The 144,179-nt window shown below is 40.8% G+C and overlaps 1 protein-coding gene across 2 annotated transcripts; it reads left to right on the plus strand.

Moving 5' to 3' along the window:
• The first annotated feature begins 11,484 nt into the window (after positions 1-11,484).
• MPPED2 (metallophosphoesterase domain containing 2) lies at positions 11,485-120,004 on the plus strand. 2 transcript variants are annotated; one of them, XM_064452820.1, is made up of 7 exons: positions 11,485-11,890; positions 16,795-17,035; positions 50,558-50,739; positions 71,589-71,814; positions 112,512-112,627; positions 115,370-115,483; positions 118,578-120,004. In XM_064452820.1, the coding sequence occupies exons 2-7, from the start codon at positions 16,908-16,910 to the stop codon at positions 118,694-118,696; spliced, it is 885 nt and encodes a 294-aa protein (XP_064308890.1). In that variant the 5' UTR covers positions 11,485-11,890; positions 16,795-16,907; the 3' UTR covers positions 118,697-120,004. The 2 variants fall into 2 exon arrangements, with proteins under 2 accessions (XP_064308890.1, XP_064308891.1); XM_064452821.1 differs by lacking the exon at positions 11,485-11,890 and adding an exon at positions 13,171-13,227.
• The last annotated feature ends 24,175 nt before the right edge of the window (positions 120,005-144,179 follow it).

Below are 144,179 nucleotides of genomic sequence, written 5' to 3' on the forward strand. Positions count from 1 at the left end.
TGAACTGCTGGCTGGGATTCCCTTGATATCTGTTGGATGAGACTTTCAAACTCATGTGTGAAGAGGAGTTCAACAAAAAATAATTCCTGAAGCTGCGTGGCTCCTGGAGCAGGCAGCATAAATCATTGAGTGCTGGTGGAGTCTGTCTTTAACTCACAAATAAGAATTTCGAATTTAGCACCAGCTGCTGTTTAAAAGAGAATCTGTACAGATTCATGCAGCCTAGATGACACCATTATCAACATCCTCTGTTACAGAGGGACACCTTTACTCTGCTCTGCCAGCGTTAGGGAGTCTTAAATTGCAAGTCCATTACATTTGGGTGTGCTTTTGAAGTGGCCTTCTTGTATATAAAACTCCAAGCTAAAAAATAAAAAGTCTAATAGGTTTAGGTTTGTAAGTCTGCAACTTGATCTCACGTCAGTTTAAACTAATGGCAAAGCTCATACCTCTTCCAGTAGGAGCAAGTCTAGCTTTTAAGTATTTGGTTAGCATCTGAAAGGATCCGGCGTTCCTTGAAAATCCCAAATGGTCTCTGAAAATAGTGGGATCTGGTAGGAGGAAAGAAACCTGAGATTGAGCTCTGGTTTGTGATAGAATAATGCTGATGCTGGGAGGGTTGCTTTTTAGGCACCAGAATTGGATCAAATTCATCTTTCTCAAAACCCTGCTCCAGTCCTACTGATGACAACTGAAAAAGCGTGCTTGTGCTGGGCCTGAATGGAGCCTTTGGCTCTTTGAGAAGCCTGTGCTTCAGCCCTGTGTTTAAAAGAAATTTTAGTCTATAGAGTGTGTACCTAGTTTATAGTATCTTTGAGCCCTTCCAACTCCTCTTATCTAACGGCAGTTTGTCATTACAAAACATGCCATTTGATAAGTCAGATGGAATATCTGATCCGATGACTCTCATCCTGTCATTCCTCTTAGGGAAGTACAAAACAATAGTAATAAATCAATACCAGTATGACCAGAGGTATTTTAAGACAGCAGCTATTGGATCAGTTCTTGGACAGTATAGGAGCATATTTTCCTGTTGTTTCCATTTTTAAACCCAGACTTCTAAAATCCCAAGAGCCTGACTCTTTTTCCTATGAGTCACACAAAGAAATAAATTTTGCATTACAACGTGTGCAGAACCCAGAGTCCAAAACCTTGGAGTTCACAATCTATCAAAAGATATATATACCAAAGTTGGTGGAGCTCCGAGTCGGTGCAGTGTTTGGGTCACACTGACCTCTGGGACACCAGGGCTCATTCAGCTGCAGCGCCACGGAAGTTTTCTCTAAGTGCACATGCTGTACATACGCACATTCTGATACAAATATAGAATAACGGCATAGGGACTCTTACAACGATGAAACAAGAACAAGGTATTAAAATAAGGAAATTAAGCAGTTTGCAGACTATGGCAATCTTGTGGCTTGTGGGCTTTAATCATTGATTTTTTGCTTTGCTAATTTGGCGGTATTGAATGTAGGTAAGTGTAGCATCCTGACCCGACAAATACGTGGAAAGGAGCACACTGATGAAAATCCATCGGAAGATAAGTGAATGTTTCAAAGAAACATGAGGGTGCATAGCTTTCAGATTCTGAACTGAAAGTACTGAAGTGTGGACTGACAGGGGCGATCTCTTCCTTTACTGTTCATTGGCTCACACTATTTATTTTAATAGAGACCCCCAGATATGAAGAAGTAATTTACCCATTGTAGAACTCCCATATGTGGTAAATTTTCTTTTTAAGCTTACAGAGTGCTTTATGATAAGCTAAACTTGACAGAATAGGAAGAAACAAACACCAGTGGATGAAATAGTATGGTTTAATAGTTTTTGCATATGAAATAGCTGGCTAAAAACCGTATAACTTAAAAAGAAAAGCTTTAATATCAACAGCTAATGTCTCATCTCAAATATAAGGTTCTGATCTCATGGCAGGGCAGAACATCTGCTCCTTTCAGTTTCATCAGTTTAGCTAGAAGTGAAGCCAATGATTTCAGGGGGCTGAGGATGATTCTGTAGCTTCTGCTCTCTGACCCAACAACATAAAGTATTGCCTTTAGTCTAAAGCTTGGGCAGAAGCTTAAATATACATTTGTCCAGGCTTACTCTGGATTTTGACCTTCTTAAGGTTAACAGCTTGTTCTGAATGGGAAAGAGTCATTGTCAGACTATTAGTTTATCTTACATCTGGGTAGAGACATCAGCTAATCTGGGGAAGTTTTGTGTCTGGGTTTGTTTCAGAAGCTATAGAGTTTTGCAGGCTTGGCCCCATACTAGGTATGCCACTGGGCTTGCGGAAAGCCGGGATCTGAACCCCTACTTTTTCCTTTGTTTTTTGCATTGCCATTTTTGTATTTTGAATTTTCTCCCGTTTCACTTCTTTCCAGAGGTGAGACATCTCACTGAACAGGTCACTATGACAATGAGGGTGCCGCAGACACTGTGGCTCTGCTTCTCTCAGCTACTGTCAAAGGTTATGCTCTGTGCAAATCTGAACGCACAGCAGGAATCCACGGGAACCCTAAGTGGTCAGAAAGGTACCCTGGTTAAATTCTGAGAATTACAAACTGATTTTATAAACTGGTTTTCTTTTAGAAGGCATTTTTAACAATAAGATCACAGTTTTGAATTTGCAATACTAACATCACAAAAGATGGATTTGTGGTCAGTAGGTCTAAGGGGGGGGCCGGGAGGAAACATTGATAGAAGGCTTCTCAAGTGCATAGTTTTGGTTAACAGTAACTGACAGAGAAAATGACTTCTTAACACATAGGCTTTGAGATCACCTCATGGGGAAAGATGATATCAAACCCCATGGAAATGATGCCTAGATTAGTTTAGAAACTTGAATGTATTACCAGAAAATCCTCTCAAGATTCCACTTACCCTTTTTCTACTAAGCCTCCTATCTGTATATTCCCTAACAGAAGGAAGTCTAGATATTTGTTCGCACTCCTTTCTAATTAGGGTTATTGATAATTAATCTGGATAAATCCATGTGCAGAAACTTCTCATTATCATTCTTTTCAAGCATGATATAGGACCTTCAAGAGGTGTTTTTTTATAGATATTTTCCATTTTGTGGTTTCTGCTACGTGCATGCCATGGTAAGACTGTGGGTATAGTTTAGTTAAATTTCCAGATCAGACTACACTTTAGAGAAATTGGTGCTTGTTATCGACTGCTTGATCTTGATGATTGCCTTTTGTACGTGCAAATGTTGGTGTGACTGTAATAAATGTCCCAACATAAATATTTTAATTTACATTAGCACACTTTCTATCATTTCTGGGTCCTTTTGTTTTATTTTGCCTTGTGGTTTGTTCGGGGCTTTTTTTGTTACTTCCCAGTTCTTGTTCAGCTCTACAAGCACACTGCCAAGTGGCAGGAGGAATAACATATAGCTTGCAGTCCATCATCTGCATTCCCTTTGCATTAGGTGTAACACTGGCATGAAAATTGGAGCCCCTGCTCCAATTTTTCCAGCTGTGTCTGTCTCCCTGTGATCTTTTTATAAAAATTTTCTGGCAAGTCTTTGAATATGCAAGCTTATATCCCTTTCTTGAGCGTACATACACATGTTGCTATCTCAAAACATGGGTGCAACTCAGTAGAATCATTAATGGTTTTTCCAGTAATTTGAGTGTCTTTACTGCTGTCGGCAAACCCTCAAAACATACAGTATCTTCTTCCTTTGTCCCCTTGCTCTCAGATTTCTATTTGAGTTTGTTTTGTTTTCATTCAAAATGTATGAATAAAGCAATATCAGGATCTTTTCACTGCCATCTTCAGGTCTTATTTATAGAGTACTTTTACAGCTTCAGGAATTGTTAACTTTTAGGCAATAAATGTCATCTTACTTCTGAGGTTACATTTTTTTTCTTTTCCTTAGCAATATTATTGCTTTAAAACTCTAATACGTTTTCTATTTTGGTTTTTTTCTATTGCCCCAAGGGACTTGAGCTATAACTAGGATTTGCATTGGCCACGGTGCTGTTCTTATTCTGCACATGGTTATGGGTAGAGAGGCGAGAGTGCCAGGGCCAGACATGGTGTTCTGTTGGAAGAGCTTGTGCCAAGATTTGAGCTTGAACAATTTGGAGGAGACATGATGTCACTGTCTCCATAAAGTGAATTTGGACAGGAATGTTGTGTTGTATTTTGGGCATGTGTTTCAAAAATAACAATTAAAATAACATCTTATATGTTTCCTTAATTTTTCTATTTACTCTCTGGTTTTACAGTCCTCGCCCTGCATTTCTCGTGTCCTGGCGGTATTTCTGTTTCATTATTTTTCAAGCAGAGTTTGATGACACTGATTTAGCAGTTTCTCACAGTTCACTGCTTCAGTTTTCATCAAATTATACTTCTAGTTATACTAGACACTTTCATCATCAATTTCCATATGCCTCAAAGACACGCAGGGACCGGTTTGCAAACACTGAACTCAAGCGCTACACAATAACTGGAATACAGGATTTTTTTTCCTAGGGTGTCTGAGACAAAGAGTGTAGAATTCCTCTGTTCTTAGCAAGTGTTTTCAGCCTGGATGCATTAAAAAGCTAGATAATAACTGCTATGGGATATTGACTTTAAAACATCCAATCAAGGGATAAAAGTTAACATTAACTAGAGATTATACCATAAGATTTTACCCATATGTTTCCAGAAGCCTGTCTTACATAAGAAAGCACTGCATGTGAATTCAAGCTTTGCTCTTTTACCACAGAATGGGAAGATTCATAAGCATCTGAACTGTATTTTCTGTACATCAGAGTTTGATAATTATGGTAGTTAACATAAAATAAAGATTTTGGCTTCAGGCTCTAGGTTTACATGTACCTTCAGATCAGCAGTGTTACTGGGGACATGCAAAGTGACAAGGCTCCTGGGAATGACCGCGAAAGTCTTTTCCTTCCTTTAGGGAGTCTTGTTCTTAACTTCACGCTCAAATTGGAAAGATCTCCACGTTGCAACGCCTGACCCCTTTAAAGGCTTTCCATTATGTTCCTCCTACAGTTCCCTACAATTTTCTGCAAAGGGACCATGTTCCTCACCCAAAGGTAATTTGGAATCCATAAACTGGAACTAGATGTAGATGTGCTGGAGACCATGGTTCTTTATGTCTGTCAAAAGCACAGAGTTAATTATGCAAGGCGTGAAGTGAAGCTCTATTTGTTTAGATGTAAAGAGGTTAACTCTGAGTAACTGTTGACAACAGTCATCATCATCATCAGATGAATTGCCATTAAATCTGTAGTCTTCTAAAAAAAAATTAAAATCTTCAAGCATAGGAGAAATATTCTCGCTCTGGCACCACCATGTAAATTGCTTTACTTGCACTGTGAGCTAAGATCTATTCCAATTTTGCAGTTTGCTTTCCAAGTGGAATTTTGACTGATGTTGAGAATTTCATACATAACTTTCAGTGCAATGGGGCCTCTTCTCAGGGATAGAGAGAAGAATTTTCCTCTGTCTGCAGGAATTCAGTTCGTGGAGTCTGTCATTTGCAGAATGCACCCAACGTGATATAGACCCACTTCACTGAATCTTCTCTCTGAAGTCAGGAGGGCATGGGTAGAGGGAGAGTGTAGACAGGAAGCTTTCTGATATCACTATGACTTCTCAAAACTCATGGGACACAGTTCATCTTACACCCAGGAACAGAAATGTAGTGTGGACAGAGTCTGCCACAGGATGAGATAATCTATGGGATGAAGAGGGGAGGGGGTTGTTGAGTAAGTCAAAGGTCAAGGAGAGGAGGGGTTTGTCATACTCTTTACTGTAGTACTAAATGCCTGTTTCCTGACAGACCTTCAAGTTTTGGAATTATTTGGTACAATGATCTCTGAGTGCCTGAGCTGCAGCTGAATTAAACTGAAGGTTTTCTCATGCGTTGCTTTGACTCAATGCACTGTAGAAAAGTTAAGTGATAAAATGATCACTTGAGGAAAAAGGCATCTACCTTCTCCTAAACAGGTAAACTGATATGCAGTAAATAGGATGTTTGAGCACCTCACATTACTCTTACAGTTGCGTATTCCCTGCCACAGCTCACTGACCAGAAGGTGACCACCAAAAACCTCTCCTGGTAGCACGCCCTGAGCCTCCAGTGTCTGGGGGGTCCTGCAGTAATGTCTTTGCAGTCACTGCTGTGTATCAAACAGTGCTTGCATCTTTATGTACGTACAAAACTGAAGTCACTGCCTGTTCTGTTATGGAAGAATAAATCAGCCATACATCCTTCTCAATTTTGAAAACAGAATATTTGATGGAATGCTCAAAATGACAAGAACAAAAATTAATAGGAATGGTTTCTTCTCTGGGTACCTTGACTAGCAGTTACACTGGGAGATTTTAGAAGGGCAAATGACTCTCCTACCACTTTTTTTGCGTCACTTTTTGTTTCTACGGAGGGCAAGTAGGAAAGTTCCAATCAAATATTTAATTTAACTTAATCGGGGCAAGGCAGCAGACAACCATTATCCTGTGACAGTGTTCTGGTCCATCGAATATAAAAAGAATGTCCAGAGGACAACTAGTGGTATTCCCTTCAGTAGTCTTACCTGATGCTCTATCAGCATTATAGTGACATGCTCCTCTCCGTCTGCAGATTCTGACAGAAAGCTCGGGTTTCGCTTCCTTTGGAGAATTGTCCTTTTTCTCCAAAAGCTGGTGCGCTTCTATGGAGAGGCCGTGGATCCTTCCTGAAGGTGTAATGTTTGCTGTAGTGTTGAACAGGTTAGTGTATGGGCCCGTGTCTGTGAGAGAAAAAGTCAGATAAAAATTCATAGCATGGAGATTACAAAAATCAAAAGCCAAGAGGCTTTTTTTTTTTTTATTAGGATGTAATTAGCTGCTGGTTCCACTCTGTGATTTTCTTAAGGGAAAGAAGTTCCCAGAGCTAAAAAACCAGTTTGTGTCTTCAATGTTGGAATCCTGGGGGTTTTTTTTTCTTTTTGTTTTTCTTGGCCTTTATATCTAATACTGTGTTTTTCTGTTGTTTTCATGTTGGCCAGCATGCACACCAAATGCTCTGTGACTTACGGGCTACAAATGGAGGAAGAGAGCAATGGAGAACTTTTAATCTATCCAACTACATTCTGCAAATTTGGAATGTAGTATCTGCACAGTGGGGCCGAAGCCTAAGCTAATGCAGTTTTCCCCTGTTGTCTTCTGTCCATAGTTACTGGAGAGTGTCTGCTTTAATGAGGGGAAGAAGCCTGTTAAGGTATAGTTTTTGGCAGAATCGCAGTGGTCTATATTAGCATATGGTGAGTCCAGTGACTTTCAGTGTAGATTGCTACCAGTGGTTGTCCGCTGTCTACTTTCTTAAAATGTTAACAAATCAAAATATGCATTGTCTAGTAGGGTACCAGCAAGCCCCAGCCAGGCTCTGCAGGCTGACACGGAATTCTGTCTGCAGTACAAACATGAACCCTTGATGCTCTGGTCTTAAATCCAGGGAATACATGTATTGAAACAAATGAAACCTCTCTGATACTGTGTCCAAATGAAAAGATAGTGTGAAACACTGGCCTAACTTTTCCTGAAACTGTAGCATACAATATGCTCGTCTTGGTCCTGCACTGCAGCCTGTGGCACTCTCTGTCACGCCTGCCTAAGCATGCAAGAGACTGTGCTGTGGGATAGGCTGGGGAAGTGACCTGCCTCAACCCCCTTTCTGCCTTTTTGGAAGGAGGCTTTTTTAAAAACTGAATTTGTTGTTCTTGTGCGGTTTGCATCCCTGAAGTATGGGAGCAGAAGTGGCAGAAGAGCGGGGCAGTGGTGGAGACACCCTTGAAGTAGCATTGTTCATCATTTCATATGGTGAGACGTGGCCTTGTAATCAGGTCTTCCCTCCTTTGGTCAGACGATGGCATATTCTTGAGCTTAGTCTGAGAGTACTCTCAACAAGCAACAAGCAGCAAATTGTGGGGCACAGTAATGCACTGTATGACACAGTACATCTTGACCAGGTAGGATCTGTATCAGGACAGTATTGTAACCACAGACCACTGTCATGATATACAGTTGGAAAGGTTTTTAGGGTTTTTAAAAATTCCTTTCTGTGTAAAAGATCACTCAAAAAATCTTATTATTTAAGGAATAAGTTCTCAGAGGTGGGCTTTAAATGATACTTTCTTGTATTGCTTTGCAGATACTTAGGGAAGATTTTCCCCAAGGCAAAGAGCAAAGTGAGGTGGGTGTCCATGCCTACTCTGGAGTACCCTATGTGTGTCTCAGAAGTTGTTAGCTCTGTCTTGTGCTTGGCAGAAACTGGAGACAGTGGTATGGTTGTGGTTTAACCCTGGATGGCAACTCAGCCCCACACAGCTGCTCACTCACTCCCCCTCAGTGGGATGGCAGAGAGCATCATAAGAGTAAAAATGAGAAAATTGTTGGGTTGAGATAAAGACAGTTTAATGGGTAAAGCAAAAGCCGTGCACTCAAGCAAAGCAAAACAAGGAATTCATTCCCTCCTTCCCATGGGCAGGCAGGAGTTCAGCCACCTCCAGGCAAGCTGGGCTCCGTCACACGTAACGGTGACTTGGGGAGACAAACGCCATCACTCTGAATGTCCCCTCATTCCTTCTTCTTCCCCCACCTTTATATGCTGAGCATGCCGCCATACGGTGTGGGACATCCCTGGGGTCAGTTGGGGTCAGGTCTCCCAGCTGTGTCCCCTCCCAGCTCCTTGTGCCCCCCCAGCCCGCTCGCTGGTGGGGTGGGGTGAGGGGCAGGAAAGGCCTTGACTCTGTGTCAGCCCTGCTCAGCAGTGACTGAAACATCCCTGGGTTATCAGCACTGTTTTCATCATAAACCCAAAACACAGACCCCTACCAGGTACTATGAAGAAATTTAACTCTATCCCAGCCAAAACCAGCACAGGTACCTATGAGGTGTGTTAAGAGATGACATAATGGATTTTGAAGACTCTGTATGCTTTTTGTGATACTTTTGTGTTTTATAATTTTTAACATGTCTGCTACATCTGTTCATTTGATGATACTCACTTTGGGTTTGTAAAAATAAAAAAACAAAATCAACGCAAACTCAGAACATGACTAAGGTTTCATATATAACATACACTTAACTTTACGAATAGGAAGTATTAAAGTTAGCAAAAACTGCTTCTTCACTGTTTTGAATTTCATCCAACTAGAAAAATCACTCCTGTGACACTCACAATAAATGGCTTGTTTAGTATTTAAGTTTTCAAATTTATCCGAGATCCTCTTGTCAAGTGTGTATTAATAAATACACGTTCCAGCCAAAATAAAGATGTTTTCTTTTTCTGTACATTTTGATGCTGCTCCGTGAATTAGAGAAGAAAGGCCACAAAATGCAGCTCTTTTCCTCAGAAAACCCTCTAATCAATTTAAGAAAAATATTTTTTTCCTTCTTTGAGCAAGTCCAGGGCCAGCATGTTTCTAAAGTGGGTATATCTTTGGAAAGCATACTGTTCTCAGGGAAACAGAAACCAAGCAGTTTGTAAAAAGGAAGAGTTTCGTTATATGCTCTTGACAGAAAATGTTTCAGAGTTTGTCAAGTCATATATTAAAAACAGTGCTCTGATGACTGTATTATAGCTTGCTGTCGTTGCTGAGCATTAGTATTGTGAAAAAGATGTGACCTTAGGATCAGGTCCCACTGTGGATTCCTATAAGCAAACCCCAAGTACTGCTAACTTTTAGGCCACATCTCTTGCTTTATACACAGACTAGTGAATTAGGTAAACGTTTACCTCAGCACTAGGACACTGAGGTGCCTGGGTAATGCCTGATTTGTCTCTCACCATACAAGGTATCAGAGGGAAGGTCTTTGGGCTTTCTAATTTCCAGTCCAGTCACCTACCCAGGCTTCCACCCTGTTTCTGCCTCTGTGCTAGAAGCTCATTTTTGCAGTGCTTGGGGGCTCCAGGTGTGGTATGAAGGACACAAATACAGGAGAAGTCCTGCTACTGCAGAGAAGGGATGCTGCAGGTTCGGGATCAAACCCGCTTCTCCTCACCCTTTCACCCCATGCTTTTATATTTAAGCTGGCAGTGGTACCAGTGAAGCTATCCTGTCCTCTTTGTGTCCCCAGGTGCTCACCTCGCCCCCTGCCTTGTTCCAGCAGAAGCATTTGTGCAGTTATGAAGCGGATGGGGCGGGGAGACCGATCCACCCAAACCAGACTGCTTTTCCCTGGTGCTAATGGGGTTGGTTTCCCGGGTAGGGTTCCCAGTTCTCACACGAGGGCTAGCGCAGGGACAGGAGTGGGGTAAGCGGGCTGAATGCTGGGTTGCTTATTTTACAGCAGCATCAGAGTAAGTCAGCTAATGATATTTGTGAAACTATGGCCTCAGACTCCATTCCAGGCAAAGATTGCCCAGAAATGTTGCTTTGATTTGGTGGGGAGGACGACTCATCTGTGGGCCATTTTGTCTGAAACAGGAATTTCCCTTTGGCGGTTCACAGTGCTTACTTCTATTGAAAGGGAAAATAACAACAGTAAAAAAAAATCAGACTGAAAGGTCTAATATTGCATTTGGAAAAAACTTCCACCGTTTGATCTTTTTTTGGGTTGATTTTTCTTAATTTGCCATGTTTCTAAAGAGGACAATCCATCCTAGTGGATTTCTGTCTGGCAATACTGGGGACCCTTCTCATTGTTTTCAGCAACAAAGGAAAACCTGCCTAGTTGCCATGCATATCCAAAGGTTGGCCGGAGTCAAAATTACTTATTTAAAATATGTAGGACACAACTTACTGTTAGGGGCCTGTTCGGAGGTTTTGTTTTCTGTCAGCTCGATTATTCGGAATAATTTGGATTTTTTTCCTTTTCTTCTTTTTTGTTTCTTTTTTTTTCTCCCCATTGTAAGTGTTTGACTCTGGAAGTCCCCCCCGTTTGCTGTCTTGAAGATAAAACAACAAACGCCTCTAATCTCTACTTTGTTACTGTTGTGGCTGTTGACACAATTGCTGTGGATTTTGGATAAAAAAGACCGAAAAATAAAAAACAAACCAAAAAAGACAACAGCAACCTCCCTGATTCTATCTCTCCATAGGAAAGCCCCAATTACCCCAAGATAACGTGCAGCCTCAAAGGCTAACCCTACAGTAGCGTTTCTTTATGTTGTTTTTTCTGGTTGCTGAGGTTAGCTCATCTACCGAAGGCGCACAGCGCTGCGTTCATACCTGATGATGAAAGGTGCGGGGAGATGTGAAAACATGTTTCCAGGATTTTGGGTTTAAAATTGTTGTTATTTATTTATTTGATCATTTATTTAGGCAGAGGGCGAGCCGAGCAGCGACGCGCGGTGCCGGGCCGGCTGCGGGTGAGCGGTGCGAGCCGGGGGGCGGCCGCGGCCCCCCGGGCGCTGCCCTCCCCGCGCCTCCGGGGCTGGGGCTGCCGGTCCCCCCCCGAGCCCGGCCGGGCTGCGGAGCCCTGCTCCCGCCGGAGCCCTGCTCCCGCCGGCCTCTCCCGCCGGCTCGGCGGGGGGAGGCTGTGCCGCACTTGGGAAACGCAGCAGCGATTCCTCCCTCCCTCCCTGCCCGGGGGGGTGAAGTGCGAGGCAGCGGGAGGAGCTGTGCGTGTGTGTGTGTGTGTGTGTGCGTGTGCGAGCAGCGCTCCGTGGCCGCCGTGTTTCCTGGTGCCTGCTCCCTGACCCCAGTGGCAGTCCCGCTCACTGCACCGCGCCGCCCTCGCCGCCGCCCCGGACCCACAGCCGGACCCACGCCCGCAGCCGGACCCGCACCCGGAGCCGGGCCGAGGCCGCCGTCGCCGCCGGGCACCGCGGCGGGGTCGGGCGCAGGCTCTGCCCCGGCCGCGCCCCCGCAGCCCCATGGAGCGGCCCCGCTGCCCGCGCTGAAGGCATCCCCGACCCGCCCGCGGCGGAGGGAAGGTGAGCGGCCCCGGGTCGGTGCCTGCCCGCCGGGGGGGGGGGGCGGCGGGGGGCAGCGGCGCACAAAGCGGCGGGTTAGAGGTGCCGTGTCATGGACGAGAGCGGCGGCGGGGGGGGGCAGCGGGCGGGCAGGAGCTCCGGCGGCGGCGCCGGGGCCAGCCTTCTACAAACAATAATAAGGATAAAACTGGCCGCCTGCTCTCCTTGCCTCCCCCGGCGTGACCGCCCCGAGACCGCTGGGTCGGGTCGGTGCGGCGGCGGCGGCGCTTCCCCGCAGCCGAGGCGGCTGTTTCGGCGGCGCTAAGCGAGCCTGCCCTGCCCTCCTCCCCCAGGCCGTGCCCCCGCTGCCCTCCGCCGCCGCCGCCTTGCTCCTGGGCCGGGGTGGCGGGGCTGGGGTGGGGGGCCGGTTTGCAGCGCTGCAAGCGGCCCCGGGGGCGGGAGGCGGTGTGCCGGCTCCTGCTCGGGGTCGGGGCGGGGGGCGCCGCGGCGGGGCCGGGAGGGTAGGCCGGGGAGCTTTGTGCTGGCTGGGGCCAGCGGCAGCGCCGAGCAGCCGGCGGGGGACGGGGCCGCCGGCGCGGAGGGACCCGGGGGGGTGGGTGGGTGCGAGGAGAAGGGGGGGGGACACATACGCCGCAAAAGTACGGAGGGGTAAAGCGGGTTCCTTCGCCGCTCCCCGGCGGAGTTTCCCCGCTCCGTTTCGCCGGCGGGAGAACCCGCTTTGAAACCCTGATCCCGGAGGCCTCAAGCACTCGGAAACCTTCCGGGGGTGCGGGGGGGCACGGCGCAGTTGGCACTGCCGGGATGAAAAGCAGCGGGCATCTCCCCCCTCCCGCCGCGCTCCTCCGCGGCTCGCTGTGGAGTTTATTGCATCCCTCCCCCGAGCATCCTTCCCCCCCTCACCCCCCAAATAAAAACCATATCGGCGCTGTGGCAGTTGCGGGGGGGGGGGGGGCGGGATGTGAACTTCGGGCGCCGTGGCGCGTATGGCACAAAAACTGCAGCAATGCCCCCTCGCTGGCGGGGGGGGGCAGGGCAGGGCAGGGGGCGCGGGGCGGGGGCTGCGGCACACGCCGGGACGGGGCCGCGCCGGAGCCATTGGCCGCCCGGAGCCATCAATCACCGGGGGGGCGAGCCCGGCGCCCCGCGGGGCCGCGGCCGGGGCGGCCCGGGGGGCGGCCCGGGAGGCGGCGGGGGCCAGGTACTGGGGGTCGGCGGCGGCGGCGGGGGGCAGTCGGGGTCCGGCCCCCCGGTGCCTCCGCCTGGGAGCCGGTGGGTCGGCGGGAGCCCAGACTTGGCCGCAAACTGCAGCGCGGCATCGCGGGGGCAGCTGCTAAATGGTCCCTGGGGCGGGGGGCGATGAGCGGGGGGGGAGGGGTGTTATAGCGGGTGGGTGCAACGTGTTTTGTTGCTGTAACAGTGTCGGGATAGTGGATGTATCAACAGAAGGTGTTGACACGGGATTAACCCTTTCCGTCTCCCGCCTTTCACGATTTTCTTTTGCAGCGCGAGACCAGCCAGGAGGCAAATTTCTGAAATTCAGATGAGGAAGGCGTAAATATTTGATTTGGGGGAGATGCGTTGCTGGCGTGCCCGCATCTGCGTGTGCATACGTAGAGCTTCTGGTGTAGCTCCCCGGGAAACGTAACGTTGCGTTTTAAAATTACTTATCTGGGCACATTCTGCGATAGTTTTTGGCCGCTGGAGTTGTACGCTGATTTAAAATCAGCTGCGCGCCAGTTTGTGTCAGCCCTTTCATGCAAAAGTGCCGGTTTATACCTGTGAAACCGAGCCGAGGCGTACCATAGCACGTCTCCCGTCTCGCTCTCGGAACAAATCCACGCTGGAAAAGGGTTGTTCCCAGGATAACAGCTGTATTTGGGAAAATGCTAAAAAAAAAAAATTCATTTAGGTTTTTCATTTAGTCATTCTTAACTTAAAACTGCCACAGGAGGCTCGGAAGGTACAGCGCGTTGTTTTACTTGACAGATGTGAAAAATAATGCAACTTTTATGCTTTTGTACTCATCTCCTCTATGTAATCTTCAAAGAGGGATTGCAGTTGGAGACAGAAGAGCGGTAGTGATTCAAAGTAGCCTTTTTTTTTTTTTTTTTAATCTTGGGCCTAAAATAAATGTGTTTAAAGTTTTGAAGTGTTCGGCTCCTTTTTGATTTTTCCTTCAGAGAAGTTCATGGTAAAGAAGGTAATAACTAGGTACTTTTGGTAGGTGAGCTGTAGTACTCTGTGGAGCCCTAAATGGAAATTAGAGAACTGACATGGAAGCCAGCTTCAAATTTTACTTTTTTTTCCCCAGTCTGGCATTTGTTGTTGAATTTCATTTTAAAAGGATGCTTTGTTTGACTTTGTCTTAATTTAAGTGTACAGATTCATTCTTAAGGTTAAAGATTGGGACAATAGGAAGCAATTGCGGTTTATATACTTATAATCTTACCGAAAGTCAACTTTAAAGTATTTAATACAGCTATTCAAGTATCCTCTTATCATTTGTTTTATGCCAGTTAGTTGTAATTTCTTTCTGTAACATGGATTGTTATAAACCTTGTAAAAATGCTTATTATCTTTATGTATAATTCTCTCTCATGAGCAAATTGGATTTTTTTTTCCTGTGAGTGAACTATAATATGAAATCTAATGTACTGACCTTTCTTATGCTAGATTGCTGAAAATAGTGTGATTTTCTGAAAGACCAAGCATATTTTTGTTGTTGGTTTAACGTGCTGTTTTATATTGTAGCTTTTAATTGCGAAAAAATAACATTAGGCATGTAATTTTCACACTACTTAATTTATTCAGATGCTAAAGTTCTTGCTGTGAAAAAGAAAAACTTAGGGTGTTTTTTTTTTTTTCCTGGGAGCTTTGATGGCTACCATTCTTCTTAACGATAGTCATTTCTCTAACAGGAAGATGTTTTCATTTTTATTTACTTTTCAGTGCAGGGCAATTATGCAGCTCTGTGTTGCACACTCTTCGTAGTAGGTATCTCAAAAGAATTACAGTACTTGGATCAGGACTGCAATTTGAAGCAGGTGTTGTGTTTTACTGTTATGCAAAATAACACTAAAATATAATTGTAAGGGAAATTAAGGAAACAGCTGCAAACTTGGTGTGGTAACCACTACATTAAGATTCGTGAGCAGTTGTTGCATGCATCTTACATCAAGGCTAACACAGCAAAGATGTGGTTTAATCAAGCTCACCGTGCTCGTTTTTACTCCTGAAACTATTGCGCTTATTCTTATGAGAGGGGGTTGGTGCAAAGACTAGGCCGTAACCTTAGTTGTGGAGATGTACTGTCTCACTAGTGACTCAGTCTTTAAATGGGAAGTTTATGGTTTAGTTTCATCTTTGTCTTTTTTTTTATTTTTTTCCCCCCTCCAATAACAAAGAAGATGAAGAATAGAACCCAATTACTGGAATGAAAGTTGCGGAATGTCTTAACCCAACTAACATATGGAAGCCTACATAGGCCTGAGGTTGTAAAATAATAAAATAAATGGCCTATAGCAGGCCATCTGCCATTTGCAGGGCATTTTTTTTTTGTGCTTCGTGCCAAACTGGAAATTAGTCTTTGTATTAAAAATATATTTTAAATACAAATCAAAGATTCCAAATGTTTAACATTACACATGGCAAACACATTTCTATCTGGGAGCTGAGGGTAGTCCAGGAAAATCACAGTGGAGAAATATTGCTTAGTTTGATGCTCAGGGATCAAGTCATTCTCTTCTCTTTTCTAGTTCTTTGTCTTCCCAGTAAGTGCTCATTTATTTTTGGGAATTACACACCAGATATGGTATAGACAAATCCACTATTGCATGTGGCAACTAAAGGTGGGGGGGTTCAACTGATGCAAAGCATCACGATTTCATTTAAGTCCTTGCAGCTCGGGTAGTGTGCCCCAGCTGAGGGTCCACCTCATAAACAGGGCTTTTAAAGAGCCGCTCATCTTGAAAGTATTCTTCAAACATCAGCTGATCTGTTTTCACAAAATCCTTCTGAAAGGCAGGCAGCTGAGGCATCCTTAGGTTATCGAGTGAGGAAATTGAAGCTCAGATTCTGTGCAGGGAACTCAACAGAGAGATCAGGTTTGGGAAGCCTCTGGCGGTTGGGCTGATGCTTGTATGCTTCCAGTCTTCATGCAAAATATGTTTAAGAGTACTTTGAAGAAGCGAAAGATAGGGATGCATAGAGGGGGAAGAGCGTATTTTATTTTATGCAGAAATATTTATGCATAAAATCGCACTTAAATCTGTCAGATAAATCATTACTGTCTGGTGATGAATCCAAACCAGTTGCATTGCTGGTGTACTATAATGTGAATATTTTGTTAACATTGTCTAGATACAGGCTTTTCTCTGGACAGATAAATACTTCGATTCAAAGGTATTTGGGTGTACCTTTTGCTATGCAACTGCAGCATTTTCTGCTTTGCATCAGCTTCTCATAAGTCCCTCAGATGTAACTCATTTCATAAAGCTAAAACAGGGCCTTGAAATCAAGTGTGCGTATTTGCGGAAAGCCATTTGTCCTTCAGGAAACTGGGTCCTGAATTTTCATGGTTGCAATTAGCACAAGATGTTATTTAAAATAAAGAATAGTAAATGTGGAGTATTTAAGTGGAGCTTTCACCACAGATTCCCCCTGCCCAGAAGATAAAGCCTTAAGCATTCATCCTGTGGATGTATTTAATGATGATGGAGTTAAATGGTGAGGTAATTAAGAAAAAATTGTGAATAGTAATGCTTAGAGAATTGGGTGATGGGTACGTCAAAATATAGAAAAAAGGTCTTTGAATGGAAATCAGGAGAGGATGGAGTAATATACCTGTGTATGTTTACATCTCCTTTGAGTTTATAGCAGCGTGTGCTGTCTTTCTGTCCTGGCAGAGGGCTGCGGAGTTGATGAGCTGCTTGGAGTCGGGAGCTGCCTGGAACACGATGCCCTGCCCCGCTCCTGGCCTTGGGAAGTTGTGAGCTGCTCATGTCCATAAGGAGGAAGGATGGCTCATGGAATTCCTTCACAAGGCAAAGTTACCATAACTGTGGATGAATACAGCTCCAACCCAACGCAGGCGTTCACGCACTACAACATTAATCAGAGCAGGTTCCAGCCTCCGCATGTGCATATGTGAGTATTCCTGAGGTTGCCTTGGTGCGGGTGCCTGCGTGTGTGCCTGCGTGTGCGTTGTGACTGAGAACTGCTGCTGAAGGACTGGGTTGAAGACAGGAGAAATTGGTCAGTCACGTTAGCTAACAGGCACAACGGGTATCGGATTGCTTACGTGGCGGGGTTGAGAAGCACGGCTCCATCGCCTCCTGGAGATGACCCTCTCCGCCTGAGGCGCAGTGCCGCCGGCTGGGTGGGACTTGCCCCAGCCATGACTAATAGGGTACATTTTCTGAAACTTGTCACTTTACCGATCTCGCTTGAACTCGCCTGAGGGACCCAACGCTTTAAAATTTTCTCCCTTCCCCCAGCCCTTACACTCAGCTGTGAAATAGGCCTAATTGGGACTAATTGTGTCCCCCCCCCCCATCACTGAATCCTTTGTCCTCCCGGTTGCGGGTGGAGCGCGTGCCGCATGCCGCATTCCACTCGCAACCCGCAGCACAAAGGAGTCGGGGGCTGCCCGGCGCTGCCCCCCGAGAAACACAACTGCGGCGATAAAACGGCCTCCCTGGCCCCAACCGGCCCGGACAAAAGCTTGGGAAGCGGGGAGCTGGAGGCTTCTTGCCTCACCTTGTTATCCCTGGGCGGCCCGCACGGTGCCCGGGCCCAATGGCTCGCCTCCGGAGCTGAGTGCCAGCTTTGACTCTGAATTTCCTTCCCATTGTTCAGTTAGGTTTGATCTTTATCGGTTATTTCTGTGAAGGTTCTTTTTCTTTTAACATTAATAGACTGAAAAGAACGTGAAACTAAAACAAAGACGACATCTCTTGACCTCCTGCGTGCCATTGTTAGTCAGGATTTTGAACGATGTCACACTATTGAATTTGATAAGGATTTTGCATAATAAGGGGGGAAAAGTTGTACGGTACTTCATTGCATTTTTGTTATGTAGAAGCCTGCCGGAAGAGTCACAATGTAGGAGTTCAGCACCTTCTAATAGGATTTCATGTGGTTACAATCTTCCTAAATGCAGCTTGAGGAAGGATGCTGAAAAGTGTCTGTCATGCATGTGACTTTTCAAGGTGGAAGAAGTTTCTGTTAATTACATTTGATTTAATTACTGCAATGATGATGTAACTCTTCTGGAAGTATTTCCATATCTCGATTCACTTGCAGACCTTTTGTCAACAAATTTCCATTGCATGTTTTGCACTCCAGGCTGCACTTCCTGACTGACTTTAAGTGTAAATTCTAGGCAGAGAATGAATTCAGAACAACCAAAAGAAATTTAGAAAGCAGTTTTCAAGAACCCCTTATTGACATTCATTTCAGCGGGGACTGATTTTTAGGACCAAGTGTGGCATTCAACATGGTAAAAATTACGCTATGTTTCAAAAACTCACAAACATTTATACAGCTACTTCCCCAATAATTTGTGTATCTCTTAAATGATATTGACAAATGTTTTAAAAGATTATCTTGCTTGTTTGGAGAGATTGTATAATTTAAATAAATATTGAAACTATGAAGTACAATATAGTGACAGTGTTTTCAGGGGTTTTTAACTGAAATACTGCAGCTTTCTTAAAATTTGGTTTCAAGGAAGGGTGCGGTGCAGTAAAAGGGAGATAAAAATTTAGAAAAATTGGAAAGGGATTAGTCTCAGACTTAAAATGGAAGCAAAGAAAACAACGTTGCAGTGCAAGAGGTGAGTGCAGGTATAGGTCTGGATAGCAAATGATGGGCTTTAGAAAACCTGTTGAAGAAAAAATGACAGGATGGTACCAGGTGTCTGCAGTTGTGGGCAGAGGAGATGAAGGAGGCGAAGGTATGACTATGGCTGCAGGTTTGTGTGATAAGAGCCATAGAGTTATTTCTGGGGAGGAGAGACCAGAGCATGTGGTAGCTTCAGAGGGGGTCCTTAGTTGTCTTCTCAATGTCTTGTAACGGACGCATGCGTATTTCTGAAAGAGGGTATCATCGAGCAAGAAACATGAGCAGAAAATCGGTAAAAGCAGTATTAACAAAGAAGCCGTGATCTTTTTACCATATTGTATCTTTGCTAGTGCCACGTTGCGGCAGCTGCCAGGATTGTTTGATTTGATTTGGTTTTACATTCTGCTTTTCTTTTTTGCTATCTTAGAGTAATGCATGCATTTTCTTAAAGAGGCAGTTTGAGGAGATTTTATTCTTCTCTAGTGAAAAATTTCTTTAAAAAGTCATGGGATGATGAAAAATGAGTAAAGCAAGACAGGAACTGAGCACTACGACATGTATGTGACTAGCAGGGCAATATATTGCTACAGGGTCCTGCTGCGTACCGTAAATCAGTAGCTGGGTGCAGCTTAAGGACAATGTTCTTTCCTAAAGGAAATAATTTTTTTTAGAAGTACTTTCTTTATGGATATGCGTCTTCACATGCAAAGGTGAGAACCGGATTCTTGGCGTATACTGAGCCATTTCTGGTTCCAGAATTCTTTGGGCTTGACTCTCACACAGAGTTAATGGAGAGCCTGTGGAATGTTGCCAGCGTAAACCCGGTGGTTGAGGCGCTACTGGCGTTACACAGCCTGTTCCGTGGGACACGTGTCCTGCGCCTCTCCTCCCGCTTTCATTTTGTGCCTTTCACATGAGTGTCGTGTAGTTTGATCAGCAGGGATACAGTTCTCTTTTATCATCATTAGATGTATTTTTACACCAGCTCTAGTTAATGAATCTGTTTAAGTGTACTAGTGGGTAAATAACAGTGTATTAAGGCTCCCTTTGCTTAGGCTGGCTGTGACAGCAGTTTTGTCAGTTACTTGGGCTCTGGTATAGTACGACTTTTGGATCAGTTTGTCCAGTCTTTGTATTTTATTTCTCTACTAATTAATGTTTGGACAGGTGTTCTAAAGACAACTTTTACTGTATGATTATTTTGGATAAAGGGATACCATGTTAAATATTTTGTCATCTTGAAGCAATGCACCCACCCGCAGGTTTCACTTATTTTCTGAGGTTGTTATAAAGTGTTTGTATTTGAATGCCTTGTACAAGCCATGTTTACTTTCAGTTAGTTTTAATTAACTGCATCACCTTAGGTCCCTGCTTTAAAGGGCAACTGCAAAATAATAACAATTATAATGTACCTGCCTTTGCTTCTTAATGTTATTCTTCTGAAAGTCTTTGTACTTTCCTACTTTTTGTCAGGTATTGTGACTTCAAGAGGCAAATGCTTCTTGCTCCTTCAGTGTAGTGCTGCCAAGTATTATAAGTTGGGGTTGTTTTGTTTATTTAAAAACAAGCTTGTCACCCTCTTCAGACCCTTGAGGTGTTCTGTAAGAGGCTATGGTCAGTGGTGCCGGCGATACCAGTGAGCAGCAGTAGGATGCAGCCTGGGAACAGGATGGGCTCACGTGGGAAGAGCTGGCAGCCTGGGGCAGGTATGCTTGAAGCTGCTTCATCCTGTGCAACCACAGCCTCAAAGTAGAGGGGATAGAGAAAATGTCTACTATCGTGCGCAAACATTAGGAAAAAAGTAAAAATGGCTAAACTTAAAAGACAGTTGAATTCATCAGGTGTATTCATCATGTGCTATGGGCGTTCTCTCTCTTTTTTTGTAAGTTTTTTTTTCCTTTTACCTCTGTAGCTTTACAGCAGCCACCACAGTGGGTCTTTAAACCGTTTTAATTTAACAGGAATTACTGAGGCACTGTTCTGTGGAACCTTCCCGTCTCACTGTTTTTTTTTCTGCAGACCAATGAAAAGGAGCTGGGAAGAAAAAGAAAAATGGGACAAACCCCAGTGGAAGATTATTTACTTAGGTTTTAACCAGAGGAAGGAATCTTCCTCTTTGGTTACAACATCCCATTTACTTTCAGGGGGAAAATGCCTGTTTTGACAGCTCAGCTGGTGAGGATGAGGGAGTTTTGTGGAGATGAACTGGCTGTAGCCCGAGCTACTGGAGGCTGAGCCTTTTAGAGGAGTTCATTAGCTTTCCTCAGGTCTCACCAGGATGCCTTGGTGGCTTGTTTTTAGGGTACTTGGAGTACATGTTAGAACTCCAGTATGGTTTAAACTCAGTAGTAGGGGAATAACAAAGATAAAGGCTTCTGTGCCAGAGCAAGTGTCTTCTGAATGAGTTCAGGCATACCAGGAGGTACCTTGAACAACCTGTAACCACATAATTTTACTGCCTTTTCTGTACTGGAGTAATTCCCCATGTGTATATTCTTATTTTAAAACAAAGAGTATAAACAGAGTTTTATATTAGTAGACCTATATAGTTGAATAAAGTATTTAAATGTATGAATGTGGGTAAATGTGTATATATAGTAACAATATTAATATAAAAATATGGCTGTATAATTACAGAAGGAAAAACTTTCAACTGTGACGAAGCCATAAATTGTTAAAACCCAGAGATCTTATTAGACTGCTAACCTTGAGAAATAGGATCTTGCATATTTTTTTTTCTTGGGGAAACCATCCTGCATTTAATGGATTTTATAAACTCCCCCTGAGATTAGTGGGAAATCATGCATTTGATTTGTAATATTCTCAACTTGTTTCATTTAGGGCATGTGATATTTAGGGGGAGGGGGAAAGAGTTGGCATTAGTAGAATACGGACTGATTTGACATTTACACAATAGCGGAGTTTGTACATGTAGTAATATTGGTTGAGAGAATACGGAGATTCAGGATTAAGCTAGTTAGCTGTACCTAGCGTGAGTGGGCGAGCTACTTCAGTTGACAATGATGTGATAGAGGATCATAGTTTTGGTGGAAATTGTTGCTCTGTCCATTAATAACACTTACAGAAGCATACGTAGCTTAAGACCACCTAAGTTCCTTTTCACTACTTATTTTTCGAAATAAATTGGAAAAAAACCCCTGTACTCCCTGAAACAAGCAAGTTACATCTGCGGTCTAATCGTGAAACCATGAGTACATTGAGAGAGTGTAGTTAAAACTTGAGCTTTACTTCTGGACACCAGGATTTTTAGTGGGGTCATGTCTCACAATCGTGCGATTTTATTCTCCTTTCCCTCGCTGGTCCCTCAGTGGCATGGGTGGCTACTGAAACGCAGCAGTTTACAAACCAGTGAGTTAAGTAAAACAAACCTGTTTTTCTTACGCCAATGGCAGTAGCCCTTCAGCAGCTGCCCTGAAAGCAGCTGAGCTCTCCCTGCAGCGGCGTGGGGAGGCCAACAGCTGTAGGTGAGAATCCTTAAAGCTGTCCCAAAATAAATAGTCCCCACTCAAGAAGAGGGCCATTAACTGATTGCATTTTCTGATTCTCCTGCAGTAGAACAATGGAAGCCAAGTTGCAAAGATGTGAATTGTAACTGTCGTTAAGAAAACTTTTATTGGAGTGTGTGCCTATGTCTGTGTGAGTTTAAATAATGAAAGATTTCTGCTGATCTTAACAATTTTAAGTTACTGATTTTTCCAAATCTAAGCATAAAATAAGTTCTAAACTTAAATCTTAGATGTAAAATGAGAGTAAAGATTTTTCATGAGGACACGCTTATATTTAAAGCCTTTTGAGGTGCTTGAGTGGAGCATGCTGGAAGTGACATGTTCATACAGTGGTGATATAGGGCTCAGGGATTGCAGTTTTGTATTAAAACTCAAATTTAGGCTTCTTGTATTGTGTCTGTGCAGTGTAGTCATAATATGCTAAACTTGCTTGAAAAAGGTAGGTCAGAAACTTAATCTGTTTTTGCCATTGTAAAAAGGAATAATACCAACCTGCCTTTAAAAAAATGCTGTGACATCCCTGGAAGGCTGATGCTATAAAAGTGCCATTATTATTATTATTATTATTGTTTTAAATGTAGGACAGGTTTAAAATAATTTTTTTGTCACCATCACCCAATTAGTTGCTATATTTCCAGATTGCCCTGTCCTAAGATGGAAGCCAGGTCTGGTTTAAATTGGTGATAAACCCGTTTAGCTCTAGTGCTAGTGGAAGCAGGCTGCCAGAGCAGCCTCCATACCTATCAGAATCAATCCGTCAGCCCCTCAGTGTGAGGTACCGGCCTTGTGCGGTTACTGCTGGTTGTCGGAATGGAAAGAGCTGTGCCTGTAGGTTTATGTGCAGGGCTGGAAGGGGGGGAAGCTTTTCATACATGGACTTCAGCGCCGAACCTGCCGCTCCCCAGCTGCTCGTTCCTGCTCCTGTGCCACATGCTTTGCCACCTCTAATGTTGGCAGAGTCTCTTGTGAGGCTGCTGTATAGATCATACCGCTGAAATGGTCTGGGTTAAAAATGTCCATTCATTGGTTTTTGGTTTTTTTTTAACAATGAGCTACTTTCAGTCATCTCTTTCTCGGTGTAGCCTCACCAGCAGTGGGTTACGGGGGTGGCCAGCACAGGTGAGAGAGCAGTGAGCTTGTGGATCCACCAACGGCAAGGGTGGCAGGAGATGGACGTTTCTTCGCCTTACTTCTTCATTGACAACACCTTGTAGAGTCAGTCTTGCCCCTGTGGTAAACACTGAGAGGGAGACGAAAGAAAATAGTTTGGTTTTTATGCACATGTACGTTAATGTTCTTTTATGCCATATTAATCACATAAAGAAGCCTTCTGGTAACAAGTACTTCAATTGTAAGGCCCCATTTCAGTAGCTGAGCGCTAAAAATGGAAATTTTCTTTGTGTGATCTGATTCTACACTGCAGTGTTAGCTATGTAGTTCATTTAATGGTCAGTCATACTGAGGGACAGTTGACTTGTGGTTTCATGTACCATATACAGTGTTTTCTTATCTTATGTGAGGTGTGTGATGGGATCTGACCAGGAGCGCTTCTTGCAGCAGTGGTCCCTACCACGGTACCTTGTGCTGAAGGGAGACTGCTCGCCAAGACAGTTCTTCGCTATGCAGTAATTAGACAAAAAGATGGATGTACACTACAATCAGGATGATGTACCGTCACTGGAAGCTTGTACTTTCTTTTTTTTTAAATATCAGGGCAGTAGGGATATTGTTGTGGAAGGAGCGGACTCTTGCTTTTGTTTAATGCTTGAAGGGTGAGAGTGTAATCTATCTTGTAAAACAACTTCTAGAGCATAGATTTCCAAACAGGGAGTTAATATTTTACACAGTTTGCAGGCCCCACATGGCAGATTCCATTGTAGAACGGTGTTTGGCTCGTGGTTTTCTCCTAGTGGCAGAATGAAGCTGGTCTTCCCTGCTAGCAGTGATGAGAGAGCGTGTTCCCAATGGCAAGCGGCTATTCCAAGCCCAAGGGAAGTGCTGCACCTACCTACCACACATGATCATCTTTCATTTTACAAATCCTTGTTTAAGTATCTCGTTGGACAAATAAGCAAAAGGCAAGTCCTGCAAGCTGCGTATAGTAATTTAACATATGTTTGATGTAGGGCTATTTGAGAAGTGGTCAGGTTTTGGTGATGAACATTGATTTTTTTTTTTTTTAATTATTTTTTTTTATACTGAATGTTGCATGGTAACTTTTTGAGTTTACATTTCTGATATTGAGTTACCAGGGGTGGCTTGATTTCAGCTGTGAAATTAGATAGCACAACTATCTATGGAAAAATTCAGAAATGGAGAGTTGGCATTTTTTCCCAAGATAACATTTGAAGAGCTTTGGTTTTGCATTCTGTAAAATGTCATGGCATAACTTGAGAAAATAAGTATATATGCTTAGGCATAGCAGAAATACAGTGAGGCAGGGAGATTTCTTTAAAACATAAGGTTGTAAAGTTACTTCTTTGAAGATAAAGTTTGGCATTGGGTTTACCTGCATTGCCCCAAGTGATGAGTGCTAGCAGAGAGAGTGGAGTGCCAGTGTTGGGTAGGAGGTTCCCTTGGTCTTGCATGGTAAAATTGTTCATCTCTTATTTCATGCCAGGTTTTTCTAGGTCCCAAGAGACAGTTCCATCAGGTTGTGAGTTTTGTTTCCTGAAGCAATGGTTTCTTTTTTCCAGTGGTTTGAATCATACTTGGCATATGCAGTTGTAGTTTCATGGACTTCATTGTTATTGTTTCTGCTTGCAGAAGGCCTGATACTGGCTTTCTGGTCTTTTCTGTGATGTGCACATGCAAAGCAGTGCAAAATGGAGGAAGGAGGTAAGCATGTCTGCATATATACTCGCGTATATTTTATAGAAGGTGTTTCTGAAGACATAAAGAGCTTGTTGTTTGATGTGATTTGGAAATTCAGGTCTTGCCCATTTACTTGCACTTTTGATGTGGGCCATTAAGATTGCCATTTTTAGGTCTTACGTGGCAGAGGGCAGGTTTTGTGATACTGTGTGTGGTTGGTTTTAATTATAAAATGAGGAAGTTGTGGCCAGAACATGTATGCATTTGAAACACTGAAGTCAAACCAGTTCTCTCCTGTAGTAAATGTGACTAGACTTCATTCAGTGATTTTTATTTTGATGCCTTTTTCAAACAAAAAGACAGCATGTGATAATCTTGTACTCAGTAACATGTACGGTAGCCGTTAACATACCCGGAGCAGTATCAATTGGTTAGAGCACAAAATTGCCAGTCCGGATCCCAGGTGATAAACTTCAGGTACTTGGAGTTGCAGTCATTTTATTTGTCTCATGAAGAGTTGACCATTCTGCTTGGTCTTCACCTCCATAAACCTGTATGTTTACATAAGCTGTATCTATGCTGCAGGATCTGCTGCACGAAGGTTGGCTGAAACAAAATGCTGGTGGATGAGGGTTGGTGTGGCATCGGGCTGCTGAAGCTTTCAGGGTGGGGGCAGAGAGGATGGCTAGAGAGCAGGTCAGCCAACCTGTAATCCCCACATATGGCCATCCTCTTCACAACTGATGGATCAAGCCCATATGACTTGTTTCTCTTGTCTTGTAGATCAGCATGCTGTCAACAGAGTGCACTTGTGTACTCTCCACTAACAGGGAAATGCCTGCCCCTATTTTTATACGCCCTGTTTTACAATGGGTGTATTTTCTAAATTTAAATCATTATGTTGAGGGGAGAGACAGGTAAGAAAATCCCAACTCTCTCCTGTTTTTAGCAAAAGATTTTTTTTAAATGATTATGCTGTATGGTGTCTTGCAAGACCTGTTTTTGTCACAGGTGGTGGATTTCATATTCCTAGACCCTCTCTTAGCATGCTGCTTGAGATTAGGGCTACAGAGATTCCACTGGATGTTGATGAGGAAAAAACAGTACTGGAGGCTTCCTCGCAGCACAGTCCCCACTTACTGTACTGGGCATTAACTTATATCCAGCACATTAGACTTAAAAGCACACAGCCATTAAGTGTAGCACTCCTTTCCCAGGAGGGCAGCAGATGGAGAGAGAATGGGGGAGGGAAGGAGAAAGGAGTACGATAGAGGGACTTTATCTGATGTGTTTGTGAGCCAGGAAACTTGCTATTTACCACGTTTACAATTTCTCTGGTATAAGGAATTGAGTGTAGTGACTGGGAGCATCAGGGTCAGCACATTACTCCTAAATGTTTAGCTATTGTATCATTTTATGGGAAGGAAAAGGTGCTAGTCCAGTATATCTTCCCTCATGCTCCTTTTATATAGAGAGCACAAAGAAAAAAGTCATTACTTTTTAATTACTCCGGGTTTCTTTGTTTCTTAAAGCACATTCACTTTTGGCCAGCAGAATTACCAAAGGGTTGTTTTCTTTGCTGTGAATGGTGGAGTAGTAGTTTTTGGGAAAAGAATTTTTCAGAATTAAAATTTCATGTGGTCCAGCATATTTAATAAATAGGAGCCTTGTCCTATACTTGTTAAATGCAGTGATTAGTGACACTCTTACTGCTTCCAGTGGGACAGGATCTGTCACTTAGACATGCCAGATTAAGTGGCTCCCTCAATTTTAAGCTCTGATTCTTACAGGAACTCCTTTTCTCTGGTTGTTAACAATGAACATCTAAGATTAGATTATGATAATTAACAGATATTAAAGAAGAGGGCAATCTCATCTTTCTGGTTTGTTTATTTTGTAAATTTCAAGTCAGCCAGGCATTCGCTTCTCCTTCTGGTGGAAAGGAGTGAATAAATGAAACCTAAATAAATACATAATTATACATAAAAATTATATACAACTCAGGTGTAATCTTTGAAATTACTTGAAAGTGTTTTTTGTTTAAATTGTTTTCATTTTGATTATATCTCTCTTGACATTAGTTTGATTTTTGTCATTTTTTGTTTGTTAAACAGTGCTGTTTGCAGCTTTGAAAGGAAGGCATATTTACAAGAAGAACAAATTTTGTTCTGCTCTCGTTGTTATTCTACACCTTGAAAGTTTCCCCTTAGGACATCCTCTTTGGGTTACTGAGGGAGGGTTATGACTCACATTGCAACTTCTTAGATCTTTTTGGAGGGTATTTTAATTGTTTGCACGAAGTTCTTAAGACAGTGTTTCAGCTACAAATATTGTCAATATAATGAGGCTGCACAGATCAAATATTATGAGTTTCAGACACCCTCTGAGAATTAAAATGATGATGATAATTAAAATCATGATGACAATCCTCTAGGGGTGGTACATGATTTTTTTTCTTCTCCCCCCCCCCCCCCCCCCCCCCCCCCCTTCACTGTGACCTGTGGCGGTGTTGTGCTCGGCTGCTTTGCATTGCTGCTTTGTGAGGGCACCGCTGTGTTAATGGAGGGATCACACGTACAGTTTCTCTCAACGTGATGCACATCTTGGCAACAAAATGAAGACCTTTAATTCTTGGAGTTTTCATCATTAGTTGTTACTTATCTATTACCATAAATTCTATGCCTTCAAGAAAACAGGTTGTTTTTAAAATGTATGTGAGTAGAACATTCATTTTCTCTGAGCCAGAGGAGAAAGGAAATCCTGGTATTGGTTTCAAGGAATGGTCTATGTTTAGGGGGGTTTGGTTTTGTTTTCAGGCTCATTCATCTTGGATATGATTTATACAGAGCATATTTTCCTGAGAAGAACCCTTGCATTCAGTGTAGATTGTCAAGAGGAATATTTAAGTTGAAAATTAACTTTGGATCACCTGGCTTCCTTGATAGTCTGTCTGTACCATCATTTAATACTGTGAAATGCAGGAGTCACTATTTCCAGTCAGTATTTATCTCAGCAAGTTTTAAAGACTTCATCTTACAGAATGAGAAAGACCTTTTATGAATAATTTTATTCATAATTTTATTCTAAATCAGTAGATTTGGACTGGATATAAGGAAAAAATTTTTTACCCTGAGGGTGATGAAACACTGGCCCAGGTTGCCCAGAGAGGCGGTCGATGCCCCATCCCTGGAAACATTCCAGGCCAGGTTGGACGGGGCTCTGAGCAACCCGATCTGGTTGGGGATGTCCCTGCTCACTGCAGGGGGTTGGACTAGATCTAGATTAGACTAAAGGTCCCTTCCAACCCAAACCATTCCATGGTTCTATGATTCAGTGCAGAGTTAAAAGTAAACTGAAACACACAGAGTCAGGAAGTTGGTAGGCGGTGGTGGTGTTTGGGGTTTTTTTTTTTTATTAGTTCAGATTAAATGGGGATCTGTAGAAGGTTTGGTACAAGAAGTGGCAGTTTTCTGGATATCTATTTGTAAATTGTAAAGAGGCAATGGCATTTCTTTAGGGTCCAGATGCTTGTCCAGTAAAATGCAGGAGAAATGTACTGGAGGTGACTAATATAGAATAAATGGAAGATGAGAAATGGATAAATGATCTCAAATACCCAGAAATAACCAGAGATAAGGTGTTGGCCGGATGTATAATTCTTAGCACACCTTGCACCTGCAGCTGTATTTCACTTGTTACAATTTTAGTGTCTGCATATGTGTTTAAAGGCAATCTTGCTCTAGCATGAAGCGTAGCAGTAATGTATAGCGCGTTATTGCTGCAGCAGTAGTATCGGAGTCTGTCTTTCAGGTTTGTATGTGTCTTATTATTTTCCTAACAAAAGCTTTTTTAGATTTTGAGCTTCCAGTCTTATGCCTTGTAGTTGTTCACAAGGGAATCTGGCCATGCTGACCAAGAGGTTGTACGTTAACATACTGAGGCAAGGTCATTTGAACCTTTCAGTGCTGTGCCCGGTACCTAGCAGCTTCAAAGGCACACTTTTTTTTTCCCCCTTTTTTATTCTTTACAATTTTTCTTCTGTTGGGCTTAGTGTGCTTGTGAGCAGTGTCAGTGCACTGGGAACAAATTCTCTTTCTCCACGTATGCACACAGAGCTATTGTAGTTACTGTTACAGCTTCTCTCATAAGTTCCCCACAAATGACTGTCTTCTCTTACCTGTAGGGACTTCGCGTGGAGCCGGGAGGGTAGATTAGTCTCTGCCTCCATTCAAACTAGAGTTTCTTCAGAGCACACCAGTTGCCGTGGTGGTCTTTGTTACATGGACATCTTTATAGGAACTAAAGCAGAGTCCTTTGTGGTTTTTTTAAGGCACTAAACAGCTGTCAGGGGGTAGAGTTTCTGTTGGTTTAGGGTCAGATTAGACAGAGAGTTCTAAATGAAAAATCGGGTATCCTGCTATCTATTCCCCGAGTCATCTAATCTTAAACAATATGCTGTACGTTCCTAGGGCATGACAGGGCTGACAAGTATGTTCAAAGAATTAATGGATTTTTTTTTCTCTATTTTCCAAGCAGAAAAAGGCAGAGAACTAAGAGTTAAACTGTTGGCTTGGTGATGGTATAACTTCAGTATGGTATGTATTGGCTACAACTGATGGCTGCTGGAGTTGCCATCCCCAGTGTTCTGATTTTAGCATCCTCCTGAAGGCTGTTATCCTGCAGAAGGAACAGTTGAATGATGTATGAAAACACTTCCTGAGCTGCCTTAGTTTGTGCTTCAGTGTGTTACCCTAAATGAAAACCAGCTCTAGTTTACTGGAATATTTTGACTTGAAACAGTGATAGTCAAGAACAATGGTGTATGGGTGGCTGTATCTGGGAGAAGTATGGAAGAGAGAGTAAAACCTAGGCTGTCCTTATTTAATTTGTTGCCAAACTTGGGCCAATACCCTGGCTCAGAGTGGGTAATGACGCTTACTGGCAGCAGTGCTCCGAGTACTCACGTACCAGCATTTAAACAAATATGTTTGAATGTTTACCTAACTTTTGCCGTCATTTTTGGTCCAGTACTGTAGAAGGGTTGTGTTGCTATACATTTGACTACAGATGTGACTTTGTGTTTAAGCATGACGGAGTTGAGGTCTGTTCTCCATGAACATAATGTTTCACCCATTGCCAATTTGCAGTGGTTGTACCACGGTATCTCCTAGTTGTAGTAGGCATTGTGGTTACTGCGGGCTTTTAAAAACAGGTGGATATTATATTAATGCAATGACTACATAGGGCACAGCAAAAAACATTTTCTACCTGTCTCGCGAATGCTGCTTCCTGTGTTTTTGAAATAAAGTCTTCCATTTGATTACGGAGCTACACTTCTGTTTTCTTTAAGGAGCCTTATGACTGTATTTTGGACATGTCTTCTGCAGTGTGTGATAGAGCTGCCAGTGACCTGGCAGCTCAATCAAGTTAGGAGTTCAACTGGAAAAGGAAAAAGAAACCTTATTCGTTAACCCCCATGTATCTTTTGGTAATTAGTAAAGGTGGCATGGGTAATTACAAAAAGACTTGAAGGTAAATTGAGACATTTTAGTAGGTATTTCCCCAACTGTGAGAATCTGACTTTGCAGTGGCATGGGGGGGGCACTGGTCCACATGTGCAATTTAAATAGGTCTGGATTCTGCATTATAAATATGCACCGGATGCAGGGGAGAAAACTAGCACATTCTCTCAGGGTGCTGTTAGGGCCAAGCAGAATCTCATTAGGGACAACTTCAAAGATCAGTTCCTCACGTCCATAAAAACAAGTGTAAATTATCTTCTGTGAGCCTGCTGTTAGCAGTTGCGCTGTTACATTATGCATGATTCTAGACTGCACGTGGTATGAACAAACTCCACTATGTTTCACTAGTGTTTTTCATTTTTATGTTAAACCCTGTAACTTTGCTATTTATTGGTGTTGTTTTGGCTAATATACTATTTGACTTAAAATTTCCTGTTTTATTAGCTGTTAGTAGTGACACAATGTCTGAAAAGGACTTTTAAGGTTCTACAGTGCTTATGTTTTTGCAGAGGAATAGCGTATAGGCAACTCCCTGTATTGACAGCTTTTGCTTGCTTTCTCATACTTCTGCTCTCCACGCGTAGTAAGAAGGTGGCTGCTCCTGACTCTTGGAGTGAATCTTGAAGGAGCTTTCTGTGATGCTGCTCTGCAGCGCTTGACCTTATGTTTATGAAAATAATAAAAGGGTAGAATTTCAGTAACCAGTGCTTTCACTGGGCGCCATACCCTGTCATATACATTTAAAAGGCCTGTTTGTAATTGTTGCTGGGGAGGTGTTTTGAAATAGTGAAGCTCAATCCCTGTGCGTGGAAGTTTTGTCGCAAGTTGCAGTGGGGTCAAGATTTTTAAGTCTTCATTACCCTTGCAGAAACAGTAAGATGCTGTGGAATGTTTTCCTAAACGGAGCTATATTGCTAAAAAGGGCAAAATATTTTAAAAGCTTTTTTCCTTCTGGTATTTCTGCCTTTTTTTATATGGCTTAATCACTGATGAAGAAACCAGGTTAGGAAAGCATTCGCTTGCACACCTAATCAAGGTTCACCACTGCCCTCAGAGGTGATGTTAAACTCCTGAACTGGTCAGCAGTCTGATTTGCACTGTGGTTTCACAAAGACCTGCAACCTGGAGCTGCTTTAAGCTGCTGAAACTAACATCCCTTGTAACATCCACTGTGGTTTGAGAGCTGGTTTAAGCCACTGCTTGTTAAATTCATAATGACAATGAGTGTGTGAAGCCGTGTTTTTATGAGGGCTTTTTTGCCCCCTGTTTTATTGGGGTGGTGGTACTGCCAACTTAAATAGACCTCACTGCTTTGCTCCACTGTTCTCCCACATGTGTCTGTGTTGTATGTGTGACATAATTGGGAATTCAGAATAATCCCCTGGAGTGAGAGGGAAAGAAACTCCATGTAGCCCAGTTCAGTTCTCCGGTCCTGTTCACCATCTGCCCCTGCAGGCAGTTGCACTGGCACAAGAGGGGAGACTGCTGGAGCAGGAACCAGCCACAGCGAGAGGGGACTGGGAGCTGCAGAGGCTAGCACTGCTGCCGGAAGGCGAGGTTATCAAACTGTATACCCGCACTGGTTGGTAATGGCCTTGTGTTTGATGTATGGCTTACTCTGCAGTTCGTTTGCAGAACTACTTCATGAGACGTAGCTATGAAGTTGTTAGTTTGTGTTTTGCGGTGTCGGATGGTTTAGAGTTCAGTGTGTAGGTGAGTTGCAAAGCTAGAACGAACACACGTGAGACTTTTGTGTAATTTCCAAACAAGACGTAAAGAATTTCCCTCTGTTGTTCAAAGCTACAAGAATAATCAGGTAATTTCTACATCCTGAAGGGCCTGAGTGTGCCTGTGGAGATCAGGGCGAATTCTGCAGGGCCAGAGTAGTGCTTTAAAGCGTGGAGAGTGCCGAGCTGCCAACTGTCCTGCTGGTCTTGCCACAGTGAATGACGATGCAAGGCACTGGTTGGTGCAAGGATTGAAACGAAGTACCCCGTTGTGAACTGCGGGGTAGTGCCTCTGGACCTTCCCTGGCGCTGAGGCATCTGGGAAGCTGCGGGCAGTCAGCACGGTCCCACTGAAATCTGCGCGAACGGGGTGGGGTGAATGAAGGATGGTCTTTGCCAAGTGGAGCCTTGGACAGGATGTTCCTTCTCTCCCTGAAAACCTTTAATCTGCATTTAGAGCTCCTACCTGTGGCTCCCCTGGAAGAAAGGGCAGTTAGGCTGAACATAGGCCAAATCTATTTTAGTGAAGTTTGCTGGTATAGTTCTGATGTTAATCATGTTAACAGATCCACCTAATGAGGACACAGATTATGCTGGTAAAAAAGCTTATACTCTTGACAGCAAGCAGCCAGAGAACAGCTATGGAAGTAAAAGTCTTGCTCCTTCCTGGATTTAGTTTTTTTGGTTTTGTTTCATATATATCAGATCTTTTACTGTTATAAAAACATTGCAAAAATAATTTCTCTGACTGGCATCACTTTCTTGTGCGGAGTTCTCTGAATTTTAATGAAATTAAAAAATGTTGAGTTCTTTACTCTGGAAAACTCCCAGCCACTTCAGCTGCCTTTTAAAATCTAATGAGCAAAAAGTCTTCCTTTACATTTCCCCCCCCTCACCCCCTGTTCACGAGGTGTAACAGAGGAGAATTTGACAGATCTTTTTTTTTTCTGTGATTAAAAAATGAAGGAATCGAAAAAACCCACATGGTGTATATTTGTTTCTACATGTATGTGCATATGCATATATAGTTGATGCTTACCTGTTTCCCAGAGAGATGTTTACATGCAGTAATAGCTGTACCATTCTCTGGGAGCTTGCTTCCTTTTGACATTCTCTTGACTTCAGTTTTAAAGCCTGTAAAACCCTGACATGGTTTGTTATCTCGCTAAGGAGTGATCAGCTTCATTAGAAGTTCAAGACTGTGTTTGAGAAGGAAGTCTTCATTTAACATCATTGTTTAGGTCTGGCTCTTTGTCTGGCCATAGCGGGCAATGTCTGAAATGGCGATAAGATAAGAAGTGGCAGTGATAGCCATGCCGCAGGGTTACTGGAAGGGCATGAAACAGCGTCTGGCCATTGGACTTTAGAGGTCTGATTCTTAGTTGTAATGGGTGATTGAAATGATGCTCTCGTAGAGCTGGCAGTTAATGCGGCATTCATGTCAGTGTGTCCCTCAGGACAAACCAAAGTGGTTGTGGGAAAGCAAAGAAGAAAAAAGCAAAGTCTGTAAAACTGAGCAGAGCATAACTCTGTTTTTTATGTACAGCATGGTCACTTGCTGCTTTTAAAGCTCAAATAAATGCATGAGGCCATGCAAGGATAATGTTTTGTTCAAGGAAGGTATATTAAAAAAAAAAAAATGTAAGAAAAAAGCATGGATTGTTAGGACTGAGGTGCTGGGAAAGAAAAGTGTGAAGAAAGTTGTGAAATACAGCCCCATAGCACAATAAAAACCTTCAGTTAGGGCTCTTCTTATCTCGATATATTAAAGTTAATTGCTTTTCTTTCTTCATTCACGGTGTGTGTTTGCTCTTAATTTGTCTGTTTAGGAAGTCTGTTTCCCATCCAAGCCTAATACTGTCTCTAACAAAAGGAGTCATCTAGAAGTCAAACATAGGATGCAAGATGAAACTGTGTCTGGAAATAGAGAAAACTGTCATTAGGCTAAGGAGTTTCTTATTTTTGTTTTAACAGGAAGAAAAAAACCCACTTAACATTTAGGAAAATTGCCGTGTAGATCCAACACGTAGCTTTTGCTGAAAGGCACAAGCCACTGCCTTCATTCCTGCTGTGCCCCAGTGCTCCTGTTGCTTCACTTGTGCTTGTACTCACCTGCCCATCTGGTGAGGTGAATCGGCTTGTGGAGGGGCCACACAACTTCCAGGGCTAGTGCAAGTCAGCCGGCGCGCCGCGAGCAGCGGCAGGGCGGGCGCAGGAGAACGGCTGCACGGCTCTCCTGTGAATACTCCCTTCTGGGCTGGGATGCCTGAAGTCTTGACTTGTAGTGCTGGCTCAGGACAGTGCAGCTGCACTGTGAGTGGGATTGGGAAAAGTTTTGGCTGAAAACATGCCTGCAGATGGGGGGTGGTTGGGAGGATGTGACCAGCCACCTGTCTGTAGCCTCCCAGTATAGTGGGAGTCAAAGAAGTCCTTTTATCCCTTTTTCCTGACAAGCACCCATGAAACAGCACATGACTTGCCTTTACACTGTGACTTTTAAGGGGAGCCAAGGCTGTGCTCGTGTATTTTACACTGTTAACCCGCAAATAGTGGCCCTTGCCAGATCTGTGAATAGGATGGATGGTGAAGGCAATAATCTTGATAGGCTTTCTGGTAGGAATTGTTATCTCCCGTGAGTCAGAGCTTGGTGGGACCCTCATGAGAGAGAGATTCGCAGGCTGAGAACTGTCAGGGAAAATCTGGGAGGCACAGGTCTTTGTGGTTAAGTTTCCTCTGTTTTGCTTAGTGGTGTGAAAAATCACAGCGCAGTTTATGCCGTCAACAGCAGTTCCCTGCACTTACTTCAAAATATAAAAGCGGCTGAACATTGTATTATCCTCAACGTACAGCTCTGACATCTTGTTAAACTGGTGGCAGGCCATACTTAATGCCCCAGGGCTGAATTCCCTTTGTACCATACTGCAGTTGTCCCTCCACATATAAGCATGTACCCATCATGCTTGGATTGGAATTGCATATTTGCCATCAGGCTGGGAACTGAAAAGTGAGTGGCACATGCCACGAGTCAGAGACCTTGTTAAATTCCTGTGAGGTTAGATTCCCTTCGGGTAGTTGGCTTGTCTGAGTCGAGTACAGCTAAGCATACCCCTGCTTACTGAGTGGGGTCTTGGGCCTGATGGTACGTACACCTGGCAGGTCGCCTCACGCTGAGAAATAGCTCAGTGGCAAGTCTGTAATTTGGCCTATTCTCTGGGCATGGTTATTCAGCAAAGGTCAAGGACAGAGTGACTTACTGGATCATGTGTGTCTGCACAGGGGGAGAGTGGCTTATAAAGAAGGGTATCGTGACGCAGTGAATGTCATTGAGCTATATGGAAGTGGTTGTCAGCCACTTTAATTAGCTGTTTCACAAAACACGTACACCAGTGCTTGTTAAACTAAGTTGTATTTATTGCTGTCTTGGTGACACAGTGTAAAGGGTATACAGGTATCAAATCATAGTAACAGCAAGGTATTTCTTTGGTGAGAGAGATGGTCTTTGGGGAGATCGTGATGTTTCAGACAAGAAAATGTCATTTGTGTGGGTGGGATGAGATAGCTCTTTGAAACTGCATGATATTCTCTTTATCAGTTAAAGGTGATAAGTATTTTTAAAAATCTAACAATGTTACTTGACAAGGAGAGAAATAGACATGGTCCTTGTTACTATGGGTAATACAAATGGAAAAAAGCAAGTGCTAGAGGTATTATTATACCAAAGTAGTTGCTATTGGAAAGCCTCTGAGCCGTGTTACCATTTGGTTTCTACAGTAGCCTGCAGACAAAGCCATTCTTGAGGAAGAGTTTAGAGCAATCAGTTTTCCAGAAGGCAGATTGACCAGAGCCTATTAAGTCTAGAAAGAGCCAGTTTTGCCCTTTAGGGGTATAGTTAGTCTCAAGTCTTCACAGTCAGCAGGAGACGAAGGAGCTCAGGATTTTATAGGCCAAAGTAAACCAGTAGAGTAGAACTAGATGGAATAATCAATTGCAGACGGGATTTCTGGAACAGACTGAAGTATCTTGCCAGTTTTGCCCTTAAGGGCAGCATTTGTTATGAAACAGTCTGTAAGTCTGTTCTTGATTGCCAGAAAGTTTGGAGGGAGGAAGGAGGAGAAAGGTTGCAGGAAATTAGTCACTTCAGTCAAAGAACTAAGAATCTTAACTGCTGATTTTGTTTAATATAGATGACTGTTAAAATATTGATGTGAACAAAATAGTTTCACTTAGCTCACATTCCCGTACCATTACGGGCACTGTGAACTCTGACTTTATTGACTTCAATAAGCACAAGCACAAGCCCTTCATGCTGTCCAACTGGACATTTCAGTGGCAATGCCAGAATGCAGAAATGTAAAGAAAACTGAAAAACAAATGGGTCCAGATGTAAAGGAAGAAATGTCTAAGACAGCTGTTCCCAGGTTTTAAAAGTTGTGGGTGTTTTGGTTTTTTTTTTCTCCTTGAGCAATTTAGTGAATTAGCCCGTTTCCATACTTGGAAAATACCCTAGTAGTTACAAGCCTGTTAAAGATGCTGGAAAGTTTTAGTTACTATCTTTTACAGAATGTTTAGTAATAATTTTTTTTTTCTGAAAGCATAGAAACATTTTTTTTTTAACTTTGCAATTCCCCTTAGCCTTGCAAAGCTGCTGTGGAATTCTGTCGTAGTCTGTCTCTGGAAGGTATCTTTCCCGGCTCCATAATGAAAAACAAGTGAAAAGAACTGGCATTTCATTTACATGCTGAGAAAAATTACTGTGGATGGATAGGTGGGTGCAATTTTATACATATTCTTGGTCAAAGCAAAAAATGGTTTTTGATTGTTAAAAAACAAAAAAACCTCCAAAAAACCCCAGAACAACAACCCACCCAAGTTAGTGTAGCTGACAATGAGTGCACCCTGATATTCCATATATTTATGGATTTTGGTTTTGCCAGTTTGTGAGTTCTATTGTGAATTTGCAAGTAGCTGAAACTTTCCTTAAGTTTTTATTATCGGAATACATATTAGAAACATTTAAGTTTCTTTTCCTTTTAAGTACTAAGACTAGTACATAGATGGAAACCAGGACTCTGTGTGTGTGTATATATATATAGGGAAACTGATTCAGATAGTTCCTACAGAAAAGGCTGTTCTGCAGCTGGTACTCTGAAATTCCTCTTGGTGTGGACACTCATATTCTCTAGGAAAAGTGCTTAAGCTAAATCAGAAAACAGGACTGTGGCTAATAAATAGACTCCCTGGGGAGTCATATAGGAAAAGCTATGGCACTTTGAATTCACGCAGCCTGTCTTACTTCGAGTAACTTTCTCATATTCTCAAGCCTGAAGAAACCAGAAGATAAATAAAAACAATGAAAAAGATTATTTTGCATGAAAAAAGGATGTGGGGTTGGTGTGTTGTTTTTTTTTTTATTATTATTACTTTTGTTGTTGCTTGGGTTTTTGTAACTCATGGTTTGGGGGATCTGAGCTATTTCTTTGTCTTTAGATTATTAATGACAAGTTTGGTGGAATTAATTTCTCTGCATGAGACCTTACGTACCACTGACTATGTGAGCTTAAATGTTGCATTATTCAGTTAATGCCTTACGCACCACAACAGGATGAATTTCACCCACCTTGGTTGTTCCCATCTAAATGTGAAATGATGGCTTCTATTTGTTCTGCTGCAGATAGGATGTTTCATAATTTTTACATGTCTAGTGCGTTGGTTGAAGTAATGAAATTCCCTCTTTTGTTTTGAAGTGTAATCAGTGAGATTGCATTTGCATGGCTTGTAACTGAATCACGTAAGTGAAATTACATTGCCCACATCTCATTTTGTATCATAAAATGTTATGTGGTGCAGCTTGTTTACCTCCTTCCTGGAGCTTTTCAGGGTGATATTCTCCCTCTAAATTTCAAAGCTTGAAAACATTTGGTTTTTGTACTTGGCGTAGAAATTACTTTCTGCAGTGCACTTCTGCATCTGCCACGTGAACTAAAATTTTGATAGCGTGCAACATAAGGATTTGGAAAGCAGCTAGCGTTCAAAGCTTTCAAGGTCTTGTGTTTTGTTGCATATTAAGTGATTACTAAATAGGTTTGTACAATTAGTGACAACCTCTGAGTCATACGTGATAATACCTTACTGCTATTCACATGTAGAAACTGCATATTGAGGGGTTTCAGCTTATTTGGCTTTGGAATTGACTTGTAGATAATAATGAAATCAAAATGATTCTGTTGTTCTTCCCTCTCTTCCCCTGCCTTTGTTACTGGCATAGAAGCCAAAGTAAATGCATTTTTAAATTGAGTTTTCTAAAAGTATCCCCGAGGTAGATTTCTATCTTGACTATAATTCATTTTTGGGTTTATTTGTTTTTTGGGGATACATATTTGGAAGTAAATAGTTCAACACAGTAAGAATAATTGCTAACTGCGCAAGTCAGTAACAGTTCTGATAATATGAATGTCCCGGATCCTCCCACTGAGGACTTATAAGTCATTAATTTTATGATAGAACTAGAAGCAAACTGAAAGTGTTCTTAGATAACCTATGACACCGTGGTTGCCCACAAAGCCTCTGCCTATTAACTACATTATTGATAGAACCTCCTGATCGTGTATGTAGCAGTGCTTCTCATAATATTTATTGTCTAAAGATGATGCGTGTCAAATAAATGCCACAGACAAGTTATAGTGATGGTGCAACGAAAACATTCAGTGCTGGTTTTTATCCATAAGATTTTTTTTTTTAACTTTCTGTAAGAAGGTGTTGGTGCTGAGTTCAGCAGCCTCTAGCACATAAGTACTCATTGCTTAGGAGAAAGTGTGTGAGAACACCAAATAACGAGCGAGATTTGAAAAAGAAAATAAAGGGGGGGAAGAAAGTAAGTTGGAATGAATTGTGCATTTCTAAGGAGTATCTCCAGCTGAAGCTACATTTGTGCAGACATATCTCAGACATGAGATGTTATTTCTCCCCCTGCTATAGCTTTGTCTACCAGGCTTTTTCTCCCTCAAACTAATGTTTGTATCTTGAAATATTGTGGAATGCATACTATTTGACCTGCAGTTTCCTTGTCATAAGTTGTTTAATACTGGAGAGAGAGAGAGAAAAGAGGGAGAAAGCTATCTGGTATAATCTTTTTAGCTGGGAATGTATTTGGCACAATCTTTTACAAATAAAAGAACCTGCTTTCAGTATCTATGGTACAGCACACTACAGCCCTCTCCAATCCAGTCACCAAGGAATGGCAGCGTTTTGTTGACTGAATCCAGCTCTGTCTGCGACTGGGTTTCATGTTAGACATGTATGTCAGGGAAACGATGTTAGCTGTAATGAAGACAATTGCACTAGAAGGATAAAGGATAGGAAGATAAAAGTGCAAAATTCTCTCCAGTAGATGCCCAAAGTTGTCTTTTATGTTTCTGTGTCCCCAGAAAAGTTTCTGTGAAGGGTTGAGAGCATATCTAAGAGCAGAACTTGGTTCTGGTATTTTTTTCCCCCTACTTGAAAGAAAATTACACAAAATAAATATATAATTTTTTATCCATCCTGAGACTTCAGATCTCTCACCAGTCTAAATCTAGACTTCAAGTTGACTGGTGTCAAAATTTGTGGCAATGGAATTACTAGGAGTATAGAAATGCTAGGCCAGCTGCGTGACTATGTAACATGAAAGCTTAATTTCAATCAACCATTATAATGTACTGAGCTTTTCAGTTACCTGGATGCTGAGTAGGAACTTGTATTTTGGTGTTGGTAGAAGCTAGCTAATAATCTCCTCTCTCTACTCCTATTAAAAACAAGGACTTAACTTTAGACAGCAATTTAGCTCTTCTGTATTTTGTCATCTTCCTTGCAGAAAGCTTCTTAAACCTTAAGAGGAGCTAGAAGCTGAAACCTCTGACAAGGGCTGAAATAATTCATATACATGAGACTGAGTGGGAAAAGGCCTTTCAAGACAGCATAGCTATTATGAGGAGTTTTATCTAGTAGGAAAACAGTGTTGTTAGATGCTCGGATTTTGATGGGAAACATTTTATTACTAATACCTTCAAAAAGTTTGTTAGAGCTTAGATGCAATAGGAACTATACATCCTAATGGAGGCAGATTTCTGTAGTGGTTCAGATCCACAAATGGATTTTGTAGATAACATACAGTGCCTGCCAATTTACTTCCTTAAAATAGTGTCTGATGCTACATGAATACTAGGAAATTTCTTCTGATTTGAGTTATATGTTCCACTCCGTCTGTTCACTGATCTCCTACGAACATCAGTGACAGTTTTGTAGGCACGTTGATGGCACTCTGTGCCCTTTAACTTAAAAATGGGAACTGGTGACATGTGCCCAGCATGAGTTGTCCTTCCTTTGAACAGGTTTTTTGGACTTGGTTCTATCACCCCTTTGGAAGTCAAATCATAAGGCAGAGCAGCAGAGACATTCATGATTAGCATTTTGTTTAGGGGAGGGCTAACACTTTGCTTGTATGGAGGTTGAATCGCGTTCCATCCCTGGAGAGGGTGATACCGTCAGGTCAGAAAGTGAAATGATTGAAAAGGCTAAGTGCAGAGTTTCTTACTTGCACTGTACAGTTAGCTTGTGGATTAAAGAACAACACTTTTATTTCCTGAGATGGAAGTCAGTGAAATTTCAAGTAGTTACTCTACTTCAGACCAAATATGTATTGAGGGGGGAAAAAATCAGAACCAACCTCAGGTCTTTCTCAGCAAACATCATAGGCTCAGTCCTGTGGGTGTCTAAACACCAAGTATTTGTTTCTGAAACATGAAGATAGATTTTTAGGTTTCATAGCAAAATCTGCAATATAATCAGTTCTCCTCAAAATTTTGTACGCCTTCAAGCCCAGTTGTCCAGTTGCCTTATTACGCAAGAGTTATTGCCTATTGCTGAATTTATCACTTCCAGGAAGAAATACTGAGTTATGCTTACGAATTCTCTATATTTTAGGACACTCCAGACTTCATTCTTAATACAAATGGGCATAAGAAATGCAGTATATACTGCAGTAATTCCTCTTAGACAATTCTTTTTCTTTTTTTTTTCCTGATAGAACCTAGTGATTATAAGTCCTCTCATTAGTTTTCTACATCTGTTCCTCTGACCTAAATCGTGCTAATTTCTGAGAAAGATGGCATTTTTGATGTGTCAAGTTAGAGAGAAACCAGTTAAATTTAATCTCTCCTGGAGACCTGCTTCTTTTTGGTTTTTGGGGTGGTTTTGCATTATCATTTGAAAAACTGTTTTACTATTGAAGCAAGGGCTAAAGCCTTATTTGTGGTTTGCACCCTAGAAATAAGTTGCCCCATTTTGTGACTCATGCAGTTGGAATAATTGCAGGGATACCACACATTAATTTAGCCTCATTCTTGCTAAGATAGAAGAATGTGAATTTTTCAAATCTCTTTGTTCTTAAATTAAAATTGGATCTAAAGTCTCTCTTCTTTGGGGTTTGGGATGCCAGATTATACTTTGGGTATATCTAATGAGTTGGTGTTTGTAGAACATATAGTAGGGACATAAAAATGTGCCTTTGGTGTAGAGAGATATTGACATACCATCCTAGCAGGTGCAGCAAATGAGTTCTTTTGGGGTGGGGGTAAGGCATAATTTATAGCAGTCCCCCAACAACAACAATGAAAGAATGTGGGAAAAGTGCTTCTTGATCACTTTTAATTGAAACCATACTGCCATAAAAATGGCAATTTACTATTTTATTTAAAGGAGGAACTTTTGCCTAGAACTTAGAGTGGTGCTGATACTAGTGTTGATACTGTTTTCAGTGGTGCTGTTTTGCTTCCCTAACCTTTGGAAAGCCACTTACACCCAAATTTTAGAAGGTATTTCACCGACTAAAGAGAAATCTCATTTGCAAAGGGATGATTAATAGGATTTTCAAAAGTGCTCAAGCAATTCAGTTTCGAATTTCCATTAATATCAAAAGAGGTTAGGTACTTCAGAAAAAAGACCAGGTGACTATTTGCCCCCAAAGAACACCATAGAAAAATCTGGATTTTACCTCTTTCCAGTCAGTTTCATTACTGACCAGAATCTGGGATTAGCAGAGTTTGCACTCTTAATTAGTTGAGGTTTATGTTGGGCTGAGAAGATGTATTATTATAAATTCCTTATACAGGAGGGTTTTCTTAAGTTTGCCCAAATGATGACAGTGGATAATATAGGTCTTCTCTGTTTAATCTCATAAATCTCACTGGAAGTAAAACAGCTCCAAAACCTGTAATAAAAAGATCCATCATTTCCCTGCAGCTATAATTGTTGGAAATGTTAGCAGTAAGCTGCTGAGTGGTGCATTGAATCCTCCTGTGGGTTTGTAAATGTAATTTATTTTTTTTTTCCACATTGAACCGAGACACAATTAATGCAATTTCTGAAATAAATATCAGACCTCTGTGTTACAGTTTCCAGAACTATTTTTAAGGTTTTGATGGGTGACACATGTTCATGGAGGTTTCCAGAAGAGGTGTGGCTTTCTAGCTAATTTGGCGTAGTCTGTTCATAGATACGTGTGCTTGTATAAATAAGATTTACCAGTGAAAGTGTTGAAAGGTATTTGCATCCCTTTATTTTTAGTCAGAGAAGAAACCAGATGTTTTCTTGGTGTTTGACCATACTGGAAGATGGAGTCAAGTTAACAAAAGCACTAATGTGTATGATTTAAACAATTAATGGCTGACAGCGGCCAACTAAAGCAATGCTGTATTTTGACATTCATTGTGTTTATTGAGAGGAAATTAGTATTTGGCTTTGTGTCATTCAGCATGTGTTGTTATCACAAAGTCAGCTCTGTGTATGTGCACGTATATATTTTTCTGGCTGGGGATGTCTGGATATTCATATGATGTGCTGAATTTACACTGTAAGAATTTGCAGACAGCCCACCTTTCATTGGAGGGTACAACATGACCAGATAACCTGTCTGTCCCCTTCATCAAAGTTTTTGTAGGTTCCCTTTCAAAATCAGGAAATCAGTTATAAATACAGTGAAGTTAAATCTTTTACCAAACCATTTTATGAAGTAGTCACTACAGCTTCAAAATTATTTATAAAAGGCCTGTTTTGTCTGGAATTTTTAAATTCAAGTTATGAAGTGATAATAATTCCTGACTGACTATTGTGAATTTTCAGGCCCGCAGCTCCTTACCTAGGAGTGTTGGCACAGTGAGTCTGGAGGTTCGTCTTCTGCACAACAGCCAGGAGCGAGAGACATACTGAGCTTCCACATCTCCTACGTTAGCCATGGAGGGGCCACCAGTGAGCTCTCTAATATGAGGCGGGCGTGGGAAAGGAGCTCCTGGGAGGGAAGGCAGAGGTGCTGAGGTGGCCCCATGGAGGTTGCTGATTTGCAGTTGTTTTCTTACCTGGTGCGCTGGCTTTTGCCTCCTCTCTGGCAGCGGGCTTGAGGCTGAAGCAACCATCTGTGGCGTGCTGTTACCAGAGTGTTTGCCCTGCTGGGTTTCCTTCCACCACCCCACCTGTTTTTTTCTCCAGTTTGTTTGCTACCCTGTTGGCTGAGGAAAGCCATGGTAACCTGTGGTGTCTGGCTTTACTCATGGGCACTATAATTTCTTAAGCAAGAAAATGAGAATGGTTACTGACGCCTGGGTGTGTGTGGTATTCTCCTTCACTGCCTCCCCCTTTTCCAGGCATGTACTATGTTTTCATTTTTATAAGTTTCTATTACTGGGCCATCTTCCTGTAGAGTCCTCTTTAGGATTGGGATCTACAGCTGATGATGCTAGAGGTTTTTTCCAACCTTACTGATTCTGTGATTCTATGAGATGGGTGCTGTCATGGTGATAATTGTGAGAAATAAGAGTGCTTCAGTAGAGGGGAAACAAGAAAATGCCTGGATCTTCCAAGATGCCTTACAAATTTGGGGAACCGCATCCCAGCAGCTGTGGGAGATGCAGTTGGAGAGCAACACAGACACAGAAAGCTTGCTCCTGTGTAGCTTTGGGAGAGTGAAGCAGCTCAAAAGATTCTGAGTAAGCTCTAATGGAGAACAGGCACTGTGTCTGCTCCGCGCTTACTTGATGCTACAGTTTTGGTTTTTAATCTGATAGTGTATGAAGTCTTTTAGTAATGTGTCCATGTTCATATCAGCTTGATCAACTAAACTAAATGACACCACATTTTAAGAATTACGTTAACGTTATGAGTTGAAGATTTTAAATTCAGATGTTAAATTTTTGTTTCAAAGAATACACACATTTACAGTTTGATTTTGATGTAGTCCTTCTGGTCTGTGACATTAAAAGCTGGCTCTAAAATGATGAAGTTGGCATAACTGTCCTGGGATTTTTTTAAAAAATCAGAACAATTACACATCTTTATTTTCATTCAATTTCTTGAACATCTGCAGGCATACGGATGCACGTCATGCATTTTTCTTCAACTGAGAGATCTGTTGATATGTTTTGACAAAAATAGTGAAGGCACAGGTCTCACATGATCACCCAGTCCCAGGACTTGTGACTGGCTCTAAGAGCAATAACAAATATCACAATATAACAAAGTTATATTGGCTACAGTAACAAATACTTTCAGTACAGTAGGCAAGGAGTTTTCACAGAATTCCCATTATTCTCTTCTCCTTCCCATGCCAGAAGGAGCATGTGTAGAGGCAGAGGTATGAATTCAAAGAAAGAAAAAGATGAAGATGTAGAAAATATTGCTCTTGTTTTCCAGTTTCAATAAAATAATCTTCTGTGGCCTTAGCAGAGGAGGGGGAACTAACAGCACTTAGAAACAAGCTTTTTAAAGTGTTTTTGCAGAAAATGTTTGTGTTTGAATCGTAAAATAAATATACCAAGCCAACTGGCTCTTTGAAAAAGTATTTGGTTTACAAATTTCGAAAATAGAGCTAGCAGGAAGAGTATGAAGGTTTTGCAAGAGGAAGATGAACTGCAAATAAATAAAACTCTGACTATTCATAGCAAGTATGAGTAGGTGTTGTTCTTTTTAAGCTAGTAATACAGATATGTTTTTAATATAGAATAGTTACTACGTAGCGTGTCTCCAATTGAGTTCCAAAACAGTAGAGTAAATGCAACAACGCACAGAGATTTTATGTGGTACACAGACTTGAAGTCTGTGCTTAAATGGATCTATAATGAATACTAATTTAGTGGTCATAAAAACCAAACCCACAAATTCAGTCACAGATAAAACCCAGTGGAGAAATTATTAAGAAGTGAAAAGACAGCCTACATCACGACAAAGTCTGCGAAGGACATGGGCCCGTATGTCGTGGGACTGTTCGTGCATCTGGTGAGCCCGGGAAAGAGTGAAATTACGCGCTCTTCTGTGCTGACCGCTGGCTTGTTCACCTGTAGCAGAGCTGACAGAAACAGCTTAAAAAGTAGTGGACTGTAAGCAGCAACAGTGCCGGTTTGAGTTGTAGCATTTGGGGGGGGGTGATGATTTTCAGCATCTGTAAATGTTTTGTCCAGCATAGGTGCTGCATTCATCAGAGTGATTTATTCCACTTTAGGAACTGGAAATTCTTCCTGGCTTAATGTTTAAGATTTTTATTTAGTTTTCATGGATGAATTGGTTTCTTGGGAATTGTTCTATGAGAGGGGATTTGGGGTCTGCATATCTCAAAACCCAAGAGAGCAGGGAAGTGAAAAGGCTGTGGATTCAGCTCTCTAAGCACAGGCGTTCCCGGGGACTGGCTAACCCAGCCAGATCCCTGTATTTTCAGCATTTGAACTCACCCGTGCAGAATTATCCTTTGGAATCAAAACTTTATTTCTTTCAGAAAAATGGTGCTTGTGTCTTTTCTAAATTTTCTTTAAAAACAGGATCCCAGTGTAATTCTGCCTGCAGCTATGTCTCTTGGAGGTACTTGCTAACACTGCTGATTTATAAGACATCGTTATGAGTAACTAGCATAAGCTTGGGCTGAAATACACAGCGAATGCGTCTGTTCCAGTGTGACATCCTAAATCACATCCTTTGCCTCTGTCCATGTGAAAGGCCCAGTGTTTCCCTCCTCTGAGTTTCTGAATTCAGCCCTCCTACCTCACTCTCAAAATCCCTTTGATAACTTGCTGATTGTTGTTTAATTATTTAATCTCAGCTTTTAAAACGTAAAGCTATGACAGAATTTGCTGCCTGATGGATGAGGGCAGCGTAAAACTCCAAGCCCGTGCGGTGCCCGGGAGCATCACTGGGTGCCAGCAGCACTGGGTGCCAGCAGCCCAGCCAACACCGCGCGCGGGCGGCCGTGCACACAGCCGGCAGGGCACGGGGCAGCGCTCGGCTTGCTTGCTTACCGGCCCCGCTGTCTTGGAAGTGCCATGGTAACCGTGGTTTTGGAGGAAAATACTGATTAGTGATAGCTGAGCAAGCCAAATTGGAGCCTGGTTTATGTTGTTTGATTCAGCTGCAGCAATGCGTGAGGAACTATATATTTGAGGTTTGTACCTAAGGGACTCTTTCTCTAAATGAGAACAACTGGTGGTAAGGGCAGTTTAGCAAAGCCAAGTAATTATCTGATAAACAAAGTCCTTACAGGAGTGTATGAAGATTACATTGTCCCTTCTGATTCCTAAAGCCTCGTCATAAATGCATTAAATGTGACAGATCTTACATTACTGTCATGGTCTTAGAAAGCAGTCATTGCTCAACTGCCTTGTGGGATTTCAATCTGGGTCTCACGTAAACTTTTGAAAAAACACTTAAGTGCCTGATTTTCTAGATAAGTACCTATTAACAGCTGTCTGTAAAGTAAGTTAGATGCCCAAAATAATTTACTAACAAAATCTTCGTTCGTTTTGACACTTGGCTGTTTTTTTAGGTTGTTTTCCACTTCCTGATTGCTGTATTAATCCTAACGTATCACCATTTAGATTTTTCTGGAATAACATTTACTGCATCTTTCCATGAGCATGCTTTTCCAAATGCAGTGAACAAGTCTGTAAAATGTTCTAGTCTGCCAGCTCAAGAAGACTGAAGAATAAAGTGGTGGTGGTGATGGAGAGTGTCAAAGTTAGCTGGATACACTGTGCTTGGAGGAAATGGCAAAGAATATGTTGGAGAGCTGGAGGAGGGCAGGGCTGAAATAATTATTTTATCTCCTGCTGAATTGCAGTGAGGGTCAGGTGCATAACTATTACAGGGCTTTTAGAAATTCCTGTCTATAATCCCCAGTGTTGGGTTGTGAGGTGACCAGACCACCAGAAGAAGGGATGACGTTCACAGCCCAGGTAGAAGCCTGCCAGCGAGCGGTGTCTTGCCAAAAGCTGTGGAAGGTTAATGCCTTGCCTACTGCGGTAGCTGATCGCACAAATTCAGAGGCAAATCCTCTCACGACGTAGTGACAAAGAAAAATCTGGCATTAGTCTGCCATACTGTAGCTGTGGATCAAAAGGAAACTTGAGCCTTTAGGACTGGCAATAACACCACTTTTATTAAGTTTCTATTGAAGGACTGTTTTGAGTAAGATAAATTGATGGGCTGAACACAATACAATAACCTTCAGTATCTCACTTTCAAATACTTAGTAGGCAAGCACTACTGAATAAGAGAAGAAATTAAGCTAAGATATAGGAAAAAGGTTACTTGGCAACATCGCAGTGTTTGTAAAGAAGAGAAAGAAGGGTCATGAACTTAATGGATTTTGATTATAGAATTTTCTGTAAGTAAGTCATTGCATGAATAGAAAAATCCTAAACCAGATTTTGGTGTCATAGTCTAATAGGAATTGCCTAAAGCAAAACAGGGTTTGTTTGGAAACAAACTGCAGAGAACAGCAGAAGCATAGCTGCTGTGCGCAAACAAAATTGGACTCCCCAGAGGCAGGCTGTGCTGGTCGTAGCTCAAGCAGAGACATCCTGAACAAGGTACGGGGTACCGATGAAAGTAGGTGTTCATTTTTTGTGTTGTCTGGAGTGAACATACTTAGAAGTGTGGAAATGTTGATTCAGAGACCCCCGTGTTTACTGTGTGTGACGTACTATTAAAAAAGTTTCAGCTTACCTTCAGTAATTGGAAGACACCAAAGACAAAAGCACTATGGCCTGTAATTACAGTTCTGCCCAGCTTGCCAGTGTGATTTAATGGGTAAATGAATTTTTCCTCTGTAATAGTAACCTTATTAATTTCTGACCCTGGCAGAGAAGAATCCATTGATTGTCAGAGTTCAAATTTTTGCAGTGGATTTCTGTAGTGGTAACCAGTTGTATGGCTGGACTAATCATATCTGGTGCTTTGGGTGGAATAGGAGGTGCAATACCAAAACCAAAAAATATTATCCCCCAACTGCCCTTTCCATCCAGTCCAGCCTGCAGTAAAATCTGGTTTTAAAGTAAAGAGCAAATTAAAGTAAACATGATCTTGTAAATATTGAATATTGCAAATTAATTCAGTGGACCATGGCAACCAAATGTTGTATGTTTACAGTAAATACAGCTTGATTGGAAATACTTATTTATAGTACCTAGGAAAATGCAGTCTAACAAATAATATTTCCTCCCCCACCACCCCCCATGCTAAAATTTTGGCTGTTAGTAAACATTCTACCAAATCTAAAAGACTCAGTAAAATCTTGCTAGTAAGTGCGTTCACGTGGACATTTTTCCATCGGAGACCAGGACATATCCATACGTGGTTTGATTTCTTGAACCACTGTAAACTCCCCAATGTAGGGAGCTGCCATTGCTCTGTGGCAGATGCTTTTGGTCTTTCTCACTTACGTAGGGAGCTGAGATTAAAAGACACTGGTGGAAGTTCTCACCCAGTTCAGTGTATCGTAAGTACTGAATACTAATTTAGTTTACTAAAAATAATAAACATAGTTCAATAAATAACAGAATACTTCAAAATTCTATATTTTTGTAGGATTTGTGGTTTATGTTCTGTTACTGACTGTACATCTCGTTATAGCTACTGGGATTTATGAAAAACAGATTCACAGTGATGTGTACTAGTTTCATGTTTTTATTCTCAGTGTGGAGAGCAAAATTAATAAAACCTTTTTATTTTTCTTTTTACTTTTAGGCACCGATTTTTGAATGTTTTGCCAGTTTGTCCCAATAAGTCTTAGAACAGCATTATTTTGGGTGCTTTAAAATACTTAGAGCTTGATTTCACTGCTCTGGTGGACTCCTAGTGGAGTATTTTTCTGACATAACTCCTATGTACCTCAAAATTTCTAGCTGAAGCTAAGCTCTAACCATGTTCGAAGTTGCACATCAGTGCAATGGGTTGAAGTTTTGTGGAGTTGGGATGGGGTTTTCTGTGGTGTTAATCAAGATGCTGTGCTGTTCAAATGTTGAGTTAAATTGAGCAAAATCAAATTATGGTAACTGCAGAGAAAGTAGGCAGTGGGTTGCCTTTTGTATTTTATTTTGTTACAAATTAGAATGCCTAACCACCAAGTGTGCATAAAGCATTTCTCTTCCCTATTATTTTTCTCTGTTCTGCTTAAATTTAAAAACCAAAAAACCCAAAACACCTCAAAACCAAAGTTCTTTGCTGGGTCACAAATGTAGCTTGCAAATAACCAGCTGAACTAAAGTTTTAACATCATTGGCTATAGGAAAAAAAAAAAAAGTTTTATCTATGGTTGCTTAGTGCTCTACCACATCAGTTCCCGACTATAGTTTGGGAAGATGAGCTCAGGATTTTGTACGAGGGCAAGAAGTTGTCATTAGACTCAGTCCTGCAATTTCCAGGCTTCATCAAAGCACTCCTGAATGTACCTGATTGTGTGTAAACAAATATTCCTGCTGGAATCTGTAGGAGTGCCTGTGCCCTTGAACAAAATCACAAGCTAAGCGGCTCAGCTCAAGTGAGAGCCTGTTGCTGGCCCACCTGCGAGACCTGTTATTTAATGGCCTGTGCACTTGTTCGTGTGTAAGGCAGATGATGGAAAAAATTAATCTGAATTCAGTGTCTCTCAAATAAATTTTTTCCAATGTTTAAATTAACTTTAGTATCAGAAACTGGCCATATCTTGTGTATTTTTTTAATCTTCCTTTCCTACCAGGTAAGTATTTAAGAAGCATTCTGGTGCCTTCTGGATTCTTGTCGGTGTTGCATTACAGAGTCATTTCTTTCAGCATGGTGTGTGTAAATGGATGTGTATGTGTGTGCATGCACGCTTATGTAGAAATAGAGCTGTGTTGATATCTGAAATAATAGATGTGAGGGCTTTAACCTTGTAACTGTTACGAGATCTTTATGTGTCTGCTTTAGGGTCGACCCTATCCCATATGACACTCCAAAACCAGCGGGCCACACGCGATTTGTCTGCGTCTCAGACACACACTCCAGAACAGATGGCATCCAGATGCCTTATGGGGACATCCTTCTCCACACGGGCGATTTCACCGAACTGGGGCTGCCCTCAGAGGTTAAGAAGTTTAATGACTGGTTAGGTAAGGAATTACTGCGTTTTGGTGACCCCAATTAACCTCTTCTGTCCAAGTGTCAGTCACTGCCTCCTAATTGAATTAGAGCACTTGAAAATCCCCCCTACCCTTGCTTCACTTGTCCTCATGTGATGTGCTGTTTCTAGCCTCAGTATGATTCTGTTAATTAAGTCAAATTTAGAGACTTTGGTGTATTCCTGCATTATCCTGGGGGAGAATATACTGTCATTCCACAGCAAGGACTACGTAGCCTTCTGTGTGCACTGAGGGGGTGGTGGCACCTCATACGAATGTATACAGCGTCTTGTTAGTTGACGCTGGTGGGGTTTTAAGTCCACAGCCAAAACTATTGCTTGCTGCATTTTGGGTTTACCTTAATTGAAAGCAGTGCTGAAAGTTAAAACATCCTTGGAAATGATGAAAGTCCTGCTTCCCACCACATAGGAGAGCAAAATCAATAATACTGTTTGGAAGAGGAGAATTTTTTGGGGGTGGCATTCACATGATTTTCCCCTTTGAGTTAACTGGCATTTCAAATTTGAACGCAGGCACTCGGTGCCTCTTCGGTAGAATGCCTTTCGTATTCTGCTGTAGTTGATAGCAGTGCCTTGAATAGTGTGTTGCTACAGATGAGGGCAATTAAGTTGCAACAGCAGAAGACCAAAATGAAGGAGGGGAACTTGTGCAGGATGCTTCTGTTACAAATGCCACTAGTAGGCTGGCTGTGTACTGCCGTGTCACCACTTGCATTACAAACAGTCAGAGGTGAAGGTGACTTAAGCAGCTGATCTTCAAGAAATGTTAGAATGAATTTACAGCATTATGTAAAAGCCTTTGAAAGCATAGCTTTGTCATCATGCTTCACCTCCATCCCTGCACTCTCTCTCGCCTGCTGTATGATGGCCACATCTCTACATGCCTTTAACAGTATCATTTTATTCCATTGGAGTTCCTTGGCTGACCCTTCAAGAGATAAGTAAAGAACATGTGGATTTACAAAAGGATTTTTTAAATAGAAGAGCTTCCACATTCTCCATCTTTTCACCCTTCTTTGTATTTCTCCATACTATTCTTCTTATCTTCCTTCTGACCTCCTGATTTCCACAGCCCAATTTTAAATAATGTTTTTCCTTCTCTATTGCTGTGTATGTGGGACTGGGGCTTCCAGATACTGCCATATTACTGTAATGTAATTTTATCATTCTTATTGCTGGAAAGAAGCACTAGATTTTACTGACTCAAAACTATCCTTTTTCTAGGAGTGTAATTGCAGGACTGGGAAGTAAGAAGTGTTAGAAGTAGGTGGCTATGTATGCAGGCTAAGGGAAGAGACACAGTAGGAATCGTCTTCCTCAACTTCTGGGTGTTCTTTGTGATAACCTGCAAATGTTACTGTTGTGAGGAGGAGGGGCAAGCAAGGCAAGGGCAGTTCGAGGCTGCACAGCTTCACTGGGAGTGGGTGGTGTGGGTCCCACCAAGCCTAAGCCCTCCTGGAGAAGCTGGGCTGCACTGCTGTTCAACGAGGTTCAGTTGTTACAGATGCCAGGCAGTTGCAGAAGAGGAATTGCTTTCTGGAGACCGTACGCCTCCAGTGCCTACCTTGATCGCACTGCAAAGAGCAGTGTCTGGTTACCAAAGCTCTTCTTTGGACTTTGGGTCATTTCACAAGTGGTGTTTTGATATGGCCAGAGCCATGCCCAGTGCTTGGCACTTGAAAACGCTCACTCAGTAGTGCTGAAAGCCAAAACAAGTGAGCTGCTAGTGTGTTTTCACCCTTTTGTGGGGAATCGTACGGTATGGGCAGCCACTTGGCATTGCTTGTGTGTAACAGGTGTTTCATGACGTTACTTCATCACATAGATCTTTGGTTTAACATTTGCAGCTGACGAATTGTAACCCTTTGAATAGGTTTTGTTCCAGCCTCAGTAATTTACCATGGGGCTTTCTTAGCATATATATAGTTCTTGTAGAATTCAGTATAGTATTTATCTGAGAAAGCAGGTTTTGCATTCTTTAGCAGTCAGTGTCACTGAAATTGGAAGCTTTGACTGTGTGAGGACCCACCGGCTTTGGTCAGACTTTTGTATTTCAGGTACAGAGAAAACATAATTTTTTGTTTGGTTGGTGGGCTGGTTTTTTTGTTGTGTGTGGTGTTTTTTGGGTTGTTGTTTTTTTTTTTTTTTTTTTTACATGCACAGAGTCCACTTGCATTTTCATATAGATGACAAAGCCAGTTGTTAGGTTTCTGGCATAAGGTGAGGGAGCAAATTGATTTCTCTGTGGAATCTTGTTGCGTTGGTGAATACTTGCTCCAGTGCTCTCCTCTCCTCATCTGGAATCAAAACACTATGAAGTCAGGCTTACCTTTTTGCCACTTTATTTCAGGCTCCTATCTGCAAAATGAGAGTAATCATGTGCTATTTACTATGCATATTGTGAAGATTAATACCTTCAAGGTTGGGAAGTGATGACACGTAATAGTTGAAAAAATACATACTGGTAGCAGGCAGGAGCAAGCAGGATTCCTTTTTCTTCTGCCATATAGTGGGAGGCATCTTTTTTCATCGTAGTTGGCAGGAACCGTATTCCAAAGTGATGTGCTGAGAACCCCTGTCAAATAGAGCGTTGTCCTTGTAGAAGGGGGTTTTCATATCTTTTGTGTGTGTGGTTTTCTCCACTCGCAATGATGTTGTAAAGCAGTAACGAAGACAAAACATTTGCATTGTTTATACCTTGAGGGAGAGAAGTGAGATCAAAGCCAGACTTCATTCTACAGCTTTTTACCTGCTTTGTGGTAAAACAACAGGACCTCATCTCCACTAGGATTATATGATAACTAAAACAAAATAACTATGCATAATTTTCTTGGCTGTAAAGCCAAGGCAAGAATTAAAAGATTATTATTCTGAACCCCTGCATCGTTTGTATTTCACTGGGTGTTACATATGCCAGAGTTATACAGGACTGAAAGCACTTCTGTCAGCCCTGCAATTTCATGTTTTGTGGGTCTTGCATCCCTTTGCAACTCTTCCGGTATCTCACCTGAGCAGAACGTTCAGCATCATGCCCATCCATTTCACTAACATTTATCCTTCTTCCTCATCTCTGCAGTCAAATCATGGAACATGCTTTCCACGCCTTCTTTCCTGCTCTTTCTAGCTCTCAGCCCTTCTTGCAACTTTTACTAATTCTTGCGCATTTTTCGCTTTGGCTGATAAATTTCATTATTGGTTTTGCATGAAAGTCATCTGGGCTCATGCATTGAATAACCTCTGTGGTCACTTAGTGACTACATACACTGGCTGAGGTAATTCATTCACTTTTGTTTTGGTGTGAACATGTCCCCTGGGTCTTGTAACTGCTGTAATCACTTGACCTTAGTGACTGTTAAATGCTTTAAACACAGTTATTTTAAATTTATAATTGTTTTCATTAAAAATCTCTTATAGTAACTTAACTGACCTTGCAGTAAACACAGCATTATATGCTGAGGAAGAATTGAGACGTTGTTCTATGACCAATATATTTATTACTGAATGTTTCAACATACTATTATTATCACTGTTCATATTTTTCCCATCCGTTCTCATTCAGTCATCTATGGGAAATGAAATACAGGAATATCTAATTATAGCTCTGTCTTCATAGTGCAGTATTTCCTTTTCCGTGTGATGGGAAATGATTGAATAACTCATAAGAACTGAAGAGAAAGCAAAGATAAATTCAGGCAGATAGATCTTTAATGAGTGACGATATGTTTATTGTGCTCAGTTAGTATGGGACTGATTATTCACACAAGTAAGGATATGCACAATTTGCATCAGTTGAGTAATTTTTCTCAAATAGCCAGTTTTGTTCTTTTTTGGTCTAGTGGTTATCTCTTACTGTGTTCATTTTTGGTTGGGGTGTTTCTTCCATGCAAGATTTCTAATATAAGGCACGTTACTGGACAAACTAGGCAGTGGTAGAAATGAATAAATCCAGTAGGTGAAATTACTGCTGGTTAATGTCTGTGGAACTGAGAGTAGAATTTAGCTAGGTGTTTTCTGAGTTGTTCTGGGATTTAGCAACTTGGCTGCTTAATGTTTTTTCTTTCATGTCTTGCTTTTGTTTTCAATGCATGTCTCTTCTGATTTCTGTGGGATAATGTCTTGAGGAACTTGGTGAACGGTTTAGTGGCCAAATACGTATGAATTTGTACTGGAAGAAATATTTCTTTACCTGTAATATATTCTTGCCTTTAGTGAAAACATTGTTGATAATGCTAAAATAAAAATTGAGCCTTTTTTCTGTGCTGTAGTTCTCCTCTCGTGTTACTTAAAGTGAGAAGAAAAGAATTATTATACTATTTTAATGTGGAGATTTTCTTGTTACAGTATGCATATGTGGTGTGGCCCTCAGAAACATATCATCAGTTCTTTTAAAGTTCACTTTTGTGTGATTGTTTAGTTATGGAAAATAGTAACTTCAGCTTGGAATTGCTGGCTGTTACGTGGAATTGATGACAAAATGGGAAGAGCACTGGAAATGTGGTGTTGCTCTCGGAGGTGTGGACAGACATGTGGTTCCAGTGTACACTTAGATTTCTGAATTAGTACAGTAGAAACTTGAAATTGTGTTCAAAACTGTAAGGCAGACGCCTGCCAAAATAGCGTTTGATCTTGAAGATAGTATAATGTAAAAAAAATGAACTGTAACAAAATAGTGTAATAGTAAGATCGAGCTCTTTTCTTATCACTGTTTAAAAATTCAGGGTCACATTCCTCTTGTGTCCTTTTTCAGTCTCTCTGGTCTGGCTCAGTTATTCTCTCATTTTATCTAGGCTTCATCTGCTCCCCAGGCATATTTCATTTAGGGTTTTATGTGAGTGTGTTCCTTTTGTGAATGTACACTGAAAACAGTTTCGTTGTGATGAAGTATTTGTTCTTGAGAACTTTTGCTCCAAAAAAATGTTTCTGATATGAATTATTTTAGCATCTGATGTGACAGTTTTTTATAAAAACAAACCAATAAGCTCTAAATTTCTCCAAATTCAAAGGGATATTAGCTCAAAGTATTCTGAACTAATTTAGAACCAGAAGGAAGCTTATGAATATTTTAAAGTAAAATTATGGCAATGAAAACAAATCTTTTCCCATTTTTATAAACGGATTTATTTCTGATTTGTGTTTTACCATCTGGAGCGTTTTTTGAACCCTATATTGCTCTCCTTGTTATAGCTAGAATGAATAATTGACTAAACATAAAATACCATTTTGATGAACAAAACTCTTCGCACTTGAAAAAAATTGCGTTCACTGCAAGTGAAAGAAAATGCTGAGGTAGCTTTAATCCTGTATGTATGTATGAGTTTTGCACAGCTGTTCTGGGAGAGGGAAGCAACTCCCTGGAAAATCTATTAGTCTAATTTTGAAAACAGCTATATCTTTTGCGACTGGCTCTGGAGAGGAGCTTCTTTAGTCTTCAGACAACGGAGTGAGATACACTTATTTTAAGAAGAGGTTGAGCTGGTTGCTGAAGACAGTTGACTCTTCCATTGGTGTTGGCATTCTGCTCTCCCTCTGATTCTGCTAGGAGTTTCATGTGATTTGCAGGATCCCCACCATATCGCCTGCCTATTTCAGAGGTGGTCAGAACTGGAATATAATGGAGACCTGAAGGTGCACTGGCAAGCACGCACAGACAGATTTTTTGCGTCTACTTGCTTATTCATTCAAGTTGCTAATAGGTGCTGAACATTATGAGGTTGGAATACGTTGGTGCAATTTCATTTAAAAAAAAACCCCAGATTTATAAGATGAAATCTAGAGTGTTCAAGTTTTTTTTGTTTGGTGGGGTTTTTTTAATTTATTTAGTTCTCTGGGTTGTGTGTCTCACTCTGTCTTTATGATAAAGACTTTAAAAGCTTCTTCCAAGTTTATTTAGGATTTATTGCAGTATCGCTACTTAAGAATATTTCCTTGCTTTTGTTCTAACTTTAACTTAAATTCTCATTTGTACTTAGTTTTAAATTCCCATATAGCTTGACTAAATGAATCATCAGTGCTCAGCTGTTATTTGCGTACACCTGTTTGAGATCTATTAATACTAATTTTAATGTTTTTTCTTCTCAGGATCACAAAAATAATTTGAATATTTCATTTTTCTGTACTTACAAAATAGTGGGGAAAAAATAGCCATGGGGGTTTTTAGTAATAAGCTGAATAATGTTTTCCTGATGTAGCAATCTACAATGAAATGTGAAAACAGAATTGGAAAAAAAACCCAGTGAAAAAAAATCATATTTTCGTGCAATGGTTATTATAGTTGCTTCTTCATATTTATCCTCTGCTCAGAGTCAGACACTAGATGCTTTGTGGAAAAGAGAACCCTAGAAGTATAACTTAAAAGGTAAAATACAAGAAATTGTATAGAAATGAGCGTTAAGGTAGTAAAACTTCGACGGACTAAAGTGGAATTTGTCCATGAGAAGCAGCGTAAGTTTATTCATATCTGATCAGTTTTTTCTTGTTTTGCTCTTGTTATTCCTGCCAACTTTTCATGAAGAAATTTCACAAGAAACTGTTTTTACTCTCTGAGTTTTTTTCCCGAACCATAGTCACTAATTTACTAGAGATACAGTGTAAAATTCCCTATACAAGTTGTGTACTACCTGCTATGTTCAGTCAAACCAGACATTAAGGTGTTATTTGACAGCCATTACAACACTTGGCTCATGTGAAATGTGCTTTCAAAGAGAATAATGTTTGGGATTGAGTGGCTCTTTATATGTTTAAACCCAACGTATTCATTTGGTAGTTTTTGATGAAAGAAAGGAGCCAGCGAGCACTGGAAAGTATTGCACAACTCTTGGACAGGACTTTCAATCACAATAATTGCTCAGTCATTTCTTGGATCTGCTTCCCTGGACTGCTGTTGTCTTAAAGGGGGAGATGATCAGGTTTCAAATAACAAACCATAACCAAAACAAATTTATAAAATAACCAAAATAATTCTTCCTTTCAATTCCCTCTTTCCTGCAAATCCACTTTATAACAGACCAAAGATTTATGCTGGGTGTATTGACCAAACATGAAATAAGCAATACCACTCAAATAGAAAGTTTTATAGATATTGTCATCAGATTCTTCCTCCGGCATTGCCGCTGCAGCTGTGTATCATGAGAATGATTTCAATGCAAAGCAAAGTACGTATTCTTTGTACACCATTGATTTATTTTGTCACTTATAAATTAAATTTTGCATCGGAAATACAAAGTGCAAAAATGCCTCTCTCCTAAATTTTCACATCACGTACACCGTATTAACAATACCTAATTAAAATAAAAAGTGTCTCTGTTAGTAGAGCATCAAATTCCTGCTTGGAAAGAACAATGGTTTCGGGGTGGAGGAGTTGCTTTGAGCAGGGAGAGGTTGGGGCTGGGGTGAGAAAGCACTGCAGATTTTAGTGTAATGTGTAGTGTTCAAAGAAATTTTATTTCATCATAAAGATTAGCAGGCTGTGTAATTCAATTTAGAGCTGGTTGGCAGTGTCCTGTCTATTACAAAGCTTTTTTTTAAATCACCACTATTGTGTTGATTTTTTTTTTTTAAATGTTGTCTGCAACTACAGAACTGAGCAGACAGCAAGAATGATCTTTGGGTTTTGTGCTTCCCAGCCCCTTCCTCTTTTCAGTTCTGTGTGTTAGGAAATGCATGAGATTACCTTAAACTGAGCTACAAAACAGTATCTCAGTGAAATGCCATCATGCATTTTTTTTTTTAGCTTGTATAAAATGTTTTGTTTTGTTTTGTTTTTTTTCCATGGCCAGCCACTGAGAGTGAAGATCTGCTAAAAATGTTGGACTGGGGGGGTGGGGTGTTGAATCAAGCTTAAAACTCAAATGTTAGCATTTATTCACACTGTTGTGGACATTACTATGCTGTAGAAAAGCAACATACAGCACTTTATGTTAATGCAAGACTGGCAGACCTTTATCTTACAGTAATTGCCTATACTAGGGGGTTAATAAATGTTCCAAGAATTACTGACTTCTTTTTTTGTTAAAGAAAAATAGGCAGTTGCTTCTTGCTGGCTATAACCAGCCTGCATAGCTCGTTAATTAACCCTCTTGTTGCAGTGGGTTGAAGCTGAGTATTTGAGCTCTGACAAATTCCGCATGCATCTTATGTATTGGGAGCGATGTGTCTTGGCACAAAAGGCCTGCAAAGTAAAGACGCGTGCAACTCCACCTCTCCCATCCACCCCCGTTGCGCCTGTTAGAAGAACTTGAAGTCTTTATTGACTCTGTTTAGGGAGTATATCGATTTCAGAGGATGGGTATTACATTCGTGGGCACTCTGGTACCACTGGTGGGGAGAAAAAGGAGAAGAGAACCTCTTCTTCCAGAGCTCAAGGAATTTGTCTTTTTTGTCCTGCTTTGTGATCCTGAGCATAACAGTGTGAATAGCAGTGCTTGCTCCGTAGGGTGCTTACAAGACCCATAGGGAGCATCTTCTCTTGGTGACCCTGGTGCAAGGCTGGGAGGACCTGCTCTGCTGCCACATCCCGTGGCACTGGGCTGGTCCCAGCACTCGGCTCGCATGCGTGTCCTTCCACAGCTTTGGGAATTGATTTCTCAGGTCTTGGGATCATGTCGAGGCTCGGGTCACTTCAGTGCCTCACTTCCCTTCTCATCCTGTACCCCAGCTGTGAGGAGATGGTTACCAAACCATCGCTTACTATTGATGGTACATTTAGTAGGGAAGGAACAAAGCACAACAGGGGACAGCAATGTAACGAGAGAAGTAAGAAGATGCAAAGCCAACACAGAAGAGAACAAAATAGCATCGGGCGGGGGGGTGAGACACGGGGGCTACAAAGAAGAGAGACAAATGAGAGCACAGGGCTATAAAGTAGGGGAGTTTCATGTGCTTCATCCAGGGTTTCGTTTCTTCCCAAGTTAAAGAAATTAAGAAATGGGTGCTCAGAAACACTCTGTACTTGGATTTTCCTGTAACTGGTGATAAGTGAACCTTAAAGACCCCAGAATTATGTACATCTTTTCTAATGAATCAGAATCTTTAATATTACAGGCTGGGCAGAGTGCAATAGCTCCTTTTCTCCTGAATGCTGCCATTAAATATTTTTGGTGTAACTAGCCAACATGGAGAGTTTTAGTTTAAAACACAGCTGCAAATGATAAAAAATTTACCCGCACTTCCTTACTTTTACCTGAGCTGCTCTCCCCCGTACGTTACTCTTAAGGCTCCCCACTCCCTAAGCAGCATTTGGCATTTGACTTCACTCCTGAGAGATGAGCAGAAAAGCTGCAAGGCAACCGTGAAGTTTCCTGCATTTTTGTGCAGGAGATGTCTTCTGAGCATTGCGGGGAAGGACTTCGTTCCTTCTGCTGTCCTCTGTCCCTGCTGCAAGCTTCGGTGGTCGCTGGGAATGAAATAATGTAGCTCTAGCCATACTGGAGGTCCCGAGAGTAAAGTTCCCGAACTAGCATCCCCTCATAAAACCCCATGTGAAGTAGCTCCCAGGCTGTAGGGAAGGCCATTGGCCATTTGCAGTCTCCTGGTTGTAAATTATAATCCTGTGCCATTAGCTGGAGCGTGGAAGGCGGGGAGGGATTGCCTGAGCAAGGATGGCTGAAGGGATGCCCTGCTGCGGCAGTCACCTGGGCTGCCCCTGGGGACGGAGGGAAGGAAGAGCCGCTGGCTGTGGCACGGTGACTGACAGCTCCGGCCATCTATGTTAAAATGGGTCCTGGCATTTGAGTGAGTTACTAGAGAGGATGTGTGTGTGGTTATAGTGGAAGCAATACAGCCATTCATAAACAAATGCTTCCGTGAAGCCAGCTGTAAAAACAATGATGCTTGCCTTTGAGGTGAAAGGGCAAAACCTTAGCAAAAAGGAGTATAAATAAGAATTAAACTGTTACCTTTGTGTAAGCGACTGAAATAGCTGTTCTCTTAGTTCATTGTCTTAATGACCACCTCTGATTAACTATAGTTGTCGCTTTATTCAGCAAAACCTGATGTCTGCATATCATGCCTTTTTATGACAATTTTTTCATCCTTTTTTCTTTTTTTTTTTTTAAGTCTAGAAATTATGGCTAAAATGGGTAAGTCAAGGGAGACCCTACTCTGCAGAAAGCACACGAGATGAAAAGTTGCAAATGCTGCATGCCCCAACAGTTAATGATAGCATTTAATTACAGAGAAATGTTTATTCATGTACCAGAATCCTCAGTGTACTTCTGTACACAAAAGGAAACTACAGATGCTGCATCATACAGATTTTGCAGCACCTTATGAAAATATTACTGTAAATTCAAATGCACAGATATAAGTACCATAAATCTCACCTATCCATTTAACATTTCAATACCTTAGGAGGCTCGGTGCTTAATACTGTCCTTAAAAGGAGCAGAGGTGGCTGTAGTGAAGGACCTATGTAGTTGTAGCAACAAGGATAGGAAAGATAAGAGTTTCACCTGAATTCCGCCACAAATAAAGCACTCAAACTCTTTGTATTGCAGAATGGAGTTTAGATTACATACACTCTTCTTCATTCAGCTGTTTTGTCCTTCCTTCTTTGGAAGGACAATTACGAGGTGTTTCAATGCATACGCTTGCCCACTAAAATGCAAAGGACCGGCACCTTGGATTTTTAAAAAACTTCAGTCTGAACTCTCTGTCATGAGGTCCCGGGATGCTGTAACATAAATAATTTGGTAACTGAGATTCTGCAAAGCCAGGAGAAGAGAGGAAGTGGCAAGAAAGCAAGATTCAGAACTCAGAAATCACTGGTGCAAATTTCCATAGTTATCGCTCTAGACCTCTACCAGGCTTTAAGTTTCCTTCTCTCTCTTTTTTTAGTGTCTGGGGTTACTATATATGCTTAAACTTGCAAGGAAGGTATGTGAGGCTATGTGCCATTCTGCCCAGGCAACTCTAGATGGCTAGGGAAAAAAAAACCCAAACCTGTATAAGAGGAATTCAGTTCCTTGTAATAACATGATACAGCTGGAGTGATTTGGTTGTCGTCTTTAGTAGCTAAGAAACCTCTCTGTGGGCTGCGTTATTAAAAGGAATTTCCTTACAGGGCTCAGGAGATTCCTGGTATCTGAGTTCATCTTGAAAGACTATAATGGAATGTTTAGGTTTATTTAGAATAATAAATTTAAACGTGGGATTCAGAAAACAATACTGGAGGTTCATAAAGACCTGTCTGAATATTTTTAGTTGACTGTAATTTCTGTTTGCATTCTCTCTGTACTTTCTTTTTAAAGATTTCAGGTGAGGACTGTGGACGCACTTCTGAAATACAGTACATAGTCCTGTCAGATGGATGTTGGGCTGCTTCTAGAAATGGACTTTACTTCAGGTTTTAGATTTCTCCTCTTCTGACTTAGAAAAGGAATAAACAATTCCCAACAAACATTAGCATCGCCACCCGAAAATATGTTCAAAACCACCTTTGAATATTAAACTTGCTGCTTATCCTTAAGTGTTTACAAGTAAAAGCACAAAACATGACCACAGGGTAAAATTTCAAAAGCAGCTAATTGCTTTAGCACACTGGCAAATGTTACATTCTCAAAGTTATTAAAAAGCTGATGTCCTGCTTTTAGACAGCAGTCTATGCTTTTAAAACCTTTGGGATATTTAAAAAAATAATTTATCTTATTTCTTCTTTCTCCTTTCACTTTATTTTCCTTGTGATTGTTCTTGCTGTCCTTGCTTATTATGTTTTCCTGTATCATTATGGTATTTTATCTACATTACATTAGTACTGGTAGTCAGTTAAGGCTGAGCCACAGTATGTTTTGTAGTTTACCGATAACGTACTAAAAAATTACAGTTTTGAAGGGAAGGATTTCAGTTCCATGTATGGCAATTGAGAAGTTACGTAAAATATGCTGTATTTTAGAAAGAAGATTAAAATAGTTATCAGAAGTTTCTTGTTTATGTAGTTGAGATTTTCCTTCTCACAAGAAACACCCTGATCGTCTTCCTGGGATACAGGAAAAAGGAGGCATTTGGAGGGATTTTCCCAGAACTATTGGCTAGGCTTTACCAGGGTATGAGATAGAGGGAGGCGTCTGCCTACTGCTTTGTGCAGTGTAAGCCTCAAAAACTTGCATTTAAAAGTGAGAAAAAAAGCAACAGGAGCAAGTTCAGAGAGGAGAGAAACAGGAGAATGTTTTTTTGTGATTATATGTGTTTCCTGATTGATTGACTTGTTTATCTGAAGATAGGTAGGTAGATTTTGGGAGTACCCTGATAGAGATGTGTGTTTCAGTCCTGTGGCCAGAAAAGGTTTGCTCACATAAAGGACCCTGTCAATAAGGCAGAAAAATTTGGGGCAGGATCTAGATCTGGGTCCTGTATTCATAATTCTAATTTCTTTCAGTAAGTTTTCCTTCAGTAAGTAGGGAAGAATTGATATCCAGACTTGCTTCTCTTTTAAATAAAGATTTTACTTTGCATGGAAAATCTTGTCCTTAGCGTTTGCTGGCCTTTTGCAGTGTGAAAATATATGTACATGAAAATATCAAGACATTGTCTGTGATAATTATGATTAGCTTAATTACTTTCTGTATAATTGTTTCTCAAGATGACCTCCTTTTTGATGGCTTTTATTCATTTATTTTAGAAAAAAAAAGACTTAATTGGAATTGTAAATTACAGAGACAAAAGGGTGTGTTATGGGAAGTAGGTCCAGATCCGTTTGTGTCACACAGTGACTGTTGGTTTTTATATTCTTAAGATTCATGGAGAAAAATCATTTAAATTGATACAGTATGTGCGTGCACAAGGTAATATCAACAACCAATATATTATTTCAAAATCTGGTGAGTTTCTTTATAGAGGATTAGGTTATATAGTGTGGGGGGACTCAGAAAAGAAAATAGAATTGTGTATTGATGCCTTTAGAAATATTATTTGAGGGCAATAAAACGTTCCCTGAAATTCCCTCCTGAGTGGAGAAAATGGAGTTTGTTTGCAGTAATTGCATTTTCTAGCATTTGCTTTCGCACTTTCCAATATGAGTTAAGCCAATTGGAACCTGTGATTTCGTTTTGCTTATTGGCAAAAGTACCATGTAAATTGATCTGTGATGCATTTATAGGGAATGCTTTGAAAATTTTGAAATAGAGATGGCTTTTTCTTATTAGATTTAGATAGTATTAGGGTTCATTTCTATATTTTAGCCTAATGTAATAGTAACCAAAAATGTTCCTTTTCAATTTAGTCTTAATCAAGTTCAAGGAGAACATTTCTACTTAGCCCTACTGGCACTGGGAAGGCAGAGTTTATGTTCCCATGCACAGCCTTGGTATTCAGAGTTCAAGATTTGAGCCATTCGAAACCACACTGAGCTGAAATTTGTCTAAAACTTGTCAGCCCCGGTATATTAAGATCTTGATGACAAGAGAAAATGTAAAATTCTGTTGGGCAAAATTAACATATATCTATGTATTTGCAGTATACACGCACTATAGACCTTGAACTACAGGGGCTTAGATGCAAATCTCATTATAAATGTAATTACGCAGTAATTCTGGTTAGAGGAACACCCTTCAGCTCTGCCAGATAAAAGATATTCTTGCCTGAAAAGCTTATATATTTTCCCAAATGAACGCTCTTCCACTTAGAAGATCTCTTTGAAAGTGCACACATCGCACCAAAGCAGGCGTGGTAGTCCTTTATGTATTGCTTTGCTACGGAAAAGAAAAGAGTAGCGGGAAATACCGTTTCTGCAAGAAGCATTTTTTTAAAATGAAAGGGAAAAATAAGGCTATTGTGATTTCCAGGGAGGGTGTTATTTTCAGAGTTTGCTAAATTTAAAGGGAAACGTCGTAGCTGTCAGCTTTTTTAAATTTTTAATTTAATTTAGGTGATTTTTTTTTTTCTTTAAAGCTCCATCTTTTAGGTTACATAATTACAAGCCGGAAAAAAAGGCATTTGCAGGGACTAGCAAGTAAAGAAATCTGTGCTCCTTCTGTTTCAAATTTCATAATTTTAAAGTCGATTTGGGGTCATTTAACACCTAAAGTTGGCAGTGCTGTGAGCTGCAAAATCCGGAGGCTTTTTTGTTTTTGAGGTTAGACTAAACAAAAACGTCACATTCTGTCTGTTTCAAAACAAATAAATGTCAGTTATTAATTGATAAAACTTCAGTGAGGCTTTCCGTGTTTCACGAAAAAATGTTTCAATAACAGTAGCTCAGTAAATTCAAACTAACTTGGAGATCAAAACCCAACACATGTGGTGTCAGAGTAATCCCAAGGAAGACACGGAATGCTGAAGTGAAACACAAAAGATTGTCGCTTATGTTGTGCTACATTTTTTCTTTTAACAGAGAGGAGAAGGATATTAATCACAAACAGTTACATTAGAATAATGTTATGGTTGAGACATAAATACATAAAAGCAAGGAATTGTTACCAATGTCAAAGCATCGCTAAATCAGACCCCGTGTTAACTAGGTTCTGCTGTATACGGTTCATACTGCACTGGGCGATGTTACAGCCCAGTGTTGTGCGAAATTCACTTTATTTACCTCTGGGAGAGAGAACAAGTGGGTGCACTTGGTATTAGGTTCCGCTGATTCTGCAGTATCAGACTTCTCCTAAGTGCCCTTATAGGTTAAGTAGCACCTGTACCTGCAGTCGCTCGGAGAGGACTGTATTTGCTGCAGTACCTTGGCACTACATAGCTGAGTTATAGGTGCTGAGGCAAGAGTCACTCAATGCTTCCTTGCTTTCATGGGTTTATGACTCAACCTCGGCATTATTGTAACGTAGTTTTTTGTGTTTAATGTTTCTTAGACTTGGTTTTCCATTGCCAGCATGGAAGAAATCCTAATGCATGAGTTTCAGAGGAGAAGGTAGCAGTCTGAACCTGCTGTGTGGCTCGATCCGCAAGTGTGAGTATTAACGCTAGAGCTGTCAGGCCTTGTGAAAATTAATGAAGCCTGACGGTTACAGAGTGAAAGGTCAGAGGCAGAGCTTGCACTTACCTAACATTTCTGTTTTGTTGTGTCTAACAGCGTTTTCAACAAAAGGCAGCTTTAATGTACAAGCTTTAGATTTATCACAGGAATTCAAGGGTCTCAGCCTTTGCTTCTCCCTGTGCTGTGGTCTGATGTTTTCTTTGCATAAAGGCAAAACAGTTAAACTTTCATTCATCTACCCTTCTTGCTGCGTTGCCCATGTGTGTTTTGCTGTATTCTTCTTTCTCCAAAATTTTCTTTTGGAGGGGAAAGAAAAACCAAACAAAACATCTGAACTGATTATAGTTTAAAAAGCTGGTAGAATACTTTTCATTGAGAAGATTTTGAGAGATCTTGTACTTCAGCTCTTTGTACTTCTTTAGAAGCATGTTCTGGTTTTGTGCATGCTCCATCTTTTATTTGCCTGCTTTTTTTGTTTTTAGTTATTTCATTCTGTGGATTCGTACAGACACAGAGAGGTAAAATGCGTAGAAATACATGGGTTATGCTTTCAGCTGGTATGTTGGTTGACATCAGTATTAGGTATTCCATTGAGGACTTCTGGTGAAGGGTGTTTGATTAAAACAGCCAGGATACTTTCACAGTCAGTTGGTCAATCTTATACTAGAGATGATGTTCGGTTTTTCCTACCCAGTTTTGGATCTTAGTACCTGCAGTTGATTGTTGATGTGAGAAGTCCAGCTTATCATTTGAAAGTTTGAGTCTATGTAACTGTTCTTACACAGCCTTAACTCCTTTGTGACGGAGAAATGAGAGCCTTTGAGGTACTCTGTCTTTCAAAAAGCTGAAAAGGGCCTTTGTGTGTTGCGGTTGTGCTGTAAATGCTGGGAAGAGAGAGTGGGCTCTCCATGAGAAACCTTGATGAAGAGTTACAGAGCTGATGAGCAGCAGCAAGTTCTGCTGGTTGCCCTCGCCTGCTGCCCGTTGGTGGACAGCTTGGGCAGCTGTGGCCAGGCACATGATAGCAGCCTGTACTGCTGTGAGGGCTGGAGGTCTGTAGGAACGACACAAAATCTGCACCTTCAGTGTTTATCTCTGGACGTGTGTGTAGTTGATTATAGGTGAATGCTCCATGACCAGTTTTGCATTTTTTAAGTTTTTATGAACTACCATAAATAGGAAATGATTCACTTGCACAGGCATCTCACTTGTACAGATTTTCCCTCTTTTTGAAGGGACTATGATTTGTACTTCAAGGTTTCTCAACCAGTTTCTCAACATACGGCCAAAGGGTCTATGAGGCTATGACACGGGCATGAAAATGCTTCACGTTTCGTGGAAGTGTGGTTTGAATAGTTAATGCATGTGTATGCATATTCGGAGCTTCACATCAAAAGCACTTGCATAGCATTTTTGTGTAAATACAGGTTTCTACCACTATATAGACAGCTAGTAGCACATTATTTCTTAGTCCCCTACTTCCCTGTGAATTTTGTAGGTAACAGTAGTCAAAAAATAATGATTTTCTATTTTTATAGGGACTCAGCAGTTAAACATTCATTGCCAGTCAGACTCCTTTTCATGTCTGACAGCTCTACAGAACTTGGGTTGTGTGACTAAATTGTACTTGTATGAAGCATGCCATTAAAATGGGAACAGTTGTTCAACAGATTAAGGACTCCAGGATCAGGTACTTAAGGTGAACTTAAAAAACCGCTGGAACACCTACTTACTTAGGTTAAAAAAACCCAACAACCCCCCGCCCTTCCCAGCTTCCCCCCCTTATTCTGTGTAGCAGGTGTATTAAAAGTCAGTCAGTTGCTCAGCTAACGCTTTAAAGTGGTTGCAGCCACCAAAAGAAGTCGGTCCTGCCGTACCAGCATTCACAGAGCCTCATTCCTTTTTTGCTAAATCGGTTTTCAGCTGGATCAGTTTCCTGATCCACTGTGCTCTGCAGCTGCCAAATCCTCGTGGTGGCAGACGAGGGAGGATGACATACCTTGGCGGACAAAGGTATGTGGGACTGTAGCTTAAGGGTTGACTTGTTAAACAAGAAGTCACAGAAGTCTTCTGAGGCTCCCAGAACAGTGTATTTACTATAAACAATTCAATTTTTACAAGTTATTCACAGTAAACTATCTTTACTTTTATTTGAGCAAGAGAGTGATACTGACCTTTTGTCTTCCAACAACTTGTCTAACTACAGTGTTTGTTTTCTTGATCAATGGTTACATTGTACCCTTGCTTCTACTGTTGACAGCAGGTGTTGAAAAACATCTTAGCCAAAATAATATAAACACATCTAGAATTCACATGTGTGCGCACACGCACACCCTGTGTGTGTATACACACAAATATATAGGATTTCAAATAGTCCAGTATAAGAGACTCTACTTTGCAGACTCGGTGCCCTAATCACTTTTAGTAGCTGTAATTTTAGCCTTTTGATCTCACCTGTTAAACACTTAAGTATTTGTAATTTAAACTCAGTTATTACCCTGGGAGCTGATCATTGGGGTTTCTGAAGTGTGCGTCCCAGCAAAGAGATCAAACTCTTCTTCCTTGTTTGAAAAGTGATACTTCTGTCTGTTTTCCAGAATCACAGTATAAACTAGAATGAATACTATTACTGGTGCATGATGGAAAATTTAAGTTAGGAAATTAGGGTAATAAAGGCCAAATGTAGCTGACAAAAACTTAGTGAGGGATAATGAGGAAATGCCTTTCAACCTGTGTATTGTGCGTCTCTATGGACAGCACAGATGTATATATGCAGAAGGTCAGCAGATTATGGACAAAGGGCAGGACTGGCAAAAGAAAACACGCCAAAATATTTCATAAATTGTATCAGAGAGAATAAATGCTGCGTACTGCCACAGGGCCATTCGGAAAGGGAAGACCTGAAGGCAATGAATAAATAGCTAATCTGATTGCAGGTAATTTATTACTGTGATTAGTGCTGTGCCGTCTTTCCTCAGGGAAGAGGAGAGAAATGGATGAGATGTCCTCATGCTGTGCTCCCCTTTCCTTGGGCCTGGCTTTTGATGTGTTTGCATGTTGATGAGCGGTGTTGCTTCTTGCTACTTACAGAGCCAGCTCCAGAAAAGGAAAGCAAAATGTGGCTCGTTACAAGGTCGGGGACCTTGGTGTCCATTCTATGGTAAATATTAAAGTATGTACAAATATGGAGTGACACGCATCTCGTCTCACTGCTGGATGGGGGACCTGGGTCTGCAGCCCTGACAGCCACAGCCAGCACTGGCTGCTCCCCGGCTCGCAGGCTGTGGGTGTGCAGTACCGCGGAGCTACAGCTTACAGGTAGATGTTGGCAAACTATGGTCCCTGTGGGGTTCCTCCTCCAGGGCCTGTTTCACCTCATCCCCAAGATGCTGGTCCTTGGGTTTCATTGGCAGGGCCGTGTCCTGAGCTCCTCGGTGGCACCGAGGAGAGGCTGTTCTCTCCCAGGGGCCCTCGGCTCCCCGGTGCCTTCCTGGCTCTCAAGAACTGACCAAGTAGAGCCTCTCTCCTTAGTCATACCGTTTGGTTTTCCCTACTGATTTCAGGTGCTTATATAACATGTACAATGTTAGATTTTTATGTTTTAATTATCACTGATGCCACCATTGGTTTGGCTTTTTGTGTCCTGTGTTTCTTCAAATTAAGCCCTCTTTTTCAAAGTGTCAAGAAGAAAAACACACTGACTTCAAGCAAAATGTTCCACACTGAATTGAACGTAATAGCAGCAAAATGTGCTGATTTTAAAATCTATCAAAATACATGGGAGAAAGTGTAAAACCTGAACATTTATCCAGTAAGATGAGAAGCTTTCTCTGCGAAAACTGGCAAATGTTGATAACTTGGCAGAAATCTTCACCACCCTACTTCTTGGAATTTAATCACATCCAGCTTGTTTTGGGGGATTGATAGTTATGACAAGTGTATCAAATTTCATGCCACTGGTATCTTTTATGTTTCCGGAGAGGAGAAAATAGCAATTCTACCTTGTGCCCAGGAGTCATGGGAAGCAGGAATTGTAGGTACCTGCCACATCGAGTTTTTAAATAAAAATTAATTGCAGAGCAGTATGTAGCATAGATGGGGAAGGGGAGGGAAGAGAGTGAGGCATAAACTGTAGAGGAGCATTTATTGCATCTCCCCCAGCTTTTAATCTAATGCAGCACTGCAGAGAGTTATGAATATGCATGATCTGCATTTTGCTCAGATGTGAGGTGTCTATGAAGATGTCTGCCTGTTTTTTTGGGGGGGATTTATAGACTTTTGTTTCTCTATCCAGAATTAACTAGCTTTGCAAAGATGATGTTTATATACATATCTTGTGTAATTCCTGTTTCCCTGCTGTAAATATTGAAAAGCAGAGGATTTTGACTGATTCCCCTTAAGTCTTATTTAGGGTAAAGTTAATCTTCTTGTAAATACTTACAGTGTTACTTTGAAAGATACTTTTCAAAAAAACCACAAACCCAAACAGTTTTCAAAGTTGAAAAATGAGTTTTAAACTAGCAGAGCTGCATCTATTTAGGAGAACTGTATTCATGAGAAATACATGCTAACTGATTCTGTGTTCCTTGAGGCAGATGTTGGGAGTACCAGAACTGGGAGGTGGTTATGTAGATGTCCACTTACATTTTGCTGCCTTTATGGGAAAAAACAAAACCAAACCCAACCTTTTCTAAATTATTATTAGGAATATACTCCAAAATGAATGATTTGGGATAAGACTAGGATATCAGGTGTATGGTGAAGGTAGTAGAAGGGACATGTGAGTCTGGTTTTAGCTTTGATGCGAACTTATGTGTGATTTTTGGCAAGTCACAGTGGGACAGATTTTGTAAAAGAACCTAACCTCTGTGAAGACACTGTAGTGTGGGACCATATTTTTAAGGGAGCTCAGCACCTAGTATGTTTGTTTGGTAGGTCTGTCACTGGTTGTTGGTATCAAGTGCTTGAAAAATCTGTCTCTGAACTCCAAAAATCTGGTCCATGGGCCTGATCCATGCCTCATTGCAAACAATGGAAATAGTTGCCCTGACTTCAGGTGATCAAGCCTGTAGTCTTTATCTCTGACCCTCATGGTAAATGAATTAACCACATTTCCTTTTTCCTACCTTGTGTCTTATTTGCTTGAGTTTCATGGTTTCTTCTACATGTGCACTGCTTACAGAAATGAGATACTACCATAAAGTGAATACTAATACAACTAATGATAATACTGATTAAAAAAAAGAGTTTAAGTCCATTGCAAGTTAATTGGAGCTTTGGCGAACAGGCTAGATAGGTCTGGGAGTAAATGTCACTTCTTAAATGTTTTGGGTTGCATACGAATTCATCCAAATAATGGCATAATAAAAACCAACAGCACCAGCAGCCTAATTCAGTACCCCACGCCTGGTACCCTTGCGACATACTTGTGAGACATTCTGCAGTCCCTGCTCTACCCTCCCACTCAGACCCCCGAGGTATCTTACTGCAGGTCACACCTGTGGATTAGGACTCAGGACTGCTGACTCTGGCCCAGTCCCATGAATGAAGTGGTAGGACTCAGAGTCACACCTTAGGCTAATCTAAATCACTGTGCCATCAGCTGAGAGCAAGGGAGCAGTGGTGGTTAATGCCACCTTTGGAGCTGGTTTGGTGCCTACCAGCTTGTTTCGTTTAATGCTTTTTATTATAACATTGCTTTATGTGACTTTTGTATTACTTTACATTTTAACACAGTTTCATTCAATGGAAGAGAAGCAGCGTTAATAACTTCAGCTCAACATGGAGATGCACACAGATCTTGGGTTTTTCATTCTGTCACTGCTAGCTGTCTACTTATTGTGCCGGCAATGCTGGTGTGGGAGGAAAACGTGCTAATTAAGTCCTCTTTTTTGTTATTTCAGGAAACCTACCATATGAATATAAAATAGTGATTGCTGGGAATCATGAACTGACATTTGATAAGGAATTCATGGCAGACCTTGTTAAACAAGATTACTACCGCTTTCCCTCTGTGTCCAAATTGAAACCAGAGGACTTTGACAATGTTCAGTCCCTCCTGACAAATAGTATTTACTTACAAGATTCAGAGATAACAGTTAAAGGATTCCGAATATACGGTGCCCCATGGTAAGTCTCAATTTAAACTTTCTTTGCTGTTTATTACTTGAACCACAGCAGGAATCATTCCTGCTGAAAATGCATGAAGCTGCTTTGTTGCATTGCCCTGCAGAACAGCATCGAACTTAGCTGTAAACCACTCTGAAACAATTGCGCCACATTTTTTGTGGATAAATAGGCTATATTTAGCCCGGTGTGTGAAATAAGAGAAAAAGAATTTTATAATTGTTTCTGTTCTGCCTGCTGAATGCACTTTAAAAATTGTGGACTCGATATCCACTCTGTGCTTGTGGGTTAACTGCAGTGGTATCTTAGTGTGTATTAGAGAAGGAAGCTCCATTATACTGTATGCTGTTTAGGTACTTGTCTGCTGTGCTAATAGATTAGCGTTGGTTGTGTTTAACACCCACACAGCACAAGGTTCAAGGCAGCAGGTGCTTTAAGTGTTATTTCTGATCACTTCTAGGCATTGTTTTCTTTTGCTTGTAAAGTTGTGAAAATCAAATTTCAAGCCAGTTTTGATTTCATTTCACCCCTGTGCCAAGCATATGCAGGAAAAATTGCTGTCCAGTTTTGTACTTAGGAGACTCTTCCTTGTTTTCTTCTCTACATGTTGTTTAGTTGTGATGCCTGATACCTCTCTGTGGAGTCTTGGGTGACACTTGTTTTAAGTCCTTATGCTAACAGCCGCCACAGTCCTTTGAGGCTGTACCAGAAACCTGAACTTTGGTGATGGTGGTAATCGTTACACTAACTGGCATTCTCAATTGTCAGCTGAAGTACTTAGATGTTAATTTATGCACACCTATAAGAAGGGTTTATTATAAGCTTATATGTCTGAAGTCAAGCTTGCTTTGAAGGTGAAAGTAGGAGAGGAAGCGGGAATGGCAGGGGCTGAGCCAAAGAATGGGGCAAACCTACACAGACATTAGAAATTTCCCCCTTCATCTTATCTCTTGGACTGCTCACTTGGCCCGCAGGCCTTGGTGATTCATACAACGCACATGTTGATGCTTTGGCCAGTGCTGGCTAGATAACAGTGCTGTAGCTCTGTACCTCACATTCTTGACTTAGGGTATTAATTTTTTAATTTAAAAGTCATAGCCTTTAGCTAGTAGTTAAAATCAGACTGACATTGCTTAGCTTAAAAAAAAAAAAAACCACCACCAAAAAAACCAACTCTAAGTCCTGCAGTATCAGCTAATTGGGAGAGATGATCTTAATTCAGGTTAGGAATCATGTCTTAAAGATATTTGAAAGTAATATTTTCTGTATAACAGCACATAAGTCACAGAAGAAAATGGCACAGAAAGGCCTTGGGTAGTATGAGGTGCATTTGAGACTTGCTGCAAGGTGAGCAGCTGTGTGAGCTGGAAGGTTAGCTGCTCAGATTAAGATTGTGTTCAATATCTTTCATATGTATGTCTCAGACTCGGGGCTTGTGTTCTGCAGGCATCCAATGATTACGAAACTTAGACATCTTTTCAGATTTATTTGGCGCAGATTTATCTGAACTCCGCTTACTACAGAGATGCTGGAGAGATCTGGAGGAGATCCTTTTCCCCATCCAAGTCTGGGGAAAAGTATCTCTGGGGAAGAGAGAGCTTTACATTTACATTTATATGTACTGGCAAAACGTAGTGATCTTCTTCGCCCCCGCCCCGCTCCTTTGCTTCCCGAATCCATAATGGCAATCTGTCACCCTTTTGTCTCTGGCTGCATTTAGAAGTTCTCTCATTTTGCAGATATACATGGATTCAGAACGTTTGTTCTGAAGTATTAAGGGATGCCACATCAAGGAAATTAGTTGTTTTAACCATAACAAGTGAATGGCACACCTGTTCTGACCTAGTCATAGAAGACAAATGTTAATTATTCCTCCCACTCCATCAGTTATCCACTGATAACTGGATTTTTCCCATTAGTGATCAATGGGAAATAAAGCTAGATTGCTGGAAAAGCATGCTGAGTTCCAACAAAGTGCAGACTTCTCTCTTGAAGGAGGTTTCATTTGCATTCAACTGTGAAAAACTGTTGTCAAAGCATGTTTGGGGCAGTTGATGATGCGGAGTTGAGACTATTGTTTTGAGTACAGCTTTTTAAACCAGCTAGTCTTTGTTTGTAGAATAGTCTTTTCTCTTCCCCCCGACCCCACCATGTGAAAATTCAGCTACTTTCCTGCATTGTAGTTGGTCTTTGAGAGGAAGGAAAAGTCACATCAGATACTGGAAAAATCTGTTCCAAATCTGTTCTGTGCCTGGCAACTGAGACAGAACGATCAGACAAGCCTGTTAGCACTTCTTATTTTTTTTTCTCCTTCCCCTCCAATCACATCTCACTCTACTACTATAAATCTTCAGATTACCCCAAAGGAAGAGAGTTTGTGGGAGTTTTGTATGTATTTATGGCCTCCTTCCCCCAATTAGTTCTGTCACAGAAGTGGAACACTGGTCATTAACCCAGAAGATGCTCCAACCTTAAAATGAGATAATTTGGCATGTTCAATTTATGTGCATTTTTGTAAGTATTTCCAGAGGGAAAAAAAAATTCTCATTTGCTGATAAAGCTATTGGTTTTAATTTAAAAAGAGGGATCAAACCAAGAATAACAGCTGTGATTCTGGAGGTTCCAGCCTGTCAGGGGTTTCTAAGAAGTAATTGCCAGAAGACTGGGAAAACTGGCTATAAGTCATCTATCTATTTAGAAAATGTAAATTGCCAACTCAGTGTAACTACAGAAAAGAAATATCAGTCCATATTCATTACATGTTATTACTCAGGGTACATCTGAAAGCTTTCTAAAGACCTAAGAGAATTCAAGTAGTGCCTCCTAACTTACAATTTAGTAGAATTTGTATGTAGAAAATAACTTACAATACACGGGAGCATTCGTGTGTATTTGCAATTGGAACGTGCGGTGGTGCATATCAACAGCCTCTAAGGAGCAGAAAATTTGAATTTAGCCTGATGGTTCTGAGAGTATTAAATGGCGTTAGCTGGAGGGGAGTTGAAAACAGAGTTATCAGCCCCTAAAAGAGAAAAGAGCAAGGGTGGGACATGAATCACGCTCAGAGTTCTGCTCGTTTTCAGAGGTAGAGAATGTAACTGACATTTTCACACCTTAAATAGGATTCTTTGATGTACCTCGAAGGAGCAAAATGGCTGAAGATTTTCCATTTGGTCTATAGATAACACAAAAACATTTCCCTCCTTTCTCTTCCTTTTGACTTTGCCCTATGAACCTGGCTTGTTTGGTGGGAAAATAATTGATAGTTCATGCAGTCAAAACTCTTAAAGATTCCAATGGAAACATTTTCTCCTTTGGAAACTTGAGATTGAGGCTACTTCCCAACCAGGACAAAAAATGCAAACAGTAATGGATAGATGAATTTTTAAATCTTGAAACTCCCTTTGTAAAATATGTGTAACCATAACTCATACTGATGCATCTGTAAACGTGTAAAGACAGACAGTCTCTTTCTACTGCAGCTTTAGGTGCTGAATATGTATAAGTGAATACATATAAGTTTTATTTAAATTCAAACGTTATTTTAAAATGCTTGTGTTTTTAAAATTATATTTGAAACTGTTCATCCGTGCTAAGGACTGAATTTACTATAATGTTATAGATGTTTGAATACAAGTATTCTAGCAATGTCTGTTTTCTAATGAAGCTTTAAAAGCATTCAAACCACCAGAGAACTGCAGTTAGCTGGAGCCAGAATTTGTTTAAACCACGTTTTGACAGAAATAATTGTTCAGGGAGAATGTGTTTCTCTGTTTTATTTTGTTCTGCTGCTCAGCTCTACAGGTAGCTTTTTTGGTTTGTTAGAAAGACAAAGATAGCTGAAATGAAAAAGTATTCTGATAACCTGTATTTTGTGTGTATAGAAATTTATGGTAGTTAGTTTGATGAACAATGAGGCAATGGGCTTATTTATGGGTTTAAAATTCTGTTCTCCATAAAAATTCCACAAAAAATATCACAAGCCATAAGTATAATGTAATCTAATAAAGCGATCACTTCCAGTATTTCTAGCTGTTAAAATATATGGGCAAATTCCACCCATATTTAGCAGAATGAAAACTAAAACTGAAGACTCAAGATGGTCAACATAATATATTTCTCTACATAACTATAGATAGATGAACCTTTTTTGGGGAAGAAAATGTTTAATATAAAAGCTAATTCAATATAAACCAATGCATTTTAATGGTTAATGCAATCAACTTTTTTGAAATAACTGGAAAGCACAAACATAAAAGATAATAATTGATTATTTAAATAATGACTGAAATCTGTGATTTGCATCATTGTGATGAAAATCAATTCATCCTGAATGAAGCTGGGAATAAAGCTCTTCCCTTCTGACAGGAACAGCAGCATTGTTCAGCAATATCCTGCACATTTGTCAAGTTGTAGCTTGTTCAGGTCTCAAGAACAGAAGCACAAAGCTGGCCTCCCAGTTGCTTTTAATGAATACTAGTGGGTTTTTCTTATGTCCAAGAATTTGATCTGTAGGGTGATCCAGAGGTCAAGAACAAACGGATCGCTATCGCTCACCTCTGCAAAGCCAAGGCTTTCATTTGATTTTTTTAGTAACTCTAGAGGAAGTGCCTTAACTCTTTTTCAGAAGCAAAATTTTAATTGGCATAGACAATGAAGCCTTAAGAAAGTATAGACAGGTACAGTTATCTCCTTTAAAAATAATGTTTTGTGCAATTTTTTTCTTCTCTTCTTAGCCCAGTGGAAAATTTGGGCGTTTCATCAAATGGTTTTGCGTAAGTTTGAACTTATTTCTGTAACTGTGTTTCTTTCGCTGCTTCCTTTGCAATCATATTAATACAAATAGCGCTTAAGTTAGTACGTCTCCCTTCTGATCAGTGTTTTCAGACTTTGTTTATCCTGTCAGAAAAGCATCAGATGATTTTTTTTTTCTTTCCAATTATAAGTTTTGTAATGCATCATGGATTTTGCTGACAGTCTTCAAGTTCTTGAAATAGCAAGCAAATTAACAGCAGATATTGAGCGTGAGGACTGGAAAACCAATTGGCAACTCACATGATAGGATTCAGATATACTCATGGGTTGGAATGGATCTCATTTCTTTTATTTTCATAGTCTTAGCTGGCAATTAGCTTGTGCCTACAAAAGGGAGGAATAGAAATTGGACTACTCAGCAATAAAGTTCTTCATTGCTCTTTAGCAGTGAGGAAACCAGGGGAGACTGGCCAAGACTGTTGGTGTTGTACCAGTTTTTCAGGAATTCCGGCGTTTATGCAGTAGAAATCAGCAACTGAGAAAAGTATTGGCAAAGACTGAAGTCTTCTGTCCGTGTGTTAAACAAACACACCACCACTGTAGCGTGGCTGTGTTTAAAGGTGCAGACTTCTGTTTCATTTTTCTTGGCATTTGTCCTTCAAGTCTCTCATTTTAGGATCGAAGAATGTATTCCCCTTGGCCTAGAATTGCAGCGGTTTGTTTACATTTTTTGGCTTGTTGGAAGGGTCACTGGTTTTTCTTCAGTCTCTTTGATATCAGATTCACTTCTAAGTAAAAAATTGTTCTGTTTACTTTTAAAAGCTAGCTGTCTTCCCTGTTCCCCACCCCCGCTTCCCCCCCTTTTCTTTCCCCGCTCTCTCTCCCAAAATGTGACAAGTCTGGGACATGGGTAGTTTCACTGACTCAGTGAGATTAGTAATACGTTTTGATTAAGTATATAATTATCACTTAAATACAGATACACATATTAAGAGCTTTGCTGAAGTAAGTTATAATTGGAAAAACAGCAAGTTTTCAGGTGACACCAAGCTAGGCAGTGCAGTTGACACACCAGAAGGATGGGATGTCATCTAGACAAGCTGGAGAGGTGGGCCTGTGAGGACCTCATGAGGTTCAACAAGGCCAAGTGCAAGGTCCTGACCCTTGGCTGGAGCAACCCCCTGGTATCAATACAGGCTGGGGAAGAAGAGAGTGAGAGCAGCCCTGCAGAAAAGGGCTTGGGGGTACCAGTGAATGAAAAGCTGGACGTGAGGCAACAATGTGCGCTCGCAGCCCGGAATGCCAACTGTATCCTGGGCTTCATGAGAAGAAGCATGGGCAGCAGGTCAAGGGAGGTGATTCTGCCCCTCTGCTCTGGTGAGACCCCACCTGCAGCGCTGTGTCCAGCTCTGGGGTCCTCAGCACAGGAAGGACATGGAGCTGTTGGAGCGAGTCCAGAGGAGGCCACAAAAATGATCTGAGGGCTGGAGCACCTCTGCTGTGGGGACAGGCTGAGAGAGTTGGGGTTGTTCAGCCCGGAGAAAAAAAGGCTCTGGGGAGACCTTATTGTGGCCATTCAGTACTTGAACAGGGCCTACAGGAAGGATGAGGGCAATCTCTTTAGCAAGGCGTGTTGTGATAGGACAAGGGGTGATGTTTTTAAACTAAAGGAGAGTAGATTTGGACCAAATATAAGAAAAAAATTTTTACCCTGAGAGTGTTGAAACACTGGAACAGGTTGCCCAGAGAGGTGGTAGGTGCCCCATCCCTGGAAACATTCAAGGTCAGGTTGGACGGGGCTCCGAGCAACCCGATCTCATTGAAGATGTCCTTGCTCACTGCAGGGGGGTTGGACTAGATGGCCTCTAAAGGTCCCTTCCAATCGAAAATATTTTATGACATCCTCAAGTGTCTTTACAAGATGCAGTGAATGAATGAGATTGGGGTGGGGGGTGACAGGGGTGTAGGTGGGTCTTGTCCTGTGTCCTGTCAGGAATGTGAAACAGGTGCAGTCTACAGGTGGTTTGTTTCATAGTTCTTTTATTTAGGACAAACAGGAAAAGACTTGGAAGAATTGACACGGCTTCAGGTAGAGCTGATAGCTGATGATAAAGCTCACCTGATGTGATGGTGATAAAATGCAACAGAAATGGAAGAGAAATTAAGTTTGAAAAACTGCATTTGGATTTAATACAAGAAGTAAGTCAAGTAGCAAGTGACTAAATTTTGTTAGCTCCCAGTGAAGGATAAGATTTCTCATGACTGTTTTCAAGATGATTTGGGTCATATTTATCTAATAGATATTGATCAGAATGCTAACTTCACCCTGACATGTGTATGAAATGCTTAAAGTAATTCACAGAGGCTATGAAATAAAGCAAAAATTGCACAAGAACTTCAAATAAGAGAACAGTGGTCGTGAATCAGAGCATAGACATAAAGGTCAAGAGTGACAGCTACATTCATCAGATTCTCATGAGAATCTGTTCAGTAGAATATATCTGGCACCTTACTGCAGAATTGGTCAACATTCATGGATTCAGTTGAAAATCAATGAAGACCGCCGGGTATTTATAACCACCTCTAAAATGTTTAGGTGCTAGTCTATATTATGGTTTGCGTGTATCCTGAAGTATAAGGCTTGCTGACATTTCTGACTCTACTAGTTAAAGATCAAAATCTTAATATGGCTGAGAGCTATGTTTGTGTACATGCACGGAGAGAAGGCTTAAGCAGTGGTTTACAAGCAAGATGTCAACAGCTTATCATCCTGCCTTCATAGATGTGACTGAGTTGCATACACCCTTAAGTACAGAAGGCCTCACAAGCTGCGATGCCTTGCAGATAATTTTGCACAGACAATGATATCATTTTAGGGCCTGTGTGCACAGTATACCTGGGAGAAAATAATGCAAGTTACCACCTAGTAAGTCCATTCTGTGTTCCTCGTCTTTAGCGTTTTAGATAAATGCTAAACAGAGTGTCCTTTAATATGTGCTTCACTGTTTGCCTTACATACTGACATGCGTGTCGTGCTTGGAAACCCTGTGCCTGTGGCTAGTTTGACAAAGGAAATAATGCCTTCTAGAAAATGAGCTCATGGTGATTTGAAATAATCTGACACGTGTCATCGTATTTATTTTGTGAGTACTTGAGTATTGTATCTGCAGATCTGCCAGCTTGTCTGTCCTCTGCTTCTGGAGAGCTCTCACCTTCTGTTTTGATGCTTCAGCAGCATGTGTTGGACGGGTAAGACTGACAAAAAGTTGTGTGGTCAGGTTCTTAAAAAAAATCCAGGTTATTTCCGTTCGCATGTGAATTAGTGTATCTTACTGGCAAAAGCTGATGTTTGCAGCTGCTAGCTGTATTGCCCTCTTGAGTAAGGTTTACAAGTTTGTACCCTGAGAATATACTTAGGGATTGTGTATCAGCTTAAATTTTAGGTAAAGAAAGCTTTATGTAAGAAGGAAGGATGAATCTTTCAGTCTCTTTTTCCTGGCACGGATTTTAATGCATCTTGTTTCCAAAACCAGGAATGTAATAAAAAAGAACTGCAAGAAAGGTGTTCTCTTTAACACCTCTCTTAGTGTTCCATCTGGACTGCTTGGGACATTTCCATGTCCTCTATTGCAGGAAAATGGAGGAGAAAGGCAAACTAACTGCTAATCTGAAAGCTATAGTCCTAAAGTGTTTCCCCTTTTAATACGGGATGCCCCAATATGCTGTAATCCTCAGGTTTGTGGATATCTGAATTTGTTTTTTTTAAGTTCTGAGTAAGTTTGTCTCCCACTGCAGCTTGTGAATATAACACAGGTTTTATATTTGTTGAGAAACCTAGAAAATACCATTTTAAGGAAGAACGTCTTCAGTTGCCTAACCTGAAGATCATTTTCTACAAACTCCTAGATTTATGAGGTTCAAGAACAACATTGCTTATGTTCTTGTGTGTATAGCATTGGAAGAGGTTAGAGCTTTAGGGAGAGCTTAGAAAATGTGGAAATAAGTATAAAAAATTCTGCTGGAGATCACTGTATCGTTTAATCTCGCTGTAGATAGAGATACGCTGAAACATACATAATGAAACCTGCCCTTCCTGCAGTTAGGTGGACTTCTTTAGTTGATTCAGGATTTTGGACAACAGATACCACGTGTTTAATGAACCACTCGCAGCGATGGCTGCGAGTGGTACCTGCAGCTGTTCCTGAACTCTGAAGCAGGCACAGGCACAGCACTTTGTATTGCTGTTACCTTCACTACATTTTGTTATAGCCAATCAAATGGAATACTTTTGAAAACAGAGAAGTAGTTTTTCTCAGAGGCATGAAAAAGTTCCATCATTTTCCTTATGGTATTTGTGTAGACGCTCCACATTGTACATGCATAACTTCTAATTGTTGTTGAACATCAGCAGAACTCCAGGTAATGAAAAAATGTATGTTATCTTTCATTTCATTTCAGAGGGATTTATTTGTAGGAGTTTTCTTTGGCTGAGTACCTTTTCCTCATGAGGTGGACTCCAGCTCAGGGCCAGGAAAATCCTCTGCCCAGGATGGCATGGCAGGAGTCTCACTCCTCGCGGGGTCATATGGGGTATGTGGGATCTCTGCTGGGTCTTAGCACCTGCTACCGTATTGCAGTGGCAGCAGTGTTTTGAGTAACAGTCATTCATTATATGCCAATATTGTGCTTGCTGATCCATGTATGTATAAGTGAAAAGTATAGCTCCTGCTAATTTTATAATCATCTAGTATCAACAGCAATTTAGGTGATACTTAAAGTGTGAGATGAAAGTATGTTTTGTTTCAAAGAAAGATTTTGTTTTGTAAATTTTGGAGTTAAAATACAGAAAATATTCAGAGATGCAGAGGCTGATCGTCCATCTGGAAGTGAGCCGCTTGAGCACAGAACAGCGAGACCTCACCATAAGGATGTGCCTTTAGCTTATAATTACTAGCAGTCAAACCACCTAGAGTCCACACCTTTCCTTATTTATATTCCAGTCCTGCAACCTTCCCTATTCTCTTGTGCCTTTGTTCTATTAATCTACAAAACAGGGCTCGACTTGTGATTAGTCCTTAGAGGTTGTTTCTATTAATCAGGCTGCAAAACAGGTCTACTTGGATGTTCTGTTGCAAGTGCTTAATGTGCTTTCCTCATCAGTCCAAGGCACAGAGCTGCTAGGGATGGTTTAAATGGCAATGAAATCAGTGATGTGTCTGCTGCGCTTTCTTTCTGTTTGCATCTTGATTGTGTTGCTGTAGGATGGGGAAAATAGAAAGAGGGAAAAAATTGCAGTCCTATAGAAAATCGCTTAAGCTAGTGACATTTGTGGCTCCATGTTGATAGAGAACTAACTGGCAGCTGCAGGACAGATCCTGTCACAGCAGTACTGCTTGGTAGGTGTGTTCTGAATGAGAACTTGCCCCATCTTTAAATGCGAGGATTAAAATTCAGGCTTTGATCACAAATAGGGGCCTAAGTTTAAACTCTTTTACAGAGTTTTAAAGATAAATCTATCCCCATAACATTCAGAGGATCTTTTAAAATAGTGTGTATTCTTCTGCAGTAGGTAGAAAGCCAGACAGATTTCTGCTGATGTGTGTATATATATAACAGAAAATAGTCTAAGAGTTTGTGGAATATAAACAAAGAAAACCCAAACTGAACTGTTCTGTAACGCTTCCATTATTAGAACTTATCGTAAAATTTGAACAATAAACAGCATATGTAGTGAGAAACTAATCTAGTTTTATTATAGAAGATATTACTAACTATAAAAGCATAATGATTTATGCTTCTAATTAAATACAGTATTTCCTCCCTGTAGGAGGACAGTATCTATTTTTAAAACGTATCAGAAGAAACAAACCAGACCCCTAGTTATTTTTTTCTATACTGTTCCTTTGGTTCTATTTTTTTTTTACTTTTTGTTATGTTGATTATGTATTTCTTTGCCAGCTCAATAAAGTCTGTCACTGAACTAAAGAACTTAGGCTGCTGTCTGGAAAAATACCCTGGCCCTGAGGCAGCGGGGTTTCTCTCAGCTGCTGTGCTTGCCTCTCACAGTGCTCATGTCCGGTTTTTTTCTGTCCATGCCTCAATTTCTCTAGTGCACAACCTTAAATTACCAGCCTTTGCAAAACTGGCCCAGTCTTGACTTCTAGTGAAGTCCACACCTGAGTTCTTGCTGGCTAGGCTGAGAACTGGTCTCTTACTGCTCTGTGCCGTCGTTTAACCGCTGATGTGAAAGGCTTTGTGCTGCCTCGCCCCCAACTGCAGACTGCTTCATTAGGCTGTGGTTTGTCCAGCCTGACCTTCCATGGCCTAAAGAACAGAGTTAAATGCCAGCGTGACACCTCCCTCCCTCGCCTGACGCAGTGCAGAGGTAATGCCTTCGGTGTGGTGCCTTATCACTGACGTGATCCTGACACGAATAGCTGAGTGAGCCGCTTTTGCACAGCCAAGTAACCTGTTTCACAGCAATTAAGAAGGGGTCCCCAAATGTATCATGCCTTGCAAATTCATTGTGCCCGCTCATTATTGTGTTGGTTGAGGAGGAGCTGGGGTTCTGGGTTATCGCCACCCTCTCCCTGCAGCAAACCCAAGGTGCTACAGAGGGCTAACCGTTTGAAGGTCCCGTGTAGGAAAGCCATTTTCCAGAGCTTTGCAGACTAGTAAAAACAGTCACTGAAGCAAATTAGTAATAGTTTGTACCGTCCAAGGTAATTTTGTTTCCAATTCTAGCTGTCTTTGGATTATGTTGTTTCAAAGCCACCACTGTGAAATTTTACATATCTTGTTCTTATTAGGAAGTCAGAAGAAATATCCCCCCAACGTGGTTTTTTTCTAGTCCCCTTTTGGTCATTTCATTTTCACCAGCTATTCCTGCTGGTTTTTTTTTCTTCTTCTTTTTTCCTCCCTCCTTGTCATTTCCCATGTTATCTGAGAAATCACTCTTCCTGCATTGATTCATTTCGACCAGAGTCTGGAAGGCACAGAGAATCAAATTAACTAATATTTTACTTTTGCATGTGATTAATGCTAATGCTTACAAAGAAGAAAATACTTTACTGTGATTTAATTTTCATTCTCCGGTTGATTCCCAGTGATTTAATTTTGCAGAGGGTTGTGTCTCTGCTTATTGTCTCTTACAGAATCAGTGAAGTTAGAGATGGAAAAGACCGAAGATTTTGCCATCGCAGGATCATCTCCTGTGCTTTATTTTTGAATGTTTTGGGCAATCTTAGTGAATGAAGGAGTTTTAGTTAATTCCTTTTAAGATTGTTCCATAGTGTAATAGGTGTCACAAATGGGAACTAATATTCTGCTTATATTCTTCCTGTGTGCATTTCGTTAAAACAAACAAACAAACAAAAACAAACCATATTGTACCATACTTGATGAGATGAGCCTAAAGGTTTCTTGTACCTTTCGAGATGTTTATATTCTTGTATCTTTCAGACCCTGTGTCCATTTAATTACATAGTCAATCTTTGTAATCCTTTCAAGTTTTTCTCTTTTGCGCTTTCTTATTTCTCATGAGGTTTGTTTTTTATTTAATTGATATTTCTGGGTGTTGTTTTTTGGTTGGTGTGGTGTGTTTGTGGGTGTTTTTTTTGTTTGGGTTCTTGTTGGTGATTTTGTCTGGTTTGGGGTTTTTCTTGGTTGTTTTTTGTGGCTTTTTTATTTTTTAATTAAATGAAATCTTCAGAAGAGGCTAAGAACCAAACCCCGGTACTCTGCATGGATGTCTCTAATGTGCTGTATGGTTGAGTAGAAATACTTGGCTAACTGATGCAGTATGGTGACCGTATGTTTCATTGCTTCTGCAGAAAGTCCAGACGTGCATCACAGTGTTTTTTTGATGTCTTGTGATACATCCATGTGTGTATCCCAGATCATTTTTTCTTTTTCTCCACTCGTGTTGCAAGCTTTTCATAATTTGCTGTCAGCTGCTGCCCTTAGGTCTTTTGTTTTAGCTTAATGGCTTTTGGGTTTCTTGCTTTCACTGATTATTTATGTTTTTAAAGTCTTCTCAGATGTATTAGCCTGCATTTCTTTCAGAAGGAGTCCTGTTTTCTTACTTCTCTCAGTGTTTCTAACCTCTTTTGGCATAATTTCTTTCCCCACTGTCATGTTTTAACACCTCTCACTATATTGGAATCTGTGAATTTAATTAATGTACTGTTTACCCATTCTTCCAGTTCATTAATAAAGATGTTAAATAAAACTGATCCTAATAGCAGTCCCTGTGGCAATCCACTAGCACCTCCCTTGTGCTGCTGCAATCTATTTGTTTATAGCCCTTTAGCCACTGTTCGTCTGTGAGATAGTTCTCACAGGCAAGCCAACCTTAGGGTTTTGAAAAGGGATCGTATCACATTTTGCCAAAGTCTGGGACGATACAGTCTACTGTACTATTTTCATCTACTGACTTGACTGAATTTAATATATTTACAAAAATTAAATGTGGTGAAATGGAGCTATGATTTTGGAGCACTTTGAAATCTTAGCAGCTGAGTAGCTATAATTCTCCTTTCTTACAGCAATTACACCTCCTCCACCCCCCACCCCAATTACACTGTAATTTTATTCTGTGCTGAATTTAGACTTACTAGGAGATAAATCTCAGTATCACTTCTTAATTCACGGTGTACAGATCAGCACCACGTTTCTCACTGCTTCTCTAGGATCTGTTTTTAAAAACAGAAGTACTCCAGATAGTATTTTTCTGTTAATATTTCAAGCTTTGAATTGTTTATTGCTTGTTTGTCAGCAGTCATCATGGGCAGAGCTTTGTAATTTTATGTATTTTATATATATATGTATAGATCTGTCTGAAATTTTGTTCACCTGTTTGCAAAAGCAATAGTAAACTCCTGCCTTAATTTTAAGTGCACACTTTCATTCCTGTGAAAATTTTAAAGATTCATCTGTGTGCTTAAGTTCAGCACAGTTTAAGTGCTTTTCTTGCTGTGCAGCGTGGGGGTATCGTTAGGTTAGTAGCCCACTGAATTTCTATTTCATTCAATTTCAAAGATATTTTAAATTGCAATAGGAAAGATCTTTTTCTTCCTGACTTCTTTCATTTACATTATATGCATCTATATGAACTTGAATAGCAAGTTGTGTCATCAGCAGTTGAATAAAAACAAACTTGGGAAAATTCTGCTTCTTCTACATATTTTTGCCTTGATTTTACAAGCTCAGTGCAAGAGTCGATTTTTACATTATAGAGTGTAGTGTGCAGGGTTTATTTGTCACAGCTTGGTTGGAATGGCATGCTGTTCAAATCACAACTGAATCATCATAACCGGGAGAAGAAGAGGTATTAAAATATGGGTCACAGCCCTGACTTACGGCCGTGGTAATCCGGAGCTATAGTAACATAAAAGCAGAGCACTTGTTACCTTTGGTTGGTTGGGGCTGGGGAGCATTGCAGTCTGAACGAAGGGTCACTCATGGCACGCGTGGTGCTCGTACATCGCTGACCGCTCTGAGCTGGGACTTTGTGCTTCTCCCTGCTGAAGAGGGCGACTTCTCCAGTGGCAACTAAGCAGTGAGATGCTGTGTTAAGTGACTTGAGAGTGATTTTGATGTTGCCCTGCAAGCATTTAAATCCCACTGGAACTGGGGAAGGGAAAGGAGGCTGGGAGACAGACAACATAATCTCAGTTCTACAATCAGTAATACTGGGTCTGAGCTCTGCCATATTACCTGTTAACACAGACTTCCTCCAAGTCAGCTGGGTTTCCGATTCATTCCCCAGAGCATAGAATCGGCGGGGTGTGCTGACTGCAAGGGGGACACAGGTACTGCGGTAGCTGTGCTCCAGATTTTGAACCAGTCAAGTTTATACTGGGTAAATACTTTGCACGTTGCTGCTGCAGTGTTTTCATTTGGGGTTTTGATCTAGTATTGGGTATGCTAAAATGGGATTTACTGCCTTGTTGAATGATGATTTTGGAAGAGAATTAGTACTTCAGTAAGATCTGCTAATAATGAATAGTGAGAGATGGACTGACAGGTTCAGTGTGTATCTCTGTACTTCTGTAAACTTAAGCATATCCCATTTGAGTTTAAGTGCTTTCTGTATAAAGCAGGTAATGGAAAGTGGCTGTGATAGATTTTTAAACAGCGTTACTCAGCTGGTGTTATGTTCTTAGTGTGTTGAACCTTGAAGAGAAATGCATTAGGAAGTTCCTGTACCCTCCCATCAGAAGGCCATGTGATTTGCGTTTATGCATGTATGTGAAAGGCAGTTTCACACAGGGGACCACTGTGAAATAATTTTAATTCAGACATATTTCAGAAAGATGAGAAGGTAAGAAGATACAATAAATGCATTGGTTTCTTCAGGAGGCGAACTGTTGGGTCATGGGTTCTTGGTATAAAGGAGAGAGTGCTCTAGACAGGTGTCCATAGTTTGTGAGAGTTGGTCGCATATGCATGTCAGAAATGCCTTTGAAATTAATAATTAGCACAGTTATCACACAAGTAGAGACCATGTATCTTCAAGGAGATCTGGTTCTTCTACTGCTTCTTGAATGATACTGTGCCGGTATGTATCACAGTTTAATGATATGACTTCTTAATTATAGTATTTCATCTATATTGTTTACTGCAGTCTGCAGCAATCGGTGGAACTGAATTTTTAAGGTTTGTTTTCGGACCTGCAGACTGCTAGGCAGCTGCTGCATATGCTGACTGCGCTTCGGTTGAGAGACACGTGGTTGCCCAAAGGATGGAGCCATATGGGTGAGGGAACAGGGAAGGGGAGTCCTAGCTCTGACACTGTCTCACTCTTTGGGGAATAGCGAGGCACTGGTTTCTATGCCTTAATTTCTTCATCTACAAAATGAGGCGTGTAATATTTATATGCTTTTCTCACTGCTTGCCGTTTGGACAGTAGTTTCAGCATTTGAAGCACTGTGAATGTGCCAAGTATTACTGTTAACTTATTTTTAGCGAGATGATCCAGCAAGGTACTGAGAAGACGCAGATGTACTTTGATGAATGATTTCAAAGGAGCCAGTGGGACTGTTTGCCTGCTTGAAGTTTGTGTACTTGCTTAAGTACTTGGCTGGATCATGGCACTGGAAAGCTTAAGTAGGTGTCTATTTTTTTCAGGATAAGAAGGGGCGTATTTGAGATACTGTTGAAGTGGAAGAGATAGCTGTGTTACTTGAAGTGGGAGCTGATAACGTGTGATTTCAGGACACTTGAAGCCCTCTTTTCCAAAAGGAGGAAGGTTAATAAAAAGTGTGCACTGAGCTTACTTCCTGAAATTTCTCTTTGGAATGGTAAATGCATCACTCATTAAAAATGAGTTTATTAAGAAAGATTAAAAGAATGCAGACAAGCTTCGGGCTGTGCTGCGGTAGAATGGAGTCGGGTAAAACCATCTGAAATTGCTGGAAATGCTGTGCTCACCTGCCGCTACCTGAACCAGGCGATGGGCCGGCAAATGTGCCATTACTCTAGAAACTGTTCCCCAGACACTGTCTGTACCCAAACGCCTGTTGAGAACTTCTCCCAAGGAAGCGATGAGTTGTCAAAGACCCGCACAATCCCAGCCCTCCTCTCCCCACCCCAAACTCCGAGTCCAGCCTGTTTGTTTTCCACAGGGCTGTTAGGATGTTGCTTATTTTTTCCAATAGACCCACCTTGGCACTAAGTATCTGTGGGTAAGACATTTAGACTTCAAAGGAATTTAGACCTTCGTTTGAACTTGAGGGTGGGCCACACATAAGCACCTGTGGGAAGAAGGGCACCTTTGTACCTCACAAAATAACGCTAAGACTCATTTCTACCTACTAATAACCACATCCTGCTCTGTATTTAAAATCAGACTAAAAACAGAAGACTCAATCTTCAATCAGAGGCACTTCCCAGGTATTTGAGAAGAGAGTCCCTGCAGTCCAGGCGGTGAAAACAGACACGTCTTCTTACCTTCTATCAAAAGCAGTGTTGAAATGTAGGGCCTGTTATTGTATATTTATTCAGGCATCAATCACAATCAAGCCTCCTGCTAGTTCATCTGTAAGGGCATTGTAATCCTATTTTTATCAGTTCCTTCCTGTACCTCAGACAGTTAAAATAGCATGAGTAGGGGTCAGAAATATCTTAATGGGTTTGGTTCCCAGAGATATCAGTGACCAGAGGAAGAGTTTTGCAGAAATTTCTTCCTGAGCTGATAAGGTAGATAAACAGGGGCAAGGTGCAGAGCGAGGGCATGCTGTGGGAAGTGGAGCATTGGATGGCACTGTAAAGGAGCTGCAGAAAGATTAGGTAGACAGGGTTACTTATGGGAAGACCTCAGGAGCAGACAGAAAATAAGTGTTACCATGTTTGCCGAGTTACCCATTTGGAAAAGAGAGTGTTTCATTTTTTCCAGGGTGGGCTAGTTTAAGTCTAAGTGATTTTTGTAATTGGCTTTGCTCTTGTTTTCGCTTTTGTACTTCTTAAAAAAAGTCTATGAGTGATTATTTATTTGAAGAAAGCTGATTGTCGCTGATTGGCAATGTTTCATTCTTGTTAACTTTGGACGGTATGCCACTTATTTAAATAACAGCATAGCTTAATATACATTAGAGTAATTACATTTTATTTTACATTTTTACACTTCATATTTTTGGCAGACTTACTTAAAATTTTTCTGGTTATGAAGTGATGAATTATGCTTTTTAAACTCTTCTGTCATTAATTGAGGCTGTCTTTGGATGCAAAGTAGAATTAATTTATGATTGAACTCAGTGAATGGTTTACCAGAATAAAACTACCTTAGAACTTCTAAATAAAGGCAAAGTAGGTTCATTACAGCAAATTTTATCTTCTAAGACTAAGTATTACCTTTGTCTCAGTTTTTAAACTGACCTATTGTTCCTGGTCAAGCTAGTCTTTCAAGATTGGAGAGATAATGGACTTTTAGTCTTTCATACTTAGGTTTTAGTCCTATATTGCAGGTAGCACCTTTGCTTTTATGATTCTAAGTCTATTTTATTTTAGGGTTTTTTTTTTTATTTTAATTAAACATTAATATGAACTACTTGTATGACCTAAAATAAAAATATATATTATGTTCTCCAAAAGCAGAGACTAATCCTGTTAAAAAAAAAAGTTTTCAGCAAACTGTGATTCTCAGAGCTTATTTGGGGACTTCTGAGTGTTCAGTGGCTTGGCTTTTAACTTTAGGAGCAATTACACACTGCTTACTTTTTAGGATATTAATGATTTTAATACATTATTGTAAGTGTAGACTTCATGTGGGTAGTTATAGATTGATGATAAATGCTAATAATAATCAGCTGTCCAAGACAGTAGTAATGTACTTAATATAAACTGGAATTCATTATGTAAAAACCCAAAATAAAAATGCATGCCAATTAAATCAGAAATACAAGTTTTTCTCACCACCATTTGTTGTTGTGAATCTTAATAATTTCTTCTGCAAGTCTGTTATAAACTTGCAGAAGAGACCAGAGAAGCCACGTGTCAAGCTACTTTTCTACTTAGTACTTTTTTTTTTTCCTTCCCCTTAATGTGCTAGGGGTTGCAGCTGCTTATGAAACTTGGGTTTATGTTCAGTTACACAATATGAGGAGTTTATGCTAACAATGTGCTGAAGATTTTGAATGGCATTCCACCATGTTTTTATTTTAATTTTAGTTGATAATTATTCTAATTGTGTATTCCAAAATATCCTTTCTCATGGAAACTTATTTAAAATAAATTGCACAAGAAAGCAACCAATCAGTAAAGTCAGAAATATTTTTGGAGACTGAATGACTTTCACAAGCGACAAAAGAGTGAAAACATCAGCATTCTTCCATCGTGAATAGTGAAAACTAGCAACAACTAATAAAAAGCAATCCCGCTCATTGCAAACTAAAACCGCATAGGTAGTAAGCTAAACTTCAGTATTTCTGGGGTTGTGTGATGCTTTCTGGAACACACCTAACGCAAACTGAGATGAACTTGGTGAACTTGGGTACAGCTGCAAGTTCTGGAAAGCTCTAGTGCTCTTCACAAAGCCTGCTGGATTCAGTCCATCAGGGCTGAGAGCAAGCAAGCACGGCAGGTAAGCCTTCCCCAGGGGTGTCTCGCAGATTTCCTTGTTTGCCTTTTTCGTTTCTGTAAAGGAAGTTCCTTGTGGTTTTCAGCCTACCTCTGGAAAGCACTGCCCTTTCATACAGAAGCGTCATGCTGAATTGTGCATTAAAAATCTTAGATAATTATAATTTCGTAGCAGCTGGCCTTACAACAAGAGCAATAAAATCTTATTGTTTGAGGAATAAGCTGTAGTTCAATAAGAAACTCTGCAGTTACAATAATATAGGTTTTTCTTTTGTTGCTGTTCTTAACTAGCCATTCAAGAAATATTGTTTCTGGAGGCATGCTACGAAAGTTAATTCAAAAGTTGCTCTGACTTTTTTTTCCCCTCTTTAAATCACAAGGAGGTAAAGATCAGTGTGAGCAAAGGAGGTCATTCTAGTTGGAATAAATAGTGGGGGCAGAGGGGGTTGTGACTTTCGTATCACAGCTTTCATGTAATACTTCTAATTCCAATTATATTGGACTTTCCTCATGCCACTCTGAAGGTAATATTTTAGGTGAAGTCATTTTACTCCAGCAAAACCTGACAAGGGCAAACTTGGTGGAGGTATAGGAACCACTTGTGCTCATATTCTGTTCCAGAAACTAGATTTTTTCATTAGCGTGGTGATTCTTTAAAACAGCCGCCCTCAAGGTAGCCGAGCAGCACGGGGAGCTCCCCAGGCTCCGAGCAGAAAATCCATCTCATGCTGCTGCTCTGTGGCTCCCGGTCAGATACACGGCACGTGTAACCGTTCAGGATTGGAAAGCTGCTGTTGAAGCAAGGAAGGTTACAGACTGTGGTTTCTACGCTTGATTTCTCAAATATGCAGTGACGCTGCTGAAAGTATGCAGAGGAGTCCATCCTGCAAATTTTGGTGTGAAAAATTTCATTTGCTGCAAGCGGCTCCCCTGAATGCATGTCAGAAACTGTGCGTGTTTGTGGAAACACGGTCTTTCTTCTCTTCCTGCTTCCTCACTGTGTTTTCACCATTCGTATCTACTCTTCTACATTTTGATTCTATGGGGATTTTATATAGACCAATCAATAACATGCCTCTAATCCTTTGTGTAAAATTTTGCTAGCTCTAAAGAGGGTGGTGCTTTATAAGCAAGGTATGATCAAGAGCTCACTTCATCTTTCCATTGACTACAGTGAACATTTGGTCCAGTCCTTCTGATTCCACCTTCATGCATTTCCAACATTTTAGTATCAGTATCATTAATGAAATATGTTTTACAATAAGTCTGCAGTAAATATCTTGCCGCTAGTCACCGGGAATTAAATCTTGATACAGTTTAAATCAATGGGCAAACTTCTCATTTCAGTGGGAGATGATGTTTCAGTCCCTGTGAATCACTGTCAAATCTGGGGTGAGAAGACGGGGGACCATTGTACACCCTCAAGACAGATAGGGACTCACTCTGTTTTGGTATGTTTTGCAGTCAAGCAGAAATTACTGTATAAACCTCACATTGTATGCCTGATACTTTCCAGCTAAAATAAGATATTTTATAGAGGCTTTGGTAAACATAAGCTTAAAGGGTAAATGGTAGATTATAAAACACAGAAAATGGCAAATCATATTTACCTATGTGCATACATAGCTCTTGTAAAACAGCAGACTGACCTGGGTGGCTTTGGACAAGGAAATTGATTGCAGTGGCCATGCAATATTGAGAGAGCAAAGAGAAGTGTCTGGATTTTAACAGGATTGGACTAGCAGGTTTCAGTGATTTCCAATCTGCTAGTGCCAAATAAGGCTTTTTTGGCTATGAGGTAGTGTCTGATTATGGCACCATGTTCTAAAACACGGCACTTATTATAAATAAATCTACTGTAGTCATCATAATGAACTATCAAATAATTATCTCCGATAGTTACCCTATGTGAACTGGTTTTCATAATTTAGTATCTTTAAATATGCTAAAAAAGTATATCTGTTTCCATGAATGGTGTGAGCAAAAGGCCCTGATAATTAAGTCATTTTCTCTTTGGGAAGAATAGAATTACCATCTGAAATATTTATAGCAAATATCTCAGTGACCATATAATGGATCAAGTCCAGTTTGAAGTCGCCCTTTCCTATAGCTTGAGTTCAACAGGAGTTAAAATATCTTTGCATAACACGAGTAGAAGTTAAAAATGTCATTAGTCTCTATTTTATCACTGAGGTTTATTGTAAAAGATAAAATCCCAAGTGTACCAAATGGGGGGGGGAAGGAGTGGAGAGTGAAAAAGAGGCACCAGATTTACAAAGAACAAAGAAAATGTCTGATAACTATAGTTCAGGATAGGAACGTAGAAAAGTTGAGAGGAAATCTAAGATAACTAGAAGTTTTGATGCTGAGCTGGCAAAACTGGCGTAGTTCAACTGAGAATCTGAAAAATCCATGTTGAAAGCACTCAGTCATAAAAGCGTCTTCAGCATCTGCAGAAAGGCTGTATCGGTTTATTGGAAACTCAATAGATGCATTTTTAGGTCCTAGATAACTTTCTGACTGTGGTCCTCTGAGTCTGACCCAAAGCTTATTGAAGGCAGTGGGGTTTTTTCCACTGATCTCAGTAGGCTTTAAATTATTTGCTTGATCCCAAAGTTCTTAGAAAACAGATGAGGCAAATTTAAATACTGTACTTGGAATTCCGCCTGATTAAGGATTTACATTATGACATATAGCATACAGGCTCAACCATATCTCCATCTTGATGCCAGCTTTGACATCTAAATAACTTAGAAAAACATATTTAAGTCTCCAGGCCTGTAAAAATTTGAAAATGGCTTTTGCCTTGTGGCTGCAGAGAGTCCTTCACTGCAGCTGTAGTCTGAAAAGTTATGGGGGTTCTGTGTTTTCCACAGTGTAGATGTATTCCAATATTTCAGCGTATTATTTTAAGAACTTCCTTACACTCAGCAGGTATCAGTTCGTTATGCAGATGAAAATAAAAGATTAGGGATGAAAGCCAGCTCCCTCTGAAATCAGTAGCATTGGCTCCTCAGTTCTGTAAACGCAGGATTTCATTTTAAAAGTTAGTTCAGAAGACAAAAAAAGCCTTCCCAATAGAAGGCATGACCAGTATAGTTTCATACTAGAGGACTAAATAGAGGACCCTTATAATTCCAACTGCTTTTCAGCTGTACTGCTACTTTTGGAGATGTAAACATAACTGTTTGAAACAGTATGTTAAATTCTTCCAAATTTCTTTAAAGCTATTAAAAGTTTCACTAAATAATTTTAATTCTAAAAAGAAATTTGTTTTAATTTTAAATTTTTTAAAATATAAATTGTGATGCAGTCCAATACTATTACACTTTAGAAAGGCAGATGGGAAGGATAAGGGAAAGCATCTAATCCAAACACCACCTTTATAATAACCCTATTTATAATGTGGGCTGAAAACGTAGAGCTTCTTAAGTTAAATTGGGTGGACTTGAAAGCATCAAAGCTGAATATTTTATGTGAAGCTTGTCAAGGGCCCTTACTAAAATAGCTTAAAAGCAGTATCACAGTTGCCGCCTTATAAGCATTGCGCTTCCAGAGAAGAAACATGCTGAAGGGTTTTCAATATTGCCAGAAGTTGGCATATATATTTTTTAGGTGTCAGATTTTATATGCTGTGTATATACATGCATGCTCATGTGAACAAACACCTTTCTCACAGTTCTTTTGTGGAAGCTTTATTTTATATAATGCATTATGTTCCTTAAGGTGCAGTAATTAATGTTTGTTGGTTTTAGGTTTGGAGGTTTTGTTTTTAAAATTATTATTATTTATTATTATTATTATTGTTATTATTATCGTAATTGTTATTATTATTTAAAAGCTGAGAGTTGAAGCTAAGCAAGTGTTCCTAAGCAACTTTTTTTTTTGTTAAAGCAGCACCTGCAATCCATCCCAGCTGCTTTAAACATCAGCCTGTGGACAAGTTGAATTACCCTTTGCAAAGGCTTGGCCCTCTCCATTGTCTATAAAGGAGCCCAGCAAACTAGCTTGTACCAAACATTTGACTTTTGAATGGCTAAATTTAGCTGACAAGGACTCTAGTATTAATAGACATGCATTCACTGTACCTAATAATAACAGATCATATTTGTTCCCAATGCATTGTAAGAAATAAAGCTACAGCAGGGGTAGACTTCAGTAAGGATATCGTGACAGTGATTGAGACACTGAAAAATGTTAAGCATTGTGGAAAACTGCTTATGACAGCCAGCAATTGCTTGCATTATGCATGCTTTGCTAATTCATCTATCTGAATACAAGTTGCAGGTAAGCAATTAAACATTGAAACAAAGGTAAATACTGCCCTCCCTTTTAAAAAGTCCTGTTTACAGGCAGAAGTTGAACTGCTCTAACATTTGATGAACAAAGTTTGATAAGGACTCATGTGTTTTGATACGCAAGTATGTCAATCTAACATGCAAAATCATGCTCATTTTCTGTGCACTTTTTTACTTGATTGTAATGGCGTAGCATGTACTGTAGTATATCTTGTTCAGATACCAATATATAGGAAAAAAATATATGGAATATATTATGTGTGTGTGTGCACACGCATGCATAGACTTATTGGCCTTCCCTGTAGGGGGTGGTGAGGCTATTCCTCTAGGGTTTTTTGTTTGATTATTCTTTTTTTAAACAGTATTTAATTTGTGTCCCCTGAATGAGGAGGACTTTCTGAGGAAGTTTTTTAGCCACTTCAGTATTGAATTAACTGAAGTCACCGCCCACGGTCTTCTGCTTCCCTTCCCCCTTCTATCTTCTAGCTGTAGTAAAGGAATGGTAAGCTAAGGAAATGGCTTGAGCTATGGGTCTCCTGGGGGCAGGTAACCTGCATTGCTGGAAGAGTAAGTTTTCAGCTGCTTCCCCTATTGAGCTCTGAAAATATATCCCCAAAATACAGTATATCTCACTCCTATCATCTAAGTCATGGAAGATTCTCATCATTTGGGGCCACAGTTGTGTACTGCTAAAGAAAATAGTTGTATAGGTTTACATCTTCAGGGGAATCTAGCCAAAACGTGGTGCAGAACCCTATTTTTACCCTACCTCTACTACTCAAAAGTTTGTTTCCTAATGCTTATAAGAGAGACCATGGTGACCTCTGTTTTTTGTTACACAGAAGGTATTGTGATAGTCAGAATGATTTCTTCTGAGGATAAAGGCTAGTGAAGACTGAATAACAGCTTGTATCAGAGAATGGATGGCAGCAGGGCCTTATAAAGAGGGTAGAATGTGAAGTTTTAAAGTGGATGTTGCTAATAGAAATGCACCTTTTCATATCTCTGTGCTTTCAGAAGCAGGGCAATATCAAAGAGCAGAACAGTGAGAGATGACTTATTGAAAAATAAATCATGGGTGAAATTTTGAACATTGACTTCATTGAGACCAGCATTTCACACACACTGATACGGGCGCTGGATGTTCCTAGATGGAGGTTGCGGCATACAAATGCTCCCTGCTCCTTTTTTAGCATTGCCTAGAAAGTCATTGCCATGAGTGGCAAGTCTTCCTGTCTCATTGAGGTGAGGTACACAGGAGCGTTATTCAGAGTGAGCACTTACTCAAATGGAAGAGAGAGTGAGTAAGCAATCTTTAGGTGTTAATTGGTAATATAAGCCCACCTATTTTTCTTTTAGTGGTTACCAGCTCTATGACATGAGCAAGGCTATATAAAGAAGTTGCCTTTTAAAGGCAGAAGATTGTTATTTCATTACAGCAAGAGATTTAGAAAAAAGAAACTTAAGTTCAGAGTTTGATCCTTAGAACAATTCATTGTAGTTAATAGAAATACTCACATCAGCTAGAGTAATGATAAATATTACCATGGTCTTCTCCACACTGTCACTGAAAGGAAGTCTGCAGGTTCTGAAATCCCAGTGAGCAGGAGGCGTCATCTTGTATGCGAAAGTTTTCTGAAGGATGTCTTCTTTTTTCTTTTTTAATTGATACCATCCAAGCCTTGCTCTATTAATACATATAAAATATGTATTATGGCCACATGGCTCAATCTTCTGTATTACAGGGGGTTTATTGCTGTCAGTCTCTCATTAACCTTAGTGAGATAACTTGTGGTAGTAAAGTAAAAGAAATATTTCCAAGATGTGACGCTTAGTGGTGTTTTTTAAGTACGTATTTACGTACGTACATACATACCAAGTTTTCTTAACCACTGCTCTGTATTTCAGCCTGCATGAAGTCACACTGACGACCTTACCTCTGTTAGCAACAATACCTGGGAGTGGACCAGGAGCCAGGGGCAAAAGTAAATTTTCATGCTTGCCAGGCATGGTTCGTTGGAGAAACCAGCTCTGTTGCTTTCTTGTGCCTTTGCTTATCTGTCATTGTGGCAATACATAGTGACATTTCAAACTGCTAGCATGGAAATAAGATAAAAAGTGCTTGGGACAACTGGGAAATTTCATTTAGACAGAATGTCAGACCCTAGTCTCCAGTGAAAATACTGTAGGTTTACCATGTCCAGCTTTGCGATATCATTTGATGTGAAATTAAATCAGAGGCCAGCCGTGAACAGGAAGGCAGTTGAGCCTGTTCAGTTTTAGTTTGTCGTACAATTCTGGTACTCCTGATCTCGGTTCCTTGCAAGAGTAAGTTGCAATGGCTCGCCGTTTATAAAGGTGTTTTGAAAGCATTATTCCCACAGAAATGTCTTTTTAATTCCTTGGATTACCTTGAAGTTTGAAAAGTCTGTTAAGTCTCTCAAAAAACTTGTTCTGGCCCTCATTGTTCTTGTGGATTGAGTTCTTGCTGGCTAACAGTTATTTTGCTTTGCACAGTAACTTAACACTGATATTTCAGGACAAATAGGCACCAGTGTGGCTCCTGAATGGGTGAGTTACATGTATTCATAAGCCGTTCCATTCATTTCTCTGACATGGAAAAAAGGGTAGGGCTGCTTTTATCCTGCTGCCAACCCTTTTATCTCTAAAGAATCAAATTTCAGGAAACCTTTCTGCCTAGGTCAAAATTTCAAAGGGATCCTGTAATATTTAAAAGTTTAGCATCTTAATTCTCATAATTTTAAGGGGAATGTTTCTTTTCCCTGAGAAGACAAAACAAAGCAGCCCCCAATCCAAAACAGAAACCAATCAAAAAAACTAGAGCAAACGCAGGTCTGGAGATGTGGGGGTTAGTAAAAAATGTGTTTAGTGTTACTTCACTTCCTACTATTCAGGACACAACACATTGTTAAAACTGATGCGGTATTTATACACATTGTGGTTATGGCTGTAGTCGGGGCTATTGTTGAAAAATGTTATACAGACATTTATCAGAGTATGTCAGTAAACCCATTGTAAAAATGTCCTAGTAGTTAAATGAGGCTTAGATTTAATGAGGTTCTAAGAAAGGACTGCTTTTTTATCATACTGTAAATAAGGTTCCTATAGCAATGTCATTGGGATTAACATGCAGTTTTATTTTGTTTCAAAATAAGAGCAATACGTCCATGAAGTTAGGCAAGCAATTTAAAGACTACACTTTCACAAAGCCTTTGAAGAAGGTCATACTCTGACTGCACAGTGATAGTAAATGAAGGTGTGACATTATAAAAAATTCAAACCTCCCCCCCCCAATAATAGTATAATCTAGGTAATAAAATCCTAACACTAATAATATACTATGTTAATGGCTAAGTAAGATATTGCCAATGGCAGAAAAATCCTCTTCGTTACTTTTTTAAAAGATACTTAACATATTTCCAAATTTTTGTGCCACTTCATATGCTAATGGTGAACTGACATTAATACATGTTTTTACCACTGCTGCCACTGAGCAATGTAAAAATGAGGCTCATAACCATTAAGATTTTACCCACCAACGTTTATTTTTCTTGTAGCTGTGAAAACAGCCATCTAAAGCTCCAAAAGGTAGTCATTTGGACCACATTTTAGCTTTCTGCATTTATTTTCAATCTGACATCTTTTCTGTGACGTATAGGGGACGTGCCTTATGTTGCTTAAATTAGAAAGTATGAAACTGTAAGGGGAAATAAATGTAATTTTAACTATTCAAAAGGACATTGTCAACAGCAGAAGATTAGGAAGGAAAGAGTGTCTTAATTATTCATTTCTTTTACAGTAGGGGTGCGTTTTTCTCTGTAAAGCTGTCGTTTGATGGTAAAGCTTTAAGTGAGTTTGCCATCAGGGAAGCAGTCCCTGCCCTGGATAACCAGTCCTCAGCCCAGTGCTGCCACTCTCCAGTCCCTTGTTTGTGCTGTTGAAGATTGTAATCCTCTAAAACCAAATAACTGAAAAGATCTTCCAGGTGTTTTTTTTTTTAAACACTGGTGAAGTCGGTGACCCCATCTCAGTCTCACCAGTACTACCAGAAAGGAGCGGTGCCTGTGGCATGGAGGAGCAGGGAAGGCTCGGGAGAGAGGCAGGAGGTTTTCCAAGTGGTTTTGCCACCAAATATTGATAATGTTGTACACTTCAGTGCTGAGCGATCTAACCTCCGGTCAAGATGGGTGACAGATAAACACCTCAGTGCAAGTCTCTCTAGTTTTTGTATATCAAATTGTGCTAGTCGGCTCGCAAGGGACAGCTGTCCACAGCGTAGAAGGAAGGAGTACCCTGGGCTCTTGCCTTTCCGACAGCCTGCTGCGAGCCCTGGGATGGAGCACGGCTGCCTGGCAGCCTGACTCACCCAAGTGAGAGGCACAGAACCCAGTTCTGCATCATTTGATTCCAATTTTAGTATCGCTGCCTTTAAGAGGAAGATCCAGACAATGGAGTATTCTCAGGGAAGAAAAAAAAAAATCATTCAGGATGAGGATATTTGGATCCATGGCAGCAGCCATAAACACAGCAGCTTTCCTCTTCCACCAAGAACGATTTTGACTTAGCCAGGGACCTGCATGCCCCATCAGTGTCCAATGTTCCCCTTTGGCAGCACGTTTCCTTTTGGCTGCTGCATTCTCTGCTTAAACCTTTCCGGGCGCATTGCTAGGGGGGTGATTCTGAGTGCTTTATCCTACAAGAGTAGATTCCTGCAGCTCTCTATTTAGAAGGCTATTTAATGTTAGCTCTCTATTCATTTGGAAATAATGGTGTTGGGGAAAAAAATTAATTAAAATGGCTTCAGAAAGTAGTTAATTATAAAGCCTACCATGGCCTGAAGTATAAAATACATTGCAGACTGAGAAATCATGTAGGGGTGCATTACTAAAATAATTAATTTAAAATTTTACATATATCACCCACACAGCAAATGCCGTGGCTGCTGCTAAAATGAGTCCAGTGCCCTTCAAAAACTGTGAGCATCTCTTGTATCTCCCACTCAGTCCCTTTTAGATATGCTTGTTTCCTTCTGTACTATGGGCATGCACTTTGTGTTAAGAACATCTATTTTGTGGAAAGGCTTTGGGTAAGAAATTCAGTCTTCACCGAACTTATTTTAGCATTATCATTGTGTTTTGTGGGGCCAGGGTGTTACTCGTTGAGTGCTCAGTCGAACACAGGCAAGAGGTGCACAGACCTAACTGCTACCTGTGCCGTGCTTCCTTCATCTGGTGCAGCATCTGCATTGATCTGGATCAGTTAGTGTCAGCTGTTAAACTAGTCTTAGACCATTCACAATCCTGCCAGTTCTTTCAAGGGATAACGGAGATGTAGGGCCGCACTGGTGTGCTGACCTTATGCCACCACGGGATCCCATCAAGGCAATCCTTTTTCAGCACTGTAGTACCAAACTCATGGCTTTTCTGTGCTAGTGACGCTGTGTTTGCCTATATATGCCAAATGGAGTTAAATATTGCACAGCCTCACCTTTCAGTGCAGGAAAATGGCTGGTGGGTTTTGGTATTTGGGGGTAGGGGGTTGGTTTCGTTTTGGTTTTATGGTTGGTTATTTTTTGGGGGGGTGGGTGGGTGGGTGGGGTGGTTTTTTGTTTTTGTTTTTTTTTTTCCTTTACTTTTGAAGAAACAAGAATGCATCCTGTGCAGGCTCTGGTTTTGTGATCACATCCAAACCATACCTGCTCTCTGGTAGCTATCAATATGCTGAGATTCTTCCCTCTTGTCAGTCTAATTTCTAGTTGGTACAGGTTCTTGACATTCAATGCTTTATCAAACATAGGCTGCTTGGCACCTATTACCACTGATCTCAGCATTGCTAATAAACAGCAACATCAAGGCCATATTTTCTGGTTTCTGTCAGACCACTGCTTTCCTGGGTGAAATAAAAGTCCTATTAACATGCTCCTCCTCATTGGCTCTGACAGCTTGATTAATTAGGCCCCCTCTTTAGATGACCTCTGCACTGACACGACAAGGAGGTGAATATAAAATGAATAGTTTGCCCACATAATGGCCTACTGCAAGTTTCAGATTTTTATCAGATCAGACTGAAGTCCGGGGCTTGTATTAAAACCTACAGGGTACAGCAATATATGGCTGCGGGTTATGAACCGCAGGCTTTACAACATGGTTAAAGAATTAAAACCAAACCAATCCTAGCCATCCTGATATATTGGCTTCTCCTATAAGAATTAATCTTTCCTTTACTCTCTTGACCATACAATACAAATCTAATTCGTTTACATTATCAAATAAAATGACCTTTTGTTTTCAACAGATTTTTTTATTGCCAGAAAATACGGTATGTTAACTCTGTGGTTATTCAGCCTCCCATAAAATACTAATATAAAGCCATTATTCTAGTGCCACTCTAAATGTCAGTCCGCCTTTCTATTATAAACCACTAGTTCACAGGCTTGTAACTCATCAGTAAAAAATTTACTTCAGGTGAGAACTTGGAATATGAGCTCACAACTTGTCTTTGCAAATGTATTTTTTTAAAAATATAAATGTATATGATCCCAAGGGATGAATATGTAATTGTGAACCTATAGCACAGCATTTGCAGCACCAGAACCATCTGATCTTGCCAGCACGTTGCTCGCTGGTCTGTGCCCCTGACTGGGGCTGTTGCTTTGCAGTTCCAGGAGAAGCAGTTTGGTCAGGCAGCTACACAGACGTTTTGGAGCTACACTGCAATTCAACTATGAGGCAACTCAGCTTTCCATAAAACCTGGAGTTTTGACTGGTGGTTGATAAGAAAGACAACTTATTTACCTTTTCTTTTCCCCCTGCTGCTTGCTTGCACTTGATTAGGTTCCGTCAACAGTCTCTTGAGGGGAATTAGGTGTTGCATGTGTTGCCTTGGAGAGGTGTGCAGGTCAAAATCCACCAAGGTGAGAACTGGAAAGAGCATGAATAGCATTTTGTTGATCAAGTGGAGTCACTGATACTGAGGTAAAAATTCTGCTACATTGGTTTCTAATTAAAGTTTTCATGTTAGGTTTTTTTTTCACCAGAAGAGTCAAATTAACTCTCATTCAGTCTGTGGTAATCTGCATCTCCCACAAACCTCTTTGAAGGGACAACATGAAGGTGGGTGAGCCTAAAATTAAATGTTGTGTAAATTGACCTGCATGTAATCCGAGTTCCTTGTTTAATGATCTTGAAGCCAACAAAAGCGAGTGACCCATGCTTAAACAGATCCTTTTCAATTAAAATAATTCTCCTTTTACCTCTGTGACGCCAAATGCTCTCTACAGTCTTTTAAGCAGCTTCTGCTTCTTTTATGACTCTCGTAGTTTTTTTTCTAAGCGTCTTGTGCCTTTTTTTTTTCCTTTGTGTTCATCTGTTGATCACATAACTGTATTACTTGAATTGATTTGCTAAATTGGCTCATACATAAGACAGCTCCTCCAGGTAATAACCTTACAATGTTAGCTTATATTACTAGGGTCATGCTTGAGTGCTACAGCAGTTGGAGTTTTCATTGGGTGGGGAGTGCATTGTGCCATTTCTTCAAGTTATTTGTTGGACTCTTTGCCACAGGCAGAGCAACTGGAGATAAATGTATTTTTATACATACGTGTATATATATACACACACACACTCTCTCTCACACATTGTAGGCATGTAATACTGGGTATAGGATTTTTCTACGTGTTAACTTTGTTTGAATACAAGTCTCCTGAGGTTTCCTGAGCTGAGAAGGAGGTGTGATATGCATTTGGAGATCTGTGATCACCCCTTTCCCTAGATGACTTTTTTTTTTTTAGTTTCTTCGTTGACAGCATTTGACAAATTAAGTAGCAGTGTTTTTGGATGAAGATTGGACAGGAATTGCTAACTTTCCCTTCCTGCAGATTCCAAAGTGGGATCACAGTTTTCAGTAAAGGTGAAATTTTGAGTAGGCCAGATGTTAAATTTCTGCACAAAGCAAAGGCTGTAATAAATGAAGAAAATTAAGCAAATCTGCATATCTTTTTAATAAATGACATTTCCTAAAACTTATAATTAAATAGTAAACCAGTATTATTGCTAAAAGTCAAGCCATGATATATTAAACTTTACTTGAATGCCAAATAAGCATGTGTTGTGACACTGGAAACTCTTTGTTTTGGCTGTTTTCATCTGGTTAGCGAGGGTAAGCGACTTGACATCCAGCTTCAAGAATAAGCTGAAACGGAAGGTAGCACAGACTTCAAACAAACAAGAAGTGCTGGGAGCATCCTGTGACCTAATTATAACTAACTGTTTCCATTCTTTTCTGTAAATTTTCAGAAGATTATGTTACAAGTTCCTACAGTTAAATATCATGGGGTATGTGTACATGGAAGCCTAATACATGTGAAACTTGTTTGGTTTTCCTACCAGGCATTCTGGAAAGTTTCAGTTTCTTCTTGAAGAATGTTAAGCAGCATTTTGAGCAAAACATAAATAAAAATAGTGATGGTATTTATAGATAAACAGCACCATCTGGCAATAAGCAATCTCAGTGACTGATTTAAGTCATTGGAGTAGATAAGGATAATTGACTTACTGTTAAAGACTAATAGTGAAAATCATGGAGGGTGGCATTCTGTGTCTACCATCTGATTCACTTTAAGCAAGTCACTTAGGCATATATTCTGACAAATTTGTTCTTGATGTAGTCAATCTAGTTCTACACAGTACCTCTGAACAGTGCTCCATCTAGACTGTTCTGAGGCTGAATTCATTGTTAGTTGTACTTGAAAAGAGTTTTTGAAAGCCTTTGAATTCCTGTGATGCAGGTTTGTGCTTAGTCTTTTTTTTTTTTTTTTTTTTGGTCATTTCTTAACTTTTCAGAAACAACAGACTGGTTTGTTAGCTTCGTAATTAGATCAGGAAAATCAAGGGCAACCCAGGTACCCCGAACATAAAGGCACAAAGACCAAAATCTTTGCTTCTTGATTCCATGTGCTAGAGCATGGAGGTGTGCTATATGGAAAGCTCTAAAGCAATGCAAAAACGAGCTAAATTTGGCTCTGATGTAAGCCCACTTACTTTATAACTTGGAGTCCTTTTTAGGTGCGTACTACTAACCAGTTTTACTGTGAGAGATTGAGTACTGGGTTTCATTCCTAAGGTGGCTCAAAACATAGATGTGGTATCTCGTAGGTATTCCTCTAAGTATAAAATGGCAAGTCTCTTGTTTACAGAGGATTGTCTTCAGAGAACAACAGACTGAGAAAAGTTACTTTCTTTCAGGTTAGCCCAATTATTGCCTTTTCCTCCATCATCTGTGGCTGGGTTTTGCTCCATGGCTTCTAGAAGTAGTGACATCATCTAGCGTTCTCCCTCATTTGTTAGTCAGGACTTAAAAGTGATAGGGCCTGCAAGAACTGGAGCTGGTACAAGGACTGATGACAGCAGTATCGAGGGGCTGTGGCCTTTCTCGGCAGCAACGAATGGGTACGTTGGCTCGGCGGCTCTTAGGGAGTCCCCAGCCAAAATTAATCCTCTTGGGGAAGACTCACCTTTCACGTTGATGTCATTAAGTTACATATATTAAGAGCAGTATGGGTGCAGATGCATAGTTATGTAAAGGTGCCGAAACACTACATAAAAACATGTATCTGGGATTCCTCTAGTTCGTGGCTTAGGCATTTATTAATGAATAAGCAATCATGTTGTCCTCTGACCAGTGTAGCCTCTCAGAGGAACTACAGAGACTCTCTAGTGATGGTGAAGAATTCTGTTTTAAGTAGCATTCAAAAACATGACGTTTCTAGATGCTGTTTCTTAGGAACAAGAACCAAATTTACCAATAGGGCAGGCAGGCGTAACTACTTTTGAGTGTTTTATTTGTTATACTACCTTCTGTGTGGCAACATTTGTTTCACAGTTCATAGAAGAAGCAAGCTAAGTTTCAAAGGGTAGCCATCATCAGTATTTTCCAAATGCTACTTTTAGAAATACATAAACTGTTCAACGGAAGCTACGGGATGCGATTACATCTGTACAGATTTTGCTTTCTTATGTGTCACAGGCACACGTGCTCCCCAGGTGAATAAAAAATATGCACAAATATGTGTGTGTTGGAGAGGTCTTTACTTCCCTTTTGCTTTTGCTCTGCTTTAATTTGTGTTGTCATTGCAGAAACAGGGCTACTAATAAAACCCTCTTCCAGATCCACCTGGGGTGGAAGCTTTGTCAATTCGCATTTCCTGCATGGTTAAGAAGAGGCATGTAGAAAATTAATTTAGGATGTAATACAACTAGGATATTATGATCATGTTTACTAGTAGAAACCAAGCATCTAAGCCTGTCTCTCAGAATGGACATTCTGTTTATGTTGTGGTGAGGCCTTAGGCCAAAAACTCCTTCCTCCAGACAGATATTCTATGATTCTCTATGTTTCTACAAAGACCGCAAAATTCTGCCGTAACAATTTGAGGAGTTCAAGCTCTTTTCAATCCTGCAGCATCCCAAAGGTGCATGTACTCTGCAGAGGATGCGGTATGGGAATGAAGGGGAGGATATGCCCGTGCTAGAATGAGAAGAGGTTCTGTAAATGAGGCCAGCATGGTACTTTGTAGGCCTGAGGTACTGCCACGGTGCTCCCATTGCCGTGCGGGGAAACACAGTGTACTTACTGTATGGACCCAGCTGAGGCTGATGCTAGCTTAAATCAGGTCTATCCTTCAAGGCATCCTCAACTATATGCAGCACAGAAATATGCAAGGTCTAATACTTGCTTGTGTTAGTAGGCCTTTGTAATTCTGTTCTTTTTAAAAGTAGAATGAAATTAGCCCTTGAGTCAAGTTTGAATTATTTTCATATTTTGGGGATATTAAAATATCTCCCAGATCTCATTAAGTAAAGCCCTAAATAAAATAATTGCAATACAGTTAGGGATTGGAAAACCTCAGAAGATTTGGAGGAAATTTCCTCTTTGAGCAATTCAGACACTTAAGGAAAGGTTGTCTGAGTCATAAACTTTAAAAATTCATCTACTCCTTTCCTCTCCTTTCCTCTCCTTTCCAGTATCCACTGGCTTCCTGGTGTCATCCCCGCCTCTGCTTCGTTGTGTATTTGTTCTCCCTGTCCTCAGGGAGTCCTGTGCTCTGTGTCCTGTTGTCCTCCGTGTCTTGTCATCCTCCATGACATTGCTGGCATTTTAACCTCCTGCCTGTCTTCTCCTTTGGCCTCAAATTTCTTAAACCCTGGCACGTTTTTATGCTGCTTTTTACACAACTTCCTTCTGTTTTCTTTTATTCTAAATACATCTTCTCCAGAGAAGGTGAGATGTGGTCTTAAATACGGTCTGTAGTGTGCTGGTATTGTTAACACAAAACATGTGAACTGAGCGGATGTCTTATGTTCCTCCTCCAAAACTCAGCACTAATCATTCCAGACACAGGATAGAAGATGCCTTTGGTTGGTATGGGCCATCAGCAAAACCAAGCACTGAAATGTCTCCACAGGGGCAGCAGGCTTTAGATTTGGGGACCAGAGCTTGGTTACCTGTCAATAAAAGCTGGGGCAGCCTGGGAGCAGCAAATGCAGAGATGCGCAAAGAGTGGGAGAGGGAAGAACTGCAAGATGCATAAGGGAATTCTCTTCATGTATAGTTTTCCAGCCATATGGATGGCTAAAGCTGCACTTACTCCTGTATCTATCCCTGTTTTAGGCGATAATCCGGCCCAGATCAGCACATCCATGGAACGTGCTGAATGGCAGCAGTTAAGGTCCTAGCTTTTTCTCTCTTACCACTAGAAATCTAACCACGGGTCTCTGTCTGACAGGCATCTAAGCTAAAATCTCCATTGACCAGTTTGTACAACCTGAGGTAGAAACCGAGAACAAGGTGTATACCAGGTCACACTAGCCTGTGGTGATGAGGTGGTTGCTGCAACTTTTTCATTGTGGAGGACTGCTTCGTAGAGAAGAGACACTGTGTGGACTCTTCCTCTCCAATCAAGTTGGATGTGTGGGGGTTGTGTTTCTCAAATACTTTGTCATTTAGACAAGCAGCAAGTGTTTAGAGGTTGTAGTTATGTGAGTTGCAAGAGAGAGGAATCCTACCAAAAAAATTACCAGCAGCTGGTTTTGTAACATCGTAAAAATAGCAGAGCTACGTTTGAGAGACTTCCTGACTTCTGTGCGGGTCAGTAATAAGGAGATACATACAGTAACATGGCTAACGTAATCACAGTACTGGTAACCCACTTTCATGAGAGCTTCAGCTGTTTAAAGATGCAGGGTAAGCAAAATCCCAAGGAACCAGACCCCGTGATGCTTCTTTTGGTTGTGTATTACTGTCCTCACTTTCTAAATGGGACACTGAGGGCACAGCAGGTAAGTGCTAGTGGGAATGAAATACAGCTCGAGCCACCAGACTGTGCCTTTTACTGATATCACAACATTACATATAACGAGCACATTTAGGAAATTGTTTAGCCTTTAAGATTTCCTGGTGGTTGTTATATTATGAAAGAGCATCTGAATATTCACTGTAAGAACGAGCTTAACAAAAAAAAAGCTTTTGTAGCACTGAAGGCAAGTTTCAGAGTCTTTACAGAAGCTCTTATCTTGTAAAATGTGCTTCCCTGATACATTGTGCACTTGCCCTGCTCAGCCTTTTGTTTCCATGATTACACGCACTCTTCTCCCGCGCCCCACGCTACAGTCCCGTTTTGTGTATTCCCACTGGGCACACTCTGTCCATTGACTGAATGGAGACGGGCACGTGTGTGCTGCTCTGTCCTGGCAAACATTTGTGCGTGGCGTTTGGGGCGGAGGGAGGAGGATTGAAAGGCTTTTCTTTTCTGTGCACAAAGGCCTTTTTTTTCCTTTCCTTTTTTTTTTTTTTTAACCACTTCTGCAGTTTGTTCTCTGCTGCTCCGCTGCACTGCTGCAGCTTTCGTCTAGGACTGTAACAGGTACTTTGAGGATATGTTTGTAGGCGAGTCCTGTAACTGAACAAGTCCAGGAGTGCGTATCGGTGTCCAGCCCATCGTTTTTGTTTTGCTAATGGAACTGTCTCTCTCCCTCATGAGCTAGGTTTGCGTGTGCAGTTTGAATGCTGACAAAAATAAGGAGCATTTCATTATCGTTACTAGCTGTGTAGCAGCGCTTCCTGCCGCGATGCCTTTTAGACACCCCTTTGGCTGTTGTCCTGTGGAAGGAAACAGGCTGAGTTTTTTGCCTCCTGTGCACTCATTGGATTAAGGGTAAAATTGAAGCTTTCCTAAAAGACTGTGTAGCCTTAAAAATTAATTACCTCATGGGTTTTAATCTCATGTATTAATTTTTTCTAATCCTGTTTAGAAGTAACTGTTGAAATAAATGGATTTACGGGTGGAATCTAGAAGGTCTCATTGTACATTTACCTTTCGAGTTGTTGAACTCTGAGGATCAGGTAATTAAATCAATGAGCCAGAGAAGAGATGAAAGTAGGTAGTAGGAGATACCATCCTTTAAAATGTTGAAATTCCTGTATCACCTGAGTGAACTTGGCCATGGCCTGTGTCTGCTGTTTCCCTGTGTGACGGTGTTGCTTCTGAGGTGAACGCACAAAGGGGAGCGGTTGTGATTTTGTGTCATAAAATAATGCTCCGTCACAGTGCTCGTATTTTTTTTAATGTAATAGTAAAATAGTAAAACCATACAAAGTTACCTGGGAGAAGGGTGATCCAGTCATCTGCTGAAGAGGCAGCTCTCTGCCTTTAAAAGCAGATGGATTTGTGTGTCTTGCCAGGGGTTCTCGAAATGAACCTCCAAAAGGAGGGTGAGTCTTGTCACGAAGCTTAGGATCCCCTCCTTCTTGGTATTATGTCAAGTGGTGTCCGTGCCTCTTGCAGCACAAGGTGTGAAGGTAATATGCAGCCTACTGCATAAGCATTCCTTTAATTATAGAAAATGTAACTTCCAAAATGCCAGGTGGAGGGGGGTCTGGGGATTCCTGTGTAGAAATGAAGAACGGAACAATGGGCCAGGTGTCTGCCTTTCATGAGGATATTCCCTGTGTCACATCTGGTGCCAGCATAACTGCTCTCCCTAAATGATAAGGAAGCTTTGCAGTCAGGGGAGGGCTGAGCTGTCAGGTGAGCTGGGGATCAAGAATTATCATGGCTGTTTGATGGCACGTGAAGGATGCTGTGAAGTGCAGCGTGGTTCTGCCAAGCAGAGGCTCAATTAGGTTCTCCCGGACGTGGGCTGACACACCGGGCAAGTGGGACCTGTGTCACACCGTGCATCATGTATGAGGAAGTGTTCTGGTCTGTCAAACATAAAATGACAAAATCATTTGTAATCTCTCATTACTAATCCCTGTGGTTTTTACATCTACGACTCCCTTGTGGCACTATTCAACAGCTGATTGCTTTCTTTTCTTGCCAGCTACTTAAAAATGAAGTATACTATTAATGTTTTTAGGAGCTAATTGAAATCTTTTACTTAGAACTGTATAAGAAAGAAAAATATGTCAGATCTTAAATACAGTTACTAATGACCAAGTAGCCTTCACTAATTATTTGCACCTGATTGCAACTTACCACAGATGGGTGCAGCAAGAGTTCATTATAGATACCTCTTCCTAGATGTGACATAGTTTCTCCCAGTAAGTAATGAGCTCGAGAAGATGTTGCAGAAGGCACATAACTGCATGCACAGTTTTTTTTCTTCTAAATTATTTAGAAGTTGAGAGCAACTCTGTTTAACCCTTACGTATGCAAAACAGGGCACTAATAGGAGTTAAATATTCCTATCTGATATCCCTTGATAGGATGCTACCTACCTACTTTGTGTTTCCTGCATGCATTTAAGGTTTGCTGGGGGTAAACAGCTATTCATCAGTCCTCTCACGGGATTCACAGTACATCAACTCCATTTTGTCTGCACTGCAACACAGCGTAGTGCAAACATCAGATGACCTTCCCTGTGATCTCATCTAAACCTGAATCTGTGCCATAAAGCCATTTTTCCTTACTGGTGGTGTTCTGAACATGTCCTCTTTCCGCTTGGCTTTCTGGCAAGGCCTGAACTGCCTCAGAGAGGCAGGGGCCGGTGACTCTCGGCTTGCCTTGTCAGAGCACAGTGCTCTCATTCAATAGGCAGTGCAGGGTCATGTTTTAAACGTCTGAAACCTAAATCTGTAATCCAGGTGTTTTTCCAGTCATGCCCTCTCTTCTCCCCAATTTATTCATTTCGTATGAAAATATTTAGTATATTAAAGCAGTACTTGACTGTCTTTTTTGTGCACACGCTGCATAATGGGGAAGGTTTCTCCAAAGTTTTCTTACAAGTGGATTCCCATGTGGTGCCTGTTAGTCACAGCTAATTACAGAGGCTGGTGAATGAAGAATATATTGGAGCTCAGGTTCCCCTCCTCCTCCTCCCCCAGTGCTTCAGAAGAAAATAAAATAAAAAACCTGCAGACAAGTCCAGGTTTTTCTGTGGCTGTAGTCTCCAAAGAGCTCCAGAGAGATCACAGATGTGGTTTCACGTTTCAGGTTTAACTATGGTGTAATGACTACAGTATTATCTGCAGGAGAAATGCAAGTGGGGAAAGAATCATTAATTGACAGTGAAAAGTTCAACCTATGCGCTGTGTGTTTGTTTTTTTAAGCAGCTGAATGTTTAGCCAAACCATATTTTAACTTCTAACTGCTGCAGCCCTGAAGGTTACGTTAATCTTGATATGCTAAAACCTAGGAGCATTATAGGAAAGGAAATTTAGATATGTGTTTCAGAAAGGTCAATTATAGAAAAGCAGAAACACTTGTGATTTAGTTAAAGCTAAGACACATGCTTCGGTTTTAATTCAGTTACGTACAAACCCCCTGTGAGGTACGTTGACCTTACTTCACAACGTATGAACTTTTAAAAGTGCTTCAGTGGGTGCGGAGTAAGCCAGCAGCGAGAGGTGAAGTTTCATTGTTGTGCACATTAGGAACCCGTAGCTCACATAAAATGTTTAGCTAACATCTAATTTTCCCCATCTTTTGTTAGCGTTCATCCAGCATCCAGGAAGTCTGCTAGGTTGAACGAGTTCCTATGTGTGTGTAGTATAAGTGTTAGTTCAGTAGGGCTGTATGGGCTATGTCTATTATTTGTTAAAGGTACCAGTGACCTTCCTGTTCCTACATTAGCAGCGCCTGCTGTCTCCCCATCCTGCTGCTTGTCGGGAATTCAGACTGTACGTATAGCTGAGTATAATCTTCATTGGTCAAATTATTGTCTCTGGAAAACAAAATATTTTAATTACAAAAAATATTAGAGATGTAAACTCAGCAGGAAATTTCCTAAATGCATATTTGAGGCTGAAAAGGCATAATTTAGAGGGTGCAGGAGGCAGATTACATAATGAAATTATGTAGGACTCTTAATGACTCTCTCTCTTTTCAACAGGGATGCATTTCTTTAAGGTTGGTTTGTGTTGGGTTTTTCCCCCCGTTCTTATTTTTTATTTTCAGAACTGCGGTACACAGAAGACTGCAAGAGTAGCTTGAACTCTGAGAAAGATGTCCCCAAATGACTAGGGCTAGGAGAGGAGTATCCTACCAGGAAAATGAGCAACCCAGTCTAAATCTGTTGCCTGAGCTGTAGGAAACACATACATGGATGAAAACTCTTAAAAATAGTACGTTGCTCACAGCTGTATAAAAAGCTGTTAGTAACGGATGTAAATATTACAGTATCTCTTAAGATTGCTCTGTGTACCTACCTGATAATGAAGGGCTTTATTATACTATTCCTGCATCAAAGTGATGCAATATGGCTGTTATACCTCGAAAAAGTACTCCTGGAAGATCTGCTTTTCGTTACTGTGTGCCTGGGTTGATGGATAAACCAATGCCTCAGACAGTGCTGTGCTATGATGGCGGAGTCTGAGGATCTCAGTTTTCCTTAAGAAATACTAAATTATTTTTAAATTATAAGATCTATTGAAAAAGTCACTGTGAGGCTAAATATTGTGTGATCAGGACATCTAGGAGGCTCAGGAGTTCAAAGCCAAGTTATGTGACAATGTTCTGATATTAAAAGTGCTAAAAGAAGCAAGTTTGAGTTTAGTGAAATACCGTGGTACAGAGGGTGCTTGTAACTGCAGGATCATACAGCCTTCCCGTTGAGCTGCTACCCGCTAGCTGCCCTGCCCTGCCCTGTGAGAAACTGACTCTTGCCTCCAAACAACTTTTTGAGATTTCTGCTTGTTTTGGTAGGTAACATAAGGAAGGACTTAGGTTTGAACATCCCCAAACTTTGGAAAAAAAGCTTTAGATTTAGACTGTGTAATTTTAACTTTTTCCCCTTTCTCTCTAGTGAGTAAATGCCCGCAGGGCTGAATACTCTTGAAGTACAAAAAGAGCATAGGATATTAATCTAAATTCAAATGTGTAGGTTAGTGTAAGTATTTATTTGAATCAGTCTGTTTTTAGAGGCATCCCCTTCAAAAAGGCTGTCTGCAAGTAATCTCTGAAGCACAGACATTGTTTTAATTCTGAAAAATTGGAGAAGGGAAGATATTTTTACTTTACACTGATGCAGTTCATCTTATTTTCCCCCAAAGGACACCGTGGTTTAATGGATGGGGCTTTAACCTACCCAGAGGTCAGTCTTTGCTAGACAAGTGGAACCTTATTCCTGAGGGAATTGATATACTAATGACACATGGACCTCCCCTTGGTAAGTGAAACAATAGCTGTGTGTGATTTTCTTTTTCATGAAAATTTTACTTTCAAAATAAGCAAAATTAATGATTCTATAAGCTATACTGCAATCGCACCCTAACTCGTGAATTTAAAAAAGCCTTTTTGGAAGAAGTGTAAAGTGATGCTTAGGCTTAGCAGATATTATGAGCTCCAGGTGTTTTCTTCATTACATTTTTTGTTAAACTCAAGCTAGGGAAGATCAAAGATCTGATTCCATAGCTGTTACAGTTTGACATTTTATTTAAGAACAGTATTTATCTGACAAACAGTTTCCAATCTTGTATGATTTTTCAGAGATTGAGTAAAACTTTCAGAACATTTTTCTACTACAATGACATGCTTCCTTAAGGTTTTAAAGTATGCAGTCAAGAGTTCAGGAATATGTAGTTACATATTCTCCTTGATAATGTCCTTGTAAACTTAGAATATGTAACAGTAGTTTTAAAGATATTAATTGGCTTATAGCAAATTTGTGATGGAATAAAATCATGTTCTCAGATAATTGTTCTTTACTCAAACTAATGACAGGTGAGCACCAGTCTATGAATGCATAATTTGTGTTGTGTTTTTTTTTTTCATTAAGTAGCTGTAGTTTTAATTTTCATTTAGTTAAATTTTGCTTGCCTTGTAAATGTAATTCACTGATCCGCATTTTAATTCTGAGTTCTAAACTAAGTTCTGCTGGTCTCAAAAAGACACTGAGATGATCATTCAGCAGAGGCAGGAGTACTCAGTTTTGTCATATGTAAAGTCATTAAAGCCCACACTAAAACCGTTTGAAAATTCTCACAAGTTTTTCCCTATCCTGTACCCCACAAGACAGTATCATGTATTATTTACTGCTTTTCTTTAAGAGACATGTGATAAGCAGTGTGCAGAATCACAGAATCTCAGGTTGGAAGGGACCTCAGGGATCATCTAGTCCAACATGTGTAGGACCATGTTTTAAATGTTTCAGTTGGTTTTACAACAACTGAGCATCTGCCTTTTGTAAATATGGCTTATCAGGATAAGAAAGTGTGTCAGCCTCTTCTTCATTACCATTTTTGTTAGTAGACTGTGATTTTTGTCAGGGTTTTACCAAAGTCTTGAAGTCCAAGGGGTCAGATCATCACACGATCACATGAAGTCACTGACTTTTGAGATGGTAGCAAACATAAGAAAAACTTCCGAGAATTGCAAGGTGCCATTATAAAAGCATTTAAATGCTGGCTGGTTGGCTCAGTGCTCTCACAGAGCTTCTCAGTCAGGAATTAATGCGTGCTTATGTTTTGTACCACAATTAAAAGCCAGCAATCTAAGCAGAGCTAAGGAAAAAAGAAGTCCAGAAAGTTTTTGGCCAGTAATGTCCTTACTGCTCCTTTTATATCCTGCTTACTCTTTTTATACTACTTAGAGAATGTTGTAAGACGATCTGCAAATTCTTTTTCGTCTTACTTGAGCTACCAGTGTGCTGCTGTGATAAAGCAGCGATACACCATGCACTGACAGTGGAGCACACCAGAGATATTGAAAACCAACGCTCTGAATAGCACTCTCTTAATCTGTTTATTTTCCCAAAGAAGCAAAAAACCCCACAAGTATGTTTATAATGTTTCATGGGTGCTATTTTAAATGGGTTGCTAATCCATCTGCTCTGAACTGGATTCATATAGAAATACTGTGATGCTGCAGACACTAATGAGTGCTTTAATTGAATAAGCATACTTAAATTTTGGTTCTGATGGAGGAAATGAAGTTCAATTTCAAAAGATAGGCACCATATTTTAACTACAGACACAGATTAGGTGTTAGTACTGTGCCTAAAAGAGGGAGGTCTAAGTCTCAGCCTGCATGATAATGTTGACAAAATGCTGCTTCTTAAATTATGTAAATATTAAGGGAGTTAGAGGTGTAACTGGACTCCTTGTTCTCTCCAAAATTCAGTCAAGTTCATGTCACAACATATTTTTACTACCTGGGATAAACTTGGCACTGGGTGTAATTACTTTAAAGTTAGTAGAACAGTGCTATGGTTGGATGTGGCTCCTGATTTCCCTCTTACTCCTTATTCTTATTGCCCTGCTGATCTTTATCGGTGCTAGTCCAGGCAGCAGACTTCTGTAATAACTGACATCAGGTTTTTTGCATTCTCCCATATTATCCGTAGGACTGAGCGGCAATGTGCAGTCAGCACCAGCTTGTTGGAAGCTGTTGTGCTACATTACTTGTTGCTGACCGGGGACTCAGAAGTAACCTGACATTTGCAGACTGTGGTCCTCTGGAAGTTGTGGGAGGCTGTATTTTAAACCTGTGGGGTGGCAGAGGTATTGGGTCATAGATCAGCTGATCTTTCAGAGGTATTTTGTTTCTGGAGTAACCACCTAGCTGGCTTGGGAAGCTGTCTGCTCTAAGAGCAAGGGGAAAAAGGAAGAAAAATCTGCAGCAGTGCCGGGAATAAATGTCCCAGGGTTTCAAGGTGGAAGATGAGTTTAAACCTATAGTTTAAAAAACCAAATCACATCCAGAAAAATATTAATGCAGGTGGAGGGAGGAAATCTTAAAGAAGACAAAATGACAGTGAAACATTTCTTAAAAGCCATTGTGCGCTTTAATGGAGAGGTTACGACTACAGATAATGTAATAAACCTCTGTGAATTATGACTTCCTGAAAGACGACGTGAAACCTTACCTGAATAGAGAAAATTAATAGTATCGATTGCATTTTTGCCTTCAGGTTTTCGAGACTGGGTTCCAAAGGAGCTGCAGAGAGTGGGTTGTGTGGAACTGCTGAACACGGTTCAGAGGCGAGTAAGGCCCAAACTCCATGTCTTTGGTGGGATTCATGAAGGTAAGGAGCAGTGCTACTCCTCTCTTCAATCTCAGGCTGGTTTCCAACAAGTGTGTTTCAGTGGTGTATTGCAAAGGATGGATAATGGAGTATTGGACCCAAGTAGGTAGGGAATTGAGGGGAGCGATTGCACGCACATCACTCTGTAGATTTATGCCGGAATTAAAACAGACTGTTTCAAGAATGTGTGCTACATTTAGCCACCTACATCTTTGACTGTGCAAAGGTTGTTCTATACAGGTTATTTGAGAGCAATTCAAATTTTGACAAACTTGGTTAGAGAAACAGATGACATTCCTCACACTTGCAAGGCAAAATGAAAATTATCCTCATTATCCTAAGCATAGAGGCCAGGAAGGGTGCTAGGGAAAAAACAAAATCGAAGATGACTTGCTCTCTCAGCTCACCTCCCTCAGCGTATAAGGAAAATCAGAAAGGGAGGGTATCTTGGGTCAGAATTCACTTTGTATACATTTCTAAAAGCATCCTGCAATACAGTTTGTACAGTGTATGTTACCTTCCAACAGTCTCATATTTTAGAAGAGAGATTTCCCCACTGTCAGTACCAGATGAGGCAGAGTGTGAAGCTTCAGAAACAAATAAGCTTAGTTTGTGGCAGTGGAAGAGACTGAGAGATTAAATCCATTTTGGAGATACTTAAATATTTAATACAATTTTGTAGCTTTCATGTGGCTGAGAGACAAACACTAGGATTTCTGCCTGAGAGAGTGTGTAAGACTATGTGACCCTAGAACTCAAAATTACACATTAAATGCTTTATATTGTCTCCCCTGGAGGTTTCTCCATTGACTCTAATTAGGTTCTCCATAGGCTTAAAGATTTGGAGGACTTCATAAAAGAAAAATAAAAAAGGACAGCTTTCTCAACTAGCGGTGTTGGTTTTTCTGAAGCCCTTGTGACTTCATGCCATGAGTTTCATGCCTGGTATCTGTAAATAAAGAGTTTATTATCGAAATATTGACATGACCCGAAGTATAGCGGCATGAATAGCAGGCTTTTAATGCACCCAGGAAAAGATTGTATATTTTGTATAAATATTAATCCTTGCATATTAAGAATAAGCGAATGCAGCAAGACTTCCAGCTAAAACATGTAAACTGTCTATGGCCTTTATTAGGTACATTGGACGCTGAAAATCCTGGTTGTAATAGTGTTAAGTAATGGGAGAGGAAGGTATTTTAATGTACAAGATTATTATGAGAAAGCGCCAAGGAACCACTTTAAATCTCATCGGAAAGGTGGTAGCAGATATTAAAAGTGAACATTCAAATACATTCTTAGAAGAACACTGACAAAAAAGTTAAAATCATGTTTACTACTAACGCTGAGGACATCAGAACAGCTTGTTTCTTGTACAGAAACAAATATCCAAGTGTTAAGAGTATTACCTTACAGTGCAATTAATTCTCATTCAACTCCAGCTGAGATGAATGTGCACCACATTCCGTTCAATCAACGGAGGCTATACACATGTTTTGGTGATGCAGGATTTTTTCCTGGTTGATAAGCAAGAACAACCACAAACAAGGTTTTTTCCACCATGAGATGATCTAAATCAAAATTGTCAGTCTAAATAAATAAAGTAATACAGGTGGACAATGCAGCAATTCTGAAGTGATTATTCTTTCTGATAGACACTGTGGGTAGCTGTATTTATCTTGGCTTTCAGACAGTGGTGATCTGTACTGTATTATAATGGTTTAAAAGAAAAAAGAGTTTTCCCCTGTGGGTTAGTGATGGGAAGTTCTCTTCCTCCATGAAACTCTGATTTTATTTTTTTTTTTTAAAGTACATTTGGTGCCAAATTCTTCCTAGATTTTTTTTCTAGCTCCTTTGTTAGCTTTTTGAATGTCAGCTGAAAAAAATGGCAAAGCTCTCTCACCTTTTGCACTGGTGGCACTGGAGCGCCCCTATCCTCTTATCCTTGAGAGAATGTCCATAAGAGGAGAGCTTCTGCCTCCTCAGTGTTTCTGTACTTCTGTTGTCATTAATTTTCTCACATCACATTTGTTGAATGAAGGCTCAGGTATGACTCAATTCATGGGTCGCTATAGTTTCCTCCGCTTGCCCAGAAGTACAGAGTTATGTTTGATGTGCAGCAAGTGGGGAGGGAAGGTAGAGGCCAGCAGAGAAACGGCATTGCTGCTGGTTCCTCAGACACCCTCTGAGGAAGAGCATTGCTGGCCAGACGTTTAGAAGGCTGAGAAGAGTCTTCAGCATCCTGAAACTGATGCCAGAGTGTTACTGAGGAGTCAAGTCCTTGGCATGCTGAAAAACCTGTGATTAATATTCGCTACTTCTTGCTTTTTTTATTTGGGAACAAGTTATCAAGATCCCTTCGTAATGAAAAGCAGTCATCTCTTTAACCTTCACCTTAATTTTCTGCTTAAGCAAGGGTTCATCCATTGACCTCCAGTGCTCTGTTGTGTTTATAGCAGGAGATTCCTTTCCTTAGTCATGATTTTCACTGGTAGATAACATACATACGTACAAACCTATATATAAAAGTAGGTATGTATGTATGTTTATTTTTACCCTGCTAATGAATTTCTGAGGTTTCATGAGCCAGCATGAGCACCAGCTTGGCAGTCCTGTGATGAGGAACTGGGTAAGTGCTAGCATGAGGAAAACCTACAGGGTTCGGTTCATTGCCAAGAGAGGTTTTTGTAGGTGAAACCAAAGTGACTTCTGAATCTTTTGCTCCTGATTGGTCATTTTCTTATGACAGACGTTACAGGCATGCAAACCACAGCTCACTAATTAAGTAATTAGCAAAAGTACACGGGCGGTTTTGTCTCTGTTTCTGCTGTATCCAATTGCAACAAAGATTTTTCCAAGGGGGGGGGGGGAAGTTTGTACATAAAACAAAAGCCTCAGTTCTTATTTCAAATACATACGTTGTATTTTTTTTCAATCAAGCCTTTGTGGCAGCTTTCAAGAGCTTGTATCATTTTGAAGGGATTAATTCAATTTTATTCCAAAGCATTGATCCCACAACAAGTTTTCAGCGCAGCTGCCCACGGGCAGTATCGTTTGTTTATATTACAGTAAGTGTGACACATTCTCCCTACAGGTTACGGCATTATGACAGACGGTTACACAACGTACATCAATGCTTCAACATGTACAGTCAGCTTTCAACCAACCAACCCTCCAATTATATTTGACCTTCCAACCCCTCAAGGATCATGAAGCACTACTGCACATTTGGAACTGGGGAAGGTCTATAAACTGCCATTTTCTAATTATAAAACTTACATTCTGTTACATGTTTGTTTCAAAATGGGGGGCGGGGAGAATTTGGGGGAACAATGGGGCTTTTGTTTTGGGGTGGGTTTTGGGTTTTTTGGGGTTTTTTTTGTAAATTGCTGGTACAAAAGAAATGAGAAGAAAAGTTAGAGGTTGTGCTTTTTGGAAATGCAGCATTCATTTTAAATAAAGCATTGTGAATTTGTAAAATGAATTTTGTTTTTCAATAAATTTGCCATTGTAAATTGTTATAGTGTTCTCAAAAGGACAGCCAAGCTTTCTTTTAATAAGTGAGAGACCTTATTTTAATATTATATTATAAGCTAAAAAATAGGCAGCATTTAAAAACACCCAAATTTGCACAACTTATGTTTTTATCGGGGTTTTTTAAGTGTCTTCTTTTTCCTTAGGTCTAAGTGTTAGCTTTTCATCTCCATTTGTATCAAAATTTTTTTAGTAGCACAAACAATATTTTGGGGTCCATTTACCTCTTGATCTGTGTGCATGTACCGAAACTTGTTTCTATTAACTGTAGAGTGCAGCAAGGGTAAAACTGACTTCTTGGTTGTTTGTCTCTACCTGCTTTATACGTTAAAGACTGATATAGATAGCCACAGCCTGTATGTGATATCTACCTTTTATTGTGTGTTTTTAAATTATTTTAGCTTTAAAAGACTGGGGGGTGAAAGCTGCAAAGAGCAGGTATTTCATGCAGTAAAAAAAAAAAATGTAAATGCGGACTCCTTTTAAATATGAATTTATATATATATGTATTTTTTGTGCATTATAACTAAGCTAGGATTTAATATTGCCAGTATAGCATCTGCAAAATTATGCTGTACAGCACATCTAAATTATGAAGGATGTGACACATTTTCCAAGTGCTCAAGGCCTTCAAGAGCCCGAGTTAAATCTTTGTCGTAGTTCAGGCATGTATAGAGTCAAATGGATACAATCAAGCCTAACTAAAATAAGGCTTAGTTGTCCTTTATATTTAAATATTCTTCTTGTCTTTTTATTCCCTTTTTCTTATTTTGCACTGTGTGTAAATGCAATCTCGCTAGCACAAAATATTGTTGCAGATAGGTATTTCTGTTCTACCACTGTAAATGCTATTGAGCTTTGTTCTGTTTTATGTTACATTGTTAATGGAATTTAGAAAAGCAGTTGTTTCTTTAAATTTATTGTGATATTATATCTAGCGGCCTTTATATGCAAATAAAATTGCAAGATTTTTAAATATGTGGTTTAAGGGAATTTTGCATTTTTTGGTGGCATTTGGGGGGGGCAGTGGTAAGGGTAAGTAAGAACTTTTCTACTTCTCAATAAATTTTTATTGCTTACTATTCATAGCATGTCAGTTGGGTCGATAAAGCACTCAGACTTCTTCCGTTTCTCTGCCATCCATCTTTCCATTCCTTTTAGACAGAAGAGATTTTGTCTTCAGCTGTTACAATTCAGTGCAACCAAGTTTGCGCAGTTAAGGCTTGTAGGATGCTATTCCAGGCAGCATGAGGAAAAATTGATTAGGCAGTAACCTTTGTACTTCCTCACTTGGTCATTAGTACTGAGCTGCAGGTGCCTTATGCTCATCCACTATGGGTTAAGAAATGAATAGTCATGGGTGAAATGCATCACTTTTTATCTGGATCTCTTCTCAGTTTCGTGGCTACAGCAGGATCCACCACTGGCAAGAGAATTGCAGGGGAGTGAGGTTCAGTGTTTGCCGATAGAACGGCAAACACAACAGGACCTGCTGGTATTGCTGCAATACAGTTAAGTACACAGTGACAGAATCTTGTTTGAAAATAGAAGTTATGGCTGTGAAAATCCAGTTTCAAACATGAGAAGTAATGCACTGTTTTCATTAATCTGCAGTAACGTGAAACAAGGCTTGGAGAGCCACAGAGTATTCCCATTTATCTTAGCAGGTTGTTAACTGTTGACATTATTTTGATACAAAGGTTATAGACAGCAAATTCTAGGCTCTTACAGCAGAGTGCTACTTAGATGGCTGCTGCTTGTGTATTTTGATGCAATGCGCGTTACAGGTAACTATGGAGTTAGGCTGGAATTTTCAGATTTATAAGGCCGCTATACAAGAGTCTCTTCTGGGAAGGAAGCTGCTGTACCTCTTAAATCTTGTTCTTGTTTTGTATATGGAATTTGTCAGGTTTCCTTATGATATAGACCTTCACTCTTTTAATGATATCTGCCCTGCTTTGCTTGCAGTGCTGTTTATTTTATCAATTGAGCCAAAGGGAAAATGGTCACCAAGTATCAGTCCTTCCTTTTGGATGTAGAAGGATCTGCCTTGCGGGGTTTTTTTCAGCCAGGAATGGGAAGACTAGGGAATTGGTTTTGGCAACCACAGCTGTTTAGGGACAAAGAACATGGCTACATGTAAGATGGCTGTCCTTCCTCATATAAAGCGTTCTCTTGGAGCACATAGAAATCATGGGTATAGTGTTCCTTAGATCATTCTCTTTCATTGATCTGTTGCTTATTGTCACTGCATAAGGAGGAATTATCCGTTGCCTGGGGTGCTTTGTAGGCCCATGAACTTCCAGGCGAGCAGAGAATAGCCACTGCATATGGATTGCTCTCCAGCCTTCTGAAGGATCTGGCGCCTCTCCACGAGCTAGGACAGGTACAGTCCATGGCACCAGTCTGTCATTTTCCACTTCAGGTATCTGCCTCTACTGAAACCCAGGTTGTTCCTAAAGCAGAAACTCTAAGCCAGCAGCTTTGTTCCAGGATTCGAGCAGCCCAAAGCCTTCTGGCAGCAGACAGAGAGCGCCAGATTAGTAAAGGCTGGCATAAGTTCAACGAGGAGTCTGCCTTGGGTAAGACCGGTAGTGAGAACATACTAGAAGGGAGGCCTTGAAGAAGCAAAAGTCTGTACCAGACTCTGCAATAAACTATAAACCAGTTCATGTAGCTGTAGGTGTCCTAAAGGTGTGTATCTTTTAGTTTCAGCTGTTCACCGTGCAGCTTTTTGGCTGTGAGGTGCAGCAGCTCTGTTATCAAGGGGTTCTGCGTTGGGGCGGAGGGCCTGGATTTGTAACAACAGGCAGAGACTCTCTACTTCCATTTAGACAAGCATCAAGCATGGTCACTGGTTTGTTAACAGCTGATGGTGGTGGTGAATACAGCTGTTAATTTAGAGAAATACCTAATCTTCAGGGGTATTTTCTGAGCATGCGTTTTTCTCTTGTATGGTTTGTCTTTTTCTCCCTGGCTCTGTCAGCTTCACCTTGCATGCTGCTGGTTATTTAGCACTGAGCTTGTTCTTTTCCATGGCAGGGTCTTTTAAATTATCTCTTTTTAATTTTATTCCCTCAATTTTCCTTCATCCTTTCAGAAACTGATGTAGCTTTTTCTCTTCTGAGAAAGCTATCATTTTGGCTAGTGGCAATTACAAAAAGGCCAGGAAAACATTAGCAGTTTGGCACTTTTTTCTTTATGTACTCTTTAGAGATTTTGAAATGTATACGTGTCTGTCTGCTGTCACAGGCAGGTAATTTTCCTTTGCTGGATGTCAGCCACCTCTGACAATCAGGGTAAATGGGACACAGTACGATTTGAAGAAGTTTGATTTCACAGTGAGGCAAAAGTGTGATGAATCTGCTTCTCTTCAAGGATCCTTCACTACTAAAAGTAGCTCGATATCTGTATGCAGAATAAACCTTGGATAATTAGTCTTTCTCTGGAGTCTGATCCAAGCCCATTGAACTCACCAGGAGTCTTTCTATTGACTTCGGCTGGCTTTGGATCAGACACCTGGCATCTCTCTGGATTGTGTTTCTGTCTATTACTCATCCTTCAGACTGGAGGAGGTGGTCCCTGGTTAACATGCAAGAACCTCTTGGCAGGAAGAGGGACCTACCTATTGTAAGTGCTGAATCTTTCCAAGTGATTGATTAACAGCAGCGTAGTCGATTAACCTTTCTTCTTCTGAGAGCAGCTTTCATCTAGTCATCTCGATAAGGCTGAAAGCAGTCAAGGCCTTTATCAGGGGAGGGCTGCTCCCCTGATGTTCCCCAGAGGTGATTGGTTCCCAATTCTCTCTGCATAGTGAATTTAGTGAATTCAGCAGACCTTGAGGTCAAGCATTTATTAGGCTAAGAGACTGTCAAATCAATCTGGTCTACTCCAGGCAAGTTCTACCAGGAGAATGGGTTTTGCCAAGACTCTGTCTAAGAAACAGATTGATGGCTAACTCGTGGTTGAAGCTGCCTTTCTCCTTTCCATTTTCCGTGAATCAGATTTTTCCCCTCACTGACACCAATATTTTCTCCCTAGACAAATTTTATTAAGGAAACTCCTGGAAACCATCTGTAATTTAAGTCGCAGAGAGACTTCCAAACTCTGTAGGCCTTCCATGCTGTGTTAAATTGACCCAAGGGCTTTCTTTCAGACCTTGCTTTTGACCACACCTGATTGAATTACATTTCTGGAATTTTCTTTTCACCCCTTCTCCTCTGTTCCTCCCCACCTTTTTTTTTTTAACTTGATATTTTCTAACAGTTATAGACAGGCAGGGATCCTGATTTTCCCTGCCCAACATGATAACTTCTTATTGGAAAGAGAAATGCATTGTAAAAGCTGCATGGAACAAAGCCTGCAGCACAAAGCAGTGTACTTTGTCTTTCCTCTATTTTGAGATATAGATCCTAACTTCCTTGCAGACTCCTCATTTGCAGTAACCAGACTTTCATGCCCCATTGTCATTGCTAATTTACATTCACGTGCTACTCAGAATAATGTTATGATCAGGCTTGGACAACTGTGTCAGCTGTCAGCCCTTGCAGGACACCCTGTGCACTTTTGCAGGAAGTCCCGGCCGTGAAAGCACCATCTGACCTACAGAAGAAGCACAAAGAAAGGGACTGTAATAAAAGAGCACAGCCTAAGTGCAACGTGGAAGACCAAAGTCGGGTTTTAACATCTAGTCTTCAGTTGCTGTCAGCCTAATCAAGAGAAAATGCAAGAGAACTCTTGAGTGCGTTTGGCGCATTAAGTTGGTTTTCAGTCATCCACATTGTTTTATTTTTTTCCCCATCTAGTTACCGCTTTCTGTACCTCCATCTCTGGCCTGAGCCAGCCAGTGTTGTAACGATTCAATTAGGATGTGGCTATAAGGATACATCTCATTTTGTTTTGCCTCTGAATTTTTCTGAGGAAGTTTTCCTCAGGCTCAATTTGCTTTTTGATGATTATAGAATAGAATCAGAGGATTCCTTCATTTCTTCTAGGCAGCATCTCCCTGCAATTCTTATCACACAATTTAGTCACTTGTATTGTACCTAAGGTTTACATTAATGGAAGAGGGTCTGAGAAAAATGTGTATCTCAATTTAGAATAGCTGAATGAGTGGCCTGCATCCATCTCTTCCTCAAAAGGTGGGTAGTATTTATCTAAGTACATGGCTCAGTGGTACAATAGCGCTTGTGAGCTTTATGAACTGAGGAGTTAGGACTGCAAGAGCCCTAGGAGTTTAGATAAACTACAAAATATTCAAACGTAGACTTGAAAGTATAGACTTAAAGTCATAAAATAAAAGACAAGTCTTCCTCAAATCCATTTATATGTATTTTTGTACTACCGTTACGATTCATGTGTCTCAAACGTGTGAGCCTGTTGCCAAGGGCTTTCAGTGATGGACTGTTAGAAAAGGAACAGCACAAAAAATTTAAGGTGTTTTGCATACTGAGTAAAAGCATTTTCAACTATCACTGCCATGTAAGGGTTTCAGCTAAATATTTTTTCTTTTCTGGCTGCTGAGCGTCACTGCAATTGGAGGAAGAGTGTAACTTTTTTTTGTTAACTGTCGGTGTAGGTAGTATTGCCCAAAGTCAACGTGGATCTGGTGGTTTGGGAGCTCATCATGCACATAAGAAGGAATCTCCCAGGCTGAGGGAGAGGGCACTGAAAAGGTAGGAGAAAAGGAGTCTCTTGAGTTAACAGATAGAAAAGTGACCAACTTGTCCAAGATCTCTCAGGAGATCTCACAATCCTAAGAACCGAATCTGCATCTCCTGAGCAGTGTTCTAGCTCTTTAATTACAGTTTTCCTTTTTGTACACTTGCCTTTGCCAATAGGTGGAGAAACCAATTCCTTTGTTGCCCCAAGAACAAAGCTGCTGCTATGAAAATCATCCCAGGATCCTGGAACACTGGCTTGTGACAGGGGAGACTTCCAGCTAGACAGAAAACAAAAATCAAAGCCAATTCCTGCATTTTTAATTAAGCTAGAATAGAAGGAGGATGAACAGGTAAAACCAAGCTCTTGGTAACAGAACAAGCAATCTCTATTAGACGAACAGCAAAACCTTTATCAATCATCTGAAAGTGTTACAGTGCATCTTATGTTGCACTTATGTTTTTTCTTCAGCAGGCAGAAAAGTGATGAATTAGCTTAGTCCAAACTCTGAAGATGGTAACTATCATAGATTCTTTAAAAGGTCTGAATCAGGTACAAAATCTTTACATTACTGTAAGATACAGACTACAGCCCTATCAGTAACACCACATTGTTATTGGCTTTGTGTTATGAGGTATCTAGACAATTTTGGAGGCAACGTATTTGAGCATTGTATTGACACTCCAACGCATCTGGCTTAAGCCCAACTCAGGCTGGGAGAATGGCAGTTCCTAAGAGGAGCTAAATTGTATTGATCAAGGTCTCCTAATCAACAGAACAACTTCTTGTACCAAGTGCTATTGAATTTACCATAGACTTAAAACTACAAAATACATAGGCTTATTATTCATAACCTATTTTACTATACATAAAACTGAAATTCAATAGCTGTATTGGCTTAAAATGAAAGTCAAGTGGTTTATTTTTATCTTGGATTTGGGTTTCTGTTATCACACTGAGAAAGATTTTCAGGTATCTTTACATTGCCAGGAACATTTGAAAAATCCTATTGGACACACCATCACTTTGGTGGCATTTAAGTCCATCACCTTATGTTATCTAGAAGTACGTTAAAAAAATCCAGTTTTGTGACACGTCGTATGCAAAAAATCTTACCTGTTTCTCCAAGATTACTTTGGAGCTACTACAGTTACCAGTTAGACTTAAGCACAGTGGATAGTTGCAGATAGAATTTACTGTTCTTAATATAATGCCCCACAGCAAACCATCGGCGATGAAAATACCGCTCAGAAAAGCTGCGGCTCTCACTTGCATGACAGTGGCACTCCAGGCAAGGCTAAGACCTTCCTGACTTGCTGTTACGTGTCTAACATGGTAATAGAGTCCCTTTACTGTGAAGCCCAAGTCAAGCAAGAATCAGGGAAAGCTAAAAACCAGGAACTATGCTATTTTCACTGTTGGAGCAGCCATGAGACAAAAATTAAGCTAATCAGCCACAGTCACACCAGTGACCTGTGGCCAAACTAAGGACTGATACTTATTTCCTGATCTGACAGCTTGCTGCTGTTCAGTTCCCCACAGCTACTTGTTTAGAAAGATCTTAGAATGAGAATGAGCCAGCTTCCTAACCCTAACTCGGAGAAACAAAATAATTTAAAAACCCACAAAGCATTTCACGTCACACCTATCACTTGACCCGATGATAACCAATAGATACCAGAAAGGGTACTCTAAAGACATGCTGGATTTGCAGGCCTAAGTACGTAGGCTATAACTACTGCAAATGTTAGACAAACACTATTTTGTGACTTGTTTACGGAAACCTTCCTCCTTCTGGTAAAGCTTACACGGGTGTGTGCCAAAGTGCCCAGGAAGGAACAATTTTAAGACCATCCCACCTCAGATTTTTTCCGGTTTGTTTTGGGGGCATGGGGTGTTGGTTTCGGGGGTTTTTGTTTCTTGTTTTTTTGGTGTGGTGTTTTGTTTGGGTTTTTGTGGTGGGCTTTTTTTTTGTTTTTGTTTTTTGGTGAAGTAGTTCACATGGCACGATTCCTTGGGCAGGAAGTGGCTGTGTTGAAATCTTAATCCCAGTTTAATTTTTTTCAGACCAGCCACTCGGACCTCTATGTGCTGTGCAGTAAATTTTTTTCTTAAACTGTGTTTTGATAGATTTAGCTCCCTGCTGTAAAGACATGCTCGAACAATGTGGGCAGGTAAGCAGCATGGTTGCGCTGGTGATTTAGAGTTTGCTGGCTTTTATATGGAACAAGAGGAAAGCTGGTCTGGTGTCAGCAGTCATTACCTTCTGTCTGTGATGTGCTTTCCCGACACAGTGGCACTTGAGAGACTGCTTTGTAACTACATTACTATGAAAACAGACTTTTCCAAGGAACAAATTCTCTATCTGGAGTGTAGTAACCGTATGCAGACAAACCCAGCTGTAGCTGTGGCTTTCACTAGTATCGTTTACAGGCCCGAATATTTGTATAAATGCCAGTTAAGCTGTGGTAGCATTATTTGTCACAGAAAGCTTGGCCATATAATGAAAATACCCCACTTTCTGTTGCCAGACAATTTGAAGAGGACTTTTACTGCAATAAATCAGCCTTGTGTGATCACAGAATTGCGGTAGGTAGTTCCAGCGTTTCTATGGATCTGATTTTATGAAATTGGTGATACAACTTGTGTGGGTTCAGGATGCAGGATTATGAAATTACTGACAAAACAACAAGACCTGATGGGTTATAAGATGAGCAGTTCTATCTGATGGAACAGTCTTAAAGCCCAAGAATACGGCAAAGCAAGAAATACTGGAAATATGTTTAGAAGGAGATAACACAAAATTTGCTCCCTCCTCCAAATATACACTGAAACAAGAACGTTTTGTCCCAAGTAAGTCTGACCAGCAGCAAATGTAACACTGATTTTAGAAATTATTATGAAACACAATGCACGTGCCTATGAATCATCCTGCAAATTAATTTGTATATTTAGTTACTGAAGTAGCTCTGCATACTTTTCTGGCCTCTAAAAATCAGCATGTAGCTGTGCTATTGCCCATTTCTTACTATACACATAGGCCAACGCTGTGATGATAATTCGATACATCTGCAGTAAGAAGTATATGACCTGCCATCTAGGTCAACTGGTTCTTTTTCCTTTGAGACAAGATAGTAGCTCTTCATAGCAAATGAAGCCTCTCTAATCTTTAACCATTGTCCATTTACACATGAGTAAATAGGTTAAACTGTTCATAAAATGACAGAATCATACCAAAGAGTATTACAAAGTGGCAGTAGCAAAACTGAAAAGCAGTCCATTATATTCTGCTCTGGATAGTACCTGCCAACATACTGAAGACTGAGTACAGTATTGGATAACGATCAGGTTAATGGGTATGGGGAAATATGGTTATTCAGAAAGGATTCTTGCCCTCATTCCTCCTGCCAGGGGACATGAGCGCTCTCACGACAGCCCCCCAGAGCTCAGCGCAGCCACTCACCAGTTTCCTGCAAGCAAGGACCCTTCCCCAGCAACTAACTGGCCATAAGCAAGTAAACTGTGCCTGATTATGCTACAGTTGTGTCTCTGCATAAAAGAGCAGCGAGTTTCATTTCAAAATTCATTCTTATTTTCCTGCTGACTTCTTTGTGGTCTAGAAGGTACAGTATCCTTTCAGTCGTACAGCACGTTTCCTCCTCTGCAGCAGTACCCCTGGGGTCTGCTCCTGCCGGCCGTCGGGCTGAGCGCTGGGGAGCACCACGGGTTCCCCTTGCCTGCACCCGCCACCCCACAGGACTTCCCCAAAGCAATGGGAACAGCTACCTGAAATGGGCAGGAGCGAGAACAAGTGGTAGGCGGTAGCAATATGTTTTATAGTATGTTGGCATGCACAGCAGAATGGTATTCTTCCAGGATATAAATAAGCATAAAAGAATATCAGTATTACTCTATCAAGCAGGAATGATTAACTGAGCTAGGCAGTTTCCCAAGCCCATCATTGTATCTTACACTCTAGAAAGCTGCTATGATCCTATAATAATCACTGGACGTTATCTTTCCATTTGGGTGGTTTGTCCAATATAATTCTGCCAGGACTTACAGCTCATCCCTACTGTAATAGGTCACCATATGCTTCACATCTGGTCCTACAAAAAAAGCCATATTACACATACGATGGCAACTACTTTAGGGGACAGTCTCCAGAGACCCATAAGTGTGACTAGCAGTCTTGACAGCTTAGCAGTTTCATTAATCAGCATTAAAACCTCATTTTACTATTACAGGCATAATTACTACTAGTTCAAATGATGACTAAAATAAGCAATTTCATGAGTTTTGTTATTTAGTGAGCTGATATAGCCAATTTTTTCTAGGATGCAGGCACATAAAAAACACCAAGTCCACCATTTCGTATCATCAAAAGTCATTGGATAAAATTAACCCCATCAGTGATGACAGAGTAGAAGTGTATTTAAGCAGAAAACAAGAGAAGGATGCAGACTTCTTCATATTTTTGTTTCCCAGAAGTCAGATCTCTGGTTTGTCACAGGAGAAAGTGCTGCATTAAGATTGCCTAGAATATCTGAACATCTGCTGCCAGGTGAATATTTCAATTTACGATTGGGACCTACCTTTAGCTTTTATCTGAGAGGGGGAGGGGAAAAGGAAAAATAAACCCAGTTTGCAGACAATAGCATGCAGAGAAAGTACGTCTCCTCTTGCCTCACGTGCCATGTCTTGGAACCCACTGGTATTTAAAGCTTGAAACATTTTATTTTCTATATGTTTGCTATAGAAGATTGAAACTTGACACAAATTCATAAAATCATAGAATCATTGAGGTTGGAGAAGACCTTTAAGATCATCAAGTCCAATTGTCAGCCCAACACCACCATGCCTCCTAAATTCTTAATTTGGAATACTTCAGTCTTCCTATGAGGATAAAACACAGGAGCCTGGATTACTCACTGACTGCCATGTGCAATTCCGTGCACGTTTCTGTTGTTCCTCTCCCGTGTCCTAACAGCCTTTTCTTAACATACTATCCTCTAAAACATTACTAAGAGGAGGCTGTGCAAGGTGGACAGGTACCTTCTAACTTTCAATAGTTCATATTGTGAACTGCAAGAAGTCAGCCCAGCAAACTGGGAAAAAATGTCCTTTAAAAGAGCCAGAGAATAATAATTTGGTTCTCTTCTCCATTACCCACTGAATCAAAATTAATCCTGTGCTCTATACAGTACAGCTGACAGCTTTTGACTTCACTGGCTCTGGGTCCACAGCCTTTGAGAGGACTCCCTTTTGCGCCACCAGTGAATGGGCCAGAAAAAGCACAAAATTTTTATCTACTTTAAGCTTCTACTTTCTTCTTCCCGACTGAAAGAAGAGTTACTTTCCAACAAATTTAATGAACATTTGGGACTTCTGGCCCCCAGATTCGGTGTGGCAGCAAGGTATATGTACCGCCTTAAAGCAGGATAAGCGCCTAATTTCCAGGTGGTTCATTATAACAGGAAATCTAAAAGTGCTCTGGAACAGCGGACAGGCCTCTGTTCTGCGTATGTCCTGTGGGCACCTCTTCAAAAACAATTCCTTCAGCACTTGCAGTCAAAATTTCCCCTTTTCCTTCTGAGGGGAAGAAAGTCGTTTCTTTCTTCTCACACAAGGGTGACTAGTGTGGTTTTGGTGGGCAGCTTTTGGGTACTCAGCATTACCAGTAAGGACGTACCTGTTTTAAACAAACTATGTTACAGACAGCTACAAAGCAAGGAAAGATATTTATCCCGGGCACTGCAATTAGATTGGGTTTGCTCTGTATCCCACCTTTAAATAAGCTCGATATTGGGGTAAATGAGCAGGGATGCTGCGCTGTGAGGTCCCTTTAAGGGCCATCCATGGTCAGAGCAGGCTGGCTCCCTGCCAGGTTAGAAACTGGAGCAGGAGGCACTGGAAATCCCTTGAAAACTGTCATTTTTCGAACTGCCAAGAACTGTGATGCTAATCAAGGAAAACACAGGAGATGTACTGGATTCTTTACATAAGCAGGTCTCCAGGGTTGAAATTTATTTTAAGCTTGGGCTTATTTTTAGAGAGTTTCTTGCTGTTGTTGTCAAACCTATGCTAAAGCAATTATTGCCTGTGAGGGTCACCCAGAGTTCAGTATTATTGAAAAACTTACAGGAGGGCTGTGAATGGCCTGAACAGCTCAGGAGAGCAGCCTGCACAGGCTCTTCACTTAAAGAAGCAGAGCAGCTGCCTTCTGGCCTCCAGCCTTCCTCCTTCTATTTTTATTTTTTTAAACGAGAAGCAGGTTTGAACCCTTTTCTTTAATTGCATCAAGCCATAGTGCTGAGAAACCCCTCCCTGCTCTAAGTAGCTGATTCCCTCCCCAGATGCAAACCCTGACGTGTACTAGGTTGGAAGCCCCATCCTCCTTTTGCCTGCCCTCTCAGGGATATTGAGCAAGCCATCGTTAGGTTTCAGAGCAACCTACTGAGACAAGATCTGTTCTGATGTAGTCTAAAATGGATGAACCAAGATATAGGCAAGATAAAGTTACCACAAATTAAAACAGTGCGGCTGTTCCTGCACTTGAAAGCTGTAATGCTAAGAACTTGCACAGAGAAAGAAGCCTGTGCTAGGGAGAAAGAGTGGGACAGGGACAGCAGGGATCCTGGGCTGGCTGTTCAAAGGAAAGACGATGATTTTATGACGCTGCGTCAGAGCACTGTAGCCATCCTCTCCAGCACAGAAGGAGGATTCAACAACCTAGGCAAGTACTATATTCTTGTGTGAAAGCCATATTCATTGCTTTTTCTCCCTGCTATAAAAGACTGGAATACTTGTGAGGCCAGAGCTGTCCCAAAATGCATTATATTTTGACAGTTATGCTCCAGAGAAAAGTAGGATGGCTGTAGCTGTTGTTTTGGGGTGGGAGGAGAGATTTCAAAAACAACAACAACAAAGTCAGAAAAATGCCTTCTTTCCATACTTACCTCATGCACTTTTTGAAGCAGACCATCAGCTGCTATGAATTTGCACACTTTGCTGAGGGCTGAGGAGCTAAACCGCTTCATTTATAGCAGCTGCAGGTGGAGGGCTACTTTACGTGTGTGTATTTTTATATGCATGTATACATACAACATCATAATGTTTTCAGTTTTGTGTGTGTGTGTATATATACGCCAAAAATGAATGCGTGATGAGGCTTTGTGCATTGACAAGCATCCACAGGTGTTAAGGCAGCTGGTTTTGTGGGATACGTGCATGCACACACAGACTTTGAGGACTGTTTTCATTATATTCAACTGAGAGGGTTTTTAATAACAGGGCTCAAGAAGTTGCAAGAGAGGTTTATTTTCAACTTTCTCTGTCATTCATGAAAAATACTGCTCGCAGATAAACCTGTTTATTAACTCAAAGAGTTGTGATTATAGGCAATCCTCAGGACAAACCTCAGACAATACAGAAATGTCACAATCCTTGTCATGAATGGATTTTAGTAGGTACTGTGGAACTGCAGAAGAGCAGGTACAGGCCTAATTCTGCACCCAGGGGAGTCAAAGGTTTTGCCTCTAATCTCAAAACTGCAGGCAAGCTCCAGTACTGCTAAGGCGAGTCAGACACAATAGTTTTATTTGGTAGCAGAGAATAGAAACAAAATCAGAATTCTGATACCAGCTTTTGGTGGAAACCTATTTTCTTCCCTCATCATCATTCTCATATTTAATAATTAGAAGTATGTGTACTAGGTAAATACAGCAGGATCAAAATAATTTACTGATGGAGAGGCTGAGGCCTTCAGGAAAGGGTCAGTCTTTTTTGCCTGTGAGGGTGCTGTCAGCATAAATAATTATCATGAACTTCAACTCCAAGCAATCAAACTTCATCGTATTGAAGAAGCCCCATTAAATGTTCAGATTGTTCTTAATTTGACCTAGTGCAGTCAATTCCTTAGGGAAAGAGAGACTGCAAAAAAATCAATACGGCATCGCAAAGGAAGCTGAGGTGTCTTCGTCATGTCTACCAGAAGAAGTGGAACCATCTGGAGGAGGAGAGTTTGTCTCAGTCACACTGAGCCACAAGGGCAATTAAGCTTGTGAACTGGTCAGAAACCCTCCAATTGCTTGGACCGCATGATGAGTTTCAAAGGCAACTCAGCTGAGGCTCAAAGCAGCATTTCTTGTAAAGCTCTGCTGAGGCGGTCTTAAGCTCCTCGTATAGGTTTCCTTGTCTCCCAGTTCTTATCCAGCCAGTTTGGATGACAGCATCTGGTCTGCCATGACGGTGGTTTTCCACCGCTCACGGCGTGCAGCTGGCAGGCTGCTGGGGCAATCGCTGCTGCCTCGCCTCGGGTTTAACTTCTGTCTTCAGAGAGTGATGCAGGTTTCAATGCATCTTCTGTACCCTTTCTGTTTATAGTTCTGCAAGTCAAAATATACTACTGGTTTCAATTTATTTTTTTAAAAAGCTTCCAGTCATCGCTTTTGTCAGAGGACATAGTGAAATAGTAGACGTTAAAAGGGAAAGATCCTGAATTTGTGGGCAAAACGAAGAATCAAAATCTAATGCATTAGATCGAGCTTTAATATTTGTAACATGTCGACTTATTTAACTATACTAGCTGTACCTGTATAAACATTAGATTATATTAACCCCTTTTCCTACCCTATGTATCTTGCACTGTGAGCTTCTGCTGCACTACCTGTTGCAATTGTTATTAGAGGGCACTAGAAAGTTGAAATAATTGGCACGGGCTTTTTTGTTAGAACTGCTCTTAGCTCTCATGACATAAAAATTACCCTCTGTCACTTTGTAGATATTCTTTTAACCAAAGTTTGTATTGAAACACCTCTAAACAGAAGAACAGCTTGCGGTAAGCAGATTTTTTTTTGCCTCATATTTTGATCGTAGGACTGTGGTAAAAATTTAACTTTAAAAATCCCAGAAAAATTAATAAAGCCAAGGCCATTTAAAATGTAAAATGCCTTTTCATTTGAAAGCTCTCTACCTGCCCACTTAAAGGAGAGGGAATTGCACATGTGCATTGGGCTTTGGGGAGCTGTGTTTTCCACCAAGAAGAGAAGGAGAGATGGTGCTTCTGAATTTTGTCTCAGCTAACTAAATTAATTTTGTGTCAGAGATGTTGCAAATGACACAGATAAAGATTTTAGAGAAAGATTTCATGTTATTTAACTTTCTCATTGCTGGTTGAATATTGGGAAACTTGACCTAATTCAGAGCAAGAATAACAACTCTTCCTCTTTCAAGTGGGCTTCAGTGGACAAAAGGTGCCTTGCTCCCGCTCCTCAGAGGTAAAGAAACCAAGCAGGCTTTCGTACTGCTGTAGCCTTTCCCCTATAGCAGGTTCAGAGTGCACGCTTAAATCTGCAAAGGGAGGATGCCCAGCTTTCCCTTGCCTTTTCAAAATAAACAAACAAAACTTTTAGCTTGCTCGTACCAAGCAGCCACCTTTTTGTGTGGCAGAAGATGGCTTTTGACTGACTGACACGGCAGGTGCCGCGGGAGCCAAGACAATTCTGCATTTCAGCTGATTGTTGTCATTACCAAAGCCTATTATCTAGGGTAATAAAGTTTAAGATTAAGGGGATTCTGGATGTTTGTGTTATTCTCCACAAAGCTTATCTTCTAATAGACCAGCTGCTTTATTACACTTCGCCCACCCCTTCTCATTGTATAGAGAAGCCACATGTATGAAAGGGAACGCACTGAGACAGACCTTGGCTACCAGCTGGGAATATCACATCGCCCTCAGCCTCCATCTGGGAGTATTAAGTTACCAGCAGTTGCCAGCTGGGAACGTCGCATCTTCCACCTTGCCCAGCAAAGCACATCGCATTACTGTCAGGCTTCTGCCAAGACCATAACCCGGTTGTGTTCCCACTCTTCTTCTTCATGACTTGGGTGCACCTCATGCAACTGCTCTGGCTCTGCTGGCCCACGATGACCATCCCTGCTTTGTAGTAGAAATGCAAGCATTCAGATGAAAGAGTCTCCTTATTCTGTTCTCTGGCATATGCCCTTGAAAAAAAATGTTAAACATCTGTAGCAGAAAGTACTCAAATGAATCTGCCAGCTATTCATCACTTGGAGAATTTATGGATGTCTTTCCTTCAAGTCTTAAACCTTGCATTCGCTGAAGGCCACAACATGGAGATATTATTGCCACATATCTTATACCAAATGGGGAATCAATTAACTCAGGTCAGGGTAGGGGGGGCATGGACAGATACCCTGTATTTTGTCCCCCCCCCTTTTTTTTTTCTTCTCCAGATCTATCCTAGGTGCATTTTAGAAAATAGGCTCTGCCAGTGTAACATCCTGCCTTCCTTACAGCATATGTGAGAACATTAAAATAACATTAGCATTTCACTTTAGATCCAAAGATCTTGGAGTGTTTCAGAGGGACAGAAGCAGACGGGAGGAACAGGCCAACAGAAACCTTACAAAATTCAGCAAGGACAAATGCAAAGTCCTGTACTTTGGAGGGACTAATGTTGTGGTAGGACTGGGAGCAGCCACGCTGAAAAAAGCTGTGGGTCATGGAAGGTAGTGAGCTGAACGTGAACCAGCAGTGTGCCGTGGCAGCAAAGGCAGCCCACAGCATCAGGGCTGTGTTAGGAAGAGCACAGACAGTAGATGAAGTGGTCAGACTCCTGTCCTTGGCACTTGTTAGGCCACACCTATAATATTGTGTCCAGTTCTGGGGCCTCTGATGTAAGGAAGATGAAGAAACTATGAACTACAAAAATTATTTTATCTACCTTCTGTATTACCATCTGATTCTTCAATAGGCGTGTCCTTAACAATAGCCCTGATAATACAATAGGGGAAGGAAGTGCAATAGCATGTCAACTCCAACGTCCCTCTCCTTCATTGAACGCGCTCAGTATCATATCTTATGATACCTTATAGCTCCAAAAGGAAGACTAGGACTGACAGTTTTGGTCTTTGGGGATGGCATTACCTTTAATTAGCAGATAAGACTATCCCTAACTTAGAAACTGAGTAGTCTTTGGGATTGACATGATAAAGCCAGAATAAACTGTCTCGAGGTTGAGCACGGCTTCAAGTATCGCTGATTTCCATCCCTGATTCAGACACACTCTATTCGTATTGGCTCAAGAAAACAAGCGCATCCAGGATCAATATACTTTAGGGGTCAGGTGGGAGTAAGAGAAAAGGAGTAGTGGTGAGGTGATTCTCATATTTCTTTGAGGCATATTAATATTTCCTTGGCCACAAAACATAGATCACAGGTGTCCTAAACTCCAGAATAAAGCAGGTCTTTGTTAGAAGGTGCATAACACTTGTATGAGCTGGAAGCCCTGTAGGTATCTTTAACAGATACGAAACATTACCGGGAAAACAGGAAGGAGGAGTGGCAATCAGGAGTCAAAACAGGCTGCATGGATGGAATGACTTTGGCTCTTCTCCTGTTCTGGGACATCTGCAACAGTAATACACACTGACAAACGAAGGCAATAATGTGCATGACTCTGCAAACTCAGAGTCAAGATAAAAAGACCAGGTGAGAATTAACCAAGTAACAACAAAAAAGCCAAAAGTATATAAACCAGGAGATTTTTCCCTTCAGTAATTCACTGTTTGGAAAGATCTAGTCTGTCTGACTAGAAATTGAGATCAGAGCACAGAGTGTACATACACTATAGTGACAATACCACAGTTCAGACTCTTGCAAGCTGCTTTATCATAAGGCAACAGCACTTAATTTAGCTTTTAATAAAAAGTGTCAGAAGATTAAGACCAAGCTGAAGATTTCTACTGCCATCCTGGGATTTAGAGGTTATGCTGAAATCATTAATACAACCACTATTTGAACTCTTTTGATCACCAAGTATTAAATTCATCCATAAGTACATAAATCCTAGGAAGCAGGAAAGCAGAGCTACCCAGCATCGACAGCCCTTTTTCACTTGCTTTTCTCATCATTGCCTGTGGTTGTAATGTTTTTCAATCATCTCTTGGACTGCATGAAAAGCCAATACTACAGTCCCTCCCCATAAAATGCCATAGTAATTCTCTTAGAATCTCCATTTTCTTATTTCAGACTCTCTCAGAACATGCATTAAAATCCCAGGTGGCTTAGTTCCCTCCCCAGGGCTCCTGGGCATGCTTTGTGCCACCCCTATGTGCAGAGAAGCAGGCTTGACTTTGCCCTCTGCTCTTTATAGCCAGCAGGTATTTCTCAGGTGCATTTAAATGATGCTGATGAGTCCAGATACATTTGCAGTATCCCCAGCTGCAATAGCCCAGCTGAGTGCTGAATGGGGCGAGACAAATTTCGTGGGTCGATATAGGAATGTACCTCTTTGTTCCCCTGGGGAATCCAGGTACATTATACATTCCTGCACTGAATGTCTGGCTGTACGTTAGGGGAGGCTGTGAGATGGGATGCCGCCCTCCCTCCTTCCCGTCCACAGGGGCAGGAGCAAAGGTCTGGTTCAAACACACGACAGGGCAGCACCTGTTCTGCTCAGGTTTTTGGGGAACGTCAGTCCTTCTTTTTCATGCTATTCTCTTACTAGTGTGTATGGCTTTTGGATTTATCCCTGAAGATTTTATTCCGTATTTTATTATGATGATGTTGAGTCCACAGGTATGAGTACTCATCTGCTGGCAGAGCTGACTTCACAGAGCTGTTCTGGCTTGCACATGCCACTGTGGTAGGTCTGGTTGTAGGTCCTACCACTTTAATCCTGTGCTGTGGTAATGAAGAAGGCGGCTTTTTTTTTTTTCTTAAAAAATAAAATGAGTGGCTAATATAAAAACCACCCTCTAAAGCCAGAAGACCTCAAACCATTTATTTAAAACAAAGTCTATATTGGAGTGGACGAGTAAGCGCAGCACTCCAGGAACTCTAATAGCAATTTTTAAAAAAAATTATTTTAGAAGTTCTTAACAAACATTTCTCAATCAGACAAAGGATTATGTTAATGAGCCTGCTGAGTTGATACTGCCTTCCCACAGCCACAGCTTTTAAGACAATGGTCACGTTTTCTTCTAAAAACAACTCACTCATTAAAAGAAAGACCTCCAGAATACACAGATTCTCACAGAGAAACAATTCCTCTAATTATATTTTCTATTCCACTTTAGGGAGTATTTGGATAAAATCATCACTCCAAAAAATGGTGCCATTTTTTCATATTCTTTCTTTTCACAAAGTTTTTCTACCCTAAAATGAAGATTTGTGTGAAACCTTTATTTACTATTGCAGAAAACCGTTGGTTCAGGTTTTACTTTTAAGCACCCCCTCACTGCAGTGCTGACAGCTCAGGTTAGATTATGGGATCTCTGAGGAGGTGAAATGGTCTTAGTAATGCTTTCAACTTTCATTACTCAGCCAGATTGTGGAGTCTATCAATTATACCCACATTGACATGCTGGTGAATTAATTGGCGCGGTTGACAAGGACAGCTATTACCCCGTGTTGTTCTGACAGCTGGGTTTGATATCAGAAATTTGTCAACCTTCCCCTTCATGTGAGCTGCTGGAGGAACAGTTGAGTAGATCAGGCGAGGACATTGCAAGATTTTTTTTTCCTTCTACAATCTCAACATCTGGTGATAACCTAAACCCTAAATAAAATCATGGACGTTCATAACATCAATAAGCAAACAGCATGCCAGACCTGTGCTATAAAACAATCTCCTGTCTGAGCTGACAAAGCATTCAAGAATCCAGAAAACTCATTTATTATCAGAAAAGTTAGCACCTTTCAGTAATGACTTTCTACGTGTCCTTCAAGTGCCAGTTGTACTTATTGGGTGGAAGTATTTTAGGTTTATCTGGGTTTGGGGACTGGCGGTTACAAGACAGCTTAAACTTCACCTTGCTTAAGATCAGGGGCAAGATTTGAGTTACAGTTGGATGTAAGTAGTTCTGGGCACAGAGCACCTTGCTTTGGAGCCATGCTGCTCACTGGCTACCACTGCCCCACTTTGAGACAATTTTGATGGTTTCTCATTTTCTTTCTTTTCCATGGCTGCTCAAGAAAGCTTCTCCATTGCATTTTAAGACCAGATTAGAGAATTACTTAATATTTTAACAAACAAAACAACACGTGGGTGTGCTCCCCCTGCATCTGGCAAACACTCTCTGGCTCCACAGCCTTAGTCTTAGTCTTAGTGCTCCCTCCTCCAGAGGGAAACTCCTCAGCTGGTCCCCAGCTCAGCAAGAAATCGTCCCTTTCTGGGTAAAGAGCAAAAGCCAGCCCTTGGCTTTGTCCCCACTGCACCCCACCAATGGACACAGAGAGGGAAAAGTGCCCTTGCAGCCAGCAGTCCCTCTCTGAGCCTGACGGGAGAATGGAATGAAAATAGACTTATTCTTGCAGCCTAAAGCAGCTCAGGAGTGAACCCTCAGACATGTAACTTCATTAGGTCTAGAATTTAGCACCAGTCATGCTCAAAAGTTAATTTGTAAACAATTAGTATGTGTTAAAGCTATTAGAGAGCTCAAAACTTCCTAATTCCCCAGCTCAGTAAAGAAATACCAACAACTTGGCTTTCCTACGGCCACAGAGCATTTCCCTTCCTTGAGAAACACAATGATGAGGAGCTACTCCCCTCCACCCATTAGCCAGTAATCCCTGGGTTAATTGTAGGTCTTGACAGGATTTCAACACAGGCTAGCTACTGATGTGCACAGCGCTCTGAAGATTTCAGAAAACTCTGGCTATGCCAACAGCATTTAGAAAGATTTATTGGGAGGCACTCAAACACCTAAGGAATTAAAGCACAGTGGCTAGGTGGCAACAGAGCAGGAGGAGAGATGTCTGGTTACCTCCTAGGCAGTTAGATGGTAAGGGTATTTTTTTGCACTTCCCCACACTCCCACTAAGAAGCCTTTAAATCTGTGTTTCTTGAGACTATGCTTGCTGCTCAGAAGACCAAAAAGGACTTAATTTTTAAATATTGTCAAGACCATGGTGTGGTGAAGCATTGCTGTCCTGGATAGCGCTTGGCTAAAAGCTTCAAAATGTCAAATGACCATATTATAATTAGATCTGAAAATTACCAGTCTTAAAAAGATAATAATGCATCCAGTTTTTTATTATACCTTACTAATTTTGATAGCGGATGGTATACGCTAGAGATTCAATCATCCAAAGCTTGGTGAAAAGATACATAGGAATTGCTATTACAGTGTTTATGACTCTGTTGAGGGGAAATAGCTGTAACCAGCTCATTTATTTTCTTTGACCAGGTCCCAGGTCACATGTTAGTGGATGGCAAGTTCGTTTTATTTGACACACAGACAGGTGGTTAACACCAAACTTCTTTAGCAGCCAGTCCAAGAAAAGTAAAGTTAAAAAAGTAAAGGTCTTCTTATGACACATTAAAAAAACCAACCTAGCAGAAGGTGATCTGGCAGTCTCAACCCCACAGATTCTTGTAGGAAAAATTTGCCTCATGAAAGTCAGTTGTTCCACTTACACGACCGCAGGCTGCTCGCATGTGCAAGGGTTTCCAAAGCTCACCTGCAGGGCTGCTTGCCTTCCACTGGAACAAGCACAGTGATATACGCCTGCCCCAGCCTCAGCCCATAAAAAAAAATGGACTCCTGGATGGTTTCTTATTCTGCGTTTCATCCCAGAAAAACCAGAGATGGGGCAAGAATGCAAGGGAAAAAGTGTGCTTATTCCTTCTACATCTGGCTGCAAAACTGTAAGTGATAAATCATTTGCAAAGAGCTGGAAACGTGCAATGGACAAAACATACCCCAATCTCTGCAAGTTTGGTGGTATCACCTCTGAATTAAATGGATGGTTTAAAAAGGTGATTCCATCAGTGAGCAGAGAAAGTTGCAAAAATTAAATGCAGTTTAATGATGAAACATTTCGATTTTTGAGACGCTACATTAAACTAGGCACCTGTACATCAAACTAACTTTCAAGTCAAAGTGACCTTTGGTCAAGGTATATTGAAATAATCTTATTTTATGAAATATTTGTCAGGGAAAAAACGCACATGACATACATAGATTTTGCCATTTGAGATACTTGTCTTACTAAATTAAAAAATACAGCCTTGTACGTGTTCATTAGCAGCTAAAGAAGCACAGGGGTACATACAGTTATTGTGATCACACTGAAGCGTTAACTTACTAGAGCCAGAACTGCTGGAGTAGATTTCTTTTAGAAAAAGGATGGTCAAGTAGACATAGGCAGTAAGATTACCTTTAAAATGTTTTACTGTAGACCTAAAATAGCTACCCAGCTTAAAAGAAAAAGAGAGAGAAGGGGAGGGGGGAAAGAGGGAGGGAGAACATAATTTCAAAACCCTTAGCTTATTTTTAATTTATAGTCCTTGGAAAAAAAATAAGTGGATAGCCCAATCATTTATATGCCTGGGCAAAAGCAATACATCTATATAAAAGTACAGTGATATATTTCTGTTGCTAGTTTAATGTGCTGCTCTGTGCCCTGCGTGTTCTGATTCATTGGAGAGCAGCAATCATGTCGACAGGAGCTGTTCTTCAGTTCCCATCAGCGACAACTAAAGGCCAATTCAAGGTTGTGGTGGGGTCATGAATCTAACATAGTCACTGATAGAACAATTTCCCTTCTGCATGACACTGTCGGTGGGACACAGAGGGAATATATGGCAAGGACTGCTGCAGGTATGTCTTGTTATTCTCATCCCTCCTCTGCCCCCATGTCCCCTCCTTTCTTATTTTTAATTTTTGGCGATGGTCTGTGCTGTTAACAAGGAGCCTCTGGGGAATACAGAATCAGTCAGTGGAAAATAAGAAGAGAGGAAACTTCTAAGCCTTCAAGAAACCAGCATACTCCTGGCCTCTGTGCCGGGCAACACAGCAACATCAGCTCAGTTCGAAAGCTGGGTCCACCCCAAGACTGTAAGAGCTGTACATCCCTGCCAGTCTTATAAATAAGAAAGATGCTGGACCAAACTCCACAGTGATTTCGCCTCTGGAGCAGCACCCTTTGAATGAAATAGAAAGGCATTTTTACCTGGACATAACCCCACCAGAGCCACTATCCTTCTGTGGTATGAAAATCAGACCTGACTTTTGCCTGTCAACGCTGTTCTTTTCACACACTGAAGCCTGTAGTGAGCTTTCCAGGGGACTTGGCACAAGCATTGAACAAGTCACAGAAAAAAAGAGCCAACTCCCACTATTGTTTCTGCCATACATGTCCCAGGGAGAGCAGATTTTGGACCAGATGAGTAATATTTCATTCTCGTGCCGCTATTAGTCATCACGAGACTGTACAGTTAATACGGTGTGGCTTAGCCCTGCAAATTCTAACCACCGGGCGTGGGGCTGATGTTGAGGAGCAACTGCATTGCAGCTGATAGAAATACCTAATGCAGTAAGCTTTACATTTTGAAAAATTACTTCCAGTACCTCGTCTGCAGACTGTACTGTTTTCTGCCTTCCCTATTAGAAGAAGCAGACCTGTAAAATGTGGATTCGCAGATTTTGTTACAAAGAGACCACATAGTACTACAGTTCATTTGTAATTAATGTTGAAATGATGTTAAAAGGAGCTTCAGACCACCAGTTCAAAATTTAAATAATCGGCTACAGCAAGGTACATAGTTATACTCAATGCTTTGTATCTCCCATGTCTTGAAAGCTAGACCTAGGTCATATCTACAGTGAATAGGAATAGGTCCAAGCTTTTCTTACGACCAAATTTTCCTCCCTTGTGCATTATGCTCATTCACACCCAGAGCTAGGCTGTGCTGTGTAGGGCTCTCTGAAAAGGCCATAAGTGAACTTAACCCTGCAGAGGCTCAAGTCCTCCTTTAATGGGCTGAACACAGAAAGGCTGAAAGAACGACGACCCTTCCTATTTCTACAGATGTTGTTTGGCAGGGGCATGGGGAGCTCAGCCAGCCTGTGGGGTTGAGCTTGTTTGTCGGTTCAGTCTTCCCCTTCTGATGCAAATGCATCAGGCACAACGCAGTGAGGAGGGGGGAGAGGGAGCTACGGCAGTACCAGAAAGCAGGAGGAGCCCTGAGAGGAGCTCTGCTCTCTTCAGGGACCTCCCCAGATTTCTAGTGAATGTCCTTCAAATTATCTTCTGCCCTCCCTTTAAAATAAGGGGGTTCCCTCCTTGTTTTAAGCACCTTCAAAGATAGAGGAACCCCAGTCTGCCTTTTGCCTTTGATCTCCAAGACAACTTCAATGAGCGTTTACATGGAAACACCAACAGGGCCCATTTTAGGTATCTAAAGAAAATTTAGGTCCTCTCCTCATCTCTACTGCTGTGGCCTTTAAGACTTTTCAGGCCATGGGCATTTCACCGCTCAGCTTTAGGAAACCTGAATGCACCTTGGCATGCACGTTGGTATCAGGATCCTTAGCAGAAGGAGCACAGGGGTTTTCATGGGAGTCGTACGATGGACCCAGCACAGCCTCAAGCACTACTGAGGCTTCAGTATATCAAGCAGTGTTGTAGTGTATGTGGGTGGTATTTCGGTGGCCTCCCCAGAGTCAGCACGTGGGCGCGCAACCACGTTCCTTGCATGAGTAGTATCATGAACAGGACCTCAGTGGAGGCTGAAATGAAGGACCTTGTTCTGAGCACTCTTAAACTGGTAGGCAAAGGCGCGGGGGGTGGTCACCTGCTCTTTTGCAGTGGTTGGTTTCACGGGCATCACTAGTACATCTGCTCACACACACACACTGATACTAAAACGTGGATGATAAATGAGGTAAATTGACCCTTTTTCAGTGCCAATGACCCTTCAACAACATGCAAAGCAGTTTTCCCTCTGCCTGGATTTGGCTGGGTCCATGAAAGTCCAGAGACAGTCCTTCTCAGGCTGGGAGGCATTGGCAAAGCAATGCCTGAAAAGAGATAGTGGGTCTGTGTGTGAGCTGGGGTGTAAATGTAAGGCTTCAGATCCCAAAGTTATCCCACAGTTACCAGCTACAAATACTAAAATCACAGTGCTTCTGGGAAACATTGGAACCAAATTAACAAAAAGCTCAAATCTAAAAATATAGCTGTAATTTACTATTCCCTTTAATAGAATTTTATTCCTGTACTTGTTATAATGAAGATATTTATAGATAACGTAAAAAAAGGGACTGGAAATTTGTATTTATGAATAATAAGGAAGAGCTGTAAATGGAAAGAAGAGAGGTTGTGCAACATTCCTGCTGAAATGCAGGCTTCCCCAACCACATCCCATCAAGGATGTTAAACCTAACCGCTAACTCTTGACTCTGGCTCAGGCTCTGTCAGCTGTAGGCAGCTGTGTTTAAGCCTGTGATGGTTTTTTACTCTTGTTTATACTGTTATAGTTGCTCCTAATCAAACTGGCTGCAGATAAGATCACAGCATGTATTTGAACTCAAAGGTGAAAGAGCACATCTTTATCCCCTTATTGACCAATGTCAACGTGTGTGTGGGCATCTGTCACGCCACAGGTGAAGAAAATGGAGGGTCTAAAACCTCTTGTCCTCAGGCATTACACCTACACTCTGTTTTTAGCCCTTCTTTGGGTAGAAT

The sequence above is a fragment of the Phalacrocorax carbo genome, chromosome 5 (assembly GCF_963921805.1).
Source record: "Phalacrocorax carbo chromosome 5, bPhaCar2.1, whole genome shotgun sequence".
In the NCBI taxonomy this organism is placed as follows: Eukaryota; Metazoa; Chordata; class Aves; order Suliformes; family Phalacrocoracidae; genus Phalacrocorax; species Phalacrocorax carbo.

Bases quoted from the DNA above. Each gene is read 5' to 3' on its own strand.
- MPPED2 (XM_064452820.1), top strand. From the start codon at position 16,908: ATGGCTCATGGAATTCCTTCACAAGGCAAAGTTACCATAACTGTGGAT. The intron at 50,740-71,588 runs GTAAGGAATTAC...TTGTTATTTCAG, and splicing joins GAAGTTTAATGACTGGTTAG to GAAACCTACCATATGAATAT. The intron at 115,484-118,577 runs GTAAGGAGCAGT...TTCTCCCTACAG, and splicing joins CTTTGGTGGGATTCATGAAG to GTTACGGCATTATGACAGAC.